Raw genomic sequence first — 118,819 nt, 5'->3', positions numbered from 1 at the left:
TGATTTGCCACCAATGGTAACCCCACCACCACACAGGTGATTTGGTCAAAGACAGTGGAGTGAGGGGCTGTAATACAGATGAGAGGGCCTCATCTCAGATTGCTTTTTCCTTTTCACCTTAACTAGGAATGCTGCTAAACAGAACATTCCCTGAAACATGAATTTGAGGGGTGATTGCACCAGTTTTATCCCCTAACTGTTCATGGAGTTGACTGGTCAAGCAGAACCGCCCTTGGTGGAAAGTGAGGAGAATTGGCCAGAGGATGATGAAGAGGAAGGCAGTGCAGGACTCACAGATTGGCGTCAGCACAATCCCAGTGAGGTTGATGTAGCCCAGTGCCATGGGCTGATGCGCCTCTGCTGCATAAAGGGGTTAGCCACTGCAGGCATTAGGACTTGCTCATCCTGTGGCAGAAGGTGGACTCTCACACCTTCATCTCAAAGTTCAAGGATGGCTAAGTTATGAGGCCAACTTCTCAGTGATCTCGGGATGCCAGTAGATTAGATCTGAGGGCAGCCCCTAGAGCACACCCCTTCCCCATATTCAAGTACTCTTCCTATTCACACATAATTAGAACTCTTGGATACAACATGGGTTAATAGGAAATGAGGATGTATTACCCTTAATTATTTTTTAAAATCAGAAATATTAAAAATGATAAATGGCATAATAGAATCATATCAATAGTACAATCTTTTCTGCTTTTTGTACATGTCTTCCTTTTGACATATATGCTTAATAAATTATCTTCACATGATTTCTGATGTTTGTATTATGGATATATTATATACTACTAGGAATATATTAAATAGATGAATATTAATTACAACTTTTTCATTTAAATGCCATTACCAGTAAAGTTTATTTACTGTGAGATGCTTTGGGACCTGGTAGTCAAATTCATTTACTCTCCCTACAAATTGATCTCTACAGAGACCATAATATCTCTTTATGCTAAGAGGTTTAACTGATGGCACCCTTGAGCCTTTATATGTTACAAGCACTTTCCACATGCATAGAAAATTAGAATACATCCATTAACGTTGGCCAGAATAAGCCATGGCACATTTGATTCATATTCTTAACATGAGTCCACATGAACCAGTTAGCATTCAAAACTGATGTAACAACAATAAACCTTAAAATCACCTTTGTCAGTAACCTGTTTTCAGTAAAATAAGTCAGGATTATTTTACTGGTTCAAAATATACAAAGTCCTATTTCTCCCTTTGTTGCTGCCCTTCAGAAATGATCAAGAGGGAAACATAATCCAAGTTGGTGTGAACCAGGCTCTCTTTTTTCTATACCTTGTAACATTTGCAATTCTGACAATGCTAATTTGCTAATTACTGATTTAAATTGCTTTCCCCAGAATTAAAAGTCAAATTGTAGGTTTCTGAGAGATGTTTCTATTTATTGGAGCACACCAGGTTACCAATAAAATAGAGCAGTGTATATATTAGAGCCTGTTATCTTAGTGGAAAAAGTAGAGGCTTTAAAACTAGATGAATTTAGATCAGATTCTGGTTCCAACAATTATACTATGGGCATTGGCCAACTTCATTTTCACATCTATAAATTAGTAATACTCTCTACCTTGCAATGTTATGAGGCACAACACAATGTATATAGAAAATTGAGTTTTTATTAGTAAATACAAGTTGCTTACAATACAATGATGAGAACTCTTAAGGACATTCCACTTTCTTCTGTCACTAGCAGAACTACACTTAGTGAGAGAGACAATTTTTTTTTTTTTTTTTTTTTACCAACTTAGTCTTATTTGGGAATACAGTTGTAGTCTCTAAGGAGCCATGATTTGGCAATGCTACTGGTTATCACCCATGCCAAATGAGAGCAACCCAAGACAATGAGTATTCCCTTGAGCTTGTATCAGTCTCTACTCTGTAAGTCTTCCCACTTTTATTTGTAATGTTCGTTGCCACTCTTGAATCCTTGTTTAATTTAACTGCATGCTGTGTATACTTCTTACGGAAAAGTTCCGTATTACCATCTTTCCTTTATATTTCCCTCACAGTGCCTAGCAGTGTGTCAGATATGCTATTTATTCATTAAGCAAATATGTGAGTGCCTATAATCGAGCAGGCCCTTATTCTAGATGTTGTATATATGTCAGTTAATAAAACAGTAAAAAAATCTATGCTTTGTGGAGATTAGATTCTAGTGCACATAGGAAGTATAGAATTCAATTCTGACTGCAATAATGGGTCAAAAGGATATTTTGATCTTTTGTTTCAATCTCTCACCGATTTAGCTAGAAAATGAAGACAAGTAATTTGATGGATGTGCTTTCCTATTTTGTATATGTATTAAATACGTATGTGCATACGTATTAAATATGTACATATTAGGTATGTACATATGTATACATATATGTATATATATGTATTCATGAAAATCTCTACATCATCTCTTGTTAATCTTTCCAGTATAAGTAGTATTTATGGCCTGTTTTAAGAATCATATTCTTCTAATCATATTTGCCTTCAAACTCATAAATCTGAGAGATTTGACAACATAATTTTTTAATGAAAAATAGTAAAAAGAAGTTTTGAACAATAAAATGAAAATTTATACCATTGCAAGTTTGCCTTTTTTAATATGGCACACCTAATCTTTAATATACATTTATAAAAGGCACCAGATAACAGGGCAAGAAACCAAAACTGAGCTACTTTCCCCAACTTCCTTTTTGTACCAATGTACACATTTTAAGGCAGATGCTTTTCTGTGCAAAATTCAACAGAAGAAAATCAACATCATGTTACAAGTTCGCACATTCTTAGATTTTTTTAATATCATTTGTCAGAATATTTATGATAAAGCATATTAAAACAATTTTTTCCTAATGAAGCTTAAGAGGTTGATGAACAATTATTAAAAATTTAGAGATTCATTACAGACCCCTCATAGAAGATATAGAAAAGTCAATCTCTTTTTCTGGTTTCTTCTTTCAGAAATGTCCATATCAGTTTGTTCACTATGTCAGGTTGTTCTTGCTGAAGCCAATGACTAACTTCTGACAAAATAGTCAGCCTGAAATAATTTTTAACATAAATCTTTGTGACTTCAGCCATCTCAACCTCCATAAATGCGTCTTTCTCTCCCCAGAGTAGTAGTGTTGGAATGGTCACCATGTGATGTTTGAGAGGCAGGCAGCTATAAAAACAAAACACATGGACTTGAGACTCATTGTAAAAGCTAAAATAACATTTTTCCATAATGTTCTTTTAAGCCATACATTCTCAAAAGAAGCAATATCACCACCAATGGAGTAAAAGTTGATTCTCGGGACAGTGAAAAAAAATTACTTTTTTAATGTATAAGTCATGTATATGCACATAGTACCTAAGCAGGTATTAAAATTTCATAGGGTGGGGGGGCGATTAAGAAAAAAATATCTAAAAAGGCTCCTTAAGGAAGTGATGATGAAAAAATGGTTGAGAAACACTGCATTAGGCAATCAATCTATACAATAAAAAATTTAAAAGGCTATTTAAGAAAGGGCTCAATAAAATTTTTAATTGGATGAGGTTAGCAAAATTTATACTGAAGGTTGTAAATTATATATGAAATTCATCACTATGAGGAATGACTTGCTTTAAAAAAATACCAGAATTTCTGAATGGTGTAATTAGAGTTTAAATGGTGTTACTTTAAATATATTCTAAATTGCTTGTTAGATAACATAGTACATTTTATGTGAAACTGGAACTAAAAATTCAGAAAATATATATGGACTGAACTTTACCATTAAATGATACTATATTTATTTTGCAAGAAGATTGTTTTTAAACAATGTTCTATTATGTATTTTCTTAAAGAAGTATAAAGAATAAAACCATGCATAATTCCATCATTAAAAAACAACCTTTTGGTCATTTTCTACATATATAGTTGAAACCACACTATAAATAAAATGCAGTAAACACACACAATTTATATATAGTATCCATACTCAAATTTCATATTGAATTATAACTTGAAAATGTTCTCATTTCATGTTTTTAAAAAATAATTGTAAAATATAGTATAATAACCTATAAATGACTATTCTCCTATACCTGAATATTAGATTATAAAACAAGGGAATGTTTTAGGTAATGCTATAATGAAAATTTTGTGCCTAGCTCTTTTTTTGGCATTTTAGCCATTTATCATTTATTTCAGCTAGAGCCCTAGAAGTGGAATTCCTGAGCTAAAGAGTATAAATATTTTTAAAGCTTTTTGACACCTACTGCTACACTATTTTTCAGAAAGGTGGGATAGTATTAATTATATATACTTATACTCTTGTTGATTAAGCATAAGAATGAACCTACACCTAGACACTCTCAAGCACTAACTTCTATTTTTGTTAGTTATCAAAACTCATGACTCGTGGCTACTTGGGCCTGATAGAATGCTGCTAGAATGTGCAGGATATCACATATGTCCACTAAGGGCTTAACTTTTGACTCCCATGTATGTGGCCATCATTTGGTCATAATGCTCCCCAAAATTAAGTCCTTTGTGAATGGGTAAACTGATAGAAAAATATATTCTATACTTAATTTCGATACATGGATTTCTATGTAAACTTATAAGTCACCCAAATTCTAGAACTCGTAAAATACTCAAAAGTAAAACATTTTCTAACTTATCTGCATATTTAACAATTTATGAGCATGTAATAATTGAATCAGTAAGGTGAGGGGGAGTTAAAAGACAATTAGTCAAAAAACAAAGAAAAATATAAATTCTTCACTCATATGTGGAATTTAAAAAACAAAACGGATGAACAACAAAAAAAGAGACAATCAAAAAAACCCAGACTCCTAACTATAAAGAATGAACTGGTAGTTACCAGAAGAGAAGTGGGTCAGAGAATGGATGAAATAGGTGATGGGGATTAAGAGTATACTTGTGATAAGCACTAAGTAATACATGGAATTGTTGAATCACTATATTGTGTACCTGAGACTAAAATAATTACTATGGTAATTATAGTTGAATTAACACAATAAATAAATGTTTTTAATTTTTTAAAAAGAAGAAAGCAAGAAAAATAAAACTTCTTCACCAGATCAAATTGGGAAAAAAAGAAAATAAAAAGAAGAGCATATGGGGATCCCTGGATGACTCAGTGGTTTAGTGCCTGCCTTTGGCACAGGGCATGGTCCTGGACTCCTGGGATCGAGTCCCACATCAGGCTCCCTGCGTGGATCCTGCTTCTCTCTCTGCCTATGTCTCTGCCTCTCTCTCTCTCTCTATCTCTCATGAATAAATAAATAAAATCTTAAAAAAAAAAAAGAAGAAGAGTATATTCTTGGGTCCTGAGGTTTTAAATTGCTAAACTTCAATGAAATGTTATATGTATATATATTTTTTAAAGATTTATTTATTTTGGAGAGAGAGTGTGTGTGTGCATGATTTGGGGGGAGGTGCAGATGGAGAGGGAGAGAGAGAATCTCAAGCAGATTCCTTACTGAGCACAGAGCTGGATGTGGGGCTTGATCCCACAGCCCTAATATCATGAACTGAACCGAAATCAGGAATTAGACGCCTAACTGACTGAGCCACCCAAGTGCTCCTGAAATATGTTACATGTAAAAGAAAGTATGCATCAAAAAATTGCTAGAATTAATACATGAATTTAGCAAAGTCACAGGATATAAAATCAACACACAGAAATCTGTCGCATTTCTATACATCAATAATAAGCGGCAGAAAAAGAAATAAAAAAATTGATCCCATTTATATTTGCACCAAAAACAATAAGATACCTAAGAATAAACCTAACCAAAGAGGTAAAAAGATCTGTACTCTGAAAACTATAGAACACTTATGAAAGAAATTAAAGAGGACTCATAAAAATGAAAAAATATCCCACACTCATGGATTGGGAGAACAAACATTTTTAAATGTCTATACTACCCAAAGCAATGTACACATTTAATGTAATCCCTATCAAAATATCACCAGCATTTTCACAGAGCTAGAACAGACAATCATAAAACGTGTATGGAACCACAAAAGACCCCAAATAGCCAAAGCAATCTTGAAAAAGAAAAACAAAACTGGAAGCATCACAATTCCAGATTTCAAGCTATATTGCAAAGCTACAATCATTAAGACAGTATGTACTGGAACAAAAATAGACACACTGATCAATGGAACACAATAGAGAACCCAGAAATGGACACACAACTATATGGTCAATTGATCTTTGACAAAGCAGGAAAGAATATCCAATGGAAAAAAGAAAGTCTCTTCAACAAATAGTGTTGGAAAACCACGACAGCAACATGCAGAAGAATGGAACTAAACCATCTTCTTACACCATACACAAAAATAAATTCAAAATGGATGAAAGACCTAAATGTGAGACAGGAAACCATCAAAATCCTTGAGGGAAACACAGGTAGTAACCTCTTTAATCTCAGCCGTAGCAACTTCTTGCTAGACACATCTCCAGAGGCAAGGAAAACAAAAGCAAAGATGAACTATTGGGACTTCATGAAGATAAAAAGCTTTTGCACAACAAAGCTGTGTTCCTCTATAAAACGGGAGAAGATATTTGCAAATGACATATCAGATAAAGGGTTAGTACCCAAAATCTGTAGAGAACTTATCAAACTCAACCCCCAAAAAATAAACCATCCAGGCAAGAAATGGGCAGAAGACATGAAGAGACATTCTTCCAACGAAGACGTCAGATGGCTAACAGACACATGAAAAGGTGTTCAACATCACTCATCATTAGCAAAATACAAATCAAAACCACAATGAGATATCACTTCATATCTGTCAGAAAGACTAAAACTAACAACACAGGAAACAACAGGTATTAGTGAGGATGTGGAGAAAGGGGAACACTCTTACCCCGTGGGTGGGAATGCAAACCGGCATAGCCACTCTGGAAGACAGTATGGAGGTTCCTCAAAAAGATAAAAATAGAACTACCCTATGACCCAGCAACACAGATTCAAAGGAGCACATGCACTCCAATGTTTATGACAGCATTATCAACAATAACCAAATTATGGAAAAAGCCCAAATACCCATCAACTGATGAATGTATAAAGAAGATGTGGTATGTATGTATATATACATACACATGAGAATCTCTACATCATCTCGTGTTAATGTATATGTATATATGTATACATACATGGAATACCACTCACCCATAAAAAGGAATGAAATCTTGCCATTTGCAACAACATGGTTGGGCTAGAGTATATTATGCTAAGTGAAATAAGTCAGTTAGGGAAAGAAAAAGACCATATTATTTCACTCATATGAGATTTAAGAAAAAAAACAGATGAACATATGTAAGGAAGAAAATGATAGAAATCAAACTGAAGGTTAATGGGGGAAGGTGGGTGGAGGATGGGTTAGATGGGTGATGAGTTTTAAGAAGGGCTCTTATCGTTTTGAGTACTGGGTGTTGTATGTAAGTGATGAATCACTAAATTCTACTCCTAAAACCAATTTTACCATAGATGTTAACTAACTAAAATTTAAATAAAAGCTTGAAAAGAAAACAAAATCACAAAAGAAAGTATGGACAACATGATAGCTATAGTTCATAATACTGTATTGCATATTTAAAAGTTGCTGGAAGAATAGATCTTAAAAATTCTCATCACAAGAAAAAATGTGTAACTATGTACAGGGACAATGTTAACTAGACTTGTGGAGATCGTTTCATAATATATACAAATACTCAATCATTACATTGTACACCTGAAACCATTGTAATGGTTGAAGTCAATTATACTTCAGTATAAATAAAATAAGCAAATAAAGTAAAACATAATTTTAGGAGAGTATGCTAAGTCTCATTTTACCATGTTACTTTTCTAAACTCTGAGTTATCAACTGATGTGTAAGTATCAAGGCAGCAGTTTCCAGAGTGTTGTATACTCCACATAACTTTCGTATGTGGAAATATTTTAATACTTTAAGAAGACAATGTAGAAAATAATCACACCCATATGCTCACCACCAGCTTGAGAAATAAAGCACTGCAAACATGGTTACATCTTTCTGCTGACCTTATCTTGATACCATTTTTCTTCTATTCACCCTAAGGCAGTGGTTCTCAAAGTGTGGTCAATAGAGTGGCAGCATGAATATCACCTGTGAACTTGTCAGAAATGACAATGCTTGGGACCCATCCTAGACTGACTGAATGGTGGGGTCCAGACATCTGGAGCGTGTTTTAACACGCTCTCCAGGTAATTCTGATACAAGCCATAGTGAAGAACCACTACCATAGGAGGAATGACTAGTGAATGTAGTTCTTACCCTCCCCATGATGTTTTTAAACTTTTGTTATATGTATTAAGATACCTCTCCCCCATTCCTATGGTTTCTTTGAGGAGTGTTTTTCCTTAAGCCTCCCCACATCCTTGTCCCACCCCTAAAGAGTGAGTGACATTTGTTGGTTCAGGGTGCTGAACTAGGTGTGTCTATCAAATATGTCCTGAGGGTAAGACATTCAATCTCTTTCTCCTCCTCTCTCTACCAGATTTGTGGCAGGTGACCTGAGAGGCAGGGGAAGTCAAGTTTGTTCTGGAAACCTTCTCACAGGTGATCTGTTCTAAAGTTTAGACTGGCACTAGGGAATTAGCAAGACCATTCTGTTTCTCATATTAAGCCATAGTCTTCAATCTATCCTTTATCAGTAATGAAGGTATATTTTCATTTGCTGACTCTTGTTTTATTTCTTAACTGGTCCAGAAATTGGGCAGGAAAAATGGGGTACTATTTGCCAGACCTCCCCAAAACAGTACATATATTTCTATAAACAATATATGGAGGTGTTTTGCATTTTTAGAACTTTATATAAATGGTCTCATACTGTACCTATTCTTCCAAACTTGCTTTTGTGCCTATTATATTTTTAATATTATCCATTAATGATACATTTAGTTCTACTCCATTTTCACTCCTATATAGAATTTCATCTTATGATTATACCACAATTGATCCATCTTCCCATTAATGGCCATTAAAATTTTTCCAATTATTTTGATAATTCAAATAATATTGAACTTATTATTATACATGTCCACTTGTGCACACAGGGAAAGGCTTCCTTACAGAATATTCCCTAAAACAGAATGGTTCCTCAGAGAGTATGCACATCTTCAACCTTATTGTCAAGTTGTTTTCCAAATTGATTGTATGCTCCAAAGCAGCATGTAAGAATTCATTTTTCTCCACACCATTGCCAACACTTGTTCTCAAAAGATTTAATTTTTCCATTCGAATGAGACTGGAATACTTTTCTTTTACCTGATGTGGTAGAGATTGCTCCGTAAAATTTCTTCCTTTCCACTACAGTGATAGAAAATCCAATTTTCATTTGGACCAAGGGCCACCCAGAATAAAGACTGGTTACATTTACCAGAATGCTTGCAGCAAAGTGAGGATATGTGGCTTATCCGACACTATGTGCACAACTTCTAAGCTGTGCCCAGTATGCCCTCCCTTCCCGTCTTCCCACTGACTGAAATGTAGACATGGTGGTAAACCATCTTGGACCACAAGAACAAAGGCAACACCCCAGGGATAGCAGAATTACAAGACATAAGGTGCCTAGGTCTCTGACCAAAGAGTGACCTAACCATTTTGATGATTTCATGCAGCACAGCCAACACACCAAACTAGACTTTCACTTGTGAGAGAAATATCTTCCTTTCTTTCTGCTACTGTTATTTTAGGTCTCTATTCAAAGCGGTAAAACCTATGTTCTATATCTGACTACTAGTAAGGCTGGGCATCTTTCATGTTATTGACCATTAAATTCCTCTTCTGTGAATCACCTTTTTATATCCTTTATCCATTTTTTTGATTGACCTACCTTTTTATCAATTTGGAGGCATTCTTTATAAATATTTTTTTTTTGTAATTTTTATTTATTCATGATAGTCACAGAGAGAGAGAGAGGCGCAGAGACACAGGCAGAGGGAGAAGCAGGCTCCATGCACCGGGAGCCCGATGTGGGATTCGATCCCGGGTCTCCAGGATCGCGCCCTGGGCCAAAGGTAGGCGCCAAACCGCTGCGCCACCCAGGGATCCCTGGAGGCATTCTTTATAAAATCTAGATATTATTAATTCATGATTGATTGTGTATTGCAAATAACTTCTCCCCATCTAAGATCGCCTTATCATTTTATGATATCTTTTGATGTTTTTAATTTTAAAGTAGTCAAATTTATCAGTCTCCTTCATAATTTAAGCTCTTTGTGTCTTATTTAAGAAATCCGTCCTACCTGATGTCATGAAAATTTTTTCTTATCTTCCAAACATTTGAAAGTATTGCTTATCATGTTTAGGTTTTTTATTTCCCTAAGGTTTATTTCTTGTATAGTAAGAGAGAGGAATCTAATTTCATTTTATTCTATATGAATATCTGATTGTTTCAGCAACATGTACTGAATATTTTTACTACTGGTTTAAAATGTTCTCTGTTATAGCAAGTTCCTATATGTGTGGTTCCATCTTGAGGCTTTCTTTTCTGTGCCATTAATCAACTTGTCTAACCCAGAGTCAACAGCATATTTTATTAATTTTATAGTCTCATTACAAGCCTTAATATCTGATAGGGTTAGGCACACATCTATCCTTTTCTTTAAAACTATCTTGGCCATTCTCAGCCTTATGCTCTTCTATAAAAATTCAGAATCAGTTTTTTAAGTTTCATTAAAATTTCTTACAGTTTTGATTGAAATTTGATTGAAATTAATCAATTGAAATTGATTATAGATCAATTTGAGGGGAATCAAGAACTTTGTGATTAAAAAAAAAAAGTTTGTGATATTGAAGTTTTCCAATCATGAACATGATAAACCAGAGCTAATTTTCACTAGTTTAAAACAGCAAGTCTGTATGGATTGTTAAAATACTTTTTAAAAGACTTTATCTATTTATTCATGAGAGACAGAGAGAGAGAGGCAGAGACACAGGCAGAGGGAGAAGCTGGCTCCATGCAGGGAGCCCAACATGGGATTCGATCTCAGAACTCAAGGATCAAGGATCACGCTCTGATCACGCTCTGATCCTGTTAGCACAGCCGGAGGCAGGTGCTAAACCACTGAGCTACCCAGGCGACCCTGGATTGTTAAAATATTAAAATGCTTCTCTACTGATTAGTAAATAGCTACTGCCTTGACCCTATATTCTTTACTACTTCCAATAAATTTTTAACACATGCTGGATTCAGCTTGAAAAGATTTCATTTTGCATTTCTGGATCTGTTTATAACATAGTCTGACCTATAATTTTCCTGTTTTATATAATCCTTGTACTGAAAGTTATATCAGCTTCACAAAATGAGCTAAAGTATATGTCTTCTTTTTTTTTTTTAAGATTTATTTATTTATTTATTTTCATGAGAGACACAGAAACAGAGAGAGAGGCAGAGACAAGGCAGAGGGAGAAGCAGGCTCCCCACAGGGAGCCCGATCTGGGACCTGATCCCAGATCCCTGGATCACGACCTGAGCAGAAGGCAGCTGCCCAATGGCTGAGTCACCCAGGCGTCCCAAGCATATGCCTTTTTATAATGTCTAAGTATGTTTATTAAAGAGAGGGATTCCTGTGTCAGAACTTACCTTTAAAACCACCTAGGCCTGTTTGTACGGATGGGTATTATGTTTTTGTGGATGTGCTTTAAATTAATAATTCCATTTCTTTAATGGCTATGTTTATTTATTTAGGTTTGCTAATTCTTCATGAGTCAGTTTTGGTTGCTAGATTTTTCTTAAAAACTGCCCATTTTGTCAAAGTTCTCCAGTTTGTTAACCTAAATTTATATTTTCATCTGTTATGTTTATATTTATATCTATTTTCTGCTTCATTTTTTAAAAAGATTTTATTTACTTATTTTATTTAAAGATTTATTTACTCATGAGAGACACACACAGAGAAAGAGAGAGAGAGAGAGAGAAAGAGAAAGAGGCGGAGACACAGGCAGAGGGAGAAACAGGCTCCATGCGGGGAGCCCACGTGGGACTCGATCCCGGGTCTCCAGGATTAGGCCCTGGGCCGAAGGCAGCGCTAGACTGCTGAGCCACCTGGGCTGCCCTATTTTCTGTTTCTTAATATTGTTTATTCATGCTTTTTCTAAGCCAATCTTGACAAAATTTTACCTACATTAATAATCTTAAAAGAATCTGCTATTGATTTCTTTGACTCTGTGGTGTCTTTACTTTTGATTGCTTTAATTTCTGCTTTTTGTCTAATTTAAATTATTTTCCTTCCAGTTTATTTTTGTTTACATGTTGCTCTATTCCTCCCTTTTCAAATTGGACTCTTAACTCACTAATCTTCTTTTCTCTCTTCTTTCCTAATATTAGCATTGAAAACCATGATATCGTTCTAACTATGGTTGTAACTGTATTCCACATGTTTTGATATTATTTTTTCTAAGTATTTACTAGTTTCCATTATGACTTTTTTTGATCCATGAGTAATTTTTTAAAAATTTTTATGTAGGCTCAATGCCCAGCATCAAGCCCAATATGGGGTTTGAATTTATGATCTTGAGATCAAGACCTGAGCTGAAATCAAGAGTTGGATGCCTAACCAACTGAGCCACTTGGCATCCATGAGTAATTTTAAAAATTTTTTAAAGTTTTAATTTAAATTCCAGTTAGTTAACATAAAGTGTAATACTAGTTTCAGGTATACAATTTGGTGATGCTACACTTCCATACGATACCTGGTGCTCATCATGACACATGCACTCCTTAATCCCTATCACCTATTTAACCTTTTTCTCCACCCACCTCCCATCTGGTAACCATTAGTTTAAGAGTCTGTTTCTTGTGTGTTTGTGTCTCTCTTTTTTCCTCCTTGCTCATTTGTTTTGTTTCTTAAATTCCACATGTAAGTGAAATCATATGGTATTTGTCTTTCTCTGACTTATTTCACTTAGCATCATACTCTCTAGGTTCCATCCACATTGTTACAAATGGCAAGATTTCATTTTTTTTAATGTCTGAGTAATATTCCATGGTGTATGTAAACCACATCTTCTTTATCCATCCATCAGTAAATGGACACTTGGGCTATTTCCATAATTTAGCTGTTGTTGATAATGCTGCTATAAAAATGAATGTATTCCCTTGAATCACTATTTTTTTATTTCTTTGGGTAAATACCTACTAGTGCAATTGCTGGATTGTAGCCATGAGTAATTTAAGTTTTTAAAATTTCTGGATATATGGAGTTTTCTAAAAGTTTATTGTTATTGTTAATTTTTAACTGTGTTATGTTCAGAGGATACAATCTATACAATATTGATCCTTTGTTATTGGTTAGGATTTGCTCTGCAGTCCAGTATGTAATCAATATTTGTAAACATTTCTATGTACTTAAAAATATTGCATATTTTCTAATTATTGGATGCAGGATTCTAGAATTATTCATCAGATCAAAGATATTAATTGGGTTGTTCAAATCTTCCACGTTTTTTTTAAAAAAGATTTTATTTATTCATGAGAGACACAGAGAAAAAGAGAGGCAGAGACATAGGCAGAGGGAGAAGCTGGGGACTTGATCCCAGGACTCCAGAATCATGCCCTGAGCCAAAGGCAGACAAACTCAACCACTGAGCCACCCAGGTGTCCCAAATCTTCCATGTCTTTATTATTTTTTTTCCTGCTTCACTGATCAACTTTTAAGAGAGGTGAGTTAAAATTTCCAGAAGTGGGGGGATCCCTGGGTGGCTCAGCGGTTTGGCGCCTGCCTTTGGCTCAGGGCACGATCCTGGAGTCCCGGGATCGAGTCCTGAGTCGGGCTCCCGGCATGGAGCCTGCTTCTCCCTCCTCCTGTGTCTCTGCCTCTCTCTCTATCATAAATAAATAAATAAATCTTTAAAAATAAATAAATAAATAAAATTTCCAGTAGTAATTGTGGATTTGTTATTTTTCCTTATTTTTGGTGCTCTGTTATAAGCTTAGACTTGTTAATCTTTTTGCAGCTTAGATCCTATAGCTAATCCAATTCCTAGTTCATTTTGGCTCCTTAGCTCCAAATTTTTGAGAGTCCTTGGATGAGTCTATGGTCCTGAGGAATCTTAAGGTGACAAATGAGGATGATTTCCATACCCAAGTATAATGTACTATACTTTGTAGTCACTATATATTACATAACAATTTTTAATTATGTACTTGGCCTTAATTATTCTAATGTAAAGAACCATCAGAAGAGGTCAGTTGAGCTTCCAGAAGGTTTGATGTGACCTCAACCCAGCTAGATTTACCCTATAGCAATCTAGTTCAAAACTGTCTTTCACCTTTATGTAAAATTGTAAGTTTTGACCTTCACAGGCCTGTTTCTTTTTCTCTCTTTCTCCCTCCATGCTAATTAGCAGGATTCTAGAGTTTACTCTTGGGAATGCAAGTCCTCCTAATGAACAATTTTTAGTAAAAGAACCCCAGTAAGATGAGAATATTTTCTCTTTCCTTATAGCTACTTGCTTTGTATCACAAAGCTAGCTTTGATAAAGGGATAAATCAAGAACATTTAAAAACTATCATTTTAACTCCCATTTAAAATTTTGACTTGTATGAAATTACATCATTCTCTTTATTTTCCCTTGTAATTCTCTTTACCAATGTTATTTGTAAAAAACAAAAAAATGACAATACATAGACTTGAGACAACGTTGCTATATCCTAAGAGATACAACCTGTAACCTCTGCAATGTCAGTCTGCCTTTCTATTCATTGCCCTACCTGATAAATGGGTACCTAAAAATACCTTTTAAATTAACATCTCTGTTTTGCAAAGATTTTTACATTTATACTTGTAAATTTTGTTGTTTTTGTTAGTCACAAAAGAAGGTTTGGGTTTACCTCTTCTTCCCTCATTCACATAATCTCATGACTCCTCTTGGATTTTCTATTCAAAGAGTTTGAGAGATTTTATTTAAAATAACACCCACTATAGGGGTACCTGGCTGCGTCAGTGGGTGGAACATGCAACTCTTGATCTGGGGGTTGTAAGTTCAAGCCTCATGTTGGGTGTAGAGATTACTTAAAAATAAAATCTTAAAATAAAATACACCCAGTAAAACATTTTTTCCTTCCTCCTACTTTCAACCTTTTTTTGTCCTTATGCTTTAATTGTAACTCAATCCAATCTGATATTTAGTTGTGGGGTTTTTTTAGTTGTGTTTTTTTTTTTTTAAGATTTTGTTTATTATTCATGAGAGACCCAGGCATAGGCAGAGGGAGACACAGGCTCCCTGTGGGAAGCCCAATGTGGGACTCCATCCCAGGACCCTGGGATCACGACCTGAGCCAAAGGCAGATGCTCAACCACTGAGTCACCCAGATGCCCTACGGATCTAGTTTTAAAAGAAATTTCAAATGAATGCAAAGGGGGGAAAAAAGCAATGCAAACCAAGAATCAGACTCTTACTATAGAGAACTGAGGGTTACTAGAGGGGAGGTTGGTGGGGAGATGGGTTAAACAGGTGATGGGTATTAGGGAGGGCATTTGTGATGAGCCCCAGGTGTCGCATGTAATTGATGAATCACTAAATTCTACACCTGAATCTAATACTGCACTGTATGTTAACTAGCTGGAATTTAAATAAAACTTGGAAAAAATAAAAATAAAATATTGGCTCTACAGGGAATGAATATTTTACTCATTCATTTCTAAAAAGAAATTATACTGACCTGAAGATATTTCGGTAATGGTTAATTGGGCCACTTAATGCTCCAGGCTGGGAGAAGACATAAATATAAGCTTCAAGATCTTCTGTTGTTAATCGACATCCTTTTCTTCCAATGCCAGTCCTTTGACTGGTAAACAGATGTTTCAAAGCCTAATTTAAATGAAAAGAATTAAAACTTTTTAGTTACCTAACAATGGACTAAACCTTTGAGTTTTGAAAGAGAATAATGGTCCGTGTCAGTGAAAACTCCTCTTCAGATAGAATACCTCACTATATACGGACACGTGAGACACATTTTACTTTCCTGGCTTTACTTTTGAGAGCTTCCCTTCTAATCCCCCATGGACACATCACCCTTATGAAGAGCAACCTGTCTTCTTGGTACCTATTCACGTTCCACAAGGCTAAGCTAAGACACTATCACCACCCTAAAGTCTTCCCTAATATTCTAACTAAAGTAGTTTATCTGTTTACTGACAAACTATCTACTCTCCTCCCCTCACAATTGTTTGAATTTTTTTTGACCACAATCCAGAGTAACAAACACCTTTTATATCATGATCCAGTCATACTCCCACACATATGTTTCCGAAACAAAAGTTTAAAGAAATATCCCTTACTCTTATTACTGTGTATAGTGATATTTTCAATTCACTTTTGTTCTACTTTATTTAAAAAAATTAAATTGCAAGCCACTAAACGGATTTCATGACCCACCAATGGCTCCTCACGTACGATTTGAAAAACATTGCTCTATACCAGCATTTCTCAAAACGTAGATCTAAATCACCTGCATCAGAATCATTGGAATTCTTCTTTAAAATGAAAATCTCTTGGGGAGGCTGGGTGGTTCAGTTGGTAAAGCATCATCAGTCTCTTGGTTTCAGCTTAGATCATGATCTCAGGGTCCCGGGATGAGCCCCATCATCTGGCTCCACGTTTAGAGGGGATCTGCTTAAGGATTTTTCTTCTCCCCCTGTCCCTCCCCCTGCTTGCCCTCTCTTTCTAAAATAAATAATCTTTAAAAAGTAAAATGCAGATCCCTTAACCCCAAAACACACCTGTAAAACTATGAAATGATTTATGCAAGGAGTGACTAATTGAAACATTATTTGTAATAGCAAAAGACTGGAAACAAAAAATATCCATCAGTGGGGGGTTGGTATGTGTTCTGAATACTGCAAGAGAAGATGGAGATGGTTACATGCTATGGAGTGGCCAATCCCCAAGTCATATTTTTAAGAGGAGGGAAAAAAAGAAAGGGTGGAAAATAGTATTTGTAGTATGTTATCTTTTACATAAGAAGGAGTAGACAAATATACATATGCTTATATTAAAAAAAAAAAAAAAGGAACAGTAAAGAAAATGAAACAAAAACAACCGAAGTGGTTTCCTTATGGAGAAGGAGGAAATAGGATGGAGCCAGAGAAACAGGAAACAGAGAACTAAGTAAGACATCTCTTTACCTTGTTTTAGAGTTTTGACTAGCACCACATAAACGTTTTTTACAAAATATAAAAGTTAAGTAAACCTTTGTAGTCTTAGTTTTGCTTTGGAAATATGAATAAGAACTCATTACTTTTTTCACTTTAAAAAATATGTATGTACAGTTGCTGTCCAATGGAAAGATCTAGAAGCAATAAAAACCCAGTAACAATGATCACCTTGACACCCAGACTGTGGTTTCTAAATACAATTCCTACTAATAGAAGCCAAAGTTCCTTCAATAAATAACTAATTCCAAACTTGTGGCAGGAAATAAAAGATGAACCTAGGAAGTTAAAGAGGCAAGCTATCAATGACTGAAGATTTATGTCAAAAGGACACAGGATCCAACCTGAAGGAGTTTCCACTTGCCTAATGTGAGACAATCTTAGCATCAAAGACAATGACTGTAATTGATTGATACACATCAAATATATATTTAAAACTCATGAGCTCGGGAACCCTGGGTGGCGCAGCGGTTTAGCGCCTGCCTTTGGCCCAGGGCGCGATCCTGGAGACCCGGGATCGAATCCCACGTCGGGCTCCCGGTGCATGGAGCCTGCTTCTCCCTCTGCCTATGTCTCTGCCTCTCTCTCTTGCTCTCTGTGTGACTATCATAAATAAATAAAAATTTAAAAATAAAATAAAATAAAACTCATGAGCTCATAGTAATATGGAAAAAATACTTCATTGGTTATCATCAGAGATTTCTAGGGCATCAAATCATTATTCTGGAAGTTGTTTATAAAGGTAAAGAATGGGGATCCCTGGGTGGCGCAGCGGTTTAGCGCCTGCCTTTGGCCCAGGGCGTGATCCTGGAGACCCGGGATCGAGTCCCGCATCGGGCTCCCGGTGACCCGGGATAGAGTCCCGCATTGGGCTCCCGGTGCATGGAGCCTGCTTCTCCCTCTGCCTGTGTCTCTGCCTCTCTCTCTCTCTCTCTGTGTGACTATCATAAATAAATAAATAAAAATTTTAAAAAAAAGGTAAAGAATGAAGTGTTTATCCTGCCATTCTTGTGTGAACTGTATTTCAGAATAACCAAACAGTAGATTGGACAATTTCAGTTAATAAAAGGAAGAATTCCAGTTAATAAAAGTAGGGGGAAATGATAGAATTAGGAAATCACCATTCTGAAAATCCTAATGAAATAATGGACCTAGGCAGTGATGATCAAGGTATGCTAAAATTATTTGGTGACAAGTTGTTAGGAAATTTAGATAGGCTGACAATTCATGAGCCCCCTGTTCAGTAAAACTGAGAGAACTAGACTTTATGTGGTTCCCTGATGTGATTCATTAGGAAATACACAGCACCACCTACAAGTATTCTTGCCAAATTAAAAATCAGTCTAACTAAGCCTCTAGATTAATAACATCCATGAAGTAGGAAAAACAAAGGTTAGCAAAACAAGTTAAATAACACCATAATGAAGGAGTTAGCCAAATCTAAAATGTGGATCATTCCTCAGGACAAATGACCAAATTTCTTCAATAAAAAAATGGTGTTAACAAAGGAACTGTTATAGACTGAAAAAAAAACCCATAACAATCACATGCAGTGTGTGGACCTTGTTTGGTTCCTGATTCAAAGTGTGCAAAGACAGTTGAGACAGTCAATAGGGAAATTTGAACGGGAATTAAATGATCGTAAGGAGTAATTATTCACTTTGTTAGGTTTGATAGTGGTACTGGAGTTATGTTTTTATTTTATTTTATTTTTTAATGTTTTTATTTATTTATGATAGTCACACACAGAGATAGAGAGAGAGGCAGAGACATAGGCAGAGGGAGAAGCAGGTTCCATGCACCGGGAGCCCGATGTGGGATACAATCCCGGGTCTCCAGGATCACGCCCTGGGCCAAAGCCAGGGGCTAAACCGCTGCGCCACCTAGGGATCCCTGGAGTTATGTTTTTAAAAAAGCTGGGGCACCTGTGTGGCTCAGTGGTTGAGCATCTGCCTTTGGCTCAGGTAATCCCGGGGTCCTGGGATCAAATCCCACATTGGGCTCCCCACAGGGAGCCTGCTTCTCCCTCTGCTTATGTCTCTGCCTCTCTCTGTGTGTCTCTCATGAATAAGTAAATAAAATCATTTAAAAAGTCCTTAACTATCAGAGATTTATGCAAAAGTATTTGTAGGCCCAAAAGACTCCACCCCAAGATTGCTAGAACTCATACAGCAATTCAGCAGTGTGGCAGGATACAAAATCAATGCCCAGAAATAAGTGGCATTTCTATACACTAACAATGATACTGAAGAAAGTGAAATTAAGGGATCAATCCAATTTACAATTGCATCCAAAAGCATAAGATACCTAGAAATAAACCTAACCAAAGAGGTAAAGATCTATACCCTAAAAACTACAGAACACTTCTGAAAGAAATTGAGAAAGATACAAAGAGATGGAAAAATATTCCATGCTCATGGATTGGAAGAATCAATATTGTGAAAATGTCAATGCTACCCAGGACAATTTACACATTTAATGCAATCCTTATCAAAATACCATGGACTTTCTTCAGAGAGTTGGAACAAATAATCTTAAAGATTTGTGTGGAATCACAAAAGACCCCGTATAGCCAGGAGAATATTGAAAAAGAAAACCAGAGCCAGGGACATCACAATGCCAGATTTCAAGTTGTACTACAAAGCTGTGATCATCAAGACAGTCTGGTACTGGCACAAAACAGACACATAGATCAATGGAACAGAATAGAGAACCCAGAAATGGGCCCTCAACTCTATGGTCAACTCATTTTCAACAAAGCAGGAAAGACTATCCACTGGAAAAAGGTCAGTCTCTTCAATAAATGGTGCTGGGAAAATTGGATAGCCAAGTGCAGAAGAATGAAACTAGACCATTATCTTACACCATACACAAAGATAAACTCAAAATGGATGAAAGATCTAAAATGTGAGACAAGAATCCATCAAAATCCTAGAGGAGAACACAGGCAACACCCTTTTTGAACTTGGCCACAACAACTTCTTGCAAGATACATCTATGAAGGCAAGGGAAACAAAAGCAAAAATGAACTATTGGGACTTCATCCAGATAAAAAGCTTCCTGCACAGCAAAAGAAACAGTCAACAAAACTAAAAGACAACCTACAGAATGGGAGAAGATATTTGCAAATGACATATCAGATAAAGGGCTAGTATCCAAGATCTATAAAGAACTTATAAAACTCAACAGCAAAGAAACAAACAACCCAATCATGAAATGGGCAAAAGACACGAACAGAAATTTTACTGAAGAAGACATAGACATGGCCAACAAGCACATGAGAAAATGCTCCACATCACTCGCCATCAGGAAAATACAAATCAAAACCACAATGAGCTACCACCTCACCCCAGTGAGAATGGTGAAAATTAACAAGATTAAAATTAAACAACAAATGTTGGAGAGGATGTGGAGAAAAGGGAACCCTCTTGCACTGTTGGTGGGAATGTGAACTGGTACAGCCACTCTGGAAAACTGTGTGGAGGTTCCTCAAAGAGTTAAAAATAGACCTGCCCTACGACCCAGCAATTGCACTGCTGGGGATTTACCCAAAAGATAGAGATGCAGTGAAAAACTGAAACACCTGCACCCCGATGTTTCTAGCAGCAATGTCCACAGTAGCCAAACTGTGGAAGGAGCCTCGGTGTCCATCGAACAATGAATGGATAAAGAAGATGTGGTCTATGTATACAATGGAATATTACTCAGCCATTAGAAATGACAAATACCCACCATGGGCTTCAATGTGAATAGAACTGGAGGGTATTATGCTGAGTGAAGTAAGTCAATCAAAGAAGGGCAAACTTTATATGGCTTTATTCATTCAGGGAATATAAAAAATAGTGAAGGGGATTAAAGAGGAAAGGAGAGAAAATGAGTGGGAAATAGCAGTGAGGGTGACAGAACATGAAAGACTCCTAACTCTGGGAAACGAACAAGGGGTAGTGGAAGGGGAGGTGGGCGGGGGGATGGGGTGACTGGGTGATGGTCACTGAGGGGAGCACTTGACGGGATGAGCACTGGGTGTTATACTATATGTTGGCAAATTGAACTCCAATAAAAAATATACAAAAAAGTATTTGTAGGTAAAATAATATTGCTTTTTTAAAACCTCCCTAAATATCTAATACCATATTAGGTATACAAGAAGCAGTCGATAAGCTTTCAAGAAATAGATACAACACATGACTCCTGGTTGTGCGTGTACACCAATTCCTGCACTTACTTTGTTTCAGGGTTTTGTTTACACCCACAGTCCTCCACTTCTGCTGTGTCAAACTCTCACCTGGCATTCATATTCCCTTGTCTCCCCATGGAATGTTCTCTGAAAAGAGGTATGCCTGTAGGGGTACAGGCTCTCACAAAAAATTGAACAATAACCAGGCACTCAAATATACAGGGCCTACAAAAATAACAAGCCTAATATGAGCCTAATAACAAGCCTATATATGAGGTCTTAGAAGCATGTATTAAATTTTAGCATTTGCCTATTTTTATTTCTGTATGATGAACTTTAATACATTATTCACTTGACTTACCTTTTTTTTTGCATAGGAGGAAATGCCTAACAGTGGACAGCATATAACAATAATCAATTAATGATTATTTTAAACAAATCAAATAACATAAGCCAACTTTCTTTTTCTCTTTTATTTATTTTTTTAAGTGCATCTGTCTATATTTTAGTTTTAACTTCCTAATTTTGTCATCTTCTTGGGCTCCAGTTTTTCAGTTTTATTGAGGTATAGTTGACATATAAGATATAAATGACATATAACATGTTTCTGGTATACATGATGATAACAATATTTGTATACAATGCAAAATGATCACCACAATAAATCTAGTTAACACCCATCACAATATTTGACTTACCTTGAAATCATTTATTGAGAACATAAATTCTGGGAACCATGGTATTTGGAAGAAGTAATAATGGCTGGATTTGAACAGCTGGGCAGGGTGTCGTAAAATATATTCTGAAATTAAAATGCCATGTTAGACCTTATCCAAGGAGTATAAATTACTTACTATAGAAAGAACTCCTTTTTAAGGCAATTTCACCTCTGAGATGAGAAAGAACCCACAAGTAAGCCTTGTGTATATTTCTCTTTGGGACAATTTCTGTGTTCTTATATTTTGTTATAGATATTTCAAGTATTTAGAAAATGTATAGCACTTTAGATAGAAAAGAAAGTCTCGTTTTATGAAGTCTTGACTAAGGAACAGGAAACCCAAATAACACTGCTTTCTCTCCAAGGTTATGATGATTGACCTCACACTTTTCCTAGGGTTATATGGCAAGGTAATTTTCTGTTGTTTACATGCAGATTTGAATACCTTATTCATTTGGCCTCAAACAGACACTAAAGTGTATCTTTTAGTTCATTCATGTATCTAGAAAACATTCAAGGAATATTTGAATATGTACTGTGTGTGAGGGGTTTAGCAATCAATAAGACAGAAGAGGTTCCCATTAATAAGGAACTTATACAATAAATAATCAATACTTTAAAAGATCATTTTAGATAGCAATAATACCATACAGAATATTAAAACAAAGTAATCTGATTGAGAGTAATGCTTGGGTGCTGTGGAGGGACTATTATTTAGCAGAACTGATCAGAATAGGCTTCTGTGGGGATGTAATATGTAGACTGAGTCTTAAATGGTAAGAGGGAGTCAGCTATGCAAATATCTAGGAAGAATATCCAGGAAAGGAAAGTAGGTCCTGGGCTTGGCACATTTAAGAAGCACAAAGAACGTCAGTGTGACTGGTGTATAGTGAATGAGGGAGAGGTGGCATGAGATGAGTCAGAGAGCAAAGCAGAAGCCCAGTCAATGAGGGCCAGAGGAGATGGATTTTAAGTGTTTTGGGAAGACACTAAAGCTTTAAACTGGAGAGTAGTGTAATCACACATATTAAGTGTGCATACTTGTTTCTTGTGCACTATATTTTTATTTTCTTTGCTAGAGAGCTATTTTTTTCTTATTTCTAATTTTGTAACTAACATGCTAGTGTTAACACAGTTGGAATTTTTAGAACTATAATTCTTAGGTAAGTGGTATATCATTATGCTATACTTTTTGTAAAGTCATCACTGGACAAAATTTACTCAGCCCTGCATTAAGAGATATCAATATAATTAAGGAAAAAATAGAGGCATATTAGTTGAAGATCTTATATTAATCTGACTAGGGTTGAACCTACTCTGGATAAAACAATTCCAGAAATATTTCAAGAATCTTCTTGCTGAAATGACCAATTGAAATTTATTCATTTAGCAACATCATAAAAATAACGTTTACTCAAGGATCCCAATCAATGGAACAAGCATGTAGCACAATTTTTGCTACCCAATGCAACAGAAAAATACAGTGAATCTCAGTTTAATATTTGAATTCTAAGCATCCATGCTATCACCTCAACAGAAATAGGACAGATATATATCTAAAATTCAACTCTCAGAGCACCTGGATGGCTCAGTTGGTTAAGCATCTGCCTTCAGCTCAGGTCATGATCTTAGGGTCCTGGGATGGGGCGCCACAGTATTGGGCTCCCTGTTCAGCGGGGAGCCTGCTTCTCCTTCTTCTCCCTCTGCTGCTCCCCCTGTTGTGCTCTCGCACCCTCTCTCAAATAAATAAAATCTTTAAAAAAATAAAGAAATAAAATTAAACTCCTACACTTATAATGTACAATACTTATGTAGTCATGTTCCCTTTCTTCCTTTTGTGTATCATGTTCCCAACATAGAATTTTTTCTTTCCTAGAGGGCTGCTGTGGGTCATAGCAGTACCTGAGACTCAGAAAATCTGACAAAGATAGTTAAAGAGGACTAGATTATCATTTTTGTCAAAACCAAATAAAAATGTTCATTGGTCTTTAAGCATTCTGAGGATTTTAAGAGTTCCCTTTACAGCAGAGGTTCTCAAAGTACAGCCCACTTGGACAAGTTGGGATCCACTAGACCCTTTTAAGCAATCCAGACAGTCAAAATTATTCCATTACAATACTAAGACATTATTAGCTTTTCTTTTTTGGTTGACATTTGTGCTCATGGTACAAAAGCAATGGAAGATAAAACCATTGCTGACTGAACACAAATCAAGGTAGTGACACTAAACGATACTAGTAGGCATTGTATTCTTCACACTACACATTTGCAGCAAACAGATACATAAATACATAAAATTAGGTGCCAGTTTCACTTAGGAATGTCCTAGATAAAATAGCAAAAATTATTAATTTTATAAATTTCAACCTTTGCACACACATCTTTTGAACATGGAGATGAAACAGAAAGTATATATAAAGCAATTCTGTTGAACACCCACGTACAGTGGTTGTCTCCAGGAACAGCACTTCTGCAATTCTTTGAGTTGATTAGTTGAATTAGCTGCATTTTTATGGAATACCATCTTTACTTGAAAGGATGACTAACAAACTATTATCAGCCAGACTCAAGTATTTGACAGATATCTCTTGAAAATGAACGAAGTGAGCCTGTCATTTGAGGGAAAACAATCAACAGTATTTGTTGCCAATGACAAAATTCAAGCTTTCAAATGAAAATTAGAATTTTGAAGATGTGTATTTGCTACTGTGAGCGTGACAGCTTTGCAATACTCAGCTTTTTGATGAAACTGGGGCAATATTAATGAATGTAATTCTTTGATATAATAAAATGTGTCAACTTATGAATAATCTGCATAACTCCATGAAACAGGGTCTTCCAATGCATGATGATGCAAAATCATGCATGGGTAAAAAATCCATTCAAAGTGCTAGGGAGACTAATGGATTTTAATGTAATAGAGTACAAAAAGTTCATTAATATGACATCAGATTCTAAACTGTTACTAATCTTTAAGAAACACCAATTTTTGAGTTTGGTATAGTATTAAAGAAGAAAATCCACAGTTATCTGAAAAGGCTATTAAAATACTCCTCCCTTTTCCAATTACAAATCTGTGTGAGGCCAGATTTCTTAATAAACTTCAATTTAAACAACATATTGCAACAGACTGCAGAAGCAGATCTGAGAATCCAGCTGTCTTCTATTAAGTCAAAAATTAAAGACGTTCGCAAAAATGTAAAACAATGACATACTTCTCACTAAACTTTTGTTTGGAAGATGTAGCCAAATCTCATTTAAATGTTATTCATGTTAACAGGTATTGGATTTATTATATTTTAAATGAATTAATATATAATTTAAATGTTTTCTCATTTTTAATTCCTAATACAGTAAATATGTTTATATATGACCTATGTAAACAAAAGCTCATTTGGTCTTTAATAATTTTTAAGAGTCTAAAGGAGTCCTAAAAGTCAAAATTTGAGAACTATGGCTTTAAAGAATGCTGTCATTCCTGATAGCCTAAGCAGTCAGGCAAGAGGAGAATTTATTTCTAGGTTGTCAAAATTCATTACTGTCAAAGTAATGTTACTGCATATTTCCCCTTTATCACTCTCCAAGTTAGCAGTAAAATGTTCTCTTAAAAAATAATAAAATTAAGCAAGCAAATATGAAGCTACAATTTCTCAGACTCTTATGGAATATTTAAAGCCAAAATATCTGACATTGTCATTTGCTAATATATTTTAGTCTTTAATTTAAAAAATACTGTTATTTAAATTTTGCTGTTTTTAATTCAAAGTGTCAGTAACCATAGCAAATTGTCACATTAGCAAAGATGTTTTAATTAAAATTTAAACTCACCTGTAAATACATTTGGATGAGGGAAGTTAATAACAATAAGCTTCATCACCATTTCGGGATAACAGATGGCGATTAGCCAAGCAATCATTCCCCCCCAGTCATGGCCAATAAGAACACATTTGCTATACCCTGAAATGAAGAAAAAAAATGTTGATGTCATTGAAGGTGGATGCATCATCACATCACATAAACTGAGTACACCTCTGAAACTAATTTTCCCATAATCTGACTCTAATTATGTATTTTATGTAGATACTGAGTTTGGTGTTTCCAAAACCTGTATGTCCGAATCACCTAAATAGCTTTTTAGAAAATTTAGATGTCCAACCTCCATTCTAGACCTACAGATTCAAAATCTCTCCCAGAAATCTATATATATATATTTTTTTACAAATCTGAAATAGCTAGCTCAGCTTTTGTCCCACGAACCTGAGTAAAGATTACACATAATTAAGTCATAATCAAGATTATATTATTGATTTGCCTAGAAAATTGCATGAAGACAAATTTAGGCCAAATCTGACTGAATTACCACAAAAGAGGAACAAAATATGGCTGTTGAAAATCAATGTCTTTCAGTCTATTTTATTGCAGTCAGACTAAATGACAACACTGCATTGACACCCCCAGACCTCATCCATTTCTTTTTCTCCTCTTAGAATATTGGCTTGATCTCTGCTCTCATCAGATTACTGTAGAAAAGGCCTTTAATTTGATTTCATGGGTTTCTCACTATATTAGCTCCATTAATGTACCATGGTAGCAGCTGGGTTTTAATCAAAAGCAATGTGGTGGATTCAATTATTATTATTATTTTTTTAGATTTTATTTATTTATTCATGACAGACACACAGAGAGAGGCAGAGACACAGGCAGAGGGAGAAGCAGGCTCCATGCAGGATGCCTGATGTGGAACTCGATCCCAGGTCTCCAGAATCAGGCTCTGGGCTGAAGGCGGCGCTAAACCGCTGGGCCACCAAAGCTGCCCAGTGGATTCAATTATTGTTAAAAAATATTTACTCCCCCGCTCTCCCCACTGCCATAAAAGGAGTATACCTTGCTACCCCTTTGATGTTAGACTTAGCCATGTGGTTTGCTTGGGTCAGTCATATGGTGGGAGTATAACTTGACTTTGGACTCAGGCATATGACTTGCTTTGATGAATGTGCTGCAAGCAGAAACTTGAAATACACTTCTGCAGCTGACCTCATCATCTAGCCATTTCTGCCATTGTCAGAAGACGAAGAGCTATCACTAGGTAGTTATTCCCTTTTAGCTTGGGTTCCAGCCCAACTCAGAGGGAGAAGTCCAGCAGGACCTGTAACCTGAGGCAAAGACCCAGGGGTCGAGCCCATACTTGATCTGCATACTCCATAAGCATGTGAATGAATGAATGCCTATGGCTATAAGCCCCTGAGTTTGGCAAATCTGTTACACAATAATGTTGTAGCACCAGCTGATAACATAAGAAAGATAGTGCAAGTGCTTCTGCAACTTATAACATTTTTAAATGATTTAGATGTGGGTTCTGAAGAAATGAATCTTCTGAATATAAGGATCAAATTTCCAATAATTAGTTCTGAAAATAATAAATTTCACACATCAGAAATACTTTTAAAGGCAAATTTTCAAAGTCATTCTTGGCTAGTGGACTGAATAGTCGTTCTGGATGTATTATTTTCTACTTCCCCTGTAAATATTTTCAGCGGTATACCCAAAACCATGGGACAGGATTCAAGTAACAGCTCAGGTAAATGGAAAACACCTCCTTCCAAGAAATGAAGTCACCAATTCACAATTTGTTGAATGTTAGTTCCTTAAAAGGGATTAATACTATTTCTTTAAAACTGACCTACCTAAAGAGTCTAAAATATCCTTTATATCTGTAATTAGACAGTCCAATTTATAATTCTCTCGATGAATGGGAGCATCCGTTTCTCCATAGCCTCTCAGATCAAGGGCTACAACTCGATATTCACTTTTAAATTCCCTCAGTTGGTGACGCCAAGAATACCTGCAGGAAATAAGAAACATTAAAAAGACCACAGTAGCGAATCCAAAGAGTAACATTACAGCTTTTCTAAGTGGGCAACTGTAAGAAACTATCTATTTTGAGAAAGGTTATATAGCTGTGTGTGAGCCAGAGTAAGGGATGTATTTCAAAAGGGAGCACTGACATTCTTTATAAAAATTTATTGTAATGTTTTTTACCAGCTCCAGTGGCGTGTAACAAAGGGCCAGTATCTACAGAAACTACAAAACATCTGATACTAAAACCAATATACTTTTGTATGTACTTGAGAAATTAATCTTGTAGGCTTTTCTTTTCTTTTCTTTCTTTCTTTTTTTTTTTTTTTTTTTTGTAGGCTTTTCTTAAATAATGCTTACAGCTATCAGGGAATCCATACTTACAAATGCTTCTGTACCGCAAAACCATTTGATTCTCTAAAAATATTTATGAGATGAAAATATATTTCCCTAAAAAGTAGATTTTACTCACTTTACTCCATTGTAAATAGGGCTCTGAGATTTTAGTAATAACAGTTTACTTATGGATGAAAAAGGTCAAAGATTTTTAAGAAGATGATCACTGAAAGAATCCAATAAAACAGCTGCTGAAGATAAACCTCTGTTAGCTAAAACAAAATTCTTCTGTAGAGAAGATCCTGAATGAGTATAAGCAAGTGTGATATTAAAAACATTTAAGGGGCAGGCGCCTGGGTGGCTCAGTCAGTTAAGCGTCTGACTTCAGCTCAGTTCATGATCTCACAGACTCCACATGATCTCACAGGCTCTATGCTCAGAGGGGAGTCTGCTTCTCCCTCTCCCTCTGCTCCTCCCCAACCACCACCCCACTTGTGCCCAAATAAATAAAATCTTAAAAAAAAAAAAAAAAGAATGGTCAGTGGGCTACAGCCAAGTCCTGAAGGCCTGCACAGGACCAGGTATTCCCTCTGTGCTTGATCATAAAACTGCAGAATTAAATGAAATTCATGAGATTTTCTTCCATGAGATTTCTTCTCTCTCTCTTTTTTTAAAGATTTTATTTTTAAGTAATCTCTGCACCCAACATGGGGCTCAAATATATAACCCTGAGATTAAGAATTGCATGCTCTCAAAAAAAAAAAAAAAAAAAAAAAAAAAAGAATTGCATGCTCTCCCAACTGAGCCAGCCAGGCTTCCTGATCTATGAGACTTTCTTCTTCAAACAAATAGGATAACAAATAGAAAAAAAAAAAAAAAAAAAAAAAAAAAAGATGTGGATTTTTCAAAGTGACTATTTTTCAAAGTGACTATTTTGGAACTCCAAATATGCATTTTAAAAAATGAATCTGCATGCACATCTGTTCATGGAAACAGTGTAGAGAATTATCTGACATAAGCCAAATGGGAGATAATTGTCTGAAAACATTTTTGGAGTGCAATAGGCAAGGGTACACAGGGATCTCAGATATAAACCAATAGTGAAAGAGACTGCAATGTGAACTGTCACAAAGCAATAAGATCAATAAAACAAAGCATGCACTTTCCATCAACAGGTCATCAGGAAGAGTGTCAGACACATATTTGTAATAATGCATGATTACAAAATCTTTGATCTGTTATTAGGATATCCATGATTTGTGAAAATCTGCAAAAGCATTACCGATTAAGACAGATTTGAAAATGTTTATTAAAAAGTATATTTCTTAGCAAAGTCATAGCAATCTTATTAATCTTGTCTTTAGGTTGTAACAAATAAAGCAGTTGGTTTCCTTAAAGACACTCATCTGTCGACACATGTAATATTATTTTCTCATTAGCTTTACTTAAAATTTTCAATTGATTTTTTTATGTCCTTGTAACTGGAGCCTAGCTCTTCCCTCTTCGGGGATTACCTCATGCCCAATCAATAAAGTTCTACAGATTTAACCTTTTAAATATTTATTTAATCACTTTTCCTGTCCATCCCTACTATCATTACCTTAATTCAGGCCTCCATTAATGCAACAACCTATTGATTGGTCTATATGCATTTCATTCCCCTCAGCGCTATCTTATACAACACCAGACTGAGGTCGCAAAAACACAAACTCTGTCATGTAATTTCGCTGCCTAACATCTTATCTTGAATCCCTAATTACAGACATAATCTCAGACATATTGCAGGTTGGGTTCCAGACTACCACAATAAAGCAAATATCACAATAAAGTAAGCTAAATGAATTTTTGGTTTCCCAGTGCATATAAAAAGTTATTGTTTACATTGTAGTAAATTAAGTGTATAATAGCATTATGTCTAAAAAACAATGTATATATCTTAATTTTAAAAGTATTGAGGGCAGCCCCGGTGGCTCAGCAGTTTAGTGCTGCCTTTGGCCCAGGGCATGATCCTGGAGTCTCAGGATCGAGTCCCACGTCAGGTTCCCTGCATGGAGCCTGCTTCTCCCTCTGCCTGTGTCTCTACCTCTCTCTCTCTCTGTGTCTCTCATAACTAAATAAATAAAATCTTTCAAAAATAAATAAATAAAAAGTATTGCTTGTATAGAACTGTTGAGTCACTGTATTGTACACCTAAGACTAATATAACACTGTATGTTAACTACACTAGAATTAAGATTAAAAACATAATAAAATTAAAAAAAGAAAAAATACTTTAATGCTACAAAAAATGCTAACCATTATCTGAACTTTCAGCAAATTGTAATTTTTTTGCTGGAGGGTCTCGCCTCAGTGTTGATGGCTGCTGACTGCTCAGGGTGGTGGCTGCTAAAGGTTGGGGTGGCTGTGGCAGTTTCTTACAATGAGATAACAATGAAGTTTGCTACATTGATTGACTCTCTTCCCTTCACAAACCATTTCTCTGTAGCATGTGATGCTGTTCACTAACGTTTTACCCACAGCAGAACTTTTTTCACAATTGGAGTCAGTCCTCTCAAGCCCTGCTGCTGCTTTATCAACTAAATGTACGTAATATTCTAAATCTTTTATTGTCATTTCAACAACCTTCACAGAATCTTTACAAGGAGTAGATTCCAGCTCAAGAATCACTTTCTTTACTCATCCATAAGAAGCAACTTCTCATCCATCAAAGTTGGATCATGAGATTGTAGCCATTCAGTCCCATTTCAGGCTCTACTGCTATGTTTAAGTCCTCTTGCTGCTTCCACCACATCTGCAGTTACTGCCTCCACTTCAGTCTTGAACTTCTCAAGGTCATCCATGAGGGTAGGAATCAACTTCTTCCAATTCCTGTTCACATTGACATTGTGACCTCTTGCCATGAATCATGAATGTTCTTAAAGACATCTAGAATGGCAACTCTTCCAGGTTTTCAACTGACTTTGCCCAAATCTATCAGAGGAATCACTATCTATGACACTATAACCTTATGAAATATATTTCTTAAATAATGAGACTTGATGCAAGGTTGCACAATGGATATTGTGTTAGCAGTCATGAAAAAAAAAACATTAATTTCATTGTACATCTCCATCAGAGCTCCTACACCAGGTGACCAGGTGCACCATCAATGAGCAGTAATATTTTGAAAGAAATCTTTCTTTTTCTGAGCAGTGGTTCTCAACAGTAGGTTTAAAATATTCAGCAAACCATGTTGTAACAGATGTGCTGTCATCCAGGCTTTGTTGTTCCATTTATGAAAACAGGCAAAATGGATTTGATATAATTCTTAAGGGCTCTAGGATTTTCAGAATAATCAATGAGCATTGGCTTCAACTTTAAGTCACCTTAATAAGATTGTCTGCCTGTCTTTTGAAACTTTGAGGCCAGGCATTAACCTCTCTAGCTAAGAAAGTCCTAGAAAGCATCTTCTTTTAATATAAGACTATTTCATCTACATTGAAAATTTATTGTTGCCACTTTCATGAATTGAGTTACATCTTCTGAGTAACCTGCTGCAGCTTCTACATCAGCACCTGCTGCTTCACCTTGCACTTTTCTGTTATGGAGATGACTTATTTTCTTAAACCTCATGAATCAACCTCTCCTGGCTTCAAACTTTTTTCCTGCAACTTCCTCACCTTTCTGAGTATTCACAGAATTGAAGAGAGTTAGGGACTTGCTCTGGAGTAGGCTTTGGCTGAAGTATGTGTTGGCTGGTTTGATCTTCTGTCCAGACCACTACAACTTTCTCCATCTCAAAAAATAAGATTATTTCACTTTCTTATCATTTGTGTGTTCACTGGAGTAGCACTTTCAATTTCCTTCAAGAACTTTTTCATAGCATTCACAATTTGGCTAACTGGTGGGGACAACTAAAGTCCCCAAGTTCCTGTTGGGGAATTTATAGTCAATATGCATTGTTGGGGATCCCTGGGTGGCTCAGCAGTTTGGCAACTGCCTTCAGCCCAGGGCCTAATCCTGGAGTCCGGAGATCAAGTCCCACATCGGGATCCCTGCATGGAGCCTGCTTCTCCCTCTGCCTGTGTCTCTGCCTCTCTCTCTATCTGTGTCTCTCATGAATAAATAAATAAAATCTTTAAAAAAAAAAGAAAATATGCATTGCTTTAATATCTTAAGTATCTGGGTCTTCATTTAGATTTCATGTAGTTAGAGATTTCAAGGTAGAAATTTGACTCAAAGTAGTGTGTAGAATCCTGCGATATTTTACATTTAAAATCGCATTAGAGAGTATGCAAACATAATACCTGCATATTTCATTCTCTTATTAATAATTTAAATTGCCTTACAAATAAATTCAACTATTGATATTATCCATGAGAGGAACCAAACAATATCTTAAATATTTCTAAGAAACGGGGCAGCAGATGGGATGCCTGGGTGGCTCAGCAATTAAGCGCTTGCCTTTGGTTCAGGGCGTGATCCTGGAGCCCTGGGATAGAGTCCCACATCGGGCTCCCTGCATGGAGCCTGCTTCTCCCTCTACCTGTGTCTCTGCCTCTCTTTCTGTGTCTCTAATGAATAAATAAATAAAATCTTTAAAAAAAAAAAAAAGAAAGAAAGAAACAGGGCAGCTATTATAATAAATTGCCAAAAATTCTTAAATGTAACCTTTCCAGAATTCATAAATAAATTTTTGAGCACATATTTGAATTCATACTTTCTTTGCATATTTGATTCACACTTTAAACTGAAAAAGAGATCACCCCAGAGATAGACTGATGGGCATTTCATTCATATGATATTAAACAAAATCGAACCCCTGACCCAGGAATGAAACATCTTGCAAAATCAGTAACTCAGGGGTGCCTGGCTGGCTCATTCTGTAGAGCATGCTTGATCTCAGGGTTGTGGGTTCAAACCCCATGTTGGGTGTGGAGCCTACATAAAAAAAATCAGTGACTCTTAAAAATATGACAAATAAAGCTAGCTATTTTCATCCATTTTTTTTCTAGTACCCTTAGGTAATAGCAGAGACACTGCTAAAAATAACCCCCTTCCTAGTGATTACTCTTGACATAAGAGGGCTTCCGATTTACCATGATAGCCACCTTCAAATGTAGAATATCCTTTTCCCCTTCACAACAGAGAAAAGGGCCTAGTCATCAGACTATGCTCAGCTGTGTGTACCAAGAGCCCTCCCTGGCCTCAGCACTTGAGTAATGACGAATGCATTCCATACAGCTGGTGATGAAGACAACTCAAAGAAACTGCCTGCATCAGCTCCAAATATTTTTAAAAGCGATGCAAATTGAGGTGGAGAGAGAGTGGGAGAAAAAACCATCTCCTGACAAACAACTTTATTTTGGGATAATTTAGCTAACAGTCTCAGAGATGCAGATCTTGTTTGATGTTTCCTTTAGATTTTAAGAAAGAAGACCCAGAATTTCATATTGTTTCCATGTAACATCTAATATTAAATGTCACCAATTCTCAACAGCTATTCTTAGGTGTTGATGATAAATGCAGATCATATATTGCATTTGTATAGTGCTTTTCTGTTTATTTTTTAAAGACTTTATTTATTTATTCATGAGAGACACAGAGAGAGAGAGGCAGAAGCAGGTTCCATGCAGGGAGCCCGATGCGGGACTGGATCCCAGGACCCCTGGGCCACACGCTGAGGTGAAGCCACCCAGGCATCCTGCGCTTTTCTGTTTAAAATCATTTTTACATACATTGCCAATTGATGACTACTTTTTTAAAGTATCAAATATTCTGACCTACTTGGTCTACAAATAAGCTCATAATTTAATGTGTATTTAGGCAAAACTTGATTAATAGAAGGATAATATTTACACTTAAAAGCTTAAATTGGTTTGAAATTTTTGCTTTGCTTTGTTGTTTTTGGCTTTTAAAGGAGACAGAAATGAAAGAGAAGGGGATTTTGAAAAAAGAGAAGCCAAGAGAGAGACTTGAAGTGGCTTAATCAAAACAGCTTTATCCTAAACTCTGATTTTATTTGACTTTTTCCTGAATGGAATTGACTAGACTCCTAATAGGTGATAGTGTTACTCCTAACAGGTGACAGTCTGAATGGAAGGAAAGACAAAGGTTCAACATAGTGGTCTTGGTTTAGGGTATGACATAGTTAAACAGGATTCTGATTATCAGCAATCTCCATGTAGCTGCTTTACGACTCTCCCTAAACAAATGGGTAGCTTTCAGATTAATGGCCAGCAGAGCTTAGTTAATTCGATATGCTCTTTGAGTAACTGAGTTATGAGGGTTCATTGTTGTTTTTTTTTTAAGATTTTATTTATTTATTCATGAGAGAGAGAGAGAGAGAGAGGCAGAGACACAGGCAGAGGGAGAAGCAGGCTCCCTGCCGGGAGCCCGACGTGGGACTTGATCCCAGGACTCCAGGATCACACCCTGGGCCAAAGGCAGGCGCTAAACCACTGAGCCACCCAGAGATCCCCTGTTGTTTTTTAAAAAAATCATAGCAAGGGTGTTCCTGGAGTAACACAACCAAGACTTAACTTTGCTAGAGCAAATGGGGCTGATGTCCAGGGACAGGTGCTGGGCCTTTCCCAGGCTGCCCCATCCACTGAAGATTAAAGGACACGTACAAGAATCACCAGGCATTTCTATTTTGCAAAAGGGCTCTTATGAAGAGTAAATGATGAGACAATGCTGTGAAAAATGTACAAAAATATTGTTCTTGGAGTGCCTGGGTGGCTCAGTCAGTTAAGCATCTGCCTTGGCTCATGTCATGATCTCAGGGTCCTGGGTTCGAGCCCCACGTCAGGCTCCCTGCTCAGCAGGGAAGTCTGCTTCTCCCTCTTCCTCTCTCTCTCTGCCCTCGCTCATGTGCTCTCTCTCTCACTCATTCTCTCTTTCAAATAAAATATTTTTTTAAAAAGTATTCTTAAATATGACAGAAGGTATCAACTGTCCTATATTAAAAGGATATCATTGTTATTGGCTGTTTCTTAGAAAAAATTACCAAGTGGCTGAAGTAATTGTAGGTTTATTTTTATCTTCATGGTAGACTGTTCCACATGTAATAAAGTGAAGTTCCAGAAGAGAAAAGAGCATGGACAAGTATCGGGGTTTGTATGAGGCTGAGAGACACAATAGCTTTTAAATCTTTTCTTTCTAAAAAGTTAAATATCGGGGCACGTGGGTGGCTCAGCTGGTTAAGCGTCTGCCTTTGGCTCAGGTCATGATCTCAGGGCCTGGGATCGAGCCCCGAGTCGGGGCTCCCTGCTCAGCGGGAGCCTGCTTCTCCCTCTGCCTCTGCTGCTCCCCTTGCTTGTGCTCTCTCACTCTCTCTGTCAAATAAATAAATAAAATTTTTAAGAATTAAAAAATTAAAAAGTTCAATATCAACCACCACACCCCAACAGATCATGAATTTTATTTAGAATGATGAGCCAAAATGTTAGAGTGAGGTGTTCTTACATTGTTAGCTAACTTTTAACACTCTCTTGAATGTTTCTGTAAGGTGTGAAATTTGAAGGGTGAAAATCAGTGTGTGATATCAGACTGTCATTCCTATATACTGAAGACAGCAGGAGAGGTCAGCCCTGAAGCTCAAAAATGAAGTGTGCCTTACTTTCTGATGCTGCCAATTTTAGAAGGGTAGCTATGATGTTTAAATGAGATGATGTATGTAAAACACTTAGAAGAGTGCCTGGCACACAGTAAATGGTCCGTAAATGTTAATTAGCAGGAGCAGCAGCAGAGTCAAGAAATTATTTTTTTATTGGTGGGACAATGGCCTATCTCCAAATGTCCTCATTAGTATTACTCTTAAAACTAGAATTCTACTATTACATATTCTTCATCTCCTTTAGAGTTGAAGATTTTGTATCATCCAAAGTCCTGATGCAGCTAGCTCTCAAAGAGATATGATCTCAGTGCACTTTAGCTAATACTTTATCATTGAAAGGCACTGTATCAATAAATGCATGGCGGATGCTAGTGCTGGATTTCCACACTGAGTGAATGGAAGTGAAGGAAGAAAATGACCATTTACTGAGTATTCACTGGGGCTACATGTAAGGCCTTCTGCATATTTTGACTCTCTTTATCCTCATGACAACACCGCAAGATTATTGCAGATGATTGTGCAGGATCCTGCAGAGTAAGTGATTAAGCCAGAATTCACCGCCTACATTACTTTATGCAGATTTGACTAATGCTTCAGACTTACATTTTATTGTGAGCCAATCATGTCAAGCACTCCACTAAATGAGTCCACATACATATGCCTGAATTGCACTGGGCTGTTTACCACCTAATTAAGTTGTCTCCAGATGGAAGAACATATAAAAGTTTAACATGAAAACGACTTATGTTTATTCATGCAGGCGAATACAGAGGGGAGAAAAATCTTCATGAGGGGAAAAATCTCAGAAAAAGACATCTATAGACTTTTTGCTCTGGAAAAATGATGAGGTTGCCATGCTCCAGTCTTTTCTTCAATGCCTAATACTTCCTCATGCACTAGCATTCTCAATGTATTTACTATAAAGTCTCTTTCACTGATAAAGTATTAACTAAGGTGTATCAGGATCAGATCTTTTTCAGAGCTAGATGCATTTTAAATCAGGACTTTGGATAACACAGGATCATTAAAACTGTGAAGGAGGTGCAGAATATATAATGGTGAAATTCTAGGTGTTAAGAGTGATAATAAGGGAGAAATCTGGGGACAGGGCATTACCCCAGGCCTTTCAAAAGATACCACATATCCTGCCTTGCAGTCGGCTCAGAGAATAGGATTATTTTTCATCAATTTCTTTACATTTAGTTCGTGAACTATCTCAAGATCATAGCACTCTTACCAAAAATCTAGTCTTCTTTTCACAACCATAGGCAGCATCTTTTAAAAAGATATTCGTGTTTTAAAAGTTTAATCATATGTTGTTTTCATTTGTACTTACTTGACTCTGCGAGGTTCAAAGGAGAACAGAACATTTTCTCTTAAGTACCTAGCAACTGTATATTTTTGGTTATAGGTTTCTTCCTAATGTGAAATATTTAGGTCCTTAATTTATCCTGCATTCATATGAGCCTATTGCTACATGCACAGAAAATAGTTCATCTTCAGTCTCCAAGAGTCCTCTTCTTTCTCCACCTCCCCTTTACCTAAGGCTTCGCTCAGACCTTCCAGATAATAGGCACTCTATACATTTGGTTTCTTTTCAATTTCCTTTCCCTACCCAATGTGGCATTTGGTCCACAGTAAATAGTATAAAAACTGTTTTGTAGCTGGTTCAGAAATCTGAAACATTAAACCATACTTCTTTTAATTCTCAAAAAGAAAAAGAAAAAAAAAAGAAAAAGAAAATTAACCTGGTACCATGCATTGTTCTTTAGAATAGAAGGCAAAGTGTTCCTGTGATTCAGGAACATTTGGGAAGGATAATTGGGTAAGAGATCACAAAGTAAGGTCGATTAAAAGTCATAAGAAAATGACACTGTGATAAGCCAAGTCCTTAATGCAAAATCAAAAGTTGGTTGGTAAGTTTACCAGAATTCTGGAAATCCATGAAGCAGCAGCATAAGTGGTTTGCCTCTCTCACCAGCAGCAACATAATGAAACCTTAACCCCGAATCCTGCAGTAGAAAATAGAGGGTATGGAATTTTAGTGTTATTTTGCCAAAAGTAGTGCATTTAGCATTTCCACTTGATTCAAGAAGAAAGTACACTTGCGTTATCTTTAATATCATGAAATAAAATAAATATTAAATTTCAAAAAGAAAAAAAACATGATTTATTAATAGAGTAAATTATATTTACTTTTGTCGGCATTCCCTTTATAGTACCTTCCCTTCTTGTTCTACTTACAAGGTCAATTTATATGTTACAGGCCTCTGGAACAATGTCACAATTTGTGACTTTCATCTTCCTGATGTGTCACATTTCATCTCATCCAAATTCCACAGGACATGTAAATAATTCTGATCTGAATTTATATTCCTGCCATGTTTACCTCCTAGTCACGTACTTTTCTCAGCTTGCCCGTCAAGAGCTGTGCCATCAGTTATATAATTCACACCTCCTTTTCTTATTTTTAGTTCTCTCCTTCCCACATTATTATTTTAAGTTGGGAGTTGCATGTACAGCTCCCCTTGCTTCCTGCTCATGTCATGTCAATGTATTTCTAACAGCAGAATTCTCTGAGTGCTCAAGACTTCTCTCTGCATGTGGGAGACAAGACTGCCCAAGGAAAATAAACAGCATGGGGGTGAGACAGGAATACAGCAGATACAAAACAAACTATAAAGAAGAAAATGGAGAAAAAACCAAGAAGAAAACCAAAAAAAAAAAAAAAAAAAAAAGAAGTGAAGAAAGAGACCAAGAACCAAAAGATGAGCACAGAGACTGAGTTTTATATCAGGTAACCCAAGCAAGAGGGTTTTCAGATGTAAAAAAAAATCCTAAAAGGTCATTTAATGCAACCCCATCATTTTTACGTATTTGGAAACTAAAGTCCAAAGATATTAACATGGCTCATAAAGGTGATTGTGTGCAGGGTTGTGACCAGAACCCCATTTTGTCCTACCTTACAGGACAATGTTCTTTCCACTCCTTGGTTCTGTCTCTGGGGAAACTCTTTAGGTGTCCAGAGTAAGAGGAAAAGAGCATTACAAGGAATTCCAGATGGCTCTTTTTTCCTGCTCTTCCTCCTCAGGTTGGAACCAAGATAACTAACCTGACTTTGCCCTCAACTGCAGAATGCCCTTCCAGAAGTTCAATAACTTCTTTTATTGGTGATGAGTCTCCGCCACTTGATTGGATTTAGGGAACGAATACCTTATTGCACTTACTGTGTGCACTAGGCACTGCTCTAAGGTTTTATTTGTTGTTGTTGTTGTTGTTTTTGAAGCCTCTCGTTTTACAAATATCAATTCATTTCATTCTCATACCAACCGCAGGCCGAATAAGGATAAGAAAAATGTGCCCTTGGTCTTTTGAACTCTAGCAGCTGGACAATTAGCTCCTAATAGGAATCCTGCACTTGGTGACATAAATATCCCCTCATGTGAGGCTACTTTTGAAAGGCCTGTGAGTCAGACTGCAGGGTGCATCATGAAGGGCCATATCCCGTCACCACCTGGAGCCTCAGGAAATGGAATATCCGTGGGCTGCCAGGTGGCTTGGGACAAGCACGCACGGTTCCAGTCTCAATGCATGGTTGACATTTACTTTTTATTCCATTCCTTTGGTCTCTGACTTCCCACGTCTGTTTCCTTGCCCACAAACGTACACCATGTATTTATTGTTTCATGCTGGTTAGGTCATCCGTGAAGGCTCCCTTCTGCTACTCTGAATAAAGTCCTATTTCCAATGACTTATTCTATTTACTCTTTCAGCCTCTAGAAGGTGGGCAAGGCAGCCCCAGGAGACAGTACAGGGCACCACCAGCACCAACTCCCTACCGCCGGTCTGAGCTCTAAAGGGCAAAAAGGTGACAGGAGAGCGCTCTGCCTTACAGGGGGGTTGCGGCGGAGGGGGGGGGGGGAGGCAGTAGTGTGTCCCGAGGACCCCGCTGGGGAAGCTCTCGGGCGCTCCCGCACAGGCGCGCGCGCGCGGCCCCGACCCCTCCCGCGCCCCGCGCCCCGCGCCCCCCGCGCCCCCCGCGCCCCGCGCCCCGCCTGCCCCGGGCGCCGTCCCCGTCCCCGTCCCCGCCGCGAGCCCCGGGAGCGCCGTCTCGGCAGGGGCAGCCCCGCGCCCCGCGCCCCGGGCCGCCGCGCTCCCTCCCGGCCCCGCGGGGCCCGCGCCGGCCTTCACCTTGATCCGCACGTAGCAGTGGGTGCCCAAAGAGGGGTCGTTCAAACACGCGGGAGGGTGTTCGCGGGCCGCCCTCCGGAAGGTCTGCGCGGGGCCCTTGCCGATGCTCCACAAAAGTTTGAGCAGGTGGATGGAGGCGCAGAGCCCGCAGTAGCAGTAGACCAGCGACCAGAAGAGCAGGGACCGGATCGCGAGCGCCAGGCGGAGCAGGCGGTCCCGCAGCCTCGCCATCGGGCGGGGCCGGCGGCGGGGCCCGCTGCCCTCCGGAGGCGCGCGAGCAGCGGCGCTCGGCCGGGCTGCGGAGCCGGACAGCCCGCGCGGCGGCGCGCCAGGCCCGCCACCGGTCGGCGGGAGCCGGCTCCGCGCGCGCCTCCCCGCGCGCCTCCCCGCGGGCCCCGGGCGGCTGCGCTCGGCCGGCGTCCGGAGGCCCCGCCGCGGGCTCCCGCGCTCGCGGTGCGCGCTCGGGGCCGCCGCGCCCGGACTGGGCGCGGGGGGAGAGGGGCCTCGGCCCGCAGGGTGAGCGCCCGGGGCCGCACGGCCCGGCTGCGGGGGAGGCTGGGGCCGAGACTCCCGCGAGTGCTCCCCGGAACCGCGCGCGGAACGGCCGCTGCCACACGGGCCGGGGTTCGAGTCTTCGCAGTGCCCTGGGAACTGTTGGGAGGATTTCATTAGGGCCTTTTTCTGGATCATGGAATTATGGGGGGTGAGGGGTGGGGGGTGGGGGGCAAGAGAGGCAGGGAAGGGTTTCCCTTCCGTGGGACAGATGCTGTTACTTTCTGCATTGCTAACAATCTTCTGAAGTTGTTGATCTTCAGCAAGGTTCAGAAGGGTGATCAGCCCAGCTAGGCCTCTCTGGTGCCAAAGGCAAGCCTCTCGAAACCCCTGGTCTCTTTTCCATCCCTCTAAGTTTTTCCTTTGCAAGACTCTTCCATAAATGGAATCATATAATACGTAACCTTTTATTTTTGGCTTCTTTCACTCAGCGTAATGCATCTGAGATTCCACTATGCTGTTGCATATATGGTCTCCTTTCTATTACTTGTGTTTGGTTGAATGCAGGTGTCCTATTGTTTATCCATTCTTCATTTTGAGGACATTGGAGTTTTTTTTCCAGTTTTGTGGTTACGAATAAAACCACTATAAACACTCGTGTGAAATCTCTGTGTGAAGCTAAGTTTTCCTTTCACCTGGATAAGTACTTAGAAGGGGGGGGGAGGGGTTGCTGGGTCACGTGGTAAGTGTGCATTTAACTTTATGAGAAACTGCCAAACTGGCTCCACAGTGGCTGTACAACTTTGAATTCGTAACAGCGATGTGTGAGAGTTAAGGTTAGGTTATATTCTTGCAAGAACTTGGGATTGTCCAAACAATCTTAATTTTGGCGATTCTAAGAGATATGGAGCATCTCACTGAGATTTTAATTTACATTTCCCTGTGACTAATAATGTGTGACCATCTTTATGTACTTTTATGCCACTCAAATATAATCTTTGACAGTGTCTGTTAAAATCTTTTACACATTTTTTAAAAATTGTGTTGTTTTCCTACTATTCAATTCGAGAGTTATTTATGTATTTTGGATATAAATCCTTTATTGTACATCATGAGATTTGCAAATAATTTTCCAGACCGTGTCTTTTCATTCTTATAACAGAGACTTCTGAAGAGCAGAATTTCTTAAAAATTTTAAAGAATTATTTATTTATTTATTTTAAGTAGGCTCTCTGCCCAATGTGGGGTTCAACTCACAACCTCAAGATCTAGAGTCACATGCTCTGCTCACTGAACCAGTTAGGTGCCCCCCAGATGACATCCAATGTATCACTTTTTTTTTAAAAAGGCCTTTATTTTTTTAAAGATTTTTAAAATTTATTTATTAATGAGAAACACAGAGAAAGAGGCAGGGACATACGCAGAGGGAGAAGCACTCTCCCTGTGGCGAGCCTGATGCAGGGCTTGATCCCAGGAACTCTGGATCACCCCTGAGCCAAAGGCAGCCGCTCAACACTGAGCCTCCCAGGTGCCCCCGCCTTTTGGGCCTTTAATGTAAGAAACCTTTGCATAAGTCAAGGTCAACAGGATTTCTTTCCCTTATGTTTTCTTCTTAAAGTTTTATGGCTTTGTTTTATTTATTATTTTTAGTTTTAGTTTTTTAAATTTTTATTTATTTATGATAGTCACACACAGAGAGAGAGAGAGAGGTAGAGACACAGGCAGAGGGAGAAGCAGGCTCCATGCACCGGGAGCCCAATGTGGGATTCGATCCCGGGTCTCCAGGATCGCGCCCTGGGCCAAAGGCAGGCGCTAAACCGCTGCACCACCCAGGGATCCCTATTTATTATTTTTAAAATCTTAATTCTAGTATAGTTAACACAATGTTTTATATTAGTTACAGGTGTACAATATAGTGATTAAACAATTCTGTATATTACTCAGTGCTCATCATGATAAGTGTACTCCTTAATCCCCCACAGCTATTTCACCCATCCTCTTATTCACCACCTCTCTGGAAACCGTAAGTTCTCTAAAGCTAAGAATCTTTTTTTTGGGGGGGGGGTAATCTCTTTTTATATTTGTTCATTTGTTGTTTCTTAAATTCCACATGTGAGTGGAAGGAATCATATGGTATTTTTCTTTCTCTAACTTATTTCGCTTGGCATTATACCCTGTAGATCCATCCATGTTGTTGCAAATGGTAAGATTTCATTCTTTTTATGGCTGAATAATATTCCAGTGTGTGTGTGTGTGTGTGTGTGTGTGTATCACATCTTTATCCATTCATCTATGGATGGACATTTGGGCTGTTTCCATACTTTGGCTATTGTAAATGTTGAAATAAGCATGGGATGCATGTATCTTTTCAAATTAGTGTTTTCGTATTCTTTTTTTTTTTAAGATTTTATTTATTTATTCATGAGAGGCACAGAGAGAGAGAGGCAGAGACATAGAGGGAGAAGCAGGCTCCATGCAGGGAGCCCGATGTGGGACTCGATCCCAGGACTCCGGGATCATGCCCTGAGCCTGAGCTAAAGGCAGACGTTTAACCACTGAGCCACCCAGGCATCCCTTGTTTTTGTATTCTTTGGATAAATACCCCAGAGTGGAATTACTGGATCATATGGTAATTCTATTTTTGATTTTTTGAGGAACCAGGTCTATGATCCATTTTGAGTTAATTTTTGTATAGGGTACAAAGTATGGATTGACATTTAAGTTTTGCGTGTGGATATATAATTGTTTTGGCACCATTTGTTGAAAAGAGTGTTCTTTCTCCGTTGAATTGTCTTTGTACCTTTGTTGAAAATCACTTGACGTATGGGATTATTTCTAAGCCTCTAGTCTGTTTTATTGATCTTTATGTCTATATTTTCTTCAATACCACATTTGTCACACTTTTGAAAGCAGTACAGTAGGTCTATAATTCAGGTAGTATGAGTCCTTAAGCTTTATTTTTTTTCCATATCATTATTTTTAATGTCCAACGTTTATAAGATGAGGGAAAGGGCTTTCACCCCAACTCAAGTTGATAAATTTTCGATTGGCTTGTGAGTCCGATAGGGATATTTCTTCTTGTCTAATTTGGTTTCTGGGAAGACTTCAGGTCCTCAATGATCATCTGATCAAATGGAATTATGTTCTTCATCTTCTCCAGCTCTTTTTCATATTCTTCAATCCTGGCCTTTGAGAGAGACAAAAACTCAGCACAGCTTTTCACATCTTCTTTTCCTCAGCATCCACCTGGACAGTGTATTTATCCTCTGGCACAGGAAACTTCAGGGCATTAAACTTCTCAAAGTCATCTACCAAGTCAGCCTTTGCCACATTGGCCTTGTTGTAAGCCCAGTCAATAGCAGGTGGTTTCTCAGGAAGAGTAGCCAACCTGGAGGTAAGCATCTCATTCCAGAATTTCAGGGAGTTGGCAATGGCCTTCTGGTTTCGGGGTATGATCTCCCCAAAAGCTACCCAGTCAATGGTTTTTAGAGCAAGTTTTCACCCAGTCATCTTGAGATGTTTCACCGACCCCGGTGGCCCACAGTCCACAGCAGCAAGGCTTAAGCTTTATTCTTTACACAAATTGTTTTGGCTATTCTACTTACTTACCTCCCCTCTGCCAAAAAAATTATTATTAGTTATTTTAGGGAAAAGTTGTTAATTGAAATGCATTGAATCTCTTAACCATTTTGGAGAAAGCTAGTATTTTAATAATATTCTGTTGTTCAATTCATGAACATGATGTATCACTCCATTTTTTAGATCTTTGTTGATTTCTATCAGTTTTTCATTGTTTAAAACATACAAATATTGCATATATTTTGTAACATTTAGACCTAATTATTTATTTTTTTGTTATTGTAAATGATACTTTTAAAAATTTCCAGTTGCATATTACTAGCATAAAGAAATATCTTTTTTTTTTTTGTCTTGGACCCTGAGACCTTGATAAACTCACTTATTAGTTCTAGTAGTTTTTTAAAAATATTTTATTTATTTATTCATGAGAGACACACAGAGAGAGAGAGGCAGAGACACAGGCAGAGGGAGAAGCAGGTTCCACACAGGGAGCCTGACATGGGACTCGATCCCGGGCCTCCAGGATCACGCCCTGGGCCAAATGCGGTGCTAAACCGCTGAGCCACCCGGGTTGTCCCCCCCCCCCGTTTTTTTTTAAAGATTTTATTTATTTATTCATGAGAGACACATACACAGAGAGAGGCAGAGACACAGGCAGAGGGAGAAGCAGGCTCCATGTAGGGAGCCCAACAGGGGATCCAATCCTGGGTCTCCAGTATCACACCCCGGGCCGAAGGTGGCACTAAACCCCCGAGCCACCGGGGCTGCCCTGAATAGAGATAGTTTTATTTCTTCCTTTCCTATATATTGGCCTTTTATTTCTTTTTCTTGTCTTATTGCACTGGCTAGGACCTGAAGTACAGTAATGAATAAGATTAATAAGAATGGATATCTTTAGCTTATTTATTCCTGATCTTAGGGGGAAAGCATTCAGTCTGTCACTATTAAGCATAATATTAGCTAAAGATGCCATTTATCATGTTGAGGAAGTTCTTGTCTATTTCTAGTTCCTGAGAAGTTTCTTTTTTTTCATAAATGGAGGTTAAATTTTGTCAAAGAGCTTTTACTTCTCTTGGGATAATCATAGTTTTCCCTCTTTAATCTTTTAATATAGTTAATTATAAAAAAATTTTCAAATTTTTTATTTAAGTTCAATTTAATTAACATACAGTGTATTATTAGCTTCAGAGGTAGAATTCAGTGATTTATCAGTTACATATACCACCCACTGCTCATTATATCAAGTGCCCTCCTTGATGCCCATCACCCAATTACCCCATTCCCACCAACCTCCCCTCCAGCAACCCTCAGTTTGTTTCCTATAGTTAAGATTCTCTACATACAGTTTGGTAGAATTCTCCAAAAAGGCCACCTAGGCCTCAAGTTGTTTTTCTAATTATTTTTTTAAGGTTTTTAAATATAATTCAACCTATTTTAAAGTTATAGAACTATTCAGGTGATCTGTTTTTTCTTTGCTGGTTTGTATCCTTTAGGAATCTTATGCATTTCATGTTAGTTGTTGAATTTATGGCCCAAAGAGCTCTCCATGCCTTTATTAACTTTTCACTGTCTATGGGTAGGTAATGTTCTTCCTTTTACACTTGACATTTGTAATTTGTGTCTTTTGTTTTTCTTGTTGAGTCTGGTTAGAGGCTTATCAATTTTATTGTCTTTTTTTTTTAAAGATTTTATTTATTTATTCATGAGAGACACAGAAAGAGAGGGGCAGAGACACAGGCAGAGAGAGAAGCAGGCTCCATGCAGGGAGCCAGATGTGGGACTTGATCCCAGGACTCCAGGATCATGCCCTGGGCCAAAGGCAGATGCTTAACCACTTAGCCACCCAGGCATCCCAATTTTATTGTCTTTTTTTTTTTTAATTTTTATTTATTTATGATAGTCACAGAGAGAGAGAGAGAGAGGCAGAGACACAGGCAGAGGGAGAAGCAGGCTCCATGCACTGGGAGCCCGATGTGGGATTCGATCCCGGGTCTCCAGGATCGCGCCCTGGGCCAAAGGCAGGCGCCAAACCGCTGCGCCACCCAGGGATCCCTTTTATTGTCTTTTTAACAAAGAAACAGCCTTTGATTTTATTGGGGTTTTGTTCTCCTTTTTTTTTTTGCTTTTAATTTCATTCATTTATGTTCTTATTCATTTCTTCTGCCAGATTTAGGTTTAATTTGCTTTTCTCTAGTTTCTTAAGACAGAAGTTTAAGTGATTGGTTTGAAATTTTTGTTCTGTTTTAATGTAAACATTTAATGAAAAAAAAATTTCCTCTAAATGCTTCCACAGCAATCCCACAAATTTTAATATGTTGTGCTTTTATTTTCATACAATTCAAAGTATTTCCTAATTCTTCACGTGATTTCCTCTTTTACCATGGGTTATTTAGAAATGCTTAACATCTAGATATTTTGGAGGATTTTGCTGGTATCTTTTCATTGTTAATTTCTAGTTTAAATATGGTATGTTCCAAGAGTTTACCTTCAAAACTGCCTGTTCCTTTAAATTTGTCAAGGTTTGCTTTATGTCTCTGATTATGGTCTATTTTGGTGAATGTTCCAACTGCATTTGAAAGTTGTTATCTGGAGTGTGGTATAAATGTTGATTAGGTAAATTGATTGGCGATGCTGTTTGGGACTGTTAGGATCCTTACTGATTTTCTGTCTACTTGTTCTATCAATTGCTGAGAGAAGAATATTGAAATCTATATGTAATGATAGATTTCTTTCTTCTTGCTTGCTTATTTGCTTTCTTCCTTTCTTTTGGATCTACCAATGCTACTATTTTTGCTTTAGGTAGTTATATTTTGGGGCATTTGTAAATAAGATAAAATGAAATTTATAATTACCTCCATTTCTACCATTCTCAGTGTTTTTCGTTAATTATATAGTTATAATTTCTGTCTGGTATCATATTCCTTCTACCAGGGAACTTCCTGTTTTCTTTGCTGTTTTGTATTTCTCATAATTTTTGTTGAAACACATTTTGTGTGAGACAATAGAGACAAAGGTATATAGTTTTTGCCTGTAATTGATGTTTTCTTTTGCCTAACTTTTAGTATGGAGGTTGTGTCAATCTAGTCAGAAGTTGAGTTAGAATTGAATTTTATTATTGCTATGGTTATCTTCAGCACAGCACAGATCTCAAATCTCTCTAGTGTTACCTTGTGGTTAGGGTGGAGACTGGTTTGCTGGTGAATTTTTCTCAGTACCTGCTACATGCTCATCTTTAAGTCTTTATTTATGCTTGGTGATAAGTGATACAGACATGGCCTTTCTCCATGCTTTTGCTCCTCTGATAGCAGTAAACTGCTTTTGTTATTGAATGTTTATTACCCTGTGGTAGGAAGTGCAGAGGGTAGAGGGGCATTCTCTGCTGTCCTGTTTCCTCCCAGACAGGCACTGTGGATATCAGGATATCAGGGTATCTTGGATAGCAGTTGGGATTTTCTCAATGATCCTTTCCTGTTCCCAGTGACAAGGTCTTTCTAATGGTGTGGACCCATGATGTATTTCCTGCTCCTGTCCTAGATTAGAAGGTTTCTGTTTTCTTCCCTCCTCACTGCAGTAGATCTTCATCAGTGCCCTGTCTAGGTGACAGGGTTTGCTATTCTTCCCCCAGAAGCTTAAGGCTGGTATTCCTTAAGGAAGATAGGGAAGAAGGATCTGGAGAAACCTGTTTTTCTATATCTGGTACTATTCTCTTCCAGGCCTGCATCAGGAGAATAGCTTTCAGGCAGCCCAGGTGGCTCAGCCCTTTAGTGCTGCCTTCAGCCCAGGGCGTTGATCCTGGAGACCTGGGATCGAGTCCCACATCGGGCTCCCTGCATGGAGCCTGCTTCTCCCTCTGCCTGTGTCTCTGCCTCTCTCTCTCTCTGTGTGTGTGTGTCTCATGAGTTAAAAAAAAAAAAAAAAGAAAAGAAAGGAGGATAGCTTTTTCAGAACCTCATCCTGTCACTCAAATCCTTCTTGTAAGTACTGATGAGGTCTATACTTGAAGAAGAATCTGCACGTGGTTGCAAACTTCTTATGTGCTGTCAGGGGTTCTATATTCTCAACTAGCCCACAACTGGGCTTTCATAATTGTTACTTCTAGATGATTTCATTTGCTTGGCTTTTTTGTTTGTTTGTTTATTTATTTATTTGTGAGATAACACAGAGAGAGAGGCAGAGACACAGGCAGAGGAAGAAGCAGGCTCCTCACAGGCAGCCCGATGTGGGACTCGATCCCAGGACCCTGGGATCATGCTCTGAGCTGAAGGCAGCCGCCCAACCACTGAGCCACTGGGGCGTCCCATCGTGTTTTTATTGCCACATTATATGGCATTGGAGACATCTGCCTCAGGTAAGCCAGTACTTATATCCTGTCTCTCCTTTGATGAACTTGTCTTTTCTTAGATTTCAGGTTATTGGTTACCCCACAATCTCAGCCCTCAGATTAATTTAAGAAACGTAAATTTAAAGATTTTCAGGATGCCTGGGTGGCTCAGCAGTTGGGGGTCTGCCTTTTGCTCAGGGCTGATCCCGGAGTTCTGGGATAGAGTCCCACATCGGGCTCCCTTGAGGAGCCTGCTTCTCCCTCTGCCTGTGTCTCTGTGTCTCTCATGAATAAACAAATAAAATCTTAAAAAAAAAAAATTCTGGCTTTTCAGATTGTTGTAATGGTGAAGAAATGCTTTTCCAACTTTCTTTATCCCAAGTGGAAGCCTGAATTTCCTAATTTTTAAAAATTGAGATACGATTGGCATATATCATTGTATTAGTTTTAGGTATATGACATAATGATTTGATATATGTGTATATATTTTATATATATTATAAAATGATTACTACAATAAACTTTATACTTTTTTAAAATTTTGAGTATTTTTAAAATTGAAAAAAAAATTTTTTAAAAGATTTTATTTATTTATTCGTGAGAGATACAGAGAGAGGCAGAGACACAGGCAGAAGGAGAAGCAGGCTCCATGCCGGGAGCCCGATGCGGGACTCGATCCCAGGACTCCAGGATCGCGCCCTGGGCTGAAGGCGGCGCTAAACTGCTGAGCCACCCGGGCTGCCCTAAAATTGAAATTTTAAATGAGATGATTAGAAATTTATATGCACTCATGAGAAATAGAGAAACTGTGTACACTTCAAACAGTGTACTTTACACTTTATAATTTTGTTTATAGTGTAGCTTTGTTTACCCACCACCAAAGTCAAGTATATAGAACAGTTCTTTAACCACAGGGATGTCTCATGTTGTCCTCTTTTTCTTTTTAAGTTTCTTTTCTTTTAATATTTTATTTATTTATTTATTCATGAGAGACACAGAGAGAAGGCAGAAACAGGCAGAGGGAGAAGCAGGCTCCTCGCAGGGAGCCCGATGTGGGACTCTCCCGGATCCCGGGATCACAACCTGAACCAAAGGCAGGTGGCCAACCGCTGAGCCACCCAGGTGTCCCTCATGTTGTCCTTTTATAACCATGTTCACACCTTATCCCTCACCTCTGGTAACCACTAATGTGTTTTCCATTTCCAAAATTTTGTCATTTCAAAACTGTTATAAAAGTGAAGTCATGAAGTAGGTAACCTTTTGGGATTAGTTTTTTTCACACACCACAATTCCCTAGAAATTCAAATTATTGCAAGTATCAACAGTTCATTCCTTTTTGCTGCTGATTAGTATTTTAAATTATGAATATGCTGCTACAACTTGTTAAACACTTACCTACTGAATGACATCTAGGTTGTTTCCAGTTTTGGGCTATTACAAATAAAGCTGCTATGAACCTTTGTGGGTTTGTGATCGGAAGCTTTCATTTATCTGGGATAACCGTCCAGTAGTGCAATTGCCAGGTCATATGGCTTTGTATGTTTTGTTTAAAAGAAGTAACAACTGGTTTCTAGTGTGGCTGTATACCATTTTACACAACCAGCATTTTGTGTAGTCACTATTTTATTTTAAACCTTCCTGATAGATGTGCAGTGCTATCTCATTGTGGTTTACATTCGTATGTCACTGATGGCTACTAGTAGTGGTGAACATGCTTTCATATGTGTGTTTGCCATATGCATATCCTCTTTGGTAAAATTTTGTCCATGTCTTTTGCTCATTCTAATTGTTTCTTTTACTGTTGTATTTTTTGAGTTTTTAATATATTCTTATATACTATTTCTTGTCAGATATGTGGTTTGCAAATATTTTACTAATCTGTAACTTATCTTTTCACAGAGCAAAAGTCTTAATTTTGACAAGATCCAACTTACAAGTCTTTCATTTATGGATCATACTTTTGGTATCAAGTCTAAAGCCTTTTTGCCTAATCACAGAGCCTCAAGGATTTTTTTCTTTTTTGTATTTTACATCTAAACCCATGATCCATTTTGAGTTAACTTTTGCATACGATGTAAGTTTTAATTAAGATTTTTTTTTGGCTTATGAATATTCAATTGCTCCAGCACCATTTGTTGAAAAGACTACCCTTTCTTCATTGAATTGCACCTTTGTCAAAAATCAGTTCAGGATATTTGTGTGGGTGTCAGTTCTTTATTCTGGGGTCTACTGCTTTACTAATACCACATTTTATTGATTACTGTAGCCTTATAGTAAGTCTTATCATACAGAATGATTCCTCTCTATTTTTTCAGTATTATTTATTCTAGTGACTGTGTCATTCTGAGTTTTATTTTTTTTTCATTCTGAGTTTTAAAACAAGCTTGTCTATGTCTATGAAAAGCTTTGCTGGGATTTTGATAGGAGTGCATTAAACCAGATCAATTTGAGGAGTACTGAATCTTTCCTATGTTGAGTTTTCCCAATCTATGAACATAGTATGTCTATTTAAGTCTTTCTTCTTTAACTTCTTCCATAAACATTTTGTGATTTTCAGCATACAGATCCTGTACATTTTGTTCAACATAAACCTAAGTATTTCATATTCTTTGGAATAATTATGTTAATGTTTTTAAGTTACCATATGTTCATTAGTAATAGAGATCAGATTGATTTTTGTATGTTGATTCTATATCCTGTGACCTTGCTTAAATCATTTGCTAGTTGTAAGACTTTTTTGTATATTCCTTAGGATTTTCTACATATAAAATCATGTGCAAAAATTCAACAGCTAGTCCTTAAAGCTAAATTGATTCAGAAACTGCTCAAACATTAGTTATCAAAACAAAACAACCTCCCAAACAGCTTATGGTGAAATCCTGTGGCCATTTACTTTATCTTTTATTTTTCTTTTAGAGAGGGAGAGAAAGAGAGAGAGAGAGAAAGATGGGATAGGGGGAGAGAATCTTAAGCAGGCTCTATGCTCAGGGCAGAGCCCAGTGCAGGGATTGATCTCACAACCCTGAGATCATGACCTGAGCCGAAATCAAGAGTCAGACACTTAACTGACTGAGCCACTCAGGCATCCCATTTACTTTAAAATTGTAAATGAGAATGACTAGTCTTGCTTCCATTATTTGGTACTATTTTAGGATATTATAGCTAATGAAATAAAATTTAAAAACCCAACCAAAACAATCGGAATGACTTTTCTTTTTTTTGCTGTATTACATTGGGTAGAATTTCTAGTACTCATTGAATAAGAATGGTGAGAGTGGATATCCTTGCCATGTTCCCAAATGTAGGGGAAAAGCGTCAAGTCTTTCACCATTAAGTGTAACATTAGCTGCAGATTTTTTGTGGATGCTCCATATCAAATTGAAGTAATTCCCTTGAAAAACTTACCGAAGTTTTTTGTTGTTTTTAAATGTGAATGTGAGTTCATTTTGGATTACACTGATTTCCAAATGTTGAAACTGCTTTGTATACCTGGAATAAATCACTTAGTCATAGTATATAATTATTTTCATACATTGTGGGATTTAGTTTGCTAACATTTTGTTGGAAGATTCTGGTGTCTAAGTACATTAGAGATAATGGCCTTAAGCTTTTTTCCTTTTAAATATATTGTCTTTGGTTCAGTATCAGGGTAATACTGGCTAGCCTTATAAAATGAGTTGGGAAGTATACTTCTTCCTATTAATAAAATTTGTCCTGGGGTGCCTCAGTGGCTCAGTTGATTAAGCATCTGCCTTTGGCTCAGGTCATGATTTCAGGGTCCTGGCATCAAGCTCCACATCAGGCTTCCCTGCTCAGTGAGAAGTCTGCTTCTCCCTCTTCTTTGCTCCTACCCCTGCTTATATTTTCTTTCAAATAAATAAATACAATCTTAAAAAATATTTTTGTCCTTTTGTGGGGTGCCTGGTGAGCTCAGTCAGTGGAATATACAACTCTTGATCTTGAAGTGGTAAGTTCAAGCCACATTGGGTGTACAGACACCTTGAAAATAAAATCTTAAAAAAATGTCCTCTGTATCACATAACAGACCAATTTCTAGAAGAAGCATTTTCTGGAATAGATTTCCTGGAAGAGACTTAATGTTAATCCTTCTTTAAATGTTTGGTATAATTCTCCAGTGAAACCATATGGGCTTGAATTTCTTTTTCAGGAGCTTTAAAATTATCAATTGAATTTTTTTAATGATACATGGCTGTTTGGATTATTTCATATTGAAATTTGGTAGTTTATCATTTTTGGCAATTGGCCACTTATTCACATTTACAAATGTGAAGTTATTTATAGTATTCCTTTTTATCTTCTTTTTTTTCCTTTTTATCTTCTTAATGGTTGTAGGATCTAGTGATATTCACAATTTCATTCATTTATTTCATCCTCATTTTAATAGTTTTCCTGGGTACAGAATTTCAAGCTGATAATTTTATTGAATCAAAGTCTAGTAAACATAAATTCAGCACAATTACCTGCTTCTCCCTCTGCCTCTGCTTCTGTGTCTCTCATGAATAAATAAAAACCTTAAAAAATTATTTCTAATCTAATCCCAAACAAAATTCCAATGTTTAATTTCACTCAACTTTTACAAATTGGATAAAGTGATTATGAATTTCTTACAGAATGACAACTGTTGCAAATCAGAGGGTCAGTAAGTAACTTGTGGCAGCATAACTGAGAATTCATTTAGAAAAAAGAAATCTGGTTCCCTGTCTCTTATTATATACATAAAAATGTCTTTGATCCATCTAGAATCTTAGTGTAAAAATTATCTGGATTTTAAGCACAAAAGAGACTTTTATCATTTTGATGTGGGGGGATACAATGTAAAACAAGGCTGAATAGCCAGATACTATAAAGGAAAATCCAGACATACAGCTACATAAAATTTAAAATTTTATGGAAATTTTATGGAAATGGAAAAAAAGGCCATAAATCTCAGAAGACAAACAACAGATTGTGGGGAAAAAAATGTTTCTATACCACCTAGAAAACAAAAAGGCTTTGTACAAACTGATAACCCAAAAGGAGGATGACTAAAGGATGTTGGTTACTAGGCAAGTCACACACCTAACAAATACAAGTTAGCCCCCTTGATATCCGGGAAGTAAAGATTAAAGTAACTGAGTACAACTTTTTCATTTGGATTAGCAAAGAATATGAGGGCAGTAATATCCAATGCTGGTGAGGATAATGAGAAAGAGGCACTTTCAGACTCCATGGAATGTGACCTGCTCTAGCCTTTTTTGGAAATGTCTTTTGGTACCTCCTATTAAAATAAAAACTACTCCCTCTGACTGTAACTTCTGACCCAGCAAACCTTATTTTAGGAGCTTTACTCTTTAGAAATAGCAATACAATTATGTAAGGCTCTATACGTGGTGTATTTACTGCAGCATTATTCATGGTAGAGAAAGACTGGAATCAACTGAATCAATAGGGGGATCACATAAATCATGATATATCTGTTCTAATTTATGTCATGCAGCCTTCTTAAAAAGAATGAATCAAATCAATCTATATCCGTTTAAAGATCTATACAGATGCTCCTGATGCATTAAGAAAAACTCATTTGCCAAGTAACATGTATAGAGGATCATGTTTTTGTAAAAACAATCCCCTCAAAGTCCTGACATGTCAATTTTTGAGCATAAAAAGACTGAAAAATATACAAGCTTTGATCTCTCAATAGTTGGGATAGAGAGGGGGGAAACTTATTTCTACATTGGTAGTAAGATTTCTGGGCAGCATTATGGCTAACTTGAGTTTATGCTCATGAATTTGAAGTGAGATTGGTTATCATAGTTGCATGTGTTTCTGTAACCACAAACAACTTAATGGGTGCAGAGGAAGCAGTCAGACTTAATAAGGATTTTTTGCCAAGTGAATACAACAAAGAAAGGAGCAATGGAGTTGAGGGTATATGCAAGGGAGTGGTATAAATAATGCCAACAAACTTGCATAAGAAGTAAGGGCATGGGGGGGATCCCTGGGTGGTGCAGCGGTTTGGCGCCTGCCTTTGGCCCAGGGCGCGATCCTGGAGACCCGGGATCGAATCCCACATCAGGCTCTTGGTGCGTGGAGCCTGCTTCTCCCTCTGCCTATGTCTCTGCCTCTCTCTCTCTGTGACTATCATAAATAAATTAAAAAAAAAAATTCCAACCCTCAAATTATAAGGCCCCCATCCCCACCCACATCTTAAAAAAAAAAAAAGAAGTAAGGGCATGGGGATGCCTGGATGGCTCAGCAGTTGAGCATCTACCTTTGGCTCGGGCCATGATCCTGGAGCCCCAGGATCGAGTCCCACATTGGGCTTCCTGCATGGAGCCCGCTTCTCCCTCTATGTCTCTGCCTCCCACTCTGTGTCTCTCGTGAATAAATAAATAATTTTTTTTTTTAAAAAGGGCATGAAGGGGAGAGGTACTATGAAAAGCACTAGGATTAATGAGTTGTAAGGTCATGGTGAAGCCTAATGATTGTTGGAGTCAAGGGCCTATCTAGAATAAACTAGAAAAAAATATGAGAAAGTAGTAAGAGACTAACTTGCTTGAAACTGAGACTAAGGAAAGATTTTAGTTATTGACAATGATAAAGGAATGGTTAAAGTTGATTAGCTATTAAGATAATTAGCAGAGTTCAGGGACTGAGAAGTGTCAATTTAGAGAGAAATAGAGACTAAAATCTCTGGGGAACAAGACGGTGTGAAACAGGGATGGTAAATGATTATGGGTGGTACAGTCTGGTGATCATGAAAAAGGGAAGGTGGCAGGGGTGGTGGGGGTGGTCATGGTGGTCTTCAAGTGGCACCCCAAAGGTAAGAAAAACATTAGTGAAGAAAAGAAACAGGCACTAAATGAGAGCCTGCAGCAGAGTGCCCAGGTTGTTAGAGCAGTGGTTCTCAAACTGTAGTGTGTATTAGAATCATCTGGAGGGAGTGTTCAGCTAAAGGTTGCTGAACCCTACACCCAGTGTTTCTGATTCAGTAATTCTGAAGTCTGAGAATTTGCATTTCTAAAACATTCTCAGGTGATGCTGATGTAGCTGGTCCATGGACCACACTTCCAGAACTCAAGAACAAAAAATGGGAAGAAACAAACAAAAAGTTTGATCATGTAGGGAATGTTTTGGATGAACAATCATGAATCCCAGAAAACAAAATGAACAAGTTTTAGAAACTGGAAAGTAGTGACAGATGGACAGAAAAGGGGTCCTCACAAAACAAGAGTTCAGTTAAAGACAAGTTACATGCAGTATTTCATGCATAAAACTAACAGAAGTAAACTCCACAGAAGTCAAGAGAAGACAAAAATCTTTTACTAAAAAATAAAGCATAATATAGGAAGGATCAGTTATAAACTGATTATTTTGATTGCTAAGCTGACTTCAACCAACCTACCAAAAAGTTTGTTGACTGAACAAAGGCTTAAAGTGTTAAGCTGGTTAAACAAAACACGGACAACCATAACACAGCTCTATCAGGGCTCTTCCAAATGTTAATAGGAAAACCTCCAAGTAAGCCATTATTCTTTAATATAAAATGATGTTAACAAAACTGAACTTTTTTTAGATGTAGCCAAAGCTCACTGATTCATCAGTTTTATTAGTTGTTCAAAAGGCAGCTGTTGAAAGATTTAATGTGTATTTGATAAAAATCCTTACTATTTTCATTCTCTCTTCAAAATGGAAAATTTCCCACAGATCTTAAAAGTATTACATAATATTAAAAAGAATGAGAAGGAAAAAAAACACCTGTAATTCCATCACCTAAAGCTAATCACTATGTACACCTGATATATCTTCCTAAAAATACATATTCTAGAATACATAGAGATCTATCTAATCTGTAGATAATCTTTTAGGAAAATAACAATGCATACTATTTAGTATATACACACTAATCACTTGGTTAATAATAGTTGTAGTTAATGAGTATGACAGCTACTTTGATTCTAGCTATGTTTCATGAAAGTGTCACTATCATTTAGCCACTAGTTGATATTTTTTAAATGACTGTAGTTTAGATAGTTCAAAAAATTATATTGAGTATAAAAACAAATGAAGTCAAGAAAACTTTCTCTTTTGCTCTAAAACACACACATACACACACACACACAGAGTTTTCACTTTAGATGGTATCATAATAGGACCTGAGTCATGTTACACTTCAAGAGTCCAAAATGCTAAAATATATGAAGTGGATACACATGATTTATACATAATTGCAACTTGAGAATGATGAAACAAAAATAATTTACAGATTTAAAGACTACATAGTTAAGTAAAAATGTAAAACATTCATTACTATCACATATGCATATAAGAATTGTATAAGTTCCTATAGAAACTTACATCATAATATTTACTATTATTTTGCTCAAATTTAACATTATCCAAACCATACATAATACTCTTTAAACTAAATTTCAATATAAATTTTGCATACAGAATCAGCAGAGAATATTATATAACCTGACAAAGAAACCAAGTATTATTTGTTAGAAGTTCAAAATATTTTAAGGCAGATAGATATTTGTTTTAAAAGTTAAAAACAACAGGAGCTGTTTTTGATACACTTTTATGTATTTTTCATTTTTAAACAAGGGTCTCTTTTGGATTTTTACTGCTTAGACAGGGACTATAATACATAGCAGACAATTATTTATAAAATAAATAACATCTGGGAATTTATTCAATTTTTAGGGATCCAAAATTATAAAATTTCCTGTAAATTATGTCATTTAGAAAATGAACATATAGCTATTAAAAATATATGTGAAAATTGTTTAATCATTTTAGAGCAAGTACAATATAAGATTGGTATCGTGGTGTTTTAAAGCAATCATTTTACCATATACATTTTAATCTTTTATATCATTCATTTTAAGTTGATGGTTAATTTAATGTTTTAATCAAAGTTGTTTTCAAACATTGTCATAATGTCACTTTGAAGAGTCATATCAATGGTACCAGCCATCTGTAGAAACAAGGAAAAAAAATTCAATGTTACTTTAAAAATATCTATGCCTTCATTAGATATATATAAAAATGATCAAAACATTTAGAACAGAATCTACAAAATGAACACAATTTATTTAATGTAATGAGTCTAATTTTCTATTTCTGTTCAAATACTGATTTTTGTTAAATTATTGTTCATGTGATAAATAAAACTTAAAGCTTACACAAACACTAAACTTCTCCAAATAAGAGAAAATTATCAGTGTTGACAGACTATTAACAAGGACATGAACTGAGTATATTGTTTCATTTATCTCTATAATCAAAATAGTGCTAGACACATAAAATTATTTTCTGAATGAACCAGTATCTTTAACTATTTGAGGAAACTAAAATGCATAGCAATAAAGCTACAGGCTTTTCTTGACTCTGCCACTTACTGTGTAACCTAGGGCAAATTATTTAACCAAGTTTATTTTATATATAGGTATTTATGAAAATTAAACCAAATCGCACGTATAACACTCAGTATGTTCATTAAATGCTAAGAAGCCATTAAAAATAAGCTAAAGTAAACAGAATTCTAATTAAATCAAAAGAAATAGGGATGCAGGGGTGGTTCAGTCAATTAAGCCTCTACCTTTGGCTCAGGTCATGATCTCAAGGTCCTGGGATGGAGCCTCCCATGGGCACCCTATTCAGCAGGGAGTTTGCTTCTCTCTCCCTCTGTTTTGCCCACCCCCACCCCACTTGTGCTCTCCTTCTCAAATAAATAAAATCTAATAAATAAGACAAAGGAAATAAATGTTTCCTATACTCTGAAGCCTTCTCTAAATGTTCATGTTGATGACATCCAAACTGACACCAATTATGAAATTTTTTAAATCTATTTATTTTTTTTAAAAGATTTTATTTATTTATTTATGAGAGACGCAGAGACACAGGCAGAGGGAAAAGCAGGCTCCATGCAGGGAGCCTGACGTGGGACACGATCTCAGGATCCCAGGATCAGGACCTGAGCCAAAGGCAGACGCTCAACCGCTGAGCCACCCAGGTGCCCCCCAACTATGAAATTTTTTTTTTTCAGCTCAGGGATGTGAGATCAAGCCCCACTTTGGGCTCTGAGGTAAGGGTGGAGTTGGTGAGGTAAGGGTGGAGTTGGCTTTGAATCCCCCCTCTTCCCCCTGCTCCGCCCCCCACTCTATCTCTAAAATAAATAAGTAAATCTTTAAAAAAAAAAAAAGGGTTTATTTGTTTTTAATTTGTAATTAGTTAACAGCCCAGAGTGATAGGTAAATGTACCAACAATGTAAATTCACTGTCACTGAAAATCACCCTGAATATATCTTTGAACCTGTAAAAGCCACTGCTTTGTTAAATCTTTCCTTAGTTAGATTTAGTAAAGTAAAATTTACTTACTGCTTCTCTCCTCCTCCGCTCTTGCTCTTTCTCCCTTGCTAAATTACGGTCTTTGAGAAGCCAGAGTTTGTATTTATCTTGAGCTTCTGAAGACTGCTGATGGTCTTTCTGTTCTCCAAGGTACTGATTTTGCATTTTGTTTGAAAAAGATTCTTGAGTGAAGCCAAGGTCCCTTAAAGAAACAATATAGCTCAAAGTAGGTTTCAAATTCCTTAAAAGTTTTTATTACAAAGATATGTTAATTCAATTATAAGCATAAAGCAATGTTTTAGATCCCTCCTTTCATATGTTATATCATTTTTAAGTTTGACTTTTGATGTCAAATTTTGCAAAGGCAATCTATATTAACAAAGAGAAGATTATGGAAACTAAGCAAGTATATTGCTACGTTCTTACACATAGAATGGAAACAAGACATTTCTTGAAAATAATGATGTCTTTATGATTTAGTTATATTAGTATCTTTAATATCTTAATCACTTGATAATTTCTATCCTCTTCAAAGTAGATACTACTTGTCAATTAAAAATATCAATAAAATTTACTTTTTACAATTATAATTCGCTTTGTATTCTACTAAATAGCTAAATCATGGTCACTTGACAAAAAAGAAATATATTTAAAATTACATGTCCACCATTGGGAATGGAGATTGCTATACATAGTCAATGCATGCAGACATGAATGAATACTTGAACAAAAAGAAACTGAAATGAAAAAAAGTCCATATCTCCTAGGCTCCCTTACTCCAGTAAATGACTGACCTCTGATTTTCTTGAACTCTTTTTGGTTCCTTTGTATTCTGTTCCATATGTTTCCGTATTAGTTCCTGTGTTCGAGCTTTTACTTCTTTTTCTATTGCTGCTTTTCTAAATTGGTTGAAGAGCTCATCTGAGGATTTCAGTACACCTGATGTTTTGACTGGTTTGCCTAAACTTTTCCAAGAGTCTGCATTCTTTATCTTTATATCCTAAAACAAATATATCTGATTCAGTATATGTCTACAGATGTCAACTATATACTGGAAGGAAAACAATATTTTTGATACAATAATAGATCAAATTAAGATTCTAAAGGTCTCTATGTAATCTTACTTAAAAATTATTTAAAAATATGAAAATATGACAACAGATAAGCTATTCATTAAAGACCAAATTAAAATAGAATGCTTACCAATTATTTCAATTTAATGTAAAACATATACAGTTGACACTGAACAACATGGGGATGAGGAGTGCTGACACCTGCATAGTCAAAAGTCCATGTGTAACTTCAGACTCCCCCCAAAACTACTAATAGCCTGTGGTCAACTAAAGGCTTTAACCAATAACATAAGCAGTCGATTAACACATATTTTCTATGTTATATGTATTATATACTGTATTCTTATAATAAAGAGAAAATAATACTGAGAAAATCATACTGAAAAAATATGTTACAGTACTATACTGTATTGAAAAAAGCTGGGTTATAAGTGGACCCAACAGTTCAACTCTGTGTTGTTCAGGGGTTACTCTATATTAAGAGTATGAGAATCTTCAAGGAATATAAAAATAAGTAAAAAGATATTTATGGTCCTATATGAAAACTAAATCAAATATACAAATTATTAATAATGAAGGAAAGATGATGCCATAAGAATGACATAGTAATTTGCTGGGAACCCTCTGACATGACTTTATCTTTCCTTTCTTAAAAAGTTAACTGATTGTGACACTGTTCTTAAATGATCACGATCTAGATCAGTGCAACCCATAGAAATATATGTATTTTAAAATTTTCCAATACAGAGGTGCCTGGGTGGCTTGGTTCATTGAGTGTCCAACTGTTAGTTTCAGCTCAGGTCACAATCTCAGGGTCATGGGGTCAAACCCCACTTTGCACTCCATGCTCAGCAGGCAGTGTGCTGAGATTCTCTCTCTCCCTCTGCCCCTCTCCCTGCTCATGTCCATGTGCTCTATCAAGTGAATAAGTAAATATTTTAAAAATAAAATAAATGTATAGGAATTATATATAGAAGGTGGCAAAGGAGGAGGATCCTAAGCTCACCTTGTCCTGTTGATACAAATAGGTAACATACACATCAGTGTAAATAACTCAGAAAATGACTCCAAAGATTGGTAGACTAGACTTTGCACAGCTAAATATACAGAAGAGGCCACAATAGGGTAGAAAGGACCAAGGGTGGTGAGGAGCCAAACAGACCCACTGGACTCTCTATGAGACTGTCTGCAGGAGGGAAGGATGCTGAGCATGGGCAGGAGAAAGAAACAGACACCCACCCTAGGCACAGGAAGGTTGATGACCATAATATCTGGCTTTGGAGACCAGAGAGACTGAATTTCACAAGTTCTTACAATCAAATTAGCAGGTCTTTAACACTTGGAACATTAAAAATTAGAAGGCTCTATGGGAGAACTGGGAGAGTGGAGTCCAAATCCTTGGAAGAACACAACAGCACTGTGAAGATACAGCAATAGAAGCACTAGTTTGAAACAGCTGGTGTATATGAGAGGGAGATGTGTTTACTCCTTTCAGATTGTGTGCTGGAGATGAACCAGAGGGGCAGGAATCAATGACAGACTTCTCCAAGAACAAAGGAAGTGGTGGATGCCATTTCCCTCCTCTCACCCTCAGCTTAGACATTGGAACCAGCATGACCTCAACACTCTCCACATAACTTATTAATACCTCTTGCTCTGCCCCCATGCTTCCACAAACCTGTGCCCTAAAACTTGGTTTGCCTTGGTCCCGTCCAGTGAACTGAAGTGGCTCTTGCTGGCACTGTACTCCACCCTGCATTCTCCTATGTACCTGTCCCCTCCAATATGCTCTTGGCAGGAGAGTGATTCAAAGTGATGCCATAAGCTGGGCAGTGTTCAAGCAGCCCTGACAGGAACCAGTACCACTCCAAAGTGACCACTAACTTGGAGAGAAGGAAAGATAAACACACACACACAGCAGTCCAACTATAGCCCTGGCTGTGGGCTGGGGGGCAGACATCTAGTCCGGCTGCAGGACTCAACCACCAATGAAAGCTTATTGAGGCAAAACACAGGGAGAGCACTCAACAGCTCTGTGCTACTGCCTCTATGGCAAATGCCTGGTATGACTCAACTCAAACCCGGAGAAACTGAAGACTGGCTCACTAATAAAACTGGAGCCAAATCCTGCCTACAACAGGCAGAGAAAGCCATTGCAGATGAGGAGGCTGAAGGCAAAAGTGGCTTAGCCACAATAGGGCTCACATGACACACACAGGAGATACCCCTCAACCCCAGGTTCTGGTGAACAGGGGACACTGCACTGCAGGGCACCACAGGACCTTTTTTCGAAAGCCCAATACTTTCATGTATAGGAGACATAGCTGACTTTCATAACAGAGAAACTGACACAGAGAATTAGACACAATCAGGAGACAGAGGAGTAAGTTCCAAATGAAAGAAGAGGACAAAAATCGTAGCAAGAGACCTAAATGAAACAAATAAGTAATATGACTGATGGAGAATTTAAAGTATTGGTCATAAAAATACTCACTGGAATTCAGGAAAGGGTGGGAGACTTCAATGAAGCCACCAAAAAAGAGACAGAAAACAGAAAACATAAAAAAGAACCAACCAGAGAAACATTCAAATTATAGGAATCCCAGAAGAAAAAAAAAAAGACACAGAAAAGGGGGGAGTAACTTTGTTTGAAGAAATAATAACTATAAACTTCCCAAATCTGGGGAAGGAACCCAAATCCAGGAGGCACAGAAAACCCCTAATAAAATCAATCAAGGAAGTTCACTCCAAGACACATAGTAGTTAAATGGCAAACTACAGTTCTAAAAGTTTCAGGAGAAAAGAAAACATACTAGGGAAAACCCCATAAGGCTATCAGCAGATTTTTCAGCAGAAACTATACAGGAAAGAAAAAAGTGGCATGATATATTCAACATGCTGAAAGGAAATTTAAAAAAAACCTGCAATCAAGAATACTCTATCTAGCAAGCCTGTCATTCAGAAAAGGAGAGTTTCCCAAAGGAAAGTTAAAGGAATTTATTACCACTAAACCAGCCCTGTGAGAAATATTAAAGGGGATTCCTTGAATTAAAGACCATAAGTAAGAAGAAGAATAGGAAGCACAAAAGCAGTAAAATTAAGTATAGCTATAAAAATTAGTCAAGGGATTCACAAAATAAAAAGATGTAAGGTATGACACCATATACCTGAAACATAGTAAAGGGGGCAGTAGAGGTGGAGAAGAGTAAAGAATAGGTCAACTTACCATCGATGTAATAAGGACTGCTATATGCATAAGCTGTTATATATACAAACTTAACAGTAACCAAGAATTAAAAATCAGTACTAGATATGTAAAAAAATAAAGAGAACAAATCCAAGTCTGTTACTAAAGAAAACCAGCAAACTGAACAAGAAAGCAAGAAAAATCAATAACAAGGAATAACTACAAAAACAACCATAAAACAAGCAACAAAATGGCAATAAGTACATACCTATCAATAATTACTTTGAATGGAAATGGACTAAATTCTCCAATCAAAAGCTACAGGATGATGGAATGGATAAAGGAGCAAGATTCACCCATGTGATGTCTCCAAGAGACTAATTTCATACTACAGACACATGCAGATTGAAAGTGAAGGGATGGAAAAGCATTTATGCAAATGGAAGAGAAAGGAAAGTCAGGGGAGCATTACTTGTATTGGACAAAATGGACTTTAAAACAAAGACTGAAATAAGAGACAAAGGACACTATATAATCACAAAGAGAACAATTCAACAAGAAAATATAACAATTATAAGTATTTATGCACCCAACATGGGAGCACCCAAATACATACAGCAGCTAATAACAAACATAAAGAAAGTATGGAATAGTAATACAATATACTAGGGGATTTTCATCCCCCACTTACATCAATGGATAGATCATCCAAACAGAAAATCAACAAACAGTGGCTTTGAATGACACAATGGATGACCAAATGGATCCAATAGATATATTCAGAACATTCCATCCTAAACCAGCAGAATACACATTCTTTCCAAGTGTAAACAGCACTATCCAGTATAGATCACATTAGGCCACAGAACAAAATCTCAATAAATTCAAAAATATCAAAGTCATGCCATACATCTTTTCTGACAACACTATGGAACTAGCAGGGAACCACAAGAAAATAATCTAGAAAGAACACAAGTACATGGAGGTTAAATATCATGCTACTACTGAACAACCAAGGGCTCAAGGAAGAAATAAAAAAAATAAAAAATATCTTGAGGCTAATGAAAATGGAAATACTACTAAATGTATGGGATGTGGCAAAAGCAATTCAAGAGGAAGTTTACAGTGATAAATGTACACATCACGAAACAAGAAAGATCTCATGTATAACCTAATTTATACATTTCTAGTTCTTACAAGGAACTAGAAAAAAGAAGAGCAAAGCCCAAAGTTAGAGAAAGAAGGAAACAACAAAGATCCGAGCAGAAGCAGTTTTAAATGACAACAGAAATAATCAATGAAACTAAAAGCTGATTTTTTTAAAAGATAAAGAAAACAGACAGACTTTTAGGTAGACTCGTCAGAAGAAAGAGGATTCAAAAAGTAGAATCATAAATGAAAGAGATATTACAACTGATACCACAGAAATACAAAGATAAGAGACTACTATGAACAATTATATCAAAGAAATGAACAACCTGGAAAGAAACGGATAAATTCCTAGAAAGATACAATCTTCCAAGACTGAATGATGATGAAACAGAAAATCTGAAACAGACTGATTACTAGTGAGGACACTGAGTCTATCATCAAAAGCCTCCAAACAAACAAAAATCCAAGAACAGATAGCTTCACATTTTAAGAACCAATACCAATCCTTCTCCAACTCTCCCCCAAAATAGGAGAGGAACTCTTCCAAACTCATTTTATGGCCAGCATTATCCTGATACCGAAACCAGATAAGGACACACAAAAATCATAGGCCAATATCCCTGATGAACACAGATTAAATATGATACACCACATTACCAAAATGAATAAGAATCATATGACCATTTCAACTGATGCAGAAAAAGAATGGGCAAATTCAACCCTTGTTTTTTTTAAAGATTTATTTATTTATTTTTGGGGGAGGGGCAGAGGAAGCAAGAAATCCAAGCAGACTTGTGTGCTGAGCACAGAGTCCAACGTGTGGCTCAATCGCACGACCCCTGGACTACGACCCAAGGGTCAAGATGCTTAACTGACTGTGCCACCCAAGCACCCCAACAGCTGTTTTTATATGATAAAAACTCTCAACAAAGTGAACATTGAGTTAAGGTACCTGAGTTAAGGTACCTCATATAATAAAAGCTATATATGAATTAATAAAAGTCAGACATTATCAGTGGTCACCCAGATGTCCTTTGGAAGTGTTTCCCATATGTTGTCAATAAAACCTATTTTTGTTTTTACCCATGGAATAAGCTAAATACCCACTGTAGAATTCATCTGACTACTCAGTCATTTAAAGCATACCATCTTCAGATAGAGGTTTGAAACAACTATGGCAATACCCGATGGTATATATTAAACAGGGAATAAAGGAAGGATAAAAATTGGTCTCTAGCTTTGTGCCTGAAATTTCTACTTAACTGCAATGAAATTTTGGCAGATGCTAAAATAGTAAACTTTGTATGTGGGTTTGGGAGTATAGGACAGTTTTTCAGGAATAACAAAGAATAAAACAACTAGAAAGGTAGATATGAGAATGGCAAGCATTCCTCATTAAGAATGAATATAATTAAAGGCATAAATAGGGATAATCTGGAGAGAAATGAATAGTTCAGTTGCAATGAGTTATAAGGCATCTAGTTCAGATTGAAAAGTTAGTTTCGGGTCATAATGTAAAGGTGTTTAATCTTCATTCTGGAGTCAAAGTTGGAAACCAGTGGTGGTTTCATACAGATGAGTAATGTCATCAAGAGAACACATCGGGAAGAACAACGTAAGAATGTTAAAAGTGAAATGGATTAGAATAAGGAGGGTCTCAAGTTAGACCAGTTATGTTAAAAAGAGCTCAGATTAAAAGAGTAAGTACTGGTTTATGAGGTTGGAAAAAAAGGAGACATATTAGAAATAAATCAAAGAATTGTAAAATGCTGAACAGGAACCTTAGCCTCCCTCACTGGATGCTAGCAGCACCCTTTCTCCCACCCCTGCGTGGCAACTCCTAGGCTGCAGAAGACCGAGAAGTCATCAAAAATGTTTATCATAGGAAGTCAGGACTAGAAATACGTATTTGGGTCATTTACAGAGAGACTAAAACTGAAATCACCATAGTGGATGTTCAATTAGATAGAGAAGTAGTAGAACGTTCTGGCTTCTCACTGTATCAATTTTGGGAAGGATGTAACAATTTTAGAGGTCACTGGTTCCTCTGATAAGCCAAATAATAGGCATAGGGGAGCAGCTAGGCAAAATTAAGGCACTGATTCTCACCTGGGGGTGATTCCCCTCTGTCCAGGGAAGACATCTGGCAATGTAAGTGGATGCTTTTGGTTGCCACACAGGGGTGGGGGAAAGGGTACTACTAGCATCCAGTGAGGAAGAGGCTAAGGTTCCTGTTCAGTATTTTACAATGCATAGCCCTACCCCCAATACAGACTTATCCAAGCCCAAAATGTCAATAGTGCTAAACTAGAGAAACCCTGGCCTAGTGGAAAAATAAGACAAAAAGGAATAATAAAGATTTTAGAGATGGCAGGAGACCTCCAAAATAAATCTGCTGAGTGCAAAAGAATTAAGAACAGAGATGAATTGGGATGCCTGGGTGGCTCAGTGGTTTAGCACCTGCCTTTGGACCAGGGTGAGATCCTGGAATCCCAGGATTGAGCCCCGCATCGGGCTCCCGGCATGGAGCCTGCTTCTCCCTCTACCTGTGTCTCTGCCTCTCCCTCTCTCTCTGTGTCTCTCATGAATAAAATAAAATCTTAAAAAAATAAAATCAGGATAGTTGGCAAATACCAGCATTATAGAACTTATAATTAAATACATGCATGAGAACTGATGGTAGAGGGTACAGGGGAGGTGTTGCTCACAAATAACTTTTTTTTTTTAATTGAAGAGGCCAAAGAATATTTATTTTTAATTAAATAAGCTTAGAGATCCAAAATCTCATTCAAGATAAGGCTTAAAATACCCCTTGTTCCACTTCCATATTCAATTTTAAAACCCTCCAAGATCTGTGAGGAAAAAATAACATCACTCTCTTACCTTCTGCACAGGTACTTGACATTCAGATTCTAACACTCTTGTGTCATTATCATCAGACTGATGCATCACAGTTAGGCCATTCAAATGCTGTTCAGTATCACCTAGATGCACACAGTTTTAGAACAGTATAATGAAGTGATTTCATTTTGTTTGTCCATAATTTGACATTTTTCCCTACCCACCCCACCCAGGTCAGAAACTATGAAAACAAAGTGATTAATTTTTGATATTGTTTTAACTTTGGAATATTCTTAGTTGAGGAACTGTAAAATAAACATTTTTTCACTTGAAATTTGTCCTCTTGTTTCATCTCCATTATAGTTGACACCGTGACTCACCTACCAAAATCCGTTTTATCTGTCCCTTTGGTCTAACAGTCCTCCAGTGTGCAAACTGATGCTCAGCTCTAGAGACAGGTTTTTATTAGGCCAAACCAATCATGGTAACCCTACAGACACTAGTGAGTCATTCAGGAAAGAGCAGTCTGAAGCCAATGCAGGGCTCCCAGGGAAAGATACTTCTTGGTGGCCAAATTAAAAACAAAGAAAACACAAAGAATGGAAGAACTAAGACACTAAATACCTATAATAACTAGTGAGGAGATAAGAGTACAAAATGTAAAAGGTTGGCTTGACTCTGGGGTGAAGAGAATAGACCATGTAATCCTATTTGTTAATTTTTCATACAAATATTTCACTTATTATTGATAAAGATAACTACAGAAAAAGAGCGTAAGCCTTGGTCAAATCATGCCTAAAGACTAACTTATCTTTGAACTATAGTGGTTATATATGCTAACAAAATTCCTTATATCCTTTAAGCCATCTTTTTAAAAAATTATTATTTTTTTAAATTTTATTTATTTATGATAGTCACACACAGTGAGAGAGAGAGAGAGAGAGAGAGAGAGAGAGAGGCAGAGACATAGGCAGAGGGAGAAGCAGGCTCTATGCACCGGGAGCCTGATGTGGGATTCGATCCCGGATCTCCAGGATCGTGCCCTGGGCCAAAGGCAGGCGCCAAACCACTGCGCCACCCAGGGATCCCTAAAATTATTTTTTAAAGATGTATTTATTCTTCATGAGAGACACACACATAGAGAGAGGCAGAGACATAGGCAGAGGGAGAAGCTGGCTCCCTGCAGGGAGCCCAATGTGGGACTCTATCCCAGATGGCAGGATCAAACCCTGAGCCAAAGGCAGACGCTGAACCACTGAGCCACCCAGGCATCCGTCCTTCAAGCCATCTTGAAGTGACTTTTCTGTCATACACAACCATGAACATCCTGATGCATGAACTTATTTGGGTCATTTCTCTTTTAATTCTCCCTAGTTCTTTTCTACAGGGCTTAACAAGTAGAGCAAGGACAGAGGAGATAAATGAAAACTAAGTTGCTATCTTTGTTAATTGATTCAAGCTCACAAAATCCTAGCCATTTACATATTGGAGGAACTTACATTTAAGCTCCTACTACCCATCAAGTCCTTGACTGATTCTCTGGCCAAATCCTACTAGTTGAAGTTGAGGCTTGAAGAAGAGAAGAAAGTTAAGTGATGGGAGTAAGCAGAGAAGAGTGAGAAAAAACAGTTACAAAGGAGTCATGAATGAAAAGAAAGTTTAAATTTGTATATCCCTACATAGCCCAATGGTACCTATGTTTTCTCCGTTCAACAAGGAATGGAAAAATAGGGAGTTAAAACTATAAATTTCGAACTATATCCATTTTGTGCTTGAGGCCAGATAGTATTTAAAAAATAGAGTATATATTACAAGAGAAGTAAACTCTAAATAACTCTCAGTTTGCTGAGATAAGCGGTGGCAATATTATTATCAAGAATTAAAGAGGAATAGCACCACCGCCACCTGGTCACAGGCTCCATGCCTCCTCCAAGCAGGTATGGCAAAAATGTCCAACCCTACTGAAACTGAGCAGTGCATCGACTCTCTGATGGCTGCTTTCCAAGTGTGCTGGATAGGAGTAACAACTGCACACTCTCCAAGACAGAGTTCCTAACCTTCATGAATACAGAACTGGCACAAAGAACCAGATGGACTCTGTATCCTTCATTGCATGATGAAAAAACTGGACCTCAACTCTGATGGCCAGATAGATTTCCAGGAATTTCTTAATCTTATTGGTGGTATGGCCATAGCTTGCCAGGACTCCTTTAAGAGGTCTACATATTGCTGGAAGTGAAACTGCAGGGCTCTTGTACCTGGCCTCCAGATCACCCCTTTCCTTCAAAGCAGCCACCCAATCATTATCTCCTCCTCACATCCTACACATATCCTCAACCCAGTGTCCACTGCCCCATGCAGGGCAGTCCTGCTGATAATAAAACAATAGTGTTTTTTAAAGAAAACAAGAAAGATTAAAATGTGGGCATTAAAATAGGGAAATTCAATTTTGGAATGCTGTGTTTGACATGCCTATGTGATATTTAAGATGTTCAGTGGAGTTGTATAAATATGCATGAAGCCTGGATGCTTGATTTGTAAAAATGAGACTAGAAGTCACAGACACTGAGATCATTCAGGCAAGATGTATAGATCATTGCCTTCCAACCTTTTACATGTTCTAATAAGTAGAAATAACAATGTATGGCAGAACTGGGTAAATGGGAAGGCTGTTCCAAGAATATTGCTATAAAGCCGAGGGGATCACTAGCTTAGTAAACATAGGCTTTGGAACATGGCTGGAATGCTCTGAAGTAAAAAGATAAAGGCTTAATGATACAACTCCGTGTTATCAGCATTTAAAGCTAGGCAGATACAGAGATATCTGTAAGGAACATTCAAAGAGATGGGATGACAAAGGAAATAGAGTGACAGAAGCCTAGAAAGTGTGTCAAGGGTCTCTTTGAAAAAATGTTTTTAGGGGGATGACCCTCTGGTCCTACAAAACTTCTCTTCCTCAGACTTATGTTTTCCAACCTGTACCAGTATCTAGCCTATATTCTGAGCCACTTAAGCTTGTAATACTTTGTTATTAAAATCTAGCACATATTCAGGTTTTACAGACCTGCTCATTCTGCCCTTATCATTTTTTTCAACCTTTCCCTTTTCTTTCTTTCTATTACTTCATTTTTTTTCCCTACTACTGCAAAAGCCCTGTTGGTCTCTTCTTTCTCAGGTCCTTATGGCCCAATCCTCCAACTGGCCTATATAATATTTGTAAATTAAGTAACTTGAGGCACACCCTTTACTCAAAAAAAAAAAAAAAAAATCTTCACTGGCTCCCTACTGACTATAGCATTAAGTCCAAAGTCTGTAGATAACACGGTTCTTTATGATCTGAACCTGGTATACCTTTCCAAATTCATTCTCCCACGTGCCTATTTATCCAACCAAAGCTTTAATCACATTAAATTATCGATTGCCTAAATACCTTCATGCATGTTGTTTCCTCCATCCAAAATGCCTTTCAGTCCTAGATATATATAGATAAGTCTTACTTCTTCCTCCAATATCCAGTGCAAATGATACTTAATCTGTAAAATATACATCTGCCAAAGAGATGGGGTAATTTTGCCTTCCTCAACTCCTTAAATTTTGTTTTGATTCTTTTAGGGAACAATATTTTTTTACTTTGTATACCAGTTGTTTATTTCTCCTACTAGATACCAAACTCTTTGATTTACCTTTTCATTTGCTATGTTAATTCACAATGATATGACAACATAAGCATTTGATTTTTTAAAAAATTCTTAATATAATTGAGTGAAGATTTATAAGCTGAGAAATGAATCTGGGAAATGAAGAAGTTAAAAGGATAAGGCCATTAATCTTTTGTAACTTAAGACCAACTTATTTTAAGGAAAAAAGGCATTTTTCAGTTCATGTGGAAACGATGGCAGTAATTTTGAAATAAACTGCTAACATGTGATTCAATTTCTTAAAGCTTTTATGTACTCCTAACATTGACAAAAGTTGACATTTTGTCAAACTTTTATTAAAACTTAAGTGAAAAAACTCATTGTTTAAGAAGATTTAACTAAAACTTTATTTCCATCAAGATTAAACTCCAGAAAAGTAACTTTAGCTTTTATACATTTGCAGTTTCCCTTGGGCATTGTGCCACCTACAGTTGGAAAATGCAAAACACTTGATTCTGAAAAATTTGGTAAGTGCAATAGAATAGCCACTCTGGCATTGTCCAAACATTCGCATTCCTTTTATATAATAGTCACACAAATTCCTTTTACTCACAATCACATATAAATAAAAATTTAATCCATACAATAAAATTACTCCAACAGAAGGCTTCGATTTTGAAAGCCTGACTTTCCATAGATAAGATGTTTTCTTAAAATAGGAACAAAGGACCATCTTGACTGCATTATTTTCCACTATCTACTTCTTCAGGGCTATGCCTACCAATATTCCATGAATTTACTATAATAAAAACAGTTTCTATATTATGGCTCTTTCTGATCAACCTTTAAACATGTCCAAATCTCTTTGATTCAAAAACTCAAACATAATGAAACAATGTCTCCTCATCTAACCAATAAACTCCCACCAAAAAAAACGCCCCCAAAACTATTTTTCTGTTAAAGCCATAGCTATCTTCTCTACCAATAAACTTACTGGAAGACTGGTGTACATCCACATTCCATTATTTCTCAACTTAGAAAAACTGTCTTCTACCCCAATCACAATGGCTAGTAAAAAAACCTTTTGCAAAAGCAAAAAAAAACTCACACTGCCAATTTTTATTTTTTTAAGATTTAATTAATTGGGCAGCCCAGGTGGCTCAGCGGTTTAGTGCCGCCTTCAGCCCAGGGCGTGATCCTGGAGATTCAGGATCGAGTTCTACGTCGGACTCCCTGCATGGAGCCCGCTTCTCCCTCTGCCTGCGTCTCTGCCCCCTTCTCTCTCTCTCAATAAAATCTTAAAAAAAAAAAAAATTTATTCATGAGAGACACATGGAGAGAGAGAGAGAGAGAGAGAGAGAGAGAGGCACAGACACAGGCAGAAGCAGGCTCCATTTCATGCAGGGAGCCTGATGCAGGACTTGACCCCGGGTCTCCAGGACCACACCCTGGGCTGAAGGCAGCGCTAAACCGTTGGGCCACCAGGGCTGCCCTCACACTGCCAATTTTAATCCTCTCTCCTCACTTCTCATCTTACTTTAATCCATTGCAGTATATACTCTTGTGGTATTTTTATATTCTTGTGATTTGATGACATCATCTTTTAACCTTACTTTTTTCTATTTTAACTGAGGAAGTTTTGTTTCTTAGAATTTTGTGCTTGATCTTTCTCTTCCTGCTCTATACATTTTCCTGGGTGTGTTCATTCATTATCAGTTTCAAGTAGCTTCTATGCACTGGTAATTCCTAAATTATAGTTCTCATTATATCCTGTTAGTTTCAGAAACCTATTTACGGTTGTAGATTTCCAATTAGATACTCTAGTACCTCAAACACATCCAAAGTGAGCACAACCTCTTCTTTTCTTTTTATTTTTTAAGATTTTATTTATTTATTCATCAGAGAGAGAGAGAGAGGCAGAGACACAGGCAGAGGGAGAAGCAGGCTCCATGCAAGGAGCCCAACCTGGGACTTGAACCCGGGTCTCCAGGATCCCGCCCTGAACTGAAGGTGGCACCAAACCACCCGGGCAGCCCTACCTCTTATCCTCAATCCAGCTATTGGATGATACCTTGGCAAGATATTTATTGTAACAAAGCCTATCAGCTGCACCACAAAAATATTTTTATAATTTATTCATTTCCTTTCCATACTTACTGCCTTAGTTGTGGTCCTCATAATTTCCTTCCTAAACTACAGCACTCAGCTTCCTTACTTGGTCCCAACTACTCCAGAGCATCTTCACTTTAATCCATCCTCTATATAGTTAAGCAACAACCACTTCCTAATATAAAATCAGATTTCACTATGCTCCTGTTTGAAGCTACTTGTATACAAAATAAAAGACCCAAATGGAACACTTGTATTTAAGGTAATTCATGAATTACTACATTTTCAGTTATGCTCCTGCATAATTTGAAAACTTTTTTCCACAAAAGGATGGATGTAAGTATTTCATACTTTGGATTTTTATCTTTATTTCTGGGATGCCCTCCAGTGTTGCTTTGGGAAGAGCTATAACTTGAGTTAAATACAAAATGAAATACTTAAAGAACAGTAGGGAGCTACCACTAGAAGCAATAAAGGAGTATCAAAATTTCTCTGTTCTTCCTAATCTGTGTTGTAAAACAATTTAGAAATTTCTTCTGCTTTGGAGAAACCACTGTCATTGGAAGGCCAAATACAAACCAGTGAGCAGCCTAAAGGGAAGGAGATGTGGATAAGGAACATTCATTCACATCTGCCTTTAGGTTAGACCTGAATAGTATCTTAAGGTTCAGGTACTCCTAGGCTGAGTTCATCAGTATCAGAGAATTATCCTTTGTGCCAAACACTGGCAGGAGAATCAAGATGAGACAGGCAATATTTTCACTTCTGACAAAACTAACAGACAGGATATTTAGTCAAATGAATCTAACAATATAAAATGTTCGAAGATGTTTTGGCAAATGGGAACCACTGCTAGGCAAGTATTTCTAGCCCAGGTTTCCTTAGTTTTAAACGATTTCTCATGTATATAACTTAATTTCTCTACCTATATAATCTCTATCTTTTCCATATTCCATCCTACCTTTCCAATTCAAATAAGCATCATGGAAGTTAGAGCAAAATTCTAAATCTGCTCAGAACTCAGTAGTAGTAGTAGTAGTAGTAGTAGTAGTAGTAGTAGTAGTAGACTGGCAGTGGAAGGTTTTAATATATGGCATATGCCAATGCCAATGTACATAATCTACTTGAAAGTAAGTTGCATGTGAACTGTACACATAATTTTCTTATTCAAATGTAATGAGTATCTTAAGTATAAAGCAGATAATCTCTAACAATGTGCTTCAGTGATTTTTTCTAACCTGGAGTTTATTATTTACTAATTAACTTTTTACCTGAGGGAGGTGGAATTTGTAAAGGTGAAATGTTTTTTACACCCTGTAAATGTTCTAATTCTTGATGATTCAATGCTGACTGATGGTGATTTGGTGGTGTTTCACACGAATATGAAGTCTGACAAACAAGGGTAGTTTTTGCAGAGGTTTTATCTTGCACAGAATGCTGTATCTGTTAAGACAAAGATAAATAAAATTGTCATTCAGAGTTTTAACCACACAAGTAGTTTAACTAAAAAAATTTAAAACACAGAGGAAAAAACATAACAATACTCTTAAAAAATGGTATTACTTAAGTTACACAAACTTATAAGGTATAATTATCCCATTCTTACAGATGAGAAAATCAAGATGTGGAAAGATTAAATGGCTTGGCCATCCTATAGTTTTAAGCAGAGTTAGTTGAAACAGATAATCTTAATAATACATATAGCCTCAGGCATGTTATTAAATAGTGCTGCTTATTTTGAAATGCTTTTCTGTGAGCTATGGAAAATAAAAACTGAGCTTTTATACCCAATCTAGAGGCTAATTCACTTTTTTTTTTTACCTCCTATCCTTACTGAATTATAGGCATAATGGGAAGAATGGGTAAAAGTCACATGATAGTTAACCTGTAGACTATCAACAAATTCTGATTAATTTATTAAGTAAAAACTAGTATAATAGCTAACACTTATTTAATGCCTATAATGTATGAGGTACTAGGCTAAACCCTTCATATAGTTCAATTCTCACAATAATCTCTTGAGTTTGGTAGAACTATCATCCCCATCTACAGTTTACAATGGGACTTAAATATAATAAAAGCAATTTACCTAGAATCTCACATCTACTCAGTTGCAAGCTAAGATACCAAAGCCTAGGTACCTTATCTACTAAGCTTTAAGTTGTAGGTAGTACAGAGATGAGTAAGACAGTCTTTCTCCTCCATCTAACAAAGGAGTTAGGGTGAATGAAAAGACAAGGCAAGTGTATGAATACCTATGCTAGCTTGAATAAAACTAATGCCCTAGGAATATTTATACCTACAATAATATAAGCCCAAGCTCAATACCTAAAGTCAAATGCTGAGGTTTAAATCAGAAAAAAAAAATCACTTTCTGAAACACAAAAATATATGCATTTATTCATATTCCTAAAAATATATTCCCTTTTTTATTATCAATGGGCATTCTGTTCCTCAGTGAGGGGCACTGAAAAAATTCTGGCCACAAGCAGATCATTAAGACAGCATTCTATAGGTATAAAATTTCAAAACTCATTGATATAATTTTGATTCCTCCAATACCTATGACAACAGATTATGTTTCTTGTTCCCACTCAAAAGCCTTCAAGAACTCGTTCTTGCCTACCAAATCAGTCAACACTTCACCTAGGTATTCAAAATCCTCCCTATTCTATCTCCCAAGCCAACTAATCCTTTACAAATACCCTCTGTTACCACATTTCCCTGAATACACCACCTGTGTTTTGCCTCTCTTCATGCTACACCTTTAAAAAAATAAGTCCTTAATCTGAGTCAATGTAGTAACTAACCATTCCTTCCTTTTCCCTTTAGTTAACCTGTTTTAAGCATTCTCTCCTTCAGGCAGTGTATATATTCTTCATTTTCTCAATAAATTATGAATATAAATTACAGCACTAACCATGCAACCTCTTTTTTTTTTAATATTTTAATTTATTCATGAGAGACAGAGAGAGAGAGAGAGAGAGAGAGAGAGAGAGAGGCAGAGACATAGGCAGAGGGAGAAGCAGGCTCAATGCAGGGAACCCAACGTGGGACTCTCTCCCAGGACTCCAGGATCACGCCCTGGGCCGAAGGCAGGCGCCAAACCGCTTAGCCACCCAGGCGTCCCTCATGCAACCTGTTAACCATGTGATTATATTTCTTCTTACAACTGAGAGCTCCCTCAAAACAAGTATTTATGTTGAACATCCCTAATCTAGTTAGATGTTAAAAATGTATAATTTAATAAAGGTATATATACTTATAATTCTATATCTGAGAAGAGTTCAGAAAATTAAAATTTAATGAGACCAACCTGAATTAGTAAGAGATAAAATTACTTCTATCCTTTCCAAAGCACATCAACTACTAATCTTAGATGTCCTAAAATTAATAGCTGGTAATTATGAGCTTCATCTTAAACCCTACCATTTTCCTCCTACCTTTAGAAATTTCACCTGACTGTGCATACCCTACCATCCTACTGTGTGCATATAGAAAAAGCAAGGCCTTCCCTCTGTATTTAGACCTCAAGACTAATTCCATACTTTTATAATTTGTTCTACTGTGTTTTATTTATAGAACAGTTATATCTTTTTAGAAAAAATGTAGCCAAACAGTTCCTGTGTTCAATATTCTTGAGGAAAACATCTTTCAATATTTAGTTGACAAATGGAAAAAGAGTGACAGCTCTTCATTGTAAATAAAATCAAAACAAATTTTATATGATTGCTACACCAGCGACATAACATACATTTTAAAATTCTAAGATAAAAAATGAAGAATTAACTTACCTTTACTAGTTCTTTAGGAGAATCATTCTGTTTTACTCCAGTAAATTTAGGAAACATTTCTGCAAATGTATATAAAAAAAGATTTCACTCTTTGGCAGCTTAAAAACTTACCATTTAAGTTATAAATGTTTTTCATATTAGAAATAAAATGGTCATTTCAAGAAAATACTTTTAATACCTTAGATCAAGAAATTATTATAGTTACCAAGTTTTGACCTTTCAATCAGTCAAAATTATAAAGCGATACTTGCTTTTTAATAGGGATATTTTCTTTTCCATATAATGGAATAAATATCCACTCGCAAATTTCAATTTTGGTTATTTAAGCAAAAAGAATAGCATAGCAAAGAGTCTGAATAAGTAATAGTTTAAAAAGGAACAAGTTACAACACAGATAAGGTTTTAAACAAGTAGGATGAACTATAGTAAAATCTTTTATCAATTAGCCATAAATAAAGCCATAAGGGACTTAATTAAAATAATTAAGAATACTATAAAGAGAAGGATATGTCACTTATCTGAGTCTTTTATGAAAAGTGAAGCTTCGATTTCATGGTAAAGTTTGCTCTGCTTACTAAACATTATAGGAAAGACTCCAAATAATCCTTTATTTACTTTCTAGCTATTTGGCAGCCTCAACTATGTAGCAAAAAATGGTTTTTACACTACCTTCTTTACCTTTAGAAATACCTTTATAGTGGACACTGGTGGTAGAATAGATATAAAAAGATCTGACATGGTGCTCATAGGTTCTTCTTAATCTTACAGTTGGTTATGGTGCTGTTCTCCCCAATCATAAGCCTAGGTCAATGTGGTAAAGCACCAAATAGGCAGTTAATGCCTTGACCCATCTCTCCAGGTCAGCATTCATGAGCCACCGGAGCTCATTTGCTTCAGGCCCCAGGGCACCAAAGCTGGTTTAACATAAAATCTTATTCAAACTTTAAACATTCTAATTTTAATAATTACCTTCTGCCTCCTGAAATGCCATCAGTTTCCACTGGATGTGTTACTGTTCTTTCCTCTCCTAAAATGTTTGATGCTGGACATTGTTAAAACTGCTAAATGCTACTCAATGAAGTGCTTTAATTTAAAGAATTCAAATATTTGAAATGACACAAACCATCTTAATGTCACTCCACTAAGTATTATTTAAGTGTTGGGGTTAGATGGAAGGGAAGGGAAAAATACAGACAGCAAAGATTGAGGCTATAGATCCAGGTAGCTCTCACATTTAGGGAATACATTATGGTTTTGGCTTTGAACCAAAAAACAGACTTAATTAATATGATCATATACTATATGCACATCTACACATCCATCTTAACTATTCAAATATGCAGCTAAACTACATTATTCTATGATCTACATAAACTCTTTAAGTACAATAAAATATGACATACCTCATTAGTGTTCTACTAAGAAATTGAAGGGCATTATTTTTCTGATACATAAAAATAAAACTCAGAATTTTAAAAATTACCATCTCCAAATCTGAAGATAGTAGCAAAAGGAATCAAAGAATTTTTAATTGAAAAAAATCAGACTGGTAACTAGACTTATTGTAGTCACTATTTTGCAGTGTATACAAATGCTGAATACATTTGGATTTAGAAAGGTAATAGGAATTCAGTACTAGGGTTTGCTACCTTATTTTGTAAGAAAGAATGTCCAGAGATGTTAAATGATTTGCCCAAACTTACGATCAAAGATGTATTCTATTGATTAAAAGAAAAAAGAAATCAAGCATTTTGCTTTTGAACTAAAAAATTTGCTTGCTTGGCAATTGTTATTGAAGCATTTGGTGCTTTTTTAAGATAAGAGAAATACCCAATTATTTTTTTTTGAGGAGCGAGAATGAGCGCAAACACATACGTGAGGGTGGAGCAGAGGGAGAAGCAAGGTTCATTACTAAATAAACTGCTGTTCCTTTTACTAAATTATTAAAACTAGAGCTGAAAAGTGGAAACAAAAGGAAAAAACCCAAGGCCAATGGTTCTCAAGCGTGGCAGCACATTAAAGTCACCTGAGATACTTCTAACATCACATATACCTGGCCCCATTCTCCATTCAAGTTTTACAGGTGATTCTAATGTACTGAGATAACACTATTCTACACAGCCTGCTTATTCAGGCAGGAAGGCCCATATAGGACAAAAAATTTTAAATTCACAAGACAAAATTCATCACTAATTTCTAAGACTCAAGGCTCACATATGGACCTCAATATATACAAGTATATATCAAGCTTGGGTCCTTGAATTTATCACTATGGTGCTTTTGCTTTGAAAAAACTTTAACTGATGAGGATGTCATAAAGTCTTAAAAATTTATATAATTAACTCTGATCATTTCTCCTAAATGGAAAAGATTACTCTACACTGTCATTTTATTATATCCTACATTCACTAAACCATCCTTCTCCTAAAGGGGTAAAACAAAATCTACACTTGAACCAAGTCCTTTTTGTCCTTTTCCCCTTGTGTGGAAAAAATCATATCCTTGTCATTTCTATAGAAAACCTAGGTTGTAGAACTAAAAAGAAAAATTGTTGTTTTGTTCGTATTTGTAATTCATTCATGATTAAGGAAATTTTTTTAAAAAGAACCTGTTAAAGAACTTTATAAATTTCATTCTCTGAATATTACACTGAAGCCAATAAAAGCAAGAAGTCTAATAAATGAAGCGACAAATTAACCACTGGGTTCCTTTGTGTGTTAAATATTAAACAATTAAAAGTATAAACATTCCTGGAAAATATTCTACTCTACACTAATCAAGTATTTGAGCTTACATTTAGACAGTTCCAAAGTTGTTTCCTATAAGATTTCTATCAAAAGCATTACTACCAATGAGCTACTCCCATTTGATTATTTCTCAGTAATATTATCCACAGGACTGAATCTATTAATTATTATATTCCTCCCCTGTTATATCACTCAGGATAGCCAAAATTGTTGAACATTAGAAAACTCTCACCAGGTTATATGTATATACAAGCAGACCCCAGCAAGGGTATAAGCATCTGAAATTCACTTTATGGTCAAACCTGTCTGACAGTTGATGACATTTTGATGGTTATGAAAAAATAATTTAGGAAGGTTTTATATTTATTCCAATGTTCAATAAATGTTCTTGACTAACCTGTACATGACAATTTGCATATGCCACTGTTAATCAAGAAAATAAACAATAAAACCAAATTACAACAAATCTGCACTCAAGTACTGTTTCTACCCCACAGATATCTCGTTTATATTTTTCAAAGATTTGGGCTTTCATTCCAACTCTATTTTGGAACTGACTTAATATCTTGTTTGAAGTGTTAAAGAATTTTTAAATCAAACTTGCCTTGGAAATCACAGCTCTGCCATTTAATCCTATTTAGCAAAGCAGAATTGAGTCTGTATTTTTCAAAAGTGCATAAAATAAGTTTGAGAATACATAGAAGATAATCATTTAAATAATGTGGAATAAACAACTGCAACACAGTTTACAACACTTAAATGTTTTTCACAGATGTTACCTTTCAAACATTTCACACACACATTTTGCACATCTGAAAAGAATGCTACTGCAGTAAAGACAGACCAACTCATAATACAGGATAACTAAAGAACCATATGAGTCAATAATATTGGAGGATTAAGAAAAGTTAATGTAGAGCTCCATCCCTGATAACCAAAATTACAAAAGATTATGACTTGGTTAAGAAGACTGTACAGGCTGCTATAAAAATTCCAGAAGGCCGGTATAAAAAATAGATTAAGAAAAAATGGCTTATGACAATATCCTTCTATCAAAAAAGAATTTCTCACCAAAGCTTCCAGAAAACTTTCCTCTATTAAAATTTTGAAGAAATGAACTTCTATTCATATCTCCTATCTTGAATAACTGAAAGTCTTATTAACCAGAGTTATGGTAATAAAGATATTCCAAATGTTAAGTTTTAGTTCTGGGCGAATCATAATAAATTTTAAAGCTACAATCTTATGCATATTTTCAGTTAATTTTTACTTATATAACAGATAAAGCGTTTGCTAATATTCCTGATTTTCACAAATTGTATTTTCTCAGTAAGTAGTTCCATTTCCCTCCACCCTGAGACTTAGACTTGGGATTTGTCATCTGCTCCTTGAGAATGTCATGTACACAATTAGGAATGGTAGATGCTTTACTTATTTTTACTTTAAGTATTGCTATTGATACAATTTGACTTAATTATTTTTCATCATTTATAATCCTTTTATTTATAGTTTTTGTTGTTCAAGAAAGTAAAAAATGTTCTTAGATTACACACTAAAAATTAAGAACCTCACAGCATTTTAATGCATGCAATTGAAGTTAATATTTAGGACAGAGGTCCTAAATTCACTCACTAATTTATTTTGTGAAACAATAAAACAAACAAAAACTCAAACAGAACTTAATGCTCATTGGAGGTAGGCATTGTGTTTGCAATTTATAACAGTGTTTTCTCAATGAAGTACACAGTTTCAATGTCCATAAAACAAAAACTTCAAAGGAAAATGCAAATTCATACTATCATGTTAGAAGACAGACTGACCTTAGTGTCACAAACCTACACACTATCCATAATGTCAGCTGAAATATAAAAATGTGCTACTCTGATTTTAACAATGTTTTCAAAAACAGCCCATTATTGAAAAAGATGACATTAAACAAGAATGCCAGTCATAAAATAAAAATTCAACACAAATATGATAAAAAATTATAATTTTTTCAGCTAGAAAATTAGGGAAACATATATTACACCATTTTAAGAACACAGTGGATAATAAACATCTTCTCTTCAAGCAATGTAATTGAAAGAATCTATCAGAAACTAATTCCAATTAAAATTAAGGTATTTTTGAACACCTTTATTGAAGTACTCTGTATAGAGTACTTTTCCACTTTCCCACTAATGCTCAAGGCATTTATTAATCAGTAGTCAGTACATAATTGGATAACTCAGTTTTACCCTACAAATAAAAGACAAAGTGCTCTAACTTATTAGGCCACAAATGCTTTATTAGATGAAATTACAAATGCTAATAACAATTAAAATACTAAATGCAACTTAGAGTTTTCCAGCATTGTTTTATGCTTTAAAGTCAGATATATGGAAATAATGTATAATCAGAGCCCTAAATTAATTAAAAAATTTTCTATGACAAATTCCAACAAAAGTAATTTTTTTATTCTAACAAAAACGTTTACCACTATATACTTCAGAAATGTAAAAACAAAATGCAGCAATCAGTACCGCGTAAATGCAAACTTAACAGAACCAAAAGTGAAACATAGTGTACTTGCAAGCCAGCAGATCCTTACTACACATTGAAATGAGAGATATTCTTACAAATGGTAAGAATCCCTGATATGACAATATTCTGTGTAGGATTTTTTTTTAAAGAGAACTGAATTTCAGGACAAACGAGAAACATCTCATTTAAAATAAAGCAAAATTTTGGAGACAAAAGTGCCCTGTATTCTGAATGTGCCTTTTGGCAGACAATAATGGAATGCCACTGCCAAGTTGGTATCCCTGGGACAGTGATTACTTGTCAATTACATAACCATCAATGAAAGAGCACGAAGAAAACATGAATGAATTAAGCTTGATACAGCTGATGATAAACTACTAAAATAATATGGTACCTTACTTTAGCATAATTGAAAATTTCTATTTGAAGTACATTTTTCTATAAATGGAAGATAATATCCTATAGTGAAGAAAACACAAAAGTGACTAAGAGTCTGCTTTAAACATTTTCTGGGATGACTGGTGTCTTAATTCAAAGTGATTATTCAATTTAGAATATATTGTCACAACAGGATATACTTTGCAACATTAGAGTGGTCTAATATATCATGGGGAGTAAAGTAAAAGATGTCCTCAAATAATTATTTTATAAAAAGAAGTGAAGATTGGAATTTTATTATTTGTTATTTTCTCACATGAAGATCTGGCATTATGTATTAAGAAGGTATCTCCCACCTTTAGTAAACTTCTTTTCAATATTACAAACCTCTAAGTCATATACATATATTATGAAGTTTCATTTTACACAGTATCTTTTTTAAAGAAAATAGTGAGATTGTCAACATGTAATGAAATAAGTGTGGCATCCAAACCATAGGTTCTGGGTAAGTGACAAACATTTCTTAAAAGTTTAAGTCTCAATAATACAAAAAAAAAAAAAAACTGCTCCCACAAACAGAGGCACACGTAAAGGGCCAGCTAACCTGATTCGGAATCACTGCTGTCTGAGGAGCTCGAGTCACTGCTACTACTCTCGGTCTCCGATGAGCTGCTTGTGCTGCTGCTGCTGCTTTCACTGAGTCGGGAACCACTTCCAACAGCCTTGGATGACTGAGTTTTCTCAGCTACAAAACATGGAAACACATTACGATGCCAGTATAATTAAATAATCACAAGAACATTTTTTTTAAAAAACTGCCATCCTAAAAAACAAAAACAAAAACAAAAAACACATAAAAAACTGCCACCTACATTTTGTTTGACATTTTCTAGAATTTAACTGATTATTGACATCCAGTAACCGCTTTTCCAACTCCTGTTTTTTCTGTGAATGAAATTCCTCCTTGGACTTTGTTATTTTCTTACCTATGTGATTTAAGAGTAAAAAAGAGTATTACCAAAAAGTAACACAAGTACAGACTGATTTCTACTGATACACAGTAATACATACCATGAAGCTTTAGCGGTCTTTTTCTTAGACATGCAGCAACGTACTTTTCCAGTTCTCTCAGTGTTGATGCTTTCAGTGTTTCAAAGTCTATCTCTATCTCATCAGGGTTGGAATTTCTCAGTGAAGGCTCTCTTGATTGTATTATATGAACAACTCGCCCAAGTTTATCTCCAGGGAGTTTGTTTATATCCAAGCTCAACTGCCTTTTCTCATCATAGTTCATAGGCTTAGCATTATCCTCATCTTCAGGTTTCGAAGTAAACACCTGTTGTTTCCTCTTCTTTGGCTGACTAAACAAAAATTAAATTTAGTCAAATTTATTTTAGATAATATTATTATATGAATAAGGCATTATAAAGGATACTTACTTGTTTTTGGACTTTTCCTTTGATTTCATTTGCTTAAACTTTTTTCTTGGATTTTCATCTCTGCTATTAATCTTTTCTTTCTTCTTTTCCCTTTTAGACTTACTCTTTTTCTTTAGCTTATGGAAAGGTACTTGAGAGAGAACCTGTAGCTGTTGATGAACAGCTTTCAGCTGATAAAGAAAAAAAAATTCTTTAAACATTGATAGCTCTAGATAATTAAAGACATTAGAAAAAAAATGAAGGCACTCAAAAGTTAAACGTATCCTGAAATTCATTTTATATTACATTTCTGTCAGGGTCTTATTTCATTCCACAAATTCATTATTTTGAAGGCATACATTAAATCAAAATACTATCATGTGCTCAACCCATAAATTTAGATATTCAACTAAAAACAGACCATGAAAATTAACATTTCCAGATAATGTTAATTATTTTTTTCAGGCTTGAGCTCAGAGTAAGTTAACATTTTCTCACAAAAGGTAGCAATGTTAAAAATCTCATCCATAAAATATCCTGGATTATGTCGTATAAATCATTTCAATGGAATGAACTCATGATGGTGAGGAATATAAATAACAGAATTTAAAGATACATAGATATTTGGGTAGGGAAAGAATATTAAGCATTACAAATGTGCCAAGAAGTAAATGCCATAGATGCTAAGTGATCTTAATGTAACGACTTTTAATCTACAAAAAGGATTTTATAATAGATTTGCTGCAACAACTCATAAAAATACAAAAAATTTATCAATACAATTAAATACCTGCTCCTGAAGCTTTGTAAGACGTTGAACTCGTTCATCTTCAGAATCACCAGAAGAGTTATCTTCAGAGGAAGCTTCACTACTGCTTTCTCTACCAGGGATTTTTGTGGTATCTGTTTTGATGTAGCAGACAGGCATACTCTCGATAGGTTCATCTGGGATCTTTGCAAAATGCATTTCAAAAACATCCTATAATGGAAATTTAGATTATAAAGATTTTCTGTATTTTCAAATACATACAGCAATAACACCCTTTAACAAAAGTCTCATATTTTGATAATAATTCTACTTTCCCTTGTGGTAATCACTACATAATATATACATCAAATCACCATATTACATACCTTAAACTTATACAATTTTATATGTCAATTTTATCTCTATAAAACGGGGTGAGGATGGGGGGTATTTACCAAGGAAGAAACATAAGACTCATGCTTCCTTGCCTGCCAACCATAGCAATTTTTCTCCTCTCTTCTATGTAAGACAGACCTTTCAAGTTGTAGAGAGGAGGACCTTTCAAGGATTTCTTGCCCATGACTAGTGCATCATTCCACTACCTCCCACTGTGTCAGCCTCAAAAATCTAGAGCTTTACCTTGAGAGGGACATGGACTCTAGTCAATCCTATCTAAGATATCTATTAACCCCCTCTTCACTAATATTTCCCCAATATCCTCTATGTGTAAGGCAGCCTCCTTAAAAGATTTGCAACTAATGTGTGCTATACCTCAAAAAACAACCCCCACATTTTAATACTCTAATTAATAAATTACACTTCATACTTGGGAAGTGGGGCATTCTTTATCTTTTGAGTTATGGCTCTAAAATCTCCATACCATGTTCAGAGGAAACTCACTTTCAGTGCACAGCTATCAACTTACCTGGAGCATTCTTGCCATTGTCACTACTTCATGATCTGGAGGATTGTATTTGTAACAATTCATGAACATTAACCTAACATCTGCAGCGAATTCATACGCATCTTTGTATTCTTGGTTGTCCATTTTTCCCTAAATTAAGGAAAAATTATAGGATTCACAAATAGTATAGTTCAATAATCACTTGAAAACTTCCATTATTTATTTATATTATGAAATAGTTAAAATATACAGAAGAATACAGGTAATACCAAAAACAGATACCCACCCTCCAAATTTGACAAATGTTAAAATTCTGCTTGTTTCATATTTTTTGACTTTGAAAATATCCAGTGAAATTTGACAAGTAGAGATAAGGAAGGAGGATATTCTGAATTAGAAAAAAAAAGAAGAGGAACAAAATCACAAAAGCAGGAAAACAGTGCATTTCCAGATCATCTTAGACAAGTTTGATCTTAGGAAAGCCATGAAAAGATACATTCCTTAAACCAACCTTGAACATTTAAATGAAAGGTTTTTATTAAAATTCTCCTCTAAGTGAAAAGACATTTGAAATTGAACAGAATTAGTAAAAGGAAGGAAATAATAAGGATCAGAGCTGAAATAAAGAGACTCAAAAAAACCCAAAACGACAGAAAAGACCAATGAAACCAAGAGCCAGTCCTTTGAAAAAATAAAACAAACTTGATAAATGTTTAGCCAGATTCATCAAAAAAAGAGAGGAACTTAAAAAAGAGGACTTAAAATTAGAAGTGAGAGGTAATAACATATTCACAGAAATACAAAGACACTTGCAAAAACTAATAATAATAATGACAGCAAATTAAGATAACCTAGAAGAAATGGACAAATTCCCAGAAGCACACAATCTTCAAAGACTAAATCATGATGAAACAGAAAATCTGAACAGACAAATTACTAGTAATGGAATTGAACCAGTAATCAAAAAAACTCCCAAGAAACAGAAGTTGAGGACCACATGGCTTCACAAGCCAATTCTATCAAACATTTAAAGAGTTAATACCTAACTTCCTCAAACTATTCTAAAAAATAGAAAAGGATGAAAAACTTCCAAATTCCTTTGATGAGGCCAGCATCACCCCGATACCAAAACCAGACAAAAACACTACCAAAAAAAAAAAAAAAATCACAAGTCAATCATTATCTCTGATGAACACAGATGCAAAATCCTCAACAAAATATCAGCAAAATTCATTCACCATAACCAAGTGGGATTTATGCCAGGGATGCAAGGATGATTCAGTATCTGTGAAAATCAACCAATGGGACACAACACATGGAACAAAATGAAAGATAAAAGCCATACAGTCATCTCAATAAATGCAGAAAAAATCTGGCAAAATTCAAATTTCTTCATGATAAAACTCTCAAGAGTGTGGGTTTAAAGGGAACATACTGCAACAAAATAAAGGCCATATATAAAAACCCACAGTTAACATCATAGTCGATGTTAGTAAAACTGAAAGCTTTTCTTCTATACTAAGAACAACAATGTCCATTCTCACTTTTATTCAACATAGTGCTCAAACTTCTAGCTGCATCAATCAGACAAGAAAAAGAAGTAAAAGGCACTGAAAGCGGTAGGGAAAAGTCAAACTATTTGTAGATGACATGATAATGTATATAGAAAATCTTAAAACTCCACAAAAGAACCATTAGAATAAAGAGACAGTCTCTTCAAATGGTGCTGCAAAAACTAGCATACATGCAAAAGAATGAAAACTGAACCACCTTCTTATACTATACACAAATTCAAAACAGATTAAAGACCTAAATGAAATCATTAAAACCACAGAACTAGAAGAAAACATACACAGTAATCTCTTGAACATGAGCCTTAGCAACATTTTTCTATCTCTGGGGAAACAAAAGCAACAATAAAGTACATCAGACAAAAAAGCTTTTACACAGTGAAGAATATCATAAGACAAAAAGGCAACCAACTGAATAGGAGAAGAGATGTGCAAATTAAGTATCTTATATGGGTTACTATCCAAGATCTATAAATAATTCATATGAGAAAACAAAAATACTAACTCAAAAAGATATATGCACCCCTGTTTATTGCAGTATTATATACAACAGCCAAGATATGGAAGCAACCTCAGTGTCTATCAACAGATGAATGGATAAAGATGTCGCTCTCTCTCTCTCTCCACACACACACACACACACACACACACACACACACACACACACACAGTAGAATGGATGAGATCTTGTCATCTGCAACAATGTGGACTGATCTAGAGTATTATGCTAAGGGAAATAGGACAGAGAAAGACAAATAGCACATCATTTCACTTGTATGTGGAATCTAAAAAAACAAACACTCATATACACAGAAATAGTCTCATAAGTACTAAGAACAAACTGATGATTGCAAGGGGGACGTGGGAGATGAGTGAAATAAATGACAGAGATAAAGAGGTACAAACTGTTACTTAAGAAATAAACCACAGGGTTGAAAAGTATAGAATAGGGAATATATACTCAATAATATCATAATAACATTATATATTGTGACAGATCTATACTTTCATGGTGAGCACTGCATAAAGTACAGAACTGTCAAATCATTGTATTGTACATCTCAATCATAACATTGTATGTCAACTATATGTTGATTAATTCTTGATCTTGGGGTCACAAATCTGAGGCCCACGTTGGGGGTCAGTTTACTTAAAAAAAAAGTAAAAAAAAAAAAAGAAATTAAAAAGATAATAATTAGTTCAAAAACCCGGATGAAGCCAGCAAACAACCAAAAATTAAAAAAATGTAGAGAGGCCTGGAAACTACATAAATGCCTTATCCCCTCCAAAAAAACCAAAAAAACAACAAAAAAAAAACCCAAAAACACTGCATCAGAATCATGCAATTATTAAAAATATAATCTTGAATATGTAAGGAGAAAATGTTCATAATATACTAAGTGAAAATTCAGGGTACAGAGTTATATTATAATACTGTAACTCAAACATTGTGGCAAAGAACCATGGGTATGTTTGAATAGAAGAAAAAGAAAGAGATTTAAAAATTTTCCTATGACTCATTCCAGGTGATATGACTTACTAACAATTTTAATTTTCTTATCTTTTTCTGAATTAATACAATTTTTTACAATGATAAGGTTACTTTTATAATCAAGAAAAGAGGTTCCTCCTATTAAGATAACATTTACCTTAATAGTTCCAAGATCCATTGGATTTTTCACAATGTCATAGTAGTTATGGAGCCCCAAAGCATGAACATCAACAGGATTATAAAAGGGCCATGCATAGGACAAGTGTTTCTTTGCAAGCATTTCTTTAAGAATCTCACTACAGTGCCTTAACTGTTCGGTCACTTTAACATTCTTTACAACTTTACATTGTTGCTGAGAATCTGGAAAAACAGTCTTCAGCACATTTTCTTTTAGAGGTGGTGTTTTCACTGATTTTTGTTCTGTAAGTGTTGGGGAAGATTCGCCACTTGCTTTAACTACTGCAGCTGTAGGAGTTGTGGTATCTGCTTTCCTCTTCACACCCCTTGTAACCTGAAATAATTCAACAACAAAAACTATAATTACGGGGATATTCAGAGCAAGTTTTCAACCTTGCCAGAACCAAGTCTTCCCCATACTAAATATTAGTAAAGGCTAATTTCTCTTTTGTAGGTAAAATAAAATAGTTTAAGTATTTTCTTCCTAATATCCAAAGAATTGTCTTGAATAAACCTTTGAGATAAATGAAAGATATATGAAAAAATCAGTTAAAAAAAAGTTTCTGAATACCTGAAATCAGCTAGAGTATACAATTTTAAATTATCAACCCAACAGAAGTTGTATAACACACATAAAATAGGTAGTTGGGCAATCAATATTAATACTAAAAATATACTAAACTAGTTCAAATTCTACCAAGAAATCTCTAAAATTTGGTTCACATCCTAGGTCTCTGTTACAAAATATACACAGACAAAAAGATTGACTGTGGTATACCGAAGACCAATTTTCATATTAACTTAACAAAGGTTTAGTCACAACAACCCCTTACACTGAAATTTTTTAAAGCTACAATGAACTTACTTGAGCCACTGTTTGTGAGGTAGAGTTGAGTGGAGTACCTTGTGCCATGTTTGAAGGAGACATAGATGTCTCAGGAAATACAGAGGGAATCACTTGCTGCTTAAATACTTTTTCCAGTGCTTTGGGGGATTGTTTTTCTTTAACAGAAGGAACCGTTACATTATGTTGAATGCCTATTAAAGTGTGAACCAGAGTCAATATGAGTAAAATGTAAACTACTTTTCCCTTAGTATTCTACTTTAATTCACTTAGTTCAGTTTTTTAGCAATATAAACACAATATTCCCATTCCCCTTTGAAACCCTCCCATTCATACTTGTAACAGTTGTTAGACCAATTTCGATATAATACTAGAGACTCCAAACCTGCTATTAATGGTAGACTTATCAATTTTATTCAAAAAGGTGTCTGGCTTATTAAACTCACACTAATAGAGCTCTGTGATTAGTTTCAGGTAGCTGTGAATACAAGCAAAAATTTGAGACATCCTGGAGACAAAGTAAATACTACTATGTGAGGTCTCCAGAATGCTCTGTATAAATATCCAAGAACTTTAAAATTGTGACAGAGATTGAGTGACACAAAACAGATAGGAATATAATTCTCTCATCTATATATCCTTCAGGTGATTCTGCCAAAAGAACAATTGTGTATGTTCTTCCACCCTGTATGTTCCCAGAGAAAATATGACTTAACGACATTTGGATCAACATCACTCTGGAATCTATTATTTCAAAAGTCTATCCTTCTATCAAGGTAACTCTATTCTTTTAATTTTTCAAGCCAAAAACCTTGGAGTCATCTTTGACTCCACCGTATTTCAAATCTAATATCCCAATCCATCAGCAAACCCATTTGGCTCTATCTTTTTATCCAGAATCTGGTTACTATTACAAGTGGTAATCACCCTGGTTCCAGGCATCATCAATTCTCTTATTGCAAGTAGCACCCTAGGAGGCCTTCCTTCTTCTGCTTTTACATCCTGTAGTCTATTCCCAAAATAGCAAAGGGATATTTTTAAAAAGATTTTATTTACTTGAGAAAGAGAGAGTGAGAGCACGAGCCGGGGGGGGGGGGGGTGGACAGAGGGAGAGGGACTTGCAGACTCCCTCAGGGAGCCCAATGCGGGGCTTGATCCCAGGACCTAGGGATCATGACCTGAGCCGAAGCAGAAGCTTAACTGACTAAGCCACCCAAGTGCCCCACAATCAAAGTGATATTTTAAAATTCAAATAAGATCATAACCCTTCTGCTCAATGACTTCTAATCTTACTAAGTAAAAGCCAAAGTCCCTACGATGGCTTGTAAGAACCTTCATGATGTCTCTACCTATGCATGCTCCCACCCCCACTCTTCCCACTCTCATTTCCTATCACTACCCCCTACACTTATTTCACTTCAGCCTATTGGCTTGCTGCCCTCAAATTTGGTAAGCATAGCAGACTGTTTTCTCTGCCTGGGAGATATCCTTATGGCTCATTCTAAATTCCCTTTATACCTCTACTGAAATATTACCTTCTCGAGCCATCCTATGTAAAACAACCCTCTCTTTTGACCCCCATTACTTTCTTGTTCTCTCATTCTTATTTTTTTCCTGCCATTATAACATTCAACACACATCATATTGGTACTCCAGACTCTCCGAATTCTTAACAAACTCAGGAACCAAATAGATATGAATATATTTTAAGATAGAGTTTGTATTCCTCAATCTCTGAGTTCTCATTATCTACTAATTAAAATTTAAGAAACAAATAGATTGAGATAACCTCATATCTTTTGATAGCCCAACTGTGGCTCTTTGAACTCAAAAGCTAAACAGCAAAGCATAATGAGGAATCCTGACATTTACTTAATTTTACCAAGTTCCTTAACTAGAACAAAAAGCTCTGTGAGGGGGAGGGATTTTGTTTTGATCTCTACAATATTTCTCATGCCTCATACAGTACTTGGAACATAAGAGGGCCCTGTGAACATCTACTGCATGCCAATTATGTATCAGGCTACCATTCTCGGTGCTAGGGCACAATAATGAACAAGATACATACAAAGTTTTTGTACTTGGTGAGGACATTGTCTAGTTTAATAGGGAGAAAAGCAATCAAACTGATTGCAAGTGATGTTAAGTGCTAGAATGGAAATAAATGGGGTGTTGAAAAAAATAAGGCAGAGAGCTACTATAAACAGCCAATGTAGACCTCTCTGAAGAGACACCAATTAAGATGTTACTGTAAAGATAAGAAGTAGCCAGCCAGAGAATGGGGTGGCAGTAAAAATGTATTTTAAGACAATCAGTAGGGAAAACTTCAGTGAGTGAGAAGTAGTTCAAAAGGAGAATGGAGAATTAGGCAAATACCAGATCACAAAGGGCCACAGTAGGAAGTTAGATTTCATTTTAACATGGGAAGCTAAAGAGAAGCTTTAAGCAGATTAATGATGTATTCTAGTTTATTTTTAAAATACTGCCTTAGCTCTTGTGTAAACAACAGACCACAGAAATAATCAGGATCACAGGGAGTAAGAAGATGGTAGCCTCAACTAGGATCATTGCAAAAACAATTTGAGGGTTGAATACAACTGACTTACTAATGAACAGAATGTGAGAAAGAATCAAAACAAGGAAGGAATCAAGGACAAATTCTACTATTATAGCTTAAATAACTGTGTATTAATACCATTTTCAACTACACAGAAGAATCTGAGGAACATCAGTGTTTAACTGTGAGCCAGTTAAATGTTAAGATGTGTATAAGACATCCAAGTGAAAATGTCCAGTGGCTTGAGGATAATAGTTGGTTGCTCAGAGAAGACTATATTAGAGATGTAAATTTGGGGATTAATAGCACACACATGGAATTTAGAAAAAGAATACCTAATATCAAGCCCTGAAAAGAAAAATCTAGTATTTTAGAGATTTAACAGAAAAGGATGATAATGCCAAGAGATACAGAATGGGAAATAAATTCACAAAACTAGAGTGTGCACCAAGAATAAAGGAATTTCAAGAAAGAGTAAGTTAAAAGGATTATTCACTGTGACCAACTGGGATTTATTCCTGGGTTGCAAGGGTGACTGAAAATCCATGAATCAATCAATGTGATACACTAAATTAATAATGAAAGGACAAGAACCTCATGATCCTCTCAATAGATGCAGAAAAAGCATTTGATGAAAACTTTCACAGTGTAGGGACAGAGATAACATACCTCCATCTCATAAAAGCCATATATGAAAAGCCCGCAGTGAATATCATTCCCAATGGGGAAAAACTGAGAGCTTTTCCCCTAAGGTAGGAACACAGCAGGGATGTCCACGTTCACCATGGTTGTTCAACATAGTACTAGAAGTCCTAGCCTTAGCAATCAGACAACAAAAAGAAGTAAAAGGCATCTGAATTGGCAAAGAAGTCAAACTCTCACCCTTCAAAGATGACATGATACTCTATGTAGGAATAAACCTAACCAGAGAGACAAAGGATTTGTACTCAGAAAACTACATAACACTCATGAAAGAAATTGAGGAAGAGACAAAGAAACGGAAAAGCATTCCATGCTTATGGAGTGGAAAAACAAATATTGTGAGAATGTCTATGCTACCTAGAGTAATCTATACATTCAATGCAATGCATATCACAATACCATCAACTTTTTTCACAGAGTTGAAACAAATAATCCTAAAATTTGTATGGAACCACAAAAGACCCCAAATAGCCAAAGTAATGTTGAAAAAGAAAACCAGAACTGGTGGCATCACAATCCCGGACTTCAAGCTCTATCACAAAGTGTATCCTCAAGACAGTATGGTACTGGCACAAAAACAGACGCATAGATAAATAGAATAGAGAACCCAGAAATGGACCCTCAATTCTATGGTCAACTAATCTTCCACAAAGCAGGAAAGAATAGCCAATGGAAAAAGACAGTTTCTTCAACAAATGGTGTTGGGAAAATTGGACAGCCACATGCAGAATAATCAAACTGGACCATTTCCTTATATCATACTCACAAATGGACTCAACATGGATGAAAGACCTAAATGTAAGAAAGGAAACCATCAAAATCCAAGAGAACAGAGGCAGCAACCTCTATGACCTCAGCTGTAGCAACTTCTTACTAGACACATCTCCAAAGGCCAGGGAGACACTGGCAAAAATGAACTATTGGGACTTCATCAAGATTAAAAGTTTCTACACAACAAAGGAAACAGTCAACAAAAACAAAAGACAATTGACAGAATGGGAGAAGATATATGCAAATGTCTTATCAGATAAAGGGAGAGTATCCAAAATCTCTAAAGAACTTATCAAACTCAATACCCTAAGAACAAATAATCCAATCAAGAAATAGGCAGAAGGCATGAACAGACATTTCTTCAAAGTAGACCTACAAATGGCCACCAGATAGATGAAAAAATGCTCAACATCACTCATTATCAGGGAAATACAAATCAAAACCACAATAAGGGGATCCGTGGGTGGCGCAGCAGTTTAGCGCCTGCCTTTGGCCCAGGGCGCGATCCTGGAGACCCGGGATTGAATCCCACGTCAGGCATCCCGGTGCGTGGAACCTGCTTCTCCTTCTGCCTGTGTCTCTGCCTCTCTCTCTCTCTTTGTGTGACTATCATAAATAAATAAAAATTAAAAAAAAAAAACACAATAAGATACTACCTCACACCAGTCAGAATGGCTAAAATTAACAAGACAGGAAACAACAAATGTTGGCAAGGATATGGAAAAAGGGAACCCTCTTACACTGTTGGAGGGAATGTAAGCTGGTGCAGCCACTATGGGAAACAGTATGTAGGTTTCTCAAAAAGTTAAAAATAGAGCAATTGCTCTACCAGCTATTGCCCCAAACATATAAAAGTAGTGATTTGAAGGAGCACTTGTACCCCAATGTTCATAGCAGCAATGTCCACAATAGCCAAATTATGGAAAGAGCCCCGATATCCATCGACAGATGAATGGATAAAGATGTGGGGGATACACACACACACACACACACACACACACACACACACACACACACAATGACTACTCAGCCATCAAAAAAATAAAATCCTGGGCAGCCCGGGTAGCTCAATGGTTTAGCACCGCCTTCAGCCCAGGGCGTGATCCTGGGGTCCCAGGATTGAGTCACGCATCGGGCTCCCTGCATGGAGCCTGCTTCTCCCTCTGCCTCTGTCTCTCTCACTGTGTCTCTCATGAATAAATAAAATCTTTTAAAAAATTTTAAAAGGAGTACTGGTCTTAAAAAAAAATGAAATCCTATTTACAACAATGTGGATGGAACTAGGGGGTATTATGCTACACGAAATAAGTCAATCAGAAAAAGACAATTATATGATCTCACTCATACATGGAATTTAGGAAACAAAACTGAGGATCATAGGGGAAGGGAAGGAAAAATAAGACAAAATCAGAGATTGAGATAAACGATAAGAGATTCTTAATCCTAAGAAAGAAATTTAGGTTTGCTAGAGGGGAGGGAGGTGGGAGAATGGGGTAATGGTTGATGGACACTGAGGAGGGCACATGATGTCATGAGCACTGGGTATTATCTAAGACTGATGGATCACTGAACTCTACCTCTGTAAAAAATAATACATTATATGTTAATTAACTGAATTTAATTTTTTTAAAAAAGGATGAACGTAGCAAAGTTTTCTACAACCGTTATGATAAGTATTTAGCTATTTACTAATTCCTGCCTTGGCTGAATAAAATTTGATTTTGTGAGAAAAAAAATCAAAATCATAATAAAGTAACATTCTATTTTTGGACTTATGAAAATAAAATTTATATTCTCTAATCAATTGAAAAAAAAAGAGTAGCCTTCTAATGCAAATACTGATAGAGGTTAAATAAAATGAGAATAGAAAAAATTTACTTAAATTTTGCCACATCAAAACTGTAAGTAACCGTAACTGACAAGAACTTTTAAAGTAGTGTGGTTAAGAATTTTCTAGGTGATATAGTGAAGCTAGAGCTTATATTGAAATGAATTCATGAATGTATAAGAGAAAAGCAAAAAATGGAACAGCAGCCAGAAAGAAACAAGTAAAACACAAATTTTTTTTAAAGATTTTATTTAATTTATTCATGAGACACATGCGCGCGCGCACACACACACGCACACACACACACAGGCAGAGACACAGAGAAGCAGGCTTCACTCAGGAAGCCCGATGCAGGACTCAATCCCAGGACCCCATGATGACACCCTGGGCCGAAGGCAGGCACCAAACCGCTGAGCCACCCACGGATCCCCAAAACATGAATTTTAAAGGTAAGATACGGGATCCCTGGGTGGCTCAGTGGTTTAGTGCCTGCCTTCTGCCCAGGGCGTGATCCTGAAGTCACAGGATCGAATCCCACATCAGACGCCCTGCATGGAGCCTGCTTCTCCCCTCTGCCTGTGTCTCTGCCTCTCTCTCTGTGTCTCGAATAAATAAATAAAATCTTAAAAAAAAAAAAAAAAAGATAAGCTACTACAGCTTGTTTACGAGTAATGGGACTAACTCTACAAAAGAGAGATTAAGGATGTTAGAAACAGAACCAAAGGAATAAAAATCCTTGACAAGGTCAAGACGGAAGAGAGAATATCCAGGTCATGAAGGCAATGTCCCAAAGTGACAGAGGAGGAAAGGATCCTGTTTTTAGACTTTTGCTCTAGCTGATCCCTCTGCCTGGAATTTTGTTCTTTGTTCAAATCTTAACTTCCTAATGAGGCCCACTCAGAACCCATAATATGTATTTGCCTCTTTCTCTACTAGAACGTAAACTCCAAGGTGGCAAAATTTTTTGTTTCATTCATTGATATATGCCGGGTACGCAGAACTATGCTGTAGCACCTAAAAGTTACTCAAGTATTTCATCAATCAATAAGTCAACACCGGGGATCCCTGGGTGGCTCAGCGGTTTGGCGCCTGACTTTGACCCAGGGTGCGATCCCGGGATCGAGTCCCGCGTCAGGCTCCCGGCATGGAGCCTGCTTCTCCCTCCTCCTGTATCTCTGCCTCTCTTTCTCTCTATGTCTATCATAAATAAATAAATAAATCTTTAAAAAAAAAAATAAGTCAACACCAATTCAATTTACTGTACTAAATTTTAATGTTTTCTTTTTCCATAAAGTAGCAACATGTAACCACATTATTTGGACTCCCTACTGTCATAATGACAGCTTCCCTACCACTGTGCATAAAAATGACATGACTCTGGCAGTAGAATGCTCCCAGAAAAAATTGGAAACCTCAATTTTTACTCCACAGCCAAATCCCACTAATCCCTCAAGGCCAGACTCAAGTTCTATCACCACTAAAGCCTTTCCCAGGTTTACCAGTGTGAATCAGTTTCCTACATTTTTGAACCAAAGCACATATATGCATAATATTCATCTGACTTTTATTATAACATTTTCTCACTGTTATTTTAAGCTATATTTACTTTTAAAGATATATCCATTTTATTTTATTAAAAAACCTTTTATTTTTTTTTTTTTAAAGATTTATTTATTTATTTATGAGAGAGAGAGAGGCAGAGACACAGGCAGAGGGAGAAGCAGGCTCCATGTCGGGAGCCCGATGCAGGACTCCATCCCAGGACTCCAGGATCGTGCCCTGGGCCAAAGGCAGGTGCCCAACCGCTGAGCCACTCAGGGATCCCCCCATTCATTTTATTTTTAAAAAGATTTTATTTATTTATTGGAGACAGAGAAAGAAAGAGAGAGAGAGAGAGAGAGAGCACGCACAAGTGGGGGAAGGGAGCAGAGGGAGAAACAGACTCTTCACTAAGCCTGACTTAGGACTTGATCCCAGGACCTTGGGATCATAACCTGAGCCAAAGGCAGACACTAAACTGACTGAGCCACTCAGGCACCCTATTCCATTCATTTTAGAGAGACAGAGACAGAGTGGAGGAAGAGACAAAGGGAATCCTGAAGCAGACTCCTGACTGAGCACAAAGCCCGACACAAGGCTCTATCCCAGAACTCTGAGATCATGACCTGAGCTGAAATCAAGTCCCCTGGTAAACCGAATGAGCCACACAGGTGCCCCTCAAATTTTATTTGAAACTAAAATGTAAATTAAACTTGAGAGTTAGGGTGGTAACCCCATAAAATGGGCATTATAAGGGACAAACATCCAAATACATATTGACAAACAAAGTCAAAGAAATTTTGTCTGAGGGAAACTTATGCTTTAGCAGTTATCTGATCACCCGAAAATGTAGCTACAACTTAAATATCAGGAATGTATTAAAGTGTTTTTTTAAGGGAAGCATGCTAGAAATAATATTTTAAGTCAGCAATGATTATCACTCTGCTTTAACAATTTAAATTGCATACTAATCTATATATTATCTAACTTAAAAGGGTTTGTTTTATTTTTATTTTATTTTTTTAAGATTTTATTTATTTGAGAGAAAGGGAGAGATAGAAAGAATGTGCACACAGGCACATGAGGGGCAAAGGGAGAAGCAGACTCTCCCCCCAAGCAGGGAGCCAGACTTGGTACTGGCTACTGGGAGTCCAGGATCAAGACCTCAGCCAAAGGCAGATGCTTAACCGACTGAGCCACCCAGGCACCCCTATAAGGATTTATTTTAATTTTCTTTCAGAACCCTAGGCCTTATATTTTCAGACTTAAGTTCAATCTTTTCCAAAGGTGAGAAAAAAAAATAAAAGCTTTAATAAAAGAGTGAATATCAGGGCACTTGGGTGGCTCAGTGGTTGAGCATCTACCTTTGGCTCAGGTCGTGATCCCGGGCCCTGGGATGAGTGCTGCATCAGGCTCCCTGCAGTGAGCCTGCTTCTCCGCCTCTCACTGTGTCTCTCATGAATAAATAAATAAAATCTTAATAAAAATAGAGTGACTAGGGCAGCCCCGGTGGAGCAGTGGTTTAGCGCCACCTGCAGCCTGGGGTGTGATCCTGGAGACCCAGGATCAAGTCCCACGTCAGGCTTCCTGTGTGGAGCCTGCTTCTCCCTCTGCCTGTGTCTCTGCCCCTCTCTCTGTGTCTCTATGAATAAATAAAATCTTAAAAAAAAAAAAAAAGAAAGAAAGAAAAAAAAAAGAGTGGCCATCTCACAGGATTAAGTAAAGCTTTAAGTCATGACCCATCTTAAAGATCTACCAACAAGGAAAAAAGTATACATTACCAATAAAAACAATGTTTGTAGTGGGGTAAGTCTCCTACATCCCAGCCACTTAACTTTATAAACATTTACAACCATGAAAGTGAAATATTTTCCTAACATTATACAAAAAGAAACTAACATGGAATTAAGGAATTTATCTAAAATGTACACCATGACTGATCCAAAAATAAAACATTTCATCTATGACAGGATTGGTTAACCTCTACAATAAATCCATTTGAATACTTAAGATTATTTTGTAGCTCATATTAAAATATCAGCTGTAAAGTGGTTTTTTTGTTTGGTTTGGTTTTAATTAAGAAAGAGAAAAAAGGAGGATATTCAGACTCAACAGTAACATTTCATTCTTAGCTATGGGATCTTTTGGTACAAGGAACATTGACAATTTTGGCCCTCTTATTAGTACAGTACAGATACAAAATCCACTAAAAATACTAATAAAATTAGGATACCTGGGTGGCTCAGCGGTTGAGCGTCTGCCTTTGGCTCAGGGTGTGATCTTGGAGTCCCAGGATCAAGCCCCACATTGGGCTCTCTGCATGGAGCCTGCTTCTCCCTCTGCCTGTATCTCTGGCTCTCTCTCTCTCTCTCTGTATTTCTCATGAATAAATAAAATCTTTTAAAAAATACTAATAAATTTATAAGTGCCTACTGTGTGAATGGCACTATATTATACTATGGCATTGGAGCCATAATCAATACAATCCTCCCTAATCTTGCATGATAGCCATCTTTCTTTTCAAAGTTTGCCTTATTGTTTAAATGGACATTTTATACGAATACAATAGGATATAGAAGGATTTTTTTTAATATATTTATTTTGAGAGCGAAACATGCACATGGTAGTGGTGGTAGATAAAGGAAGAGGGAGGGAAAGTTCGAAGCCAAGTCTGCACATAGCCTAGTGTGGGGCTCAATCCCACAGCCCTGAGATCAGGTCCTGACTACAAAACAAGAGTCAGACACTTAGCTGACATGCCATCTGGGTGTCCTAGCATATAGAAGAACTTCTGAATGTCTATCTCCTTTGAAGGATTTATTATTTAGTTCTAGTCATTATATTTATACATGTACTTACATACATTCATATATAATACAAAAGACAGAGAAAGTAAGAAAACTTAAACCTTTTCTGTCTTACCTTTCTTTACTCTTTCCTTACCACCCACAATTTGTTCTTCTTGTGGCATCTGAGATAATTTCTGCCTAAACAACTTCTCTAGAGCTTGTGCCATAAGAACAATGTCATCTCCAGGCTAGAAAATATATAAACATAAGGTTACACAATATGGTCACTGTACCAAATTTCAACAATTCAGGCTACCTTAGAAGGGCAGTGACACAGTACTCTTCGACATTATTAAACAGTATTTACTGTTTCTAAATTAAGTGTAAGAAGTAGAAGTATCAGTTCATATTTTAAATTCTAACATTCTACCCTTTTAACTTCTAAAAATGACCCAGGTAACCTTTCTTAGTACTAGAGGGTTACAATCCAACCAATCCTACTAATACGAAAAAGTAAAATTTCTACTTCACAAATAAGTTAAAACAAAACATGTTCATGGCTGTGCAAAGTGCATGATTTGACTTAATGTGATTCACTTTTCAATTAACTAAGTGACAGAATGATGCTGCAAAGCTAACTCAGTTTTTAAATCTAACTATCTGTTTAAAAGTCTTTGGCTTGCTTTATTCACCACTGATAAAAAACTAAGTAAATTACAAAGCGAAAGCCTAAAATAGAGAACACTTATTTCAAAGTTAGGTACCTTAGTCTCCTGAAGTTACTGAACTTCATTTTAAAATGTTAAATGTAAAAGTTTACTTGGAACTGTTAAATTAAAATTAAGTTACCAATGGCACTTTCAGAATCCCATTATTTCTGATATTTTAAAAAATTCATATTGGCGAAATCTTAAATTTAAGATGGGACTGATAGTTTGGGAACCAAAATTTCTATTACATTTCAGCATCACTAGTGACTTTAAATAGATGGGATATAAGTTAAAAAATGTTTAGATATATAACAGCTTAAAAAGAATGCAGCACTCTAGAAAACAGGAATACTATTTGGAGAAAAAGCTGAATATATAAATCCAGTTTTACAGATGAAAACAAAAGTTAAAGTTAAGGTCCAAATGTCCACATATATTATCAGACAAGCCAATGCATGAACACAAATGAAAATACTACTACTGGAACATAACAGAATGTGTCAGATCTTTAAGTTAAATTGACACAGAGTTCATATGTATGTAATTTGTTTGAGTCCATACCATGAACATTTAACTAAGATTAGTATATAATAAAGTTTACCATTTATAACTGAAATGGTAGAAATATGGTAGAGAACGCTCTGAAATGATACTCACAGAAACCAGCTATCATTGGTATTTCATTTTTCAGAACATAACAAATCGTTACAGCTATTTAGGCAAAATGATGGTAAATGGATTGAATAAATACTGATACATGAAAATCATGAAATCCAGTAAAAAATAAACACTATTCTTAAAAATATGTAAAATACCCCAAATCAAGATTTGAAATCCAAAATCAGCACACTTTTTATATACATCTTCTATAAATAAGAGCAAAGAATTATTAAGTATAACATAAGGCTTACATACCTTGTTGTATAAATAACAATTTGAGAACATTATGTTGAAGTCTTCTATACATTCTGAAGCCCTCACATAATATTTATGTTCTAAGCGCTTCTTAATTGTATTTAAATCCATTGGGGTCTTTATAATGGTGTAATAATCCTACAGTTTTTAAGAAGAAATTCTAAATGTTAGTAAGAACAAATTCACTGCAACTAAATTTAAGTTTAAACCAAAATTTTTGTGTTGAGAAACTAAGCCATGGTTTTTTTTTTTTTTTTCAGAGAAAATATAACAAATAAAGAATAACAAAGACAATGATGTAAAAGTAGAACTATCCTGGAAAATAAAAAGTGAAGGACATAAAGAAGTAAAACCTAGAATTTGTTGAATCTGACAGATCCAGAGTATAATCCCAGTGCCATGACTTACTAACTATGCCATAAATTACTTAACCATCCTGTTATCAGATGGCTGAAAATACCTAACAGAAGACCTAAAGTTGAATTCTATACATGATGCACATAAGTCTACCAAGAAGTGTCAAGAGCAACTTCATGAAGGTCACCTTCATGAGAACTTGCATCAAAAGGTCAAGCGAGAGCCCCCTGGGTGCCTCAGTTGGTTGGGCATCCAACTCTTGGTTTCAGCTCAGGTCACGATCTTGGGGCATGAGATCAAGCCCCATATCAGGCTCCATGCCCTGCAATGAGTCTGCTGGAGATTGTCTCCTTCTCCCTCTGCCCCTTCCCCTGCTCACACATGCACATACTCTCTCTCTCTCTAAATAGATAAATCTTTTTTAAAAAAGTCACATTCAAAAAAAAAAAAGAAAAGTCAGATAACACATTCTATAACAAGAAAACATGGACTATTATAATGTACCAAACTGTTAAAATAAGAATTTCAATGCTCAGAAAAATGAACTTTGTTGTCTAGGAAAAAATACTCATTGGGAAATTCTTCAGTGATACAGAATAAATTAGAGGTCTTTATTAAATTCAATATATTTTATAAGATTAAAGACTAGTTTCTTTCTTTCAGGGGTTCACAAGGGTTTTCTCTTTTACAACCAACATAATCATAAGATATACTTACCGGCAACTTTAGTTTCACAGCATCCACAGGCTGCTGAAAAGGCCAGGAAAAGCTATGCTTCCATAAAGCCTTCAGAACAATTTTTTGTAGATACTGCAGTTGATTTGTTAATCGCCCATTTTTCTTTGTATTTAGATATTCTGGTGGTGGAGGGTTAACAATGGCTGTTTGTCGACTTGACAGAGACATTGTCAACTGGGTCAAATTCTGATATTACAATGTTGCCTATAAATACATGTCCTTAAAACACAAAAACAAAACTTAGTTACCTTCAAAGCACATTTGAAATGGTTTCTATAGGAAGTAAAAAGTGTTAAAGAGTAATATACTTTACAGCACATCATGATTAAAACAACAAAAAAGCCAAATGATAAATAAATCCATTTGTAAACAAATACAAACCTTTGTCTGTATAGGTAAGAGTAGTTTCATTATGCCTTAGTTTTGGATGATTTAAGGTATTTCAAACTTTCACAGTATTACTTCTGCCTTTCTAAAACACAAATTGAGGTCTCAGCAGGGAAAGTCTTACGTTTCTGGTAAAAAATAATAGGAATGTTAAATGTAACAGTAGTATACAGTTACTCCAAAATTATTGATTCACTGAAAGCAGAAAAGCAAAATAAAGGATTTTTCTAGCTAACTTAAAGTGATTTATTTACTTAAGTAGGCTCCACCCCCAATGTGGGGCTTGAACTCAGGATCCTTGGATCAAGAGTCACCGACTCTTGTTTTATCAACTGAGCTAGGCAGGCACTCCTAAGGCAATTTACTTTAAAACCTATTAGAAATATGACACATGCTAAATGCTACTCTTTAGTGCATACTAAAACATCTAAAAAATTTTTTAAAACATCTAAAATTAAAAACAGAACTTTGTATTTCAGACAGACAGTATCTAACATTCCTAAACAGCATTATTAAAGGATAAAAAAGCAAAGGCACTACCAAGTATATCAACATAATGAAAAGTGCAATTACTTAATAGATCATCTATTTTTTGAGAATAGTGTTATTTTTAGCCAATATATCTTTGTTTCCATTAAAACAGTGTTAGTTCTCAACTGCATATTAACCAGTTCTGAATCTTCCAAAATTATGATAAACAGGGCAGCCCTGATGGCCCAGCGGTTTGGCGCCGCCTTCAGCCCGGGGTATGATCCTGGAAACCTGGAATCGAGTCCCTCGTCAGGCTCCCTGCATGGAGCCTGCTTCTCCCTCTGCCTGTGTCTCTGCTTCTTTGTCATGAATAAATAAAATCTTTAAAAAAATGATAAAATATGTAACATAAAATTTACCATCTTAACCATTTTTTTTTTTTTTAAGTAGGCTACATGCCCAGCATGGAGCCCAACTTGGGGCTTGAACTTGCAACCCTCAGATCAAGACCTGACCTGAGACAGAGCCAGACACTTAATTGACTGAGCGACCCAGGTGCTCCTATCATCTGACCATTTTTAAGTGTACAGTTCAGTAACGTTAAGTATATTCATTTTTGACCAGTTAATCTCTAGAACTTTTCCATCTTGCAAAACCAAAACTCTATACCTACTAAATAACTCCTCATTCTCATCTCTCCCCCAGTCCTGGCAACCACCACTCTTACTTGATTCTATGACTTTAACTACTCAGGGTCTCTTATAAGTAGAATCATATAGTATTTGTCTTTTTGTGTGACTGTTTATCTTAGCATAATGTCCTCAAGATTAATCTATACTGTAGCATATGTCAGACTTTCCTTCATTTAATAAGGTTCAGTATTTCATTATATATATATACCATATTGTGTATCCATTCATTCATCAATAGACACGGGTTAACTTCCACCTCTTGGCTGTTGTGAATAGTGCTATTAACATCGGTGTATAATTATCACCTCAATAACCTATAATTCGTATGGATAGACCTCAGAAGTACAGAAGTGAGAAGTGAGGGATCATACGGTAAGTTGTTTTTTTTAAAATCTGGTACTGTTTCCCACAGCACCTGCAACACCACATTCTCACCAAGAGTCTACCGGGTTCTAGTTTCACCATATCCTCACAACCCTTTCCATTTTGTTTTTTTAACAGCAGCCGTTCTAATGGGTGTGAGTTACTGTGGATCATTTTAAAAATAGCAATGCCCGGGCACTGGAGATAAGGGTTGCAAATCTGCTTGTTTTTTAAATTTCCCTAGTGCTTGTGATGTGTAGCCAGGATCAAGAAACACTATGCTGAAATCAATTAACTTGGAGGTGATTATCAATCTTGTAATTCATCACACTTCATTACACTCTTCTCATGTTACACAAACATAAAAACTATTTTTTAAAAGATTTTATTTATTTATTCATGAGAGACACAGAGAGAGAAAGACATAGGCAGAGGGAGAAGCAGGCTCCCCACAGGGAGCCCGATGCAGGACTCAAACCCAGGACCCTGGGATCATGACCTGAGCCAAAGGCAGACGATCAACCACTGAGCCACCCAGGCACTCTATGAACTAAAACTTAAAACTCTTAATGTCGTTAAGAACAAAGATATTTTAGTCTTGCAACTGAAACTGGTTCTTACTGTTTTATAATTATTTCAAGTTGGTCTATCTTTGGAGTGTCCCAATCACTATATCCTCCCTCTTTCACAAAGATAACCACTATGATCAATTCTATCCCTTTAAATTGTGATTATTTTGACCTTTACATAAATATAGTATTTACTATATATTACAGTCTGGCTTTGCATCAATGTTATGTTTGTGAGATTTAACTATGTTATTCATTCATCTTCATTGCTGTATAGTATTCTATGATTGAATTATACCAGTCTATCCATTCTTGTTGTAACTTTTGGGTTGTGTCCAATGTTTGATAAATAACGCTTCCATGAACATGACTGTAATGAAAATGTGCTTGCATTATGTTGAGTATAAACCCAGAAGCAAAATTGTTGGGTCTGAGGTTATATATGTGTTCAACTTTAGTAGATAACCAGTTTTCCAAAATGTACCAATTTATATGCACAACAGAAATCTGAGAATCCTACCTTCCCCACATTCTTGTCAATATTTGGTATCAGTTTGTTCCATTTCAGTCATTCTGGTGAGGGTATAATGGGATCTCATTGTATTTCACTGAGGATTCATATGAAACACCTTTTTAATATGTCTATTTACCACATGAATATCTTCTTCAATCACCTGTTGAAGAGTCCTACCCATTTTTCTTTTGGATTGTCTACTATTATCTTATTTTTAGTTCTTCATATAGTCTGAATACAAAATCCTTGTTGCGTGTTCTAAGTATCTTCTCCATGCTTTTCCCTCACAACCTCATTTTGAGTAGGTATTCTTATCCCCTCCTTCCCAATGCTAATCCATCAGCCATTACTCTGCTTCACCACTACCATGTTTGTCTACTTGTTTACAGTCTCTCAACCACCCCTCCCTCCTTCCCAGAATGTAAGAGGATCTCAATTTACAAGAGACCCTTTAAAAATTAACTTTCCTTAGCTTATTTCCTTTTCTGTATTTCATAAGTGCCTCATCTCTTTTCCATGAAGATCTTCTGTCCCCTTTTCCAGAATCCTACTATTTCATTAATTATTCCTTTATTTCCATTATTGTTTCTTCTTTTATTAGGTTTAAGAAGCCTTTCCTCTACATAAAGATCATAAAATACATAATTTTATTTCCTGCTCTTCTTAAGACTACATTTTCTGCACTTAATTCTTTTTTTGTAATTAATTTTTGCTGGTATTTCTGTCTATGGATATGCTCTAGTCAGTGTCTTAAACTTTTTCCCTAAAAACACCTTTCCACACAAAAACCTGCACACAGATGTTTATAGCAGCTTTATTCAAAAATTGCCAAAACCTGGAAGCAACCAAGATGTCCTTCAGTAGGAGAATGGATAAACTGGAACAACATCCAGACAATGGAATATTATCAGTGCTAAAAAGAAATAAACCATCAAGCCATGAAAAGACATGGAGGGATTTAAATGTATATAAGCAAAAGAAGCCAATCTGAAAAGACTACATACTATATGACTCCAACTATATGACATTCTGGAAAAGGCAAACCTAAGGAGACAGCAAAAAGGTCAGTGGTTGCCAGGAGTTGAGGACAGGGAAGAATAAAAAGAGAACAGAGGATTTTTAGGGCTTGTGGAAAGCCTGTATTAGCTCATGATGATGGATACATGCCATTATATATTTGCCTAAACACTTAGAATGTACAACACCAAGAGTGAACTCTAATGCAAACTAAGGTCTTTGGGTGATAGTATCATTGTAGGTTCATCTACTATAACAAATGTACCACTCTGGTGGAGGATGTTAAGGGGGAGGGCAGCATATGTGGGAGTCAGGAGGTATATAGGAAATCTCTGTATCTTTCAACTTTGCAGTGAACCTAAAACTGCTCTAAAAAATAAGGACTTAGGGGTGCCTGGGCGGTGCAGTAGGTTAAGTGTCCAACTCTTGATTTTGGCTCAGATCATGATCTCAGGTCATAAGATCAAGCCTCATGTCAGGCTCTGTGCTCAGCATTGAATCTCCGGAAGATTCTCTCTCCCTCCACCCCCACCTCTTAAGAAATAAGGACCTAAAGAAAACACCTTTCTTGCTACATGCTTATTAACATAGAAAACAGTCAACCAACCAGCCGTAGGTACAAAATATATCCATCTGGTTTCTCCAACCCCCTTATGAAACTGCATTTCCAAAGATCACTAACATCTTGAAATATTCCAAAGCCCTCACTGTCTTCCTCAATTACCTTCCCAAACTTCTCTGTAGTATTTAAAATGGCTAACAACTCTCTTAAAATTCTTCTCCTAGGGCACCTGGGTGGCTCAGTGGTTGAGTGTCTGCCTTTGGCTAAGGTCATGATCCTTGGATGGAGTCCCACAGCGGGCTCCCCACAGGGAGCCTGCTTCTCCCTCTGCCTGTCTGTGCCTCTAATGAATAAATAAAATATTTTTTAAAAATAAAATTTTTCTCCTCCTTTATATCCTATATATCCTTTTCTATTTATACAACCTCCTCATATGTCCCTTATATTTCAAACCCCACTTGTCCTTGTTTTCTTGTTTCTGGTACTTTGATCAAATATCTGCACAAAATTAGTCAAATCCCAAAATTAGATTTTTGTAGTACCTATAAGATAATACTAACTAGTAAAAACTTAAGATAGCATGTATTGGGGGGCGCCTGGCTGGCTTAATTGGTGGAGCATGTGATTCCTGATTGGGGTTGAGGGTTCAAGCCTCATATTGGGTATAGATTACTTAAAAATAAAATCTAAAAGGGCGCTTGGGTGGCTCAGTCAGTTAAGCATCTGCCTTCAGCTGATGTCATGATCTCAGGGTCCTGGGATCAAGCCCCGCATTGGGTTCTCTGCTGAGCAGGGAGTCTGCTTCTCCCTTTCCCTCTACATTTCCCCCTACTTGTGTTAACTTTCCCTCTAATAAATAATAATTTTTTTAAATCTAGAAAAAAATGAGGCACCTGGGTGGCTCAGTTGGTTAAGCCTCTGCCTTCAGTTTAGGTCATGATCCCAGAGTCCTGAGATGGAGCCCTAGGTTGGGTTCCCTCCTCAGCAGGAGGTGGGGGAAGAGTCTACTTCTCTCTTTCCCTTTGCCTCTCCCCCTGCCAGTGCTCTCTCTCTCAAATAAATGAATAAAATCTTTTTAAAGTTCTAAAAAATAAAATAAAAAGGAGCCTTTATTTTCAGTTGGTTAAGTGTCCGATTCTTGATTTCAGCTCTGATTATGTTCTTGGGTCATGAGATAGAGCCCCACATCAGGCTCTGCACTCAGTGCATAGTCTGCTTGTCCCTCCACCTCCCTGTGTTTTCTCTCTCAAATAAATAAATAAATAAATAAAATCTTTAAAAAAAATAAAATGAAACAGCATGTATTGGGATAAAAGACTGTATGTCTCCTGATTAGACAAAATACAATATATACAGTACCTATAAAGGCTTTTGGCCAAAAATATGTAACAAGCTTTTAGACTTAACTTACATGTAACAGGAAATTAAAGGGCTAGGTCTTCACTGTCCTATATGACAAGCTCTAGCCACATAGAACTATTTAAGTTTAAATTAATATTACTAAAATAAAAAAACTCATCCAAATTTCAGATGCTCAATAGCTTTATATGTCTACTGGCTACTGCATGGGACAACGCAGCTATAGAGCACTGCCATCACTGCAAAGAAGTTATGTGGGACAATGCTTGAGAAAATGAAACAAAATCTTAAGAAAACAGACAAGTGTACAATATAATATCCTATAAGACAAATGACCTAAAACAAGTTTAAAAAAAAGATGAAAAAAGACAAATGGCCTTTTATACAAAGATTATAAAAGAAAATGTGGAGTAACTGCTCTGAATTAAGATATAACTGAACTCAATTTATCATCCTAGATCATATTTTGGTTTGAAATCAGCTATTAAAAGACGTTTTTGGACAACTAGGAAAATTTAGGAAATTATTCATTTTGACTGTTGTGAGAACACATTGAAAGGTATGAGAATAGTATGGTGATTACGTAGAAAAAGATGTTTAAATCTATGCTCAACAAATTTGATGTCAATAGTAACATCTATAAAATAGGTTAAATGGTGTAGGAGAAAAACCTATATACACAAGCAAACTTGGCAAAATATTGACAATTGTTGGTAGATATATAGGTCTTCTTCGTATCTTTTTCTTTAGGTTAGAAATTTTAAGCAATAAACTTACAGTACATTGTGCTTGAGAGCTGTAGATAGACTATGAGTAAGAGCTGTGATAATTATCACTGGGCAAAGCAAAAAAAAGTTAATATTTGATAATCTGATAAGGATCTCAGAAGTATGCCTGTGTTCTTTGGCTGGAGGTCCTGGATTCTAGCTAGAGAGCTTACAATAGAGGACTAGGAATCATTTCCTTTATAAAATATTCTTTGTAACTAACTGTCTTTCTGTTCAATGTAATCTTATTTAAAATTTTTTTTTAAAGTTGTTTTTTTTGGCTTTTTATTTTTGGCAAATTTCTGTGTTAGTTGCCACTATTTTACTTTCTACAGAGTCTTTCTTTTATTAATTGTAACTCTTGTTCTTAATTATTGAAAAAGGTTAATAGAAAAAAACAGAAAATACCAGCATAATGGTTCAGCCACACCCTTCAAAAGATTTTCACCTTATTTGATATAATGGTGGGTCATAATCAGCTGAACAGTGTCACACTTTGTCATTTATTTAAGTGGATTGGTTACTTCAAGGTTTTCTCTAAAATCACTTACTTATATTCAAACATGATTAATGTTTGAATTCCATGATTCCATGATTTAATTCCATGATTAAACTATGGAATTATAAGTATACAGACAAATATATATAACCTATAGCCTATTCTGTCTCTGTGAAAGTCTACTTGTTTTGAATGTTTATGGTGAGTTGTCATTTTATTGTTACTTTTGCTTTCAAAAGTTTTTACCTGTGGATACATTTCTACAAAGACAGATAGCATGGGCAGATGAAATCTAATGTCAATAAGAATTCTATATTATTCAATGGGTGTTATATAATAATCACCCATTACAATTGCTCAAAGACAATGTACAATAGGTTAGGAAAAGTTCTGGTTTACTTTGATGAAGATAATCACATAACTAGCATCACCATGTCATATCATTCTATGGTTCCATGAGCAAATTAACTGAAAATCAAATCTGTTTTGCCCACTCAATAGTTCAATATAAAGGTAATAATCTGTAAATAATATAGAGACTTAATAAAACTTTTACTTGAATTTTAATATCCATGTAGTATGAATGGTATACAACAAAGTTTCCTTTTTCTTTTTTTGAAGACTTTCTTTTATAGAGAGGGAGAGAGGCAGAGGGAAAGAGAAAAGGAGAGAGAATCTTAAGCAGGCTCCATGCCCAGCTTGGAGCCTGCATGGGGCTCGATCCAATGGCCCTGAGATCATGACCTAAGCCGAAACTAAGAGTCTAACACTTAACTGACTGAGCCACCCAGGCACCCCTCCTTTCTCATTCTTGTCCCCTAGCCAACTAGGACCCCTCTTTACTGCAAGTAAATTATTTTGTTAGCATTTTTTTTTAAGATTTTATTTATTTATTCATCAGAGGGGGGGGCGTGGGCAGAGGGAGAAGCAGGCTCCATGCAGGGAACCTGATGTGGGACTTGATCCCAGGACTCCAGGATCACACCCTGGGCTGAAGGCAGGTGCTAAACTGCTGAGCCACCCAGGAATCCCAGCAATTTCTTGTGTATCCTTTTAGCAATAGTGTTTTTTATACTTAATTCATATTAGAAATTGTCCCAGGGCAACCCCCTCTATTCCTAATGGCTGCCCAGTATATCATATGAATGTGGACATATAGATATTAAATACAATGTTGCAATGAATATCCTCATAAATACATCATTGTATACATTGTATACCTTGCTAAACTCCATACATAGCCAATACCTATTGGATATATACATTTATTGATTTATTGAATTTGGTCTGGCCTTTTGGATATATTTCTATTAATTTCTAGGACAGGAATGCCTGGGTGGCTCAGCAGTTGAGCATCTGCCTTCGGCTCAGGGCCTGGTCCTGGGGTCTGGGATCAAGTCCCGCATCGGACTCCTTGCAGGTAGTCTGCTTCTCTCTCTGCCTATGTCTCTGCTTCTCTGTATCTCTCATCAATCAATAAATAAAATCTTAAAAAAAAATTTCTAGGACAATGCTTTTAAATGTGGCTACATTTTTTTTTATTGTATTTATTTATGTATTCATGAGAGACACACAGAAAGAGAGGCAGAGGCAGAGGGAGAAGCAGGCTCCATGCAGGGAGCTCAATGTGGGACTCGACCCCAGGACTCCAGGATCACGCTCTGAGCCGAAGGCAGACGCTCAACCGCTGAGCCACCCACGCGTCCCTGGCTACATGTTTAATTGCTGTCCAGAGATTATTCTAATTTATAGCCTTACCAACAATGTACAAGAGTAAAAATTTAAACTTCTAAGAAAAAAGTCATTGAAGTGTTTGTGAATATTTCAGTCATCTTTGCAAATACTTACAAACCAAAAATTTCCTGAAACGCACACACAAGCTAAAACATGTTTTTAAAAATGTTACAAGAAACATACAAGTTCACCTCTAATTCAATGCACATAAAGACACTATTAGGAAGAGTCTGATCTCTTTGGCAAAGGTTTTACGCTTTCAAAAACCACCAAGACCAATCAATTTCTTGAGTTTGCCAAGAAAAAACTTTACACAATTTAATTTTTACTAATTTAGTAGTGCAAGTATTAAATTGTGTTGCCCTAGGTGCTTACTGAAATCTCAAGGAATTGAGCTGATTAAAATAGAAAAATGTAAATTAACATATCTTGAGCCTAGAAGGCTCTTTTAGATAGAGTGAATTTTGAGGTTTTTTTTTTTGTTGTTTTTTTTTTGTTGTTTTTTTTTTTTTTATTGATAAAGAGAAGCAGAGACACAAGCAGGCTCCATGCAGGGAGCTTGACGTGGAACTCCATCCTGTATCTCCAGGATCACGCCCTGGGCTGCTGGCGGCCCTAAACCGCTAAGCCACCAGGGCTGCCCCTTTTTGAGGTTTTGAATAAGATCATTTAAGAATTTTTTTTTTTAATTTTCCCATCATTTCAATAAATGGAAGAGAGTAAGTTATTCTGCTGTGTGGTGGCACTTCTGGTTGAACTTAAGTAATAGATCTTACACATGCAGGGAAGCAGTACAATATAGAACTAAAGAGTTTGGATTCTGGGGATGCCTGGGTGGCTCAGTCAGTTAAGCATCTGGTTTCAGCTCAGGTCATGATCTCAGGGTCCAGGGATCAAGTCATGTGTCAAGCTCCCTGCTCAGCAGGGAATCTGCTTGTCCCTCTCTCCCTCTCACTTGTGCTCTTTCTCAAATAAATAAATATTTTTTTTAAAAAAAGTTTGGATTCTGAACACCAGATGGTTCTAGGGCTCAGAAAGGTCAAAAGCAATCCACCCAGTGTGAGCTCAAATACTGATTCCAAATCCTGCATCATCAAATAAGCTGTCTCTAATTCAAGGGAGAAAATGGTTTCTTCAAAATAAAAATCAGGCTGCATTTAAAGCCAAATAGATAATTTCTAGAAAATGTGTATTCTTCACAATGATTCAATCTTCTCACCTACCCCTCCCTTCAGTCTAAAAATGCGACACCCTCCCTGTCTAAACTCTTTTCCCAGGGACTCTAGGTAACAAAGGACCTTGATCTCTCTTGCCTATATTGTCAGCATTTCTATACTAGCTTACCCTCCATATACACTTTCTCAAATCTCCTTAAAAATTCTTCTCTTGATCCTATTGTCTCCTTGTAGCCTCAATCTTCTCTCTTCTGTACCTCACACTAGAGCATCCTAAAAAAGGACATTGTCTTTACGCCCCACCTCACACTCAACTTTTTCTGTCATTCCTCTAAAAGTACCCTTTATACTAAGGCTAATACCTACTTAGTTGTTAAATGGATTCTTTTGAGTCTTATCTTACTTGACCTCTCAGCAACATCTATTACCAGACTATCGTGACTCTCTTGAAACTCTTCTCTAGTTTCCGGGATACCACTTTTTTCCCAAATTCCATTTGTTCATTTATTACATACTTATAAAGCACCTACAATAGTGCCAGGCACTGAACTAGGAATTGGGGATAAGGTCTCTTTATAGAGACTTACAAGTAGGTAATTACAACAGGATACATACAATTACTGCTTTGACAGAGATAGAAACAGGTTGCCAAGAAAACAAATAGAATCAGATTGGAAATCCAGAGTGAGTTATCTCCCTCATAATCTCATCTTCTGCTAATCCAATAATATCCCTCAGGGTTCTTCCCTTGCTCTTTTTTTAAAACTCCATCAACACATTCCTGAATCTGGAATATAAATTTACATTTACTGAATACTTAATAAGGTGTTTCTATTTTCTACCCCCCAAACCACATTTTTTTTTTTTTTTTTTTTTTGCTGTTCAATCACTTGTTACTCCCACCTCAATTGATATAATGGTGAGGTTTTGGTTTGTTTTGTAATTTACAATCGCTGTTCATGATAGACACATATATAAACCACTTGCCTAGTTCATTAAACTTCCGTTGCTACTATTCCAATGCCCAACACTGCCCCAGCCACACTCAAAAACTTGCAGTTCTTCACTGTTCCACCCCACTCTGTGCTCACACATGTCCATGCTTTTGAAAATTTTCTCCTGCTTATCAGAGCTCCTCCCGTCACTCTTCTGACCCAATTTCTGTCTTTCAAGACCCAGCTCAGTTATCACCTCTACCTGGAGGCCTCCCTCACCCCCTTCCACCCACCTGGGTCCTTCTCACGGGTCCCAAAGCACCATGTACATACTTCATCTGAATTCTTAACCTAAGCCACTATGTTGAGTTCAGGCCCAGGTTCTGCAGCACCCAACAGATGGGTAAGCATGGCCCAAGAGCTTAAACAAATGTATCAATCAAGGGTGGGAAATTCCCTGTCCCAAATGAAGATACCACCCCCGCCCTCCAAAAAACCAAAAAACAAAAATGCCAGCCACTGCTAGAGCTCTGTTACTCTCTCCTGCGTTCCCCAAGTTGCAGTACATACACAATCTGCCAATCCTAGACCCAAGAGAACCCCAAAGACCATGAACGTTTTTCAGGTTAGGGAGTAGGCAGTTGTATAACTGGAACCTCACCTCCTCGCCCCAACCTCCTCCTTCCCACCGCTTCCTTGCAAAAACAAAAAAACAAAAAACCCCCCAAAAAGCAAAAAACCAAACTCAAGCATTTAAGAGAAAAGCCCCCAAAATTTTAAAAGGTTTCACTGGGGCAACAGGCTTGCAGATGGTAAGCCAAAGGAGAGCAACTGGCAGCTCACCTGGGCAGCAAGGCACGCAGTGGGCCGGCCTCCCCAACCGCCTCGTCGGTCTCAGGGCTGATGGGGGAGGGGAGAAGAGGGAAAAACGGTTGTTTCCCGCTCAGCGTCGCACGGAGCGCCCGGATCCAGGGCAGCAGTCCGCGCAGAGGCTCCGCCACGTCGTGTGAAAAAGGCCTTCTCCGATCGTTCCCGCCAGCTTGCACAAGGCGAAGCGGTGCGAGGCAGCAGCTCCTCCCCGTCCGTCGCCGCCAGCTCTCGTCCTAATGGCGGCAGTCGCTGGCGGGCAGCGGCAGGCGGCTTTATGGGCGGCGGGGGGCGGGGCGTGGGCGGGGCGTGGGCGGGGCGACGGCGGGCGGCCGTCCCATTGGCCGGAGCGCATCACGTGGCCAGGCTGTGGAGCGGGATGCCCGCAAGGTGCGTCAGGTCTCGGCTCCGCAGCCCGACGTGGACTGGGGCTCGAAGGTCTTGCGAGGGGTGAGTGCACCACTGTTGAGCCTTTACTGAGCGGCAGGAACGGTGCAGACCTGGGGGTTAGGAGTAGGAGCGCCACCCAGGAGTTTACCATTAAAACAAATAAATGAATTAGCCCCGGAGGCACCTGGGTGGCTCAGTTGGTTAAGCGTCTATCTTCAGCACAGGACATGTCATGACCCCGGGGGTCCTGGGATTGAGCCCCACGTCGGGCTCCCTGCTCGGCAGGGGGTCTGCTTCTCTTTCTCCCTCTGCCCCACCCCCCTGTTCATGCCCTCTGTGTCTCTATCTTAAATAAATAATCTTTTTTTTTTTTAAATAAATGAATGAATGGATGAATTAGCCCTGTGCGATGGGGGGGGGGGGGGAGTAGTTCATGAGTTTTGGCTTGTGTTGTTTTTGTCCTTTTCTTACTTTTCTCCAGTGCTCCCCAAAGCTCCCATCTCTTGCACGTAGTCAATGCTCAGTGTTAGATAGCAGCTAAGAGTTGGAGCCCGCATGAGCTCATTGGGTTTAAAATGACATTCGAGCATTTTCACAGAAGCTGTGTGAAGAGAGTGATTTAGGATTTTGAGTCTTGATGACTACATCTTTATTATTTGTGGACGTGTATTAGGAAATGTATTAGAATGCATAGAAGACCCCCCCCTCTCTCTCTCAAATAAAAAAAAATCTTTAAAAAATATATTTGTTACCTCGATGTTGCTAAATCCAAAAGTCAGCTCTTGCTAATTCCTTCTTTTCTTTTTTTAAAATCTTTTTTTTTTTATTTTTTTTAATTTTTATTCATGATAGGCACACAGTGAGAGAGAGAGAGGCAGAGACACAGGCAGAGAGAGAAGCAGGCTCCATGCACCGGGAGCCTGATGTGGGATTCGATCCCGGATCTCCAGGATCGCGCCCTGGGCCAAAGGCAGGCGCCAAACCGCTGCGCCACCCAGGGATCCCTAATTCCTTCTTTTCAATGTTGGAATTATCCGATGCTCACTCCTTGGAACTTCTCCCTATTGAAACACTCCTAGGAGCAGCACATACAGTGTCAAGGCTTATCTGCTCTTGACTCCCAAATTTACTTGTCTATCCTGAACCCATTTCTTAAACTCCAGATTGATACATTCAACTGTCCACTTGATGTCTCCACGTGGAAGTTTAATAAGCATCTTAAATTTGGCGTTTACGTCCAAACCTGAGTTCCTGACAACCCTATTTAGACTGCTCTACCCCCAGTCTTCCCCATCTTGGTACATAGCAACTCCAGTCTTATAGTTACTCTGGCTAAAAATTTTGGTTATCCCGTCTCACATCTTGCAGCCAATCAAGTTTTTTTTTTTTTTTTAAGATTGTATTTATTTATTCATAGAGACACAGCTAGAGAGAGAGGCAGAGACACAGGCAGAGGGAGGAGCAGGCTCCATGCAGGGAGCCCGACATGGGACTTGATCCAGGGTCTCCAGGATCACGCCCTGAGCTGCAGGCGGCGCTAAACCGCTGCGCCACCGGGGCTGCCCCAATCAAGTTTAAAAGGATTTGATTCATTAGCAAGTCTTTGTGCCTACATTTTCAAAACCCGTTCAGAATCCAAACTAGTCCAAGTCAATATATACGTTTCATCTAGTCTTTTGCAACAGACTGATCTCCAATTCTTCTGCTTCTCCCTTTGACTTCCTTCAGACTAGTCTCAACAAAGCAACAGAATGATCTTGGTAATCAGTTCATGTCACTCCACTCAGAACTTTTCATTGGCTTCCCATTTCCCCCATAGTGAAAACCAAAGACCTTGCAGTGATCTTCAAGGTTCTACATTTTCTACCTATTGTTGACAAAGCATGAAAAAAAGCTTTGGAGCAAATAACACATACACTTAAATAAAAAATAGGTATGACTCATCGTTCCCATTCTTGCTTTCTCCCTATTCAATTTCATAGATTGAAAATTTGAACTTTAATTTACTTGCCTTAGATATCAATATTTTTATTAGCAGCCTGTCCATTCTTTTTTATTTTAATTTTTATTTTTTCCCTTTTTTTCCATTCTTTTTTTAAAAGTAAAGTGAGTTTTTAAATTGTGTTAACAATAAAATGTATACTGTTTATCACTGGTATAAACTTGTAATTTCATTTATCAAATTCATTTAGTTCAGAAATAGCATTGAATATAATTATATATATATTCCTCATATATAACTTAAATGTGTAGAAGATCCAAATTTGGATGTAAATGAATGTGTATAGGAAACAATGAATTATCTTAATTTAATCATTTCAAATAAGAGAGATGGGCAGTAAACATGCACCCCATCTGTGAGGGAAGAAGTCATAAATTTTATATATCCTACCACAAAATATGAATCTAATTGATCAACTTAAGAAGATTTATTTATAAAATTTTTTTAAAAGATTTATTTGTAAGTTTTGGTCCCATTAACTGTCAATCAAGATTTTGTAAGTAATAAAATAACATTGGAAAACACTAAAAGTTAATTTTGCATCTTGAATGCTGAAACTCTGTGACCTAAAGAATTTCTGTTAGCATAAAATATATAAATCAGATATAGTAGGAAGTAACAGAGAATGTCTCTATGAAAGGGCTATAATTGAATCTGAAAGTCCTCAGAAATTCCTAGCCCTCTTGAGTAACAAGGATGCCTGTCTGACCTTGATTGCATTTTCAGGCTCTTTATGAGAAGAAGACCCATTGTGAAGGAGTGTCCATTTGCCCAAGTTTAGGTTCCGACAGGGCTGAAGAGGGGTGTTGGTGAGTCATACACTCCAAAATAAAAATGGAGGATCAATGGGGCTTCCAATTCCCATCCCTGAAGAGAATCAGGAACTTGTAGATTCCAGCAATCCTTCACTTCCACCGGAATCAGTAACCCATTAACCCTACCACCTTTTCACTATCCCTCACCTACAGTCCCCTCTTCCCTTCTTACAGCTTTCATACTAAAGTCAATCATGATAATCCCTTCTTGCAATCACTCTCAACTCCTCTTCCTTCTTACTTCATGCTTGGCAAGATCACAACTTTTATTAAATCCTTATTCAACTTTAAATATAACCACTATTAGGTCTACATCTACTCTTTGCCCTGTAGCTCACTGTGACTAAAGGAAGAAGCACAACTGTGTTGTCAACTTGTTGCTTAAATGAAAGAGCAACCAACCACCACTGCCAGCCCCACACTCCCTAACCATTTCCCCTATCATTTTCTCCACAGAACATATAACCATCTAATACATTACAGAATTGTTTATTGGTTTAATCTATCTCTCTCTCCCTAGAATGGAAGCTCAGGGAAGGGATTTTTGTCTATTTTGTTCACTGCCTTATCCTCAGTACCTATTAGAGTATCTGGCACAGAGCAGGTGTTCAATTAATAGTGGCCTAATAATGAATAAATGATTTATGCCTAAAGACCCACTTCACCAAAGAGGAAAAATATGTAAAGGGATATATATTTCTCAGTTGAAAAATCTACTAGCCAAAGTAAAAAGTAAAAGATGGCACCCTGACTTGTGCCTGAGAAGAGGCCTGAAGTTCTCTGACATGGCTCTATATTGAATGCAGGAGGCTGTCTTGTACTGGAGTGGATTAAGGAGTTCCTAAATATTTGCTGGGGTTGTCCAACAATTTAAACAGGGTACCAGCTCTCAAATATCATTGAAATTATAAAAATTCTATGGATCTGAACCCCTATTAATTGGCTGGAAATTGACATGTATATTTTCTATTGTACTGAAAAGGCAAAGAGACCAAAGGAAAAATTTATGCATGAAACAATGACTTCGTCTTCTGGCCACTTATAGCAATTATAATTCATGTTAGGAAATTAAAGAAGAGAGCTTCATTGATCCAGTGAATCTTTCCCACATCTGAGTTCTTTGATCAGAACTAAAATAAATTGTTCAAAAGGGGGAAAGTCCCCTCTGACAGAATCAGGGAAAGCACAATAATAGTAAAATTAGTTAGAGAATTTAAAACAAATTCAAAGGAAAACAAACCTGTTTGTCAAAATTCCTCTGTTGCCTATTCATTGCTTATTCATTGTTTCTTAGGAGGCTTTGTGTTAATTTTAGTGAATTCTGGCCCCACTGTCCTGACCTAATACATTCTAAGGATACATTTCTATTGGAGA

General features: G+C 36.7%; 2 protein-coding genes, 1 long non-coding RNA gene and 1 pseudogene across 4 annotated transcripts; 2 read left to right on the top strand and 2 right to left on the bottom strand.

Annotated features, from left to right (window-relative positions):
• Nucleotides 1-1,628: 1,628 nt before the first annotated feature.
• On the bottom strand, nucleotides 1,629-40,369 carry EPHX4 (epoxide hydrolase 4). Of its 2 annotated transcripts, none has more exons than XM_072834470.1 (7): nucleotides 40,078-40,367; nucleotides 37,813-37,898; nucleotides 27,782-27,939; nucleotides 25,926-26,054; nucleotides 22,078-22,181; nucleotides 15,711-15,859; nucleotides 1,629-3,181 (listed from the first exon to the last, which is right to left on the bottom strand). In XM_072834470.1, the coding sequence occupies exons 1-7, from the start codon at nucleotides 40,306-40,308 to the stop codon at nucleotides 2,950-2,952; spliced, it is 1,089 nt and encodes a 362-aa protein (XP_072690571.1). In that variant the 5' UTR covers nucleotides 40,309-40,367; the 3' UTR covers nucleotides 1,629-2,949. The 2 variants fall into 2 exon arrangements, with proteins under 2 accessions (XP_072690571.1, XP_072690572.1); XM_072834471.1 differs by lacking the exon at nucleotides 1,629-3,181 and adding an exon at nucleotides 9,292-9,352 and having other exon boundaries at nucleotides 40,078-40,369.
• On the top strand, nucleotides 39,647-50,822 carry LOC140637954 (uncharacterized). Its single transcript, XR_012035073.1, has 4 exons — nucleotides 39,647-39,754; nucleotides 42,552-42,592; nucleotides 48,311-48,496; nucleotides 50,369-50,822. It is a non-coding gene; the product is annotated as an uncharacterized lncRNA (long non-coding RNA).
• A 6,217-nt stretch (nucleotides 50,823-57,039) lies between these two features.
• Nucleotides 57,040-114,510, bottom strand: BRDT (bromodomain testis associated). Its single transcript, XM_072834469.1, has 19 exons — nucleotides 114,215-114,510; nucleotides 102,709-102,842; nucleotides 102,307-102,546; nucleotides 101,233-101,370; nucleotides 99,741-99,855; nucleotides 89,443-89,615; nucleotides 88,558-88,911; nucleotides 85,359-85,487; nucleotides 84,476-84,664; nucleotides 83,707-83,876; nucleotides 83,339-83,628; nucleotides 83,140-83,253; nucleotides 82,872-83,012; nucleotides 76,620-76,678; nucleotides 74,097-74,268; nucleotides 67,121-67,221; nucleotides 59,620-59,825; nucleotides 58,856-59,027; nucleotides 57,040-57,452 (listed from the first exon to the last, which is right to left on the bottom strand). The coding sequence occupies exons 3-19, from the start codon at nucleotides 102,493-102,495 to the stop codon at nucleotides 57,384-57,386; spliced, it is 2,781 nt and encodes a 926-aa protein (XP_072690570.1). The 5' UTR covers nucleotides 102,496-102,546; nucleotides 102,709-102,842; nucleotides 114,215-114,510; the 3' UTR covers nucleotides 57,040-57,383.
• On the top strand, nucleotides 69,018-69,386 carry LOC140637952 (protein S100-A11 pseudogene; annotated as a pseudogene).
• Nucleotides 114,511-118,819: the final 4,309 nt, after the last annotated feature.

The sequence above is a fragment of the Canis lupus genome, chromosome 8 (genome assembly GCF_048164855.1).
Source record: "Canis lupus baileyi chromosome 8, mCanLup2.hap1, whole genome shotgun sequence".
Classification (NCBI taxonomy): domain Eukaryota; kingdom Metazoa; phylum Chordata; class Mammalia; order Carnivora; family Canidae; genus Canis; species Canis lupus.
The sequence above is the reverse complement of the archived record's forward strand: the minus strand, read 5'-3'. Positions and strand labels throughout refer to the sequence as shown.

What these genes read in the sequence shown, in the direction of transcription:
- EPHX4 (XM_072834470.1), bottom strand. Translation starts at nt 40,308, where the DNA reads ATGGCGAGGCTGCGGGACCGCCTGCTCCGCCTGGCGCTCGCGATCCGG. An exon ending in TCATCCAAATGTATTTACAG is followed by an intron (nt 22,182 to 25,925) that starts GTGAGTTTAAAT and finishes TTTTAATTTCAG; the next exon opens with AATATATTTTACGACACCCT. An exon ending in TCTCAATAAATGATTTCAAG is followed by an intron (nt 15,860 to 22,077) that starts GTAAGTCAAATA and finishes CATTTAAATTAG; the next exon opens with GCTTTGAAACATCTGTTTAC.
- BRDT (XM_072834469.1), bottom strand. Translation starts at nt 102,495, where the DNA reads ATGTCTCTGTCAAGTCGACAAACAGCCATTGTTAACCCTCCACCACCA. An exon ending in TGGATCTTGGAACTATTAAG is followed by an intron (nt 85,488 to 88,557) that starts GTAAATGTTATC and finishes TCCTTAATTTAG; the next exon opens with GGAAAAATGGACAACCAAGA. An exon ending in GTCAAGTACCTGTGCAGAAG is followed by an intron (nt 59,826 to 67,120) that starts GTAAGAGAGTGA and finishes TATTTGTTTTAG; the next exon opens with GATATAAAGATAAAGAATGC.